This window comes from Schistocerca nitens, chromosome 2, assembly GCF_023898315.1.
Source record: "Schistocerca nitens isolate TAMUIC-IGC-003100 chromosome 2, iqSchNite1.1, whole genome shotgun sequence".
NCBI lineage: Eukaryota > Metazoa > Arthropoda > Insecta > Orthoptera > Acrididae > Schistocerca > Schistocerca nitens.
The window spans coordinates 971,460,931-971,605,109 of record NC_064615.1 but is presented as its reverse complement, the minus strand read 5'-3'; positions in this window follow the sequence as shown (position 1 = coordinate 971,605,109).

Sequence of the window (144,179 nt, the reverse complement as noted above, 5' to 3'; positions counted from 1 at the left end):
CGCTACTGTGAACAAGAACCACGATGTCTATTACACCATACTCGGTGACCAAGAGTTGCACTTCTAAATGTTCGTTATGAGTATGTTGTGGACACTCCTTCCCAGACGTCAAGAAGCGAACTGACAGGAATGCATAAATACGTTTCAGGTTTTACAAACACTCAAGCACCCTATCACACCCAGGCTGGTCCCCTAAATCATCCGATCTCACAAGGGAATGGTCAAATGCGACATGTCGAATTGTTTCGCGCAGATAGAACATACCGAAAGAAATCCATTGGCAAAATTTTAGCTGCTGACACGCAGCGGAAGCATTTAAAAAGAAAGAATTTTAAAGTTAATCATATTTGCCGTAGCGATGATAAGAGGACGCAGCGCCACGTACCGCGAAACCCAACTGAATTTTAAGCACTTAAACCATACCAAAAATGGTTCACTTCATCAAGTTATCCAATAACTTGCAGTCCATATCGACAATTGGGCTGTTGCAGATATTGTTGTTACACAAGTGAGTAGCGGAGGAAAGAAAGTCAAGGCAATATATAATGTTACATTGCAGACAATTAACATCAGTCGGAACTTCAACATTGTGACACTAAATATTTCAGTTTCTGCGGTGCAGTTCTCTTAATTTTGAATATTGTATACTATGCTAACAGAGAAAGAGTTCCTTCATCACTTCGTGCAGCCATCACAAAAATACGAAGTGTCTATTGGATCACACCACACACACCTGATAGCAGAAAATTTCTTGCATTCAGGCACCTGACAGTAATTACTAGTTTTATTTAGATAGAACTGTAATGGAGGAAGAAATGGTCGAGGCCATTGTTCTGGATACTTTTCGTTTGATCGAATACGAAAAATATGGTGTTTTAAACTGACTTTGCAGAAATGGCTTAAGTTTAACAATTCTGTTCCGCTGATAACCATGAAATGACGAAGAGGTATATGCAGTTATACTGCCTGACAGCTATCTGAAATATGCTTTAGGCCGTTGAAATTTTTTTTTTATCAAAAGGCTGAATCACGCTATTAGTTCCGGGCGTAATCCGAATTATATTAACATCCTGTTCGTCGTCCTCTTAAAGACAGAGGTGTCGTTATGCCCAGGCAAGAGTTAAGAGAAAGCAATGAATTATTCTCTGCAAATGGCAAGAAGACATCGTTTTCATATCAGCTGCGAAATTCTCTATAGTATCACATAGTAATGACTCATCCTTTACTTGAGATAAACTTCGTAATTTTGCGATTTCCTTTTTCTATAATTTCCTGTATCTGTTTAACCAAGTCGAAGAAGATTGAAAATCAGTAATGTTTATCTCACATGCAGTGGAGCACATCGTGCTCGGTAATTGTGCATTGACTCTGACGAGCAGTTCTAAATCTTTAACATAGTTTTTCTTTCACACTTTGGCGAGTTCTATTTTGGCACATGTTTTGTATATCATTCTTCAGTTTCTACAATTCATGTTCAGATTTACGAAACGGAAGTCTCCATCGACACTGCTTTAAGCTTAAGGATTTTCTCCCCCTTTCGTTTAACCAAAAAATTTACAGCCTTCTCTTTGTCACTGAAAGCTATTACTGTACATTTTTCTTTGGGCTTCTTGGGAGGTATTTCGTTTATATCTAGAGTTTAATTAGCACAAAGATCATCGTTCGAACCACAACTCACGGAATTACCCGTGCTCCTCTAACGTTATCACAATTTCTAATGAAACGTCGACATCATTGGAATGAATGATAACACACATATAGGTCTTCAAGAGAAGTAGATGATTTCCATTGCATACCAAGTTCTTCATATTTCATCTTTGCAAGGCTGGAAACATTAACTGCCTTCCACATTACTGTGAGACTCTGAAACCAGCACATAGACAGATGCTATTAGCAAGCATATGCCAAGAAATCCAAAGAAAGTAAATTAAGTTTTATTTAGATTTATAGAAACATAGTGATAGGACAAAGGAAATTGCTAATTATTATGGATATTAAATGAGTTGCAATATCGAGCGAATAGTATCCATAATCAACGGAGTTGGAGAAACTACCAACGGAAACTGAAATTCGCTTGACAAATTACGACGGAACGATCGCGTTGTGCCATGTTGTCTGTTTGCCGATGTGCAATCAAAGACATGTGCCCATCATAATACGCATGCGCTGTCTGCTACAGCTATGAAAGGGGTGTACCTTCCTCAAGCCACCTGGCGAGCTAGGGATTTGGCAGATTTAAACATTTTTTCAAATACTTGCAGTGTGTTTAACAAGTAAGATTTTGACGTTGTGTTTCTTTCAGTGTATACCTCCCGTATTAAGAAAAAAAAGTCATGGCATGTTTTGGCATGCCGGATTGGCTTGTCAGTCTCACATAACATGTCTGGGGGTATTTGGAACAATGCTACAGTCAACATCCCCATAAATTTCTTTTAGCTGTATGGCTTCAGCTGTACCTGGGATACCTGAAGAAACTTGTAGGCTCTCTTCTTCGGCGTGTTATGTGACATTAGCCTTATGGCTACGGTAGGTTCTCAATTTTTTTGCCCAGAGAGCGTGTTTTTCAGAATACCGACATACATGGAAACAGTCTTCTGGTTCTTAAGCCCTGTGTTAATTTTGTTGAAGTTGAGTCAAAAGACTTTTCAGGATTAATGATTTTATTTTTGTGTGGAGCCACAGTCATATAAAACTTTTCGGAAGATTTAACCGACATTTGTCTGTACAACAGGTTTTATTCCACAGTCTAGATTTCGGCCTTAGGCCATTAACAAGTTTTACAAATGCAACGGATTGACACACACAAAACTACAAGTATCAGAAAATAGCAGGGCACACAGTTAAATGCATGGTTTATTCTCTTACGTACGTATTAAAAATCATTAGATTTGAGTAGAACACAAGTCATCGTCAAAACTTCTATCTTCCGTTACATGAACCAATTTTGTAAAAATTTACTGGCAATTAGCATGACTTCTTCACTTAATGTGGCTGGAGAATAAAATAGATGATGAGATCACAGGTTTTAAACTTTGCTACACTGTGTCCAAGCAGTCACTGACTGAACAAAAATGAAACGATCGTCAAAGACCATCATAAAGGCTTCCCAGTTTGCACCATGTGATCTGTGGTATGTCACGGGAAAAGGAAGTAGGATTCGTCATTATACAAGTTGTTACATTATCTTTGAAGTGTGCAGAAAAGCCAATATTTAAATAATATGGGGAAGAGCCAACTTCCCAGTATGTATGTAAAAATGCTACTTACAGCATCATAATTAAAGATACATAGAAGTACAATCTTGCAAGATAGTGAAATATTTGTCGCATGGTCAGTTATACAATAAGCAGCTATACATTGTTACGAATTACAATCATGTTTAAAAATTGGTCAATTATATAAAATAAATGGCCATAAACATCGTTCGAATTTAAAACCCTATACAAGAAAGCATCAACAATTGTTATAAAAGACAACGCGTACGATGGTACAAAATTCGGCGGGGGTGGGAAGGGTGGCGGGTGCGTAGTGAGTAAGAGAATGATGCATATCAGGATTAATAGGAATGGATCAGAGGTATTAAATAAGGGGTGGCGATTTATTGATGTGGGACGGGAGGAAAGATGCGATAGTCAGATTAAGTCGATGAAGTGAAAGGAAAAAGGGGGGAGGGGGAGGAAGAGGCAATGCACACATTGTTGACAGTGTTACCTATATATACACCTATACTGCAGTTTTATTTACACAGGTGTTTAAAAGGAAGTCTACTCCAGTCTAATGATTTTTAATACGTAAGTAAGAGAACAAATCGTGCATTTAACTGTTTGACCTGCTATTTTTCTTATACTTGTATTGTGCTTCAATCTGTTGCAGTTGTAACACTTCATAATGGCGTAAGGCCGATATCTCGATTGTGGAATAAAACCTGGTGCACAGTCAAATGGCGGTTATATCTTTCAAAAGCTTTTCAGAACGTTTGAATCCCAGGTAAAGGGGTATTTCATACTAGTTGTTTGATTCTATTATTTTTCCTGTTACACGAAACTATTTATGCTCCAGTGGGCAGTATGAGGCAGGCCTTCAGTATCAGTGCCAAAAAATATTAACACGCGCACTCTCTCTCTCTCTCTCTCTCTCTCTCTCTCTCTCTCTCACACACACACACACACACACACACACACACACGGAGAGGGAGAGAGAGAGAGAGAGAGAGAGAGACAGAGCCCACCATTTCCACTTTTACAGGCCACTGAGTTCCAGAGATTCTCACGATGCCGGTGTCGCTGTGTTTGTTTTCATTACCGAGGTACAATCAGCAGCACGACCAAAAGCATGAATTACGTGCCACATTATACATCGAAATAATTTAACGGTTTTTGGATGGGTAGCCCACCTCTGCCCTCCGATATATGGATTTCCGATAACGGAGTGCACCGCCAGATATTCGGATGGCCCTAATTTTGCCAACATATTCTGGAAATATGCCATGCGATATCAGCGTTGCAATTTCTGAAGGAACGCCTGAAATAATGGCGGATACGGCATTCCTTGCGGCTGAATCTGAGTGTGCGCTTGTCTCCGATTTCCTGCCTGCCCAGGTCGGTTGAGAACCTTTTTTCTCGTTTTTAAAAAAGTGATCAATCCGTAATATGGACGTAGGAACAAATCTGCCTTAACGTCTTTCTTCACTGAATTGACTTCGAAAGCGTGTCGAAAAGCACTGATATACCAGAAAATTGATGATCCTCATGTCGGCCCTCAAGATTTCACACCACTAGATCCACAACGGAACTCTTTCTCGCAATCTGATAAAAAATCCAAAGAGATCCTCGTTATATGTGAATTACACCAGCGGCAAAACACAATCAACACTCCATTGTGTGCTGCCACCACCCCTAGAGAGGCACCGCATGCGGTGTAGACTGCACACCCATCATAGTTTCGGCAAACACAGACACAGCGTGGGCGTATCGGGACTGCAGTTGCTCAACGGACGCCGGGCCATAATAAACGTATTTACATTTTGATCGAGAAAGTTTCCCATAAGCTCTGGGGAAATAACTGAGGTTGGTCTATAAATATCCCTTCACAACATTTTCAGCATCACGATTGGTTCTTAGCCTATGCTATATAGTCAAATATTTCCATATGTCTGAGTAGTTTTATTAACAGCAAATTCTGTTAGGCGTGTTTTGAATTTTGTGCGGCCATCTTGGCTATTAATGTCATGACTTTATAAGGTATGGCGTCTGTCCCCTGTGGGTCGGCATACGTGGCGCAATAAAATTCGGTACATGTGACGCACATTTTTTCGTTAGGTATACTTGACGCAAAAATCAAATTACAGTTTTAAATTAGTGAAAACGTTTCTGTTTCCTTGGTATTTTCGTGTAAAAGACTACGCGTGTATTTTAGGGTGTTCACAGGGTCTCATGAAGATCAGTGGACAGTATTATTCAGTACTCCCGAATATGCATATTAGCCATTTGCTTAAAATTTTTGCGTCGGGTACTGACAAAATAAGTATTCCCAATTTGTAAATATAATTATATTTTTAATTTTTAGAGTAAAACATCTAATGCAATTAATAATTATGTGGTTCAGTTTAGGCTTACTAAAAATGCGTACCTTTTACAAACGAAAACAAAGGAATGAAACCTCGTGGTCTCTGGGACCCAAAAAGATTGAAGGAGGCAATTGCCAGAATACAGATGGGTGATATATCTTAGTTGCAATGTTTTCAACGGTCAATAAGTAAACTAGTTATCTAAAACAGCGAACTACTTACATACATAAATATCATTAAAAAACTATTGTTAACACTTCATCGTTTTTTCTTCATCCGACAACATATTTATAATCAAAAACATGTTTTTAAGTAGATAGATTTTTACTTAAAAACAGGGTAGTTTTGCGTTTTTTTTTTTGTTACACTGAAAAAACAAAAAACTTGTGTATCATAGACAACGGGTGTGTTTCATTGTACACAAAAGAATATTTACTAAAAGTGCACCATGGAACTTCAGATACATGAGTTTGACAATGTGCGCCATCGCTCCCGCATTTATCCCACTGATGACAGCGCAACAAAAGCGGAATCATTAAACACAGTTTTTCGAAACTCCTTCTCCAAAAAATATGAAGTAAACAGTCCAGAACTCGAATTAAAAATATCTGCCACCATGAGTAACTTAGAAGTAGGTATCCTCGGTGTAGCGAATCAGCTTAAACCATGTAATCGAGGCACGCCTTCTGGTCCACATTGCATACATTTAAATTCCTTTCAGAGTATGCTGATACAAAAGCCCTTTACTTGGCAATCATATACAACCACTCGCATGACGAAAGATCCGTATAAAAAAACCTGGGAAGTCGCACAGGTCACTAGAAAACGAATATTTGTAAACCGATGAATTACAGACCACTGACGTCAATTTACAGTAGACATTTAGAACATATATGGTGTTAGAACATTATGAATCAGCTCTAAAGTCACATAGCACGGATTAAGGAAACGGCGTTCTTCTGAAACCCATTTAGTTCTTTTCTGGCACGGAGTAATGAGTGCTATCGGCAGGGGTTCTCAAATTGATTCCATAGTTCTAGATTTCCGGAAGGCTTTTGACACAATTCCTCATAGTAAACTTCTACTCAAACTGCGTGCCTAAGGAACATTGTTTCAGTTGTGCGACTGACTTCGTGATTTCCTATCAGAAAAGTCGCAGTACGAAGTAATCGACGGAAAATCATCGTGTAAAAGGGAAGTGATATCCGACGTTCCCCAAGGACATGTTCCCCTTTGCTATTCTTAATCTATATAAATGATTTAGGAAACAATAGGGGCAGCACTCCTATATTGTTTGCAGATTATGCTGTCATTTACTGTCCGAGAAAGTCATCCGAATATTAAACCCGATTGCAACTTAGACACAATAACTGCATGGTTCGAAACATGGTGATTGTTCTGAATACGGAAAACTGTGAGATCATCCACACGAGTACGAAAAGGAACCCGTTAAATTTCGATTGCGCGATAAATCACACATATCTAAAGGCTGTTTTTGGAATGATTACGTATATAACGTTGCAGGGAAGGCAAACCAAAGAGTTCTTTTTGTAGGAAGAACACTTAAACGACGCAACAGGTCCACTAAAGAGACTACCTCCACTATCCTTTTATCAATGCCTGTAAGCAGCTAAAGGTCTGGATTTCATTATAATTTCATTCTTCGAGAGCCGCGAGATCACCAATTGTATCTGTACAGACACCAGCTTCATACAGATAAGGCTTACTGGCCAATGGTCGTCTTCAGTGCGGATGCACTCACATTGCCCGAACTCTTACGGTAATCGGTAGATTGACTGCCGCGAATAATGAGTATGGTGGCCAGGGGCACTAAAAATGTAGTGTGTAGACAGAAAGTTGAAAGAGTGAGTCTCACGGAGAGCGTGCCAGAGAAGTCACTGAAAATAAATAAATAAATAAATAAAAATCGGATAGAGTGTCTACCATGTAAGCAGGAGGTCCCGCGTTCGAGTGTCGGTCGGGGCACACATTTTCAACTGTCCTCGATATTTATCAACGCCTCCAAGCAGCTAAAGGTCTGGATTTCATTATAATTTCATTCCACTATCCCTGTCCACTCTCTGGTAGAATATTGCTGTGCGGTGCAGGATCCTTACCATACAGGACTAACAGAGGAAATCGCAAAAGTCCAAAGAAGGGCAGCTCGTTTCGTATTACCTCGAAATAAGGGAGAGAGTGTCACGGGTATGAAAAGCGAGTTGGGGTGGCAATCGTTAAAACAGACACTTTTCGTTGCGGTGAGATCTTTTCGCGAAATATCAATCGCCGTCTTTCTCCCCTGAATGCCAAAATATTTTACTGTCGCCAACGTACATAAGGAGAAATGATTATCGTAATAAAATAAGAGGTATATCTCTGTTGCTAGTGGGTTATAAAATATTTTCAACAATATTACTAAACGAAGTAGAAGCAACACTTGATACCCATTTGGTAGAATATCAGAGTGATTTTCATACCAAAATCCATAATCTGTCAGAGACTTACAAACTCTAAAGGCATATTTGTAACATTTGTAAGTTTCAAAAAGGCATTCGATTCAGTTGATAGAGAAACACGAGATAAAGTAATCCTTGATTTTGGTGGTAGATCTAAACTAGCAAAGCCTATTCGTGAAAAACTGAAAGACACCAAATCAAAAGCAAAGTTTTGGGTTGAAATACCTAAGACATTCTAAACAAACACAGATATAAGGCAAAGCGACAGTCTGTCTTCATTCCTCTTCAACTACGTCCTAGAGAAAATAGGAAGGTCATGTAAATAAAAACTAAAAGAACATAAGCTATCACCAATACAACTGGAACTATGAACAAAGGTACTGAAATTCACTGCCTAGCAGGTTTAAGAATTTCAGTAGGGAAAACAAAATTTATGAAAAACATAAAAAATGCTCCAGAAATCCTAGTAACAGATATTGGACAGATAAAGATGGTTAGTAAATTTAAATATTTGGGAGAAATGATTCAAGGAAATGGCGTAGAAAAATTCGCTGTAGAAGAAAGAGTTCATAAAATGAATAACCAGGAACATTTGCAAGAAAAGGTCTCTGTCTAAAAATTTGAAAATACTGCACTACGACACAGTAGTAAATACAAATTGTCTTTGTAGAAGTAAATGTTTAGTACTGGATTACAAACTGCACAAACTTGAAGTCCTACAAAGAAGAAACATTCGAAAAATACTTGCACTGCTAAGAAATACACAGGTATGTAAATTAAGAAGAAATAGAAAAATATGTCGCAATATAGAAGACATAACTGAAAAGCTACGGAAGAGGCGACTGCTATTTTTAGAACATCTACACACAATGAACGGCAACAGGTTGACCAAACAAGATTTTCAATTTTTAAATATATTTGGGACAAGAAGTCAACATCAGACTGGAGTCAAGAAGTTACGAAAGATCTGGAAAGAAACAACGTAAGTGAAAAAGACACAGCAGAAAGAGAGATTTTTGAGAAGAAAGTGTTAAAAATGTAAGAATTCCAAGGCAGGAGTGAGAAGACAGCGTCAAAATGGTCTGAGGAGAGAAAAAGGACTCATAGCAAGAAGATGAAAGAATATTGGAGGAAGAAGAAAGCAGAACAAATGAGGAAGCACTGAAATTGATACGTGGTCCTTAGATGACCCAAACGGAAAACGAAAACGAGAGGAAAAGAGGAATCAGAGCTCATACGGAAAGATTGAAATGTTCATTTGTCCAACGCGCTGTTACCGTGCAACGGTAGAATATTAGTCTCATGGTGGTTCGAAGAACTCTCTGCCAGGCAGTTCAGTGTGAATACCAGTCATCTAGAGGTAGGTGTAGATTCCTTTTTATTGGTATCTCTAAATAATCCTGTTCACGCCAGCGTATCCGCAGCCCCTGCTGCCTTTAAACAGCGCATCGCGTAAGCTTGTCGCTCTATGACACCAGCAGTCTTACATCTCGTCCGCAGGTCGTCTCGAGTTGTGCATAAAGGAAAAAGGGCAGTCGTTAGCGCACATTAAATAAAGTAACATTTCACCAGCAGAACGTTCATCTAAACACTGCCAGTTATGTACAGCATGTTGCATCCACCTCTGAAAGTTTGAACTTTTCTAGTCCCCTTAGCCTTTGAGACTTGAATTTTTTCTAGTGGAAGGAAAATTTTTCTTTATGTGACAATGCTGTTAATGGTTTGAAAATGATTTTTAAGATGCAGGATTTATACAGAAATATGTACCCATTTTAAAAACAAACCTTATACACTTTACTGCATTTTATGGACGAAAATAACTCATTTACGGAGACCTCTATATTGTAATACGGCAACGCCGGCCGGTGTGGCCGTGGGGTTAAAGGCGCTTCAGTCTGGAACCGCGTGACCACTACGGTCGCAGGTTCGAATCCTGCCTCGGGCATGGATGTGTGTGATGTCCTTAGGTTAGTTAGGTTTAAGTAGTTTTAAGTTCTAGGGGACTGATGACCACAGATGTTAAGTCCCATAGTGCTCAGAGCCTTTTGAACCATTTTTAATACGGCAACGACCTTGCTGCAGTGGATACACCGGTTCCCGTGAGATCACCGAAGTTAAGCACTGTCGGGCGTGGCCGGCGCTTAGATGGGTGACCATCCAGCCGCCATGCGCTGTTGCCAGTTTTCGGGGTGCACTCAACCTCGTGATGCCAATTGAGGAGCTACTCGACCGAATAGTAGCGGCTCCGGTCAAAGAAAACCATCATAACGACCGGGAAAGCGGTGTGCTGACCACACGCCCCTCCTATCCGCATCCTCGGCTGAGGATGAAACGACGGTCGGATGGTCCCGATGGGCCACTTGTGGCCTGAAGACGGAGTGCTATATTGTAATACACAGTGAAATGGTCATCCAATAATTACCGTGCCAAATGACGATAACAGTAACAATATTCAATTATACAGCGGAATGTATCGAACCAACCACTTCAGTGTATTCTGGTGGTCACGAGATGCTGCGGACTGCTACATTGACTTGCTGATATTTTCATAGTGATGCCCAACAGTTGGCAGCACTTGCACATGATGAAAAGGTTGAACTTCCACAAACGTGTACCTCAGGTTTCCACTGGGAAAAAAATACTTCTGTTGCAGCTAAGTCACAGTAAAAGTTAATGTACACAATTGTAGCCAAAGGCTCTGAAAGGGCTGGCTAAAACTGGTGAAAATTTTATCGAGATTTGTTTACATTTGGTTCAAATACATCAGCCACACGATAGAAAAAAAGTATAGTTCTAAGGTCATAACGCGCTGCTGAACTTCTCTGGAAAACATACACTGACAAAAAAGTCGCAGTTGCAAAATAAATAAATAAAAATAAAATTAATGTAGAGTAATGAAAGTTCTTGAACATGTTTGTATAAGTAACATATTTAAGTGATCAGCATTGCATGGTGACAGGTTACAATACGATGTAAGCCATTGCAAACGTTAAATGATAGTACATTAACAACCGGTGTAACAGCCAGAATGTCGAATCCAGGGATGCAACGCGCATGTATTGTGTTGTACAGGTGCCGGATGTCAGTTTGTGGTACAGAGTTCCATGGATCTCTCACTTGGTCGGTCGATACACGGACGGTTAATGCTGTTTGTGGATGACGCTATAGTTGTCGCCCGATGATGTCCCATATGTGCTCGATTAGAGTGACATCTGGTGGTCGAGTAGGCCAAGGCAATACCCAGTATGTCATCACTCTGTAGAACAAATTGGGTTACAACAGCAGTGTATGGGTGAGCGTTATCCTGTTGGAAAACATCCCCTGGAATGAAACTTCCTGGCAGATTAAAACTGTGTGGCGGACCGAGACTCGAACTCGGAACCTATGCCTTTCCCGGGCAAGTGCTCTACCAGTTGAGCTATCCAAGCACGACTCACGCCCCGTCCTCACAGCTTTACTTCTGCCAGTACCTCGTCTCCTACCTTCCAAACTTTAGAGAAGCTCTTCTGCGAACCTAGCAGAACTGGCACTCCTGAAGGAGGGAATATTGTGGAGACACGGCTTAGCCACAGCCTGGGGGATGTTTCCAGAATGAGATATTCACTCTGCAGCGGAGTGTGCGCTGATATGAAACTTCCTGGCAGATTAAAACTGCCCGTGAAAGGCAAAGGTCCCGAGTTCGAGTCTCGGTCTGGCACACAGTTTTAATGTGCCAGGAAGTTTCATATCAGCGCACACTCCGCTGCAGAGTGAATATCTCATTTTGGAAACATGCCCCAGGCTGTGGCTAAGCCGTGTCTCCACACTATCCTTTCTTTCAGGTGTGCTAGTTCTGCAAGTTTCGCAGAAGAGCTTCTGCAAAGTTTGGAAGGTAGGAGACGAGGTACTGGCAAAAGTAGAGCTGTGAGGACGGGGCGTGAGTCGTGCTTGGGTAGCTCAGTTGGTAGAACACTTGCCCGCGAAAGGCATAGGTCCCGAGTTCGAGTCTCGATCCGGCACACAGTTTTAATATGCCAGGAAGTTCCATATCAACGCACTCTCCGCTGCAGAGTGAATATCTCATTCTGGACCCCCTGGAATGCTATTCATGAATGGCAGCACGAGAGGTCGAATCACCAGACTGATGTACAAATTTGCAGTTAGGTTGCGTGGAATAACCACGAGACTGTTCCTGCCGTCATACGAAATAGCACCCCGGACCATAACTCCCGGTGTAGGTCCAGAGTGGTTAGCACGCAGACGGTTTGGTTGCAGGCCCTCAATTGGCCTACTCGTAACCAACACATGGCCGTCACTGGCACCGAGGCAGAATCGGTTTTCATCAGAAAACACAACAGAAATCCACCCAACCCCCCCCCCCCCCCTGCCCCAGTGAGTTCGCGCTTGACACCACTGAATTCGCAAATGGCGGTGGGTTGGAGTCAGTGGAATGCACCCTACAGGGCGTCTGGCTCGGAGCTATGCTTGAAGTAACCGATTTGTAACAGTTCGTTGTGTCACTGTGGTGCCAGTTGCTGTTGAAAATGCTGCTGCAGATGCAGAACTATAGTCAGAGCCATAGGCCGAACACAATTGTCTTCCCTCTCGGTAGTGGCTAGTGCCCTCTCCTCCCTCCTTCCCCTCCGTAGCCCAGTCTTCTTGCGACTGCACATTATCGTCACTAAATGTCATAAAAAAATGTCGTGTGACTAGGGCCTCCCGTCGGGCAGACCGTTCACCGGGTACAAATCTTAGGATCTGACACCACTTCGACGACTTGGGCGGAAATGTCGTGTGACTAGGGCCTCCCGTCGGGTAGACCGTTCACCGGGTACATGTCTTATGATCTGACGCCACTTCGGCGACTTGGGCGTCGATGAGAATGAAATGAAATGACGATGATTAGGACAACACATCACCCAGTCCCTGAGCGGAGAAAATCTTCGACCCTGCCGGAAATCGAACCCCGGCCCTTAGGATTGACATTCGGTCGCGCTGATCACACAGCTATCTATGTACAGTGGTTACATTTCTGCCAAGTCTCCCTGCAGTATCGCAGAAGGAGCTTTCACCTTCTGGTAGTCTTATTACACGACCTCTTTCAAATTCAGTGAGAGGTCGATAATGGCATCTTTGTCGCCTTAAAGGCATCTAGACTGACGTCAGCTTACCACGACCAGTCTCAAAGGTAACTAACGCTAACAATCGTTAACGTGTTTTAAAGAAAGCCTAATTTACATCGTCATCGTGGTGCTACTAGTGCAACTCATATGCGACGCCGGCCGGAGTGGACGAGCGGTTCTAGGCGCTACAGTCTGGAACCGCGCGAGCGCTACGGTCGCAGGTTCGAATCCTGCCTCGGGCATGGATGTGTGTGATATCCTTAGGTTAGTTAGGTTTAAGTAGTTCTAAGTCTAGGGGACTGGTGACCTCAGATGTTAAGACCCATTGTGCCCAGAGCCATCTGAACCATCGTATGTGACTGGCGCAAAATCTACTTAGACATAATCTTTCAGAAGTAGAAACATGCCGACCAACTTTGTTTATGTCGCACAACTCATTCTTGGTGCTGCCATTCACCCATTACGCGAAAATGAGAACTCGTAGCGACTTCTAACAAATTTTAAATACCGTATACTTTCAAACTTTTTTGGTGTACCAGTTCTGGTTTTCACTTTTTCTTTTGTCTGTGGGTGAATAATATGAATTTCATAAAACCAACGTAATTGTATTGCTTCATCAACCATGAAGAACTTACAATGCTTAATGTCACATATTTCACGCATTAACTCAGTTTTAAAGTAATTAGACATTAGAAGTTCTTCTACACGTATGAGTTCGATTGGTTGAAGAATGGTAACTGGGGACTACTGGTAACTCAATAAACTGCGATAGTAACTCCGCAGTAAGAGTAACGTTTCTTGCGTTTACCTATCTAAATAAATATTTCTTCCATTTATTATTTTGTAAGTTACAGAGAAAAACTGCTTATCTGTATAATCCAGTATGTTACACACACTTATTAATCTGCTACGTACTGACTTGGCGAGAGGTCGGTGACACAAGGTTCGATCACTGTGGTTTGTGAGTCCCCTATTCAGTGTTAGCAACAGTGCTACACAGCTGTTTCTCTTGTGTCCAGTTTCCCTTTTACGGTTATGATTCCTCAATCGACCAATCATAATCAGTAAAAGGAAGTAAGGAAGCAACATCAGACTTAGCAGCGTAACAGAGCCTGTACGGGTGCCAAAATCAAAGCTACTGATACACAAGGCCGTTACTGCGACAGAGAGCCCCTTTTTCTTCTTATCTCAAGTATTTCCGGACGGCGGCAAAGTCGCCGCGTTAGTATGCCAGTGCTGGGACACATAATGATCGAAGACAAGATCACACATCCCCAGGACCAATAGGAGCTCTCCATCCAACCTTTTCTCTTATTATAAGCGCAGCTGCATGAGCATCATCATTCACTTTCTATTCATATAGGTAAGGAACGACTTACTTCCAACTACTTGTCAAGCTCACTCAGGTACCCACATCCTCCATCCAAAAGAAACGGATGTAGATCATCGTTAATACGGAAATATTTAGGATTCTATTGGTAGGGCAGGGAATAAGAAAATAAATATTCTCGTAAAAAAAGTTTTATTATTAAATTTGCATATTCATTTACACTCTGAAAGAAAACTCTTTCTTCATTTTTGTTTCGCGTAGATGTAATAACATGCAGCTCAATTTTTATAAAATCTACGTCTGAACCGAAAAATTGATCAACAGAAGGATGGCATATTCTCGACTTCTAAAACATACCTGATTTTTTCCCTGCAATATGTGTCTTTTATTGCTTTAGCAATTAGCTCTGTTCTTTCCCTCAATTCCTCTAGCTGAGAGCATTTGTAAATTTTATTTCCTGCGTAACACTATTGTTAAAGCTCTACAAATCACCCTAGGTGTATAATGGCAACTCTTCTGCTCCAAATTGTCGCTCCGAATCTCTGTATACCCTAGAACTTAAAGTTTACAACTTTTGCGAACGGATTCCCGTTACAGTTGTTTTAAAATCCGCAAATGGCTGTTCTGTTGCTAGGTGCACAGTATCAAGTCAGACATATTTATATAGAATGTAACCATATTTTTTAAGCAGATTCAAACGTAAATAGAGTTTCATAAAAAAAATTTCATGTATCTTTTAATACGGAAAACTTCCATGAGACTCTAAGCCATCACCAACTTGCACTGCCATTTAAGGTACACACTGTAATGTTATTCTCCAGTCGTAGCCAATTTTTCCATACAACGTACTTAAAGTCCACAGTGGCTTCTTCTTTTTCTAATTACGGTTCATGTTCTTCCGTTATGTCTGTTGTTTTAGCCGTGTACTCTATTTTTCATTTTTTAACTCCATTGTCTATTTCCTTTTTCGTAAACATAACACATTAATTTCTGTAATACAGTATGGTTTAATTCTGTTAGAAACATTGTTTACATTTGTGGTACAACATTGTTGTGGGAACCGGTCGTAATGTGTCAATATTTACATTAGACTATACTGTAGGGAACAATTTCCTAGATTGAGAAAAATGTTTTTCTTGCTTTAATGTGTCACTTCTATATTAATTCTAAGGTCATTAGAGTCACTTGAAGTGGGGCTCATCACTGAAGACAATTCAATGACATTCCAGGCCGAAGACGTGTTCGGAGACGTCCCCAATAGCAGTGGGATAGTAACGTCACTGTCGTTGCCATATAACCCGGAGTGATGGCCTAGGGTGGCATTTCTTTTCACAGCAGGACACCTTTGGGGTCATCCGCGGCATCATTACAGCACAGCGGCCCGTCGACGATACTCTATGCCTCGTTTTGCTGTCCTTCACGGCAAGCCATACTGGGGCTACATTTCAGCAAGATAATGGCCGCCCGCACACAGCAAGAGTACTACTGCTTGCCTCCGCGCTTGGCAACCCACACCTTGGCCAGAAAGGTCGCCGAACGTCTGCCCAATTGAGAACGTTTGAAGCGTTATGGGCAGTACTCCGCAACAATCTCGGGATTTTGACGATGGAACGCGCCTATTGGACAGAATTTGGCACGACATCCCTCAAGAGGTCATCCAACAATTCCTCAGTGAATTTTAAAATTTTCCCGGTGTATTGACTGTTCAAACAAATTTCGGTATTACAGACCGTCGTCGTTCAATACTTCGCGCGATATTTCAACTGGGCACCTGCCAGCCATCTTCAGGAGAGCCGTCGCAGACTGGCGAGAACGTCCTCCGTTCCGCAATGTATAGAGTACTGTAACTATTCTGCGCATGCGTCGAAAACTTGATAGATGGACCACACTGCCCTTCGGCGCACTCTGTCGTCTTCGATTAGAGCAAATCGTGGAGATGGTGGGGCTCCATGCACTGTCCAGCTGGTAACCGCTGTCACGGTTTAACAAATTTTCCGCCAGTCGTATTTCTACGGATCCATTAATAATGGAGTCCCAGAAAGACGTTACTGTGGACAAAATCATTGTCTCATTTCCTAATCTAATTCCCGCAGTATCACCCGATTGAATTCGACTACATTCCATTATCCTCGTTTTGCTGTTGTTGATGTTCATCTTACATCCTTCTTTCAATATAATGTCCATTCAGTTCAACTGCTCTTCCAGGTCCTTTGCTGTCTCTGACACAATTACAATGGCATCAGCGAGCCTCAAAGTTTTTATTTCTTCACCACGGATTTTAATTCCTACTCCGAATTTTTCTTTTGTTTCCTTCACTGCTTGCTCAATATATAGATTGAATAACATCGGGGACAGGCCACAAACCTGTCTCACTCCCTTCCCAACCACTGCTTCCCTTTCATGTCTCTCGACTCTTATAACTGCCATCTGGTTTCTGTACAAATTGTAAATAGCCTTTCGCTCCCTGTGTTTTACCCCTGCCAGCTTCAGAATTTTAGTTTTTTTTTCATATAGTTCAATAATTGTCTCTCTGTATTTTGATGCTCGCAAATTCACTCATCGAAATCTAAGGGGTATTTCTAGTTGGCACAGTATTATGAAATTTGGGAAGAATCAAGGCTTCACAGTACAAACAAAGGAGAAAAATCCGAAAATTGTAAAATTGTAATTATATCACAGGGAAAAACTATTTCTTTTTCCATTGTTATCCGACTTCGAAGATTAAAATTAAAATGTCCTCGAAAGATTTGGAATCCCAGGGACCGATATCTTGCCAGTATCAGTGTCGATAACAGGAAAAACGATCGAGATTCTCGAGTTCCCGAATTGATGAAGTTCCTACACTACTGGCCATTAAAATTGCTACAAAAAGAAGAAATGCAGATGATAAACGGATATTCGTTGGACAAATATATTATATTTGAACTGATATGTGCTTACATTTTCACGCAGTTTGGGTGCATAGATCTTGAGAAGTCAGTACCCATAACAACCACCTCTGGCCGTAATAACGGCCTTGATACGCCTGGGCATTGAGTCAAACAGAGCTTGGATGGCTGCCCATGCATCGACAACACGATACCACAGCTCATTAAGAGTAGTGATTGGCGTATTGTGACGAGCCAGTTGCTCGGCAACCATTGACCAGACGTTTTCAATTGGTGAGAGATCTGGAGAATGTGCTGGCCAGGACAGCAGTCGAACATTTTCTGTATCCAGAAATGCCCGTACGGGACCTGCAACATGCGGTCGTGCATTATCCTGCTGTAATGTAGGGTTTCGCAGGGATCGAATGAAGGGTAGAGCCACGGGTCGTAACAGATCTGAAATGTAACGTCCACTGTTCAAAGTGCCGTCAATGCAAACTGGAGGTGACCGAGACGTGTAACCAATGCTACCCCATACCATCACGCCGGATGATACGCCAGTATGGCGATGACGAATACACGCTTCCAATGCGCGTTCACCTCGATGTCGCCAAACACGGATGCGACCATTATGATGCTGTAAACAGAACCTGGATTCATCCGAAAAAATGACGTTTTGCCATTCGTGCACCCAGGTTCGTCGTTGAGTACACCATCACAGGCGCTCCTGTCTGTGATGTAGCGTCAAGGGTAACCGCAGCCATGGTCTCCGAGCTGATAGTCCACGCCGCTGCAAACGTCGTCGACTGTTCGTGCAGATGGTTGTTGCCTTGCAAATGTCCCCATCAGTTGACTCAGGGATCGAGACGTGGCTGCACGGTCCGTTACAGCCATGCGGATAAGATGCGTGTCATCTGGACACCTGATACGAGGCCGTTGGGATCCAGCACGGCGTTCCGTATTACCTTCCTGAACCTACCGATTCCATATTCTGCCAACAGTCATTGGATCTCGACCCAAGTGAGCAGCAATGTCGCGATACGATAAACCGCAATCGCGATAGGCTACAATCCGACCTTTATCAAAGTCGGAAACGTGACGGTACGCATTTTTCCTCCTTACACGAGGCATCACAACAACGTTTCACCAGGCAACGGCGGTCAACTGCTGTTTGTGTATGAGAAATCGGTGGGAAACTTTCGTCATGTCAGCTCGTTGTAGGCGTCGCCACCGGCGCCAACCTTGTGTGAATGCTCTGAAAAGCTAAATCATTTACATATCACACCACATTCTTCCTGTCGGTTAAATTTCGCGTCTGCAGCACGTCATCTTCGTGGTGTAGCAATTTTAATGGTCAGTAATGTATATACGCGCCTGCCGGAGTGGCCGTAAAGTTCTAGGCGCTACAGTCTGGAACCAACGACCGCTACTGTCGCAGGTTCAAATCCTGCCTCGGGCATAGATGTGTGTTATGTCCTTAGTTAGGTTTAACTAGTTCTAAGTTCTAGGCGACTGATGACCTCAGAAGTTAACTTGCGTAGTTGTCAGAGACATTTGAACCATTTGTATATACGTAATTAATTTCACTGCGGTGTCATACTCGCACATGGCATTTTTCTTTTTGTCTTGTAGTACCACATACCCTGTCACCCGTGATGGTTCACTTCGTTTCGTCCTCGTCTTCGAGGTGCTTTCCATTTTTTTTTTTTGGTCAGACATTGCACAAGAGATCAAAGAACCTTAGTTGCAGGCAGTGGTGTAGTGCGAACGGGCGCCGTGTTGCCGGAAGCGGGTGAGTATAAACTGGAGCACGGCACACCAGGCCGGGCCATGCGGCGCTGCTAGCCCAAACACCTGTCGCGGCTGCAGCGGCTGCGGCCCGCTGTTTGATATCGTTATCCGGAGAGGTGCGGAGCCGGCACGGGTGGCCGGGAGGCGGGGCGTCGGCCCTGGCGTACCGTACGCACGCGCGCATTGATTTAGGGTGGGGGTGGGGGTGGGGGGAGTTTGGAGCGCGGCCAGCGCCGGGCCGCGCGGGCAGCGGCCAGTAGCCGCGCAACAGCGGGCCCCGCGCCACGGGCCATGGTCGACGCAGAACACGCGACAGCGCCCCAGCCGCCGCCGCCTCCGCCGCCGCAGCAGCAAGCGGACGTCAACAAGGTAGCCACACGGACATACACCCCTCCCTCCTCCTGTTAAACTATTCCTAATGGACGTTGTTCATTGCCGATACCTGTTTCGGGCAACTATGCCGATCTTCAGACGCGGTACGAAAACCTGTCAAGTTTGTTGTGGTATACAATGTGCGTAGCGTACAGTATTATTCTGCATCTTTTTGTACAAGAATGAAGCTTGCGTTTATTTATTCACAGAAGATACGATTATTTGCAATTATGTATGCACATAAATCATAATTAAATAAATATATTTATCAATCACTTTTATTTCCCTTCACTGCATCGTTCTAGGGCTTACACAGTTATTTCCAATTGTGGCAGTGGATTGTATTACAATTTTATTTCACCAATTTTGCCAGTTGTCTGCTTCCAACTTCATTTTTAAATTCCAAAAAATCTGTGGTTTCGCGTAACTATGCCTGTCTTCAGAGGACTAGAATTGAAGGTCGTTGTATGACGACCAGTCATGTTTGTTGTGGTCGGAAATAATTAATGATGTGCATTGCGTACAATAATTGATTTTATCAGTACGAGAACGAAGCTTGTGTGCATTTATTCACGGAAGGTACGATTACTTACATACACCTGTTTATTTACATGATAAATTAAACAAATAAATTTGCCAGTCACTTTTTTTCCCTTCACTATGCGGTTCTAGACTTTCACTATCCACGTGGGTAAGTGGATTAACTACAATTTCATTTGGCGAAAGTATTCACTTGTCTTTTTCGAACTTTATTTCGCAGATATTCCATAAACCTGTGGGTCGATGTAAATACTGTATATAACAGGATTTCAAAACGTAAGTTACACATTATTATGGCAGGCCATAAAAATTTTATTGAATGATGCATACACTACAAAATGACACAGATTCATGATACTAGTTTTACTACAATCACCTGTTCTCTGTAAACAATAATCGGAACGTCGTACCAATCGTTCAGTTCCTCATCGATAGAAGTCTCTTCACCTCTGCGGCCTTGGTCAAATGTTCAAAATTGGCTTTGGTTGAAAAAAAAATGTTACCATTCACTGTTAAGAGAGCCTAACTGTTTGATTTTCCCTAAATTTGGACTCTCTTTGACCGAAGGAGAGCGATATATTTTCTGAACAAAACAGTCCTGATCACGTTTTTATTGAATAGCTATAACCGAGTTCGACCGAAATTTTCTGCCTGAAAATTACCTGAGGATGACCTAGTTACACGGAAAGAGATTCTATTTCTATTTATTTTTCGAGTCCAGGACATAAAATAATCACAAAAACTAATGAGTACTGATTCACATAACAAATTTGCAAAATTAAATATTTACAGTAGTATTTATGACACAGATTCAATAATATGTACAGACAAGCAGCAGATAAACAAGCAACAAGATGATTATATTTTTTGACGGGCCCAGTATTCGGCGGTTATCACAGCAGTTTCGCTGGCTGCAGCAAGATCACAGATAGTGCATGCAGCTGGTAGGTTCCTGCAGGCTAGCAGACGTTGTTCGTCCTGTACGTCAGCACACCGACAAGTTTCCTCCTCATTACTGAAGCCCCACTCTCTGAGGTTGGCTTTGCACCTTGACACCCCAACTCGCAGTCTGTTCAAAGTCTTACAGGCCACGTATGACAGGTGTGAACCTTCGGCTATTTCCTCCTTGACCGTTATGTGATTGTCTTCAGCTAGGGAGTCTCGACAAAGCTCCTCTCTGCGAGTTCTGGGAGATGAGCGAATTGTCATAGTTTTCTGTAGGAAGCTTTTTCTTGACCTCAGTCTTGGCTGTTGAGGGTCATGTCCGAACAAAGAATGTCTAGGGTCGATTTTTTGGTACAGCTTATTGACAGGAGTAGGTCGTAAGCAGCCTGTAACAATGCGTTCTGTCTCGTTCAGGGCTGTATCTATATGTTTAACATGTGCAGAGTTTTGCCAGACGGGTGTTGCGAATTCTGCGGCGGAGAAACATAGTACCAAGGCAGATATTCTAAGCACTTTTGGCTGGGCACCCCAGGTGGTTCCCGTAAGTTTGCGGATGATGGTGTTCCACGCTTTTACTTTGAGGCTCGTTTCTTCGCATTGGGCTTTGAATGTGAGGGAACGGTCCATCTCCACCCCAAAGTATTTAGGAATTTCACAGTGGAGTAGTTCTCCTCACGGAAAGAGATAGTAACAGTTAGATAAAAATGTAATCAAGAGCTTTTTTAATTTTATCCATTACAAATGAACTGTAAATACCACCTTAAAAACGACGTGTTTAGTTGTAAAATAACGTCTTCTGCTGAAAGTCACTATTTTCTTGTTATTTACACTTTGCACGATTTCATTACAGCTGGACACGACGCTGCAATTGTTCAATATACCAGCAGAGTTTGACGGTGAATCTATGTGCAGTTTAGACGTTTTGCTCAAAGAATCGCACTGTCCCGTGTACTTCGGCTCTGAGGCATCTGCTATCTGTACCACAGCATAACTGTCTGCAGGAAACACAGAACACATACCCTCTGCTGTCAATGCTGCTCTCTTTTTGCGCTATGATCTTAGATTGGAAAGACACGTGAAGCTTGTATTTCAGGTCCCCTCGTAAGTTATCATGGGACACCCAGACACGAAATAAGAACTTAGTCTATACACATCTTGTGCCATTGTTTCGTGTCTGGGTGCCATGTAACGACGACAGTCTATATTTATAACGATCCCCCGAGTGCTTTTTGCTGGAATATTCTCGAAATGAACTTCAGAACAGACAGCTCTCTGGATTTAGCGAATTTGTAATCATCTCCTAAAAAGCTGTCATGGAAAATATAAATAAAAATAAAATAGTGACTGGTAGAAGGTAAAGTTATTTTATAAATTAACCCAATGTTTTAAATTCGCAGTCCTTCACCAAACATTTTTTACGGATAAAATTTTAAAAAGTCTTGATCACATTATTGTTGAACGTACTATCGGTTCCTGCCTACATAACAAATTTGTAATGTAGTCCAATGATCCATCATAAGATGAAGGTGTAAGACTCAGGAAAGTGTCGTGGAAGAAAATGAAAGTGACTAAAAAAGATAATTGTACACTTTACGTCATAAACAGCCGCTGTTTCTTAACCACTGTCCAAAGTGGTTGACGTATACCCGTCTAAATAGGTAGGCTTCCCTAGAGGGTGTCAGTTTCGCTCAAACCCTTTCAGGTGTACTGCCTCGTCATTTTACACAAATAACATTTCTTTATCAAATTCGCCAGTCATTATTTAGAGAACTGCAAGATTTTATATATATTATAGTCAAGATAACAGAACAGTGAAGCGCCTAACACATCTAAAACATGACGAATAATAGGGTAATACATGAAAAACGCACTTGAAAATACTAATCATCTCCTAAAAAGCTGTCATGGAAAATATAAATAAAAATAAAATAGTGACTGGTAGAAGGTAAAGTTATTTTATAAATTAACCCAATGTTTTAAAGTCACAGTCTTTCACCATACATTTTTTACGGATAAAATTTTAAAAAGCCTTGATCACATTATTGTTTAACGTACTATCGGTTCCTGCCTACCAGACCATCATCAGATAATTTTTAGGCACGAAATTTTGGTCGAATTCCGTTAGAAAAGTTAAAGAAAAATGTGATCAGGACTGTTTTGTTCATAGAATTTATCGCTCCTTTTTGGTCAAAAAGAATCCAAATACGGGGAGAATGGGAGATTTAGGCTGTCTTACGGTGAACAGTGACAAATTTATTTCAGCGAAAGCCGATTTCGAAAACTTTAAGTAGCAGATTACTTCATTTTTCACTTGGGATAAATACGCCCAAATATAAAAAGCCTTCAGGCGGAAGGATATAAGTTGTAGAAATTACACTTACGAGGGGTGTTCAATAAGTAATGCAATACATTTTTTTTTTCTTTCTGAAAGCATGTTGGTCTTATTCAGGATTGCAACACACCATATCATTATCCACTCTTTCGGCTGCAAAACCATATTTTTGAACGTAATCTCCGTCTAATGCGACGGCCTAACGCCTCATCACCAGAAGGACATGTATGCTCACAGGGCACCCCTCTACTGGTTAACGTCGGAGCCAGTGCCTTGCTGCACCAGTAACCACCCCATCACCCACGTACCGCTTCCCACGGAGTGCGTTCCTCGTTGGGCAAAGCAGATGGAAGTCGGAAGGTGCGAGACCCGGGCTATAGGGTGAATAAGGAAGAACAGTTCAGACTTGTGTGAAGCCTTGCGTTGTCATGGAGAAGGAGAAGTTTGTTTGCATTTTCGTGGCGACAAACACGCTGAAGCCGTTTATTCATTTCCCTTCAATGTTGATCGGTGCACCATGAGGGAGGAAATCAAACAGAATACCACCTTCAGAGTCCCAAAGACCGTTGCCTTGACTTTATCAGCAGAGGATACGGTTTGGAGCTCTTTCTTCGGAGGAGAGGGTGTAGCGCCAATTCCGATTCAAAGTGAAAATGTTAGAAAAAAAATGTTGTCACGATCAGACTCGTAATGCGCAAGCAATTCCTCACAGATGGTCCTTCCTTGCTCTTTATGATCTTCCGTTACGCGGCGAGGAACCTAACGGTCACACACGGTTGATTACCCCAAATAGTGGACGAGTTTATCAGCACTACAAGAGAGACGCCCAATTAAGCAGCGAGGTGTTTGACTGTGATCCTTCAGTCACCTCTAATGAGAGTATCCGTACTATCCAACATCGCAGGAATCATAGCTCTCTGCGGCTGACTGACACACGGGAGATCGGCCAAGTTTGCGCCGCCTTGTTGTGATGATGACGCCTCGACCAACGACTCGCCGTGCTTTTGTTTAGTGCCAGGTCTCCTTAGACACTCTGCAACCGCCAACGAATATCTACAATGCTCTGGTTTTCCTCCAAAAGAAACTCCATGACAGCTCTCTGCTTGGAGCGCACCCCATTACAGACGCCATTTGAAGGCTACATGTAATGTCAGCACCTATTTGGGACTTGATGGAAATATAGGGGCTGAAGCTGGAATATTCTATTATGTCCCGCAACAAATACCGCATATTTTTCAACCGATACTGGCTGAGGAGAAGAATGCCTGGCATTACTTGTTGAACGCCCCGCGTATGTCCTTCTCCACATCAAAGAGTTATACAGGGTGAGTCACCTGACGTTACCGCTGGATATATTTCGTAAACCACATCAAATACTGACGAACCGATTCCACAGACCGAACGTGAGGAGAGGGGCTAGTGTAATTGTTTAATACAAACCATACAAAAATGCACGGAAGTATGTTTTTTAACACAAACCTACTTTTGTTTTAAACGGAACCCCGTTAGTTTTGTCAGCACATCTGAACATATAAACAAATACGTAATCAGTGCCGTTTGTTGCATTGTAAAATGTTAATTACATCCGGAGATATTGTAACCTGAAATTGACGCTTGAGTACCACTCCTCCGCTGTTCGATCGTGTGTGTCGGAGAGCACCGAATTACGTAGGGATCCAAAGGGAACGGTGATGGACCTTAGGTACAGAAGAGACTGGAACAGCACATTACGTCCACATGCTAACACCTTTTTATTGGTCTTTTTCACTGACGCACATGTACATTACCATGAGGGGTGAGGTACACGTACACACGTGGTGTGGGTCAGTGAAAAAGACCAATAAAAAGGTGTTAGCATGTGGACGTAATGTGCTGTTCCAGTCTCTTCTGTACCTAAGGTCCATCACCGTTCCCTTTGGATCCCTACGTAATTCGGTGCTCTCCGACACACACGATCGAACAGCGGAGGAGTGGTACTCAAGCGTCAACTTTAGGTTACAATATCTCCGGATGTAATTAACATTTTACAATGCAACAAACGGCACTGATTACGTATTTGTTTATATGTTCAGATGTGCTGACAAAACTAACGGGGTTCCATTTAAAAAATAAAAGTAGGTTTGTGTTAAAAAACATACTTCCGTGCATTTTTTATGGTTTGTATTAACCAATTACACTATCCCCTCTCCTCACGTTCGGTCTGTGGAATCGATTCGTCAGTATTAGATGTGGTTTACGAAATATATCCAGCGGTAATGTTAGGTGACTCACCCTGTATATATACTTGGTTTGGGAAAGAATTAGGTAAGTCATATGCTTAGCTGGATCTTGGATGAAGGTGGCGTGCGCCTGGAAGCGGTCCTATGACCGTACGCAGAGGTCACTAGCGGCGTAACGCAGTCTGCTTGACAAATGTGGCAAAAGTGTCAACGCAGGTACGGCCCATCTACCACCGGCTCGGCACCTAAGGGGTGTAGCTTTGCAGTTACTGGAAGGTTTCGCAAAATTTCGCACTGGTATCCTAAATAATAGCACTCTTTTTTACCTCGTGACCGGAAATTCGGCAGTACAGAGTAGTAAAAACGGCTTTTGATTAGACCTCATACTTCTGTGGAAGGGAAAGTGTTAAGAAGTCACCGTAACATATTTAAAAACTTCTAAGATCACTTTCACCCATTGTTTAACCCATGCATGTAAGCAAATAAACTTAATACTATTACGTGACTTCAGCAACATGTCGTCTAATTTTTGTAATGTGCTCCAGTGATCGTTCTCCTTTCACCATACGATTGTGAAGGGAAGTCACAAGCCTTCAACCAGCTCCAGTGGACCCATGGGTGTACACGCGAATGTTCGCCACGTGAATGGAGTCGCCGCCAGCTTGTCTCTGTCCCTCAGTACAGGTGTCACGGAGCTGTTCCCTGGAAGACGACGGATTCGCGCCCTCCCACCGGCATGATGAAGAAGGTATCGGGACTCAGCAGACCATGCAACGCTCTTCCACTGTGCCAGCGTCCAGTGCGATGGTCACATGCCCATTTCAGTCGTAGTTGCCGATGTCGTGGCGTTAACATTGGCACATGCATGGGTCGTCGGTGCACCGCGCGTTCAGACACACTTGTACTCAGCCCAGTATGAACGTCTGATGTTAGTTCCGCCACAGTTCTCCGCCTGTCCTGTTTTACCAGTCTGCTCAGCCTACGACGTCCGATAGAACGCCAGGTAGAACGCGCGCTTTCTCCATTCTACAGACGGGCAGCGTGCTCATTGATGCTACTCGTACATGCACCGTGCGTGTGTCTGACCAGTAGTCATTCATCGTCAGGTGACGTTGCTGTCGCCTGGACGGGTCTATATCGATCATACGTCGGTGGTCATAATGATCTGGCTGACCAGCGTAGGAGAACGTATTCTCGTGGTACACAAGCGTACACGAGCGTATTAAAAAAATAATATTTGATTAAGCATAGATAAGGATGCGTAAATTTAGCGTGCCTAAGAGACATCCATTATTAGTCATAAGATTATATTCGTTCGTCATGGAGTTTGTTCGTAAACTTTCATCCACGTACCCGATACTCACAATCAGTACTAAGTTAAACTGACATTTGGATGCGTAATTTTTATATGTCGTCGCATCTACCCTAGATTTTGCGTGTGACATTCAACCTGAACATGGCGGGAGAAATGACGCATCAAGGGGGTAAAATAGAGCATCGTAACACTTTTAATTTACTGTTTCATGTAGTTTCCTTTAGAATTGAATTTTGCTTTAGCGTGCTAAATAATTTAAATTAGGCGTACTCTAAAAATAGAACATATCAATATAAATTATCAAAATGAAGCGTAAGGTCCAGTACTTAACGAGTTCAATTAAAAACTTAGAAATTCACAATTTGCGTTAACACACATCGAATAAATAATTATACGGACTATCCCAACCATTACACCCTGAGTGACTCCTATGCGAGCAACATACGTACCTATAATAAATTTTTCCATATTTTCTCAAATATCATACACACACATTAAACAAACGTCTTGTTTCGAATCAGCATCTTTATAATCTGCTTGACTGTCGTCACATAAGTTAGCCAAATCCACCTCTGATTCAGATTCTGATCATAACAATTCAAATTTTCTCTCTTATTTTGCACGTTTCGTCTTTGCTGGGCCTGTTATTTTTTTTAATCTCCATAACTGTATTTCCTTTTTCCGATCTTCGAATTTTCTTCGGTATGCGTTCCTCTGCTTTAATTTTTAACACTTCTTTTCACGCCGTAGCCATCAAAATTGTGGAGTGTTACTTTTTTGTGATTATATTTCTGTATCAGTTACTTTATTTGCAATTGTTTAATGATAAGAAAGCCCGCAGCTCGTGGCCGTGCGGTAGCGTTCTCGCTTCCAACGCCCGGGTTCCCGGGTTCGATTCCCGGCGGGGTCAGGGATTTTCTCTGCCTCGTGATGGCTGGGTGTTGTGTGATGTCCTTAGGTTAGTTAGGTTTAAGTAGTTCTAAGTTCTAGGGGACTGATGACCGTAGATGTTAAGTCCCATAGTGCTCAGAGCCATTTGAACCATTTTTTGAACCAATGATAAGAAAATATAAATGTGCGATATTTTGGGAATATATGACGAGCCCAACCATTTGCGCCATATTACCCTGTGTGCATTTGTTGAATAAATACGTTACAAAAACTAAGAATCAAATGCCATCTATTAATACTCTGTCTCTGGACAGGTCATTACTATTATACACGAATTTAATATTAAGGTGCACAGTTGGTATGACCTCTTAAAATTCACAGTAGAAAAAGTACGACGAGCGATGACAAAGGATGGATCACTTCTCCGCACTAAATCAGAGGCAACTGATGGTTTCTTCTTCTTGCCGAGTGAGTTGTATCAACAACCACTGTATCCAATCCAAAAACAGTGGTTTATTTGATTTTAGTGCGAAAGGTGAAATGCTGCCCGAAAAACTAATTTTAGAAATGGGTGTGGCGTTGGTTGACATGACATCTCACCTTATGGACGCATGCTAGACTCTACCGGCTAGACACGCATCCGACCACCGAGATCTATACGACTGCAACCGGCTGTGGGGTTCAAGCGTTCGGTGCTCCTACGAACTAGGCTGTAGTTTTCGATTCTCGGGTGTGTAATCAGTTCCTATCAGTGTTCGAAAACACGTTTCTCAATTCCTTAAAGTTTCGTTTTCTGTCCATAACTGTAACGCTCTTAAACACTCGCCTCTAAATTAACTAATATAAGTTGCCTATATGTTTTGACGTACAGTGCCAGAAAAAATGTAGGGCACCGAAAAGTGGAGGAGGAAACGATATGAAACTTCACGGGTTGAGAGGGTATGTGATGTTGTGTCATTACAAAATCGAGTCAAATTTACAAAAAACGTGGCAGTATGAGTCCACTTCACAGTATGATGTTACGCTCCTGCACCTCCCCCCCCCCCCCCCGCCCCCTCGCATGAATGCATGCACTATTTCGGTTGAGAAAGATGTCACAAGGTGAAACTTCCTGGCAGATTAAAACTGTGTGCCCGACCGAGACTCGAACTCGGGACCTTTGCCTTTCGCGGGCAGAAGTAAAGCTGTGAGGACCGGGCGTGAGTCGTCCCTCGGTAGCTCAGATGGTAGAGCACTTGCCCGCGAAAGGCAAAGGTCCCGAGTTCGAGTCTCGGTCGGGCACACAGTTTTAATCTGCCAGGAAGTTTCATATCAGCGCACACTCCGCTGCAGAGTGAAAATCTCATTATGTCACAAGGTCATTGTATCTTCACCTGACGCAAGCTTCCCCACAAGTGGTGTAATGAGTACCTGATATGCTGGATACTGGCATGGGGACGCAGTTGTCCAAGCTGGTCCCATACAAGTTCTATCGGGGACTGATCTAGGGTATTTGTTTGCCACTTGATTACCTCAACATCTGGCAGAAACGTCACAGAGAAACGCACCGTGTGTGGACGAGCATTGTCCTGTTGTCGAATAGCACGACGACACTGCCGCATGTGAGGTATCACATGAGGACGCAGGATGTCCGTGACGCACTGATGTGCCGCCAGAGTTCCCACATCACGACGACAGGAGTGACACCGCTGGAAGAATGGAGCCTCTTCCCAGGTCGCCGCCATATACGCCAACGATGCAGAACCGCGTTTCGTCGCTGAACACAATGCGATGACATTAACCAGTAGTCCAAGCTTCTCTTTCACGACACCACTACACATGCCAGCCACCGTCTGTGTAGTGGTCTTAACGGCAGCCTATGAGTGGAACAGTAATCCTCTAGACCAACTGCTGGTGGTCTTTGACCGTTGGTGCAAGATGACACAGAATCCATTACTTGTTCTCTATTGGCAGGCGCAGATTGCGATCTGCTTGGTGCACAAATGGCTGTCCTTCCTTGTGGTGGTCAGACGCTTTCAAGTCGAACCTTGACGACGAGTAAGTCTGTCCTCAGTTGCTATGAGGTTCAACATCGGTTCACTGTCACCTCTACATGCTCCACAAATAAGGATATTCCAGGTTTTGGTCTGCGGCACTAATGGAGACTGTTAGGTGCTGTTAACACTGTCTCATACCAGTACGTAGCATCTTCGTGTTCTTCACTGTGAACACTCAGAGAATCTGATGCCCCTCATATGCTCTATGGGGCCTGGGAACAACACCAATAACACTAACCCACTCTGGTGGTCGCTCTACATGTCTCAGAGAATTGCAGCTCTTAGTCATTAACATAGCCGCCGCTGATATGTACATGTACATTGGCATCCCACCATTTCTTCTCTCCATGAGTGCTCCATTTCTCTCTCTCTCTCTCTCTCTCTCTCTCTTGAAGCGTAGAACGTCTACCTGTACACTCGTCAAAATGATGTGCTATGTGTGGCGCAGTTTGCATAACGTATGAGTGTCATTTTATCCCATTGTTGTTCCGTTCGTTGATAAATTGCGGGAAATGTGATTCGCTGTTAAGTCCGATTTCGTTTTATTTCCCCATCGTGGACAATGCGCGAGATGAATATGGGGCAAGTACGACGTTTCTCCAGTCGTAACGAGATACATTCTCTAGAAATATTGAGAGTACGTAATACAGTGCGTCTTCGCTAATGCACTTCCTACTGACAACTGTAGAATACTTTGTGGTGGTCTCACGCTGGAAAAGCAAATCCGTGATGAAACGCAAAGACATTATTTCATCCACTTTGATAACTGACGAACAAATCTCCAGAAGTGTAGGAAACACCAATGGATATTACGATAGTAGCTTCCAACAGTTATTTTCTGTGGTGTCACCGCCACACACCACACTTGCTAGGTGGTAGCCTTTAAATCGGCCGCGGTCCATTAGTATACGTCGGACCCGCGTGTCGCCACTGTCAGTGATTGCAGACCGAGCGCCACCACACGGCAGGTCTAGAGAGACTTCCTAGCACTCGCCCCAGTTGTACAGCCGACTTTGCTAGCGATGCTACACTGACAAATACGCTCTCATTTGCCGAGGCGATAGTTAGCATAGCCTTCAGCTACGTCATTTGCTACGACCTAGCAAGGCGTCATTACCAGTTTATATTGAGCATATTAATGTACCGTCAAGAGCGATGTACTCCAATTATGGATTAAAGTTAAGTATTACAGCAACTGCGTCCGTTTTTCAAAGTTCTCATTTCTCTGACCTGTTCCAGACCTCACGCCAGTCTGCGTGTAATTAAACGCGTGCATTTCGGCCTCCTCTAGCAACACGGTGTTGGCTCTTCTGCCAACACAGCATTTTCTCTATTTATTTTAAGCAGAGACGTAACGTACGGTATTGCAATACGCAATACTAGACAGACGAACCTCTAAAACCAAGTTTTCGAAGGGTTTTGATACATACGAGATGTTGACATAGACGTAAGTTTAATCGATAAATACCTCCTATTTTGTATTGTCATATTTACACTGTTACCAACTGTTTCTGAACCCATATGTGGACATCTGAAGCATACCTAATGCAGGGTTTCCCAAACTGTGTTCAGCGGAACACTGGTTTTTTGCGGGAAGAGAATAAGTGCTTCGCGAAAAAGATTTCTGCTTTATTAGTTATGATTTAAAATTGAAGTAATCACTCAATCATATGAGTTTTTCTCATTTTTAAAATTATATTGACCTTCAAAATAAACAGTGTCTTCTATAAAAGTGCAGTATTCTCAAAGAGAATGCCAGTCTCACTACACCTGGTGACAGTGAAATTGTTATAGTGAAAGGTTGGCTAAAATCCGAGTACTTTATGTTTTCTCTGTACATTATTTAAAATGTATTTCTTTTGTAAAATAAGACTGTTACGGTATACTATAACTTTCATGCAGTGGTTCCTGTTGTTCTGCTGTAATGGTTAAAATTGTCGCTGCAGTGCCTCATTTGCTCTTGTCTGTAATTCGATCACTTCTTGCTAGATGGAGCGAATCCGTTTTCGTGTCCAGCTCGTGGCTGCCTTGTCCTGTTAGCTGTCTAGTGTGAAAGTAGCGGCTGTTTGATGCAGTTCTTGGCCCTAAGCGACCTCGCGGCTGCCATTGTATTTCGATGGAATATTTTATTCCAGTTGACAAACATATTACATTTTTACCTTTCAGTTTTTATTCTTGTGACAATTTCTGATTGACGACAGCAGTTTTGCTCAGATGTTTTCCACCCATGGTGTGATTACATGTAAGTACACTGTCTGAACATTTAATGGAAATAATCATATTACGTATTTTGAATTTCAAGCCACGTAATTATATTTTCTAGGTAATTCTATGTAATTTTTATCCTGATGAAGACCGCCTTAGTACTGTCGAAACCATGGTCAATCTGACAATAACTTTGTGCAACCGAAGTAGCTATACATACATCATGTAATTAAGTTAACGCGCGGTTGCTCTACTTTGCCAATAAAAATGTTTAAAATTTCAACATCCTTTCCTGCGATTAGTTCTATGTGGTCGTTCCATTTCAAATCCCTCGGTAAGCATGTGACTGTTCCAATGATAGTCCAGTCAACGAAGAAAAATTAGGGGGCAAAATTCGTTTAGACGCGAACTAGGATTGTGACCGTGGGGAACTGGGGGAGGTGGGAGGGTGGCGTTTATAGGCCACTTTATACGTTTTTTTGGAATAACTCAAAATGCGCGACTGCTACGTAAATTATTTACAGTACAAAATTAAGCTACATTATACTTCCTATAAAAAAGAACCAATTTTGTTTTCACTAAGAGAACAGTTTCCACGTTGCAGGAAATGGAAGATTCGTATATTATTAAAAATAGTATACAATTAGTTTTTATTGTTCAATGATGAGGGTTAATAACTAATAGTAAAAGATGTGTGTCCACGTCTACGTTCAATAGAGACGTGTTAATGGATAAATTGTTTTCTGGGGGTGAAACATTCTATTAGAAGCAAGAAGGAAGGTAGATGGCCGGATTGTGATCATGAACGTCCCTCTTTCATAAGTCTGCAAACAGAAGAGAAATTGGGCAGTTACCCACTTTCCCTACCACACTACGTCACTAGGAGCAACTACAGTGTCTTTCGGGAAGTTGTGTCAATTCTTCCGTTAGCACTGCATGGAATACAGACAGGAGTTAATGATAACACTATCACAAGAAAAGCATACGGACAGAATCTACTTAAACCTCTCCACACTGTTCTACACTGCCAGAGGGGAAATTCATTCTTAGTCATCCTGTACGCCAGCTGTAGCGTTCTTCCGGGAAAAGGAAAATTCCCGCGCTACAAGCGCTGTCCGCTTTTCGCTTTAAAGACGAACTACACGTTCACGACACATCCTGTCCAGTCCTCTCACGTGATAGACAAAATAGCTTCACTGAGTTGCCGACCGAAGTGGCCGATCGGTTCTAGGCGCTTCAGTCTGGAACCGTGCGACCGCTACGGTCGCAGGTTCGAATCCTGCCTCGGGCATGGATGTGTGTGATGTCCTTAGGTTAGTTAGGTTTAATTAGTTCTAAGTTCTAGGCGACTGATGACCACAGATGTTAAGTCGCATAGTGCTCAGAGCCATTTGAACCATTTTCACTGAGTTCCTGTTTATATAGTGGTATTATTTTCCGTTTATGAAGTGAGTAGTTATTTGCAGGTGTTAAATGAGCTATTAATTCAGAATCTCGGCAACGGGCACTGTCAAATGTCTACCACAGTGAGGAGTCTGCCCCTTACGTAACAAGCTGTCAACGTGTATACAGGGTGGTCCAAAAGTCTGGAAACACCCTCATAAAATTCAAATGGAGTAGCAAACAAGGAAACAGAGTCCCTATACACGAGGAACGGGAAGGGGGAAACTTTATAGGCTATGCCACCAACATGGAGGCCATCTTGAAAGCCACCATCTTGGATTCATCTCCAAAATTTCAAATGGGAATGTGGTCATGTGACATATCAAACAGAGAAAGAATTTCACCAGAAAAACATTGCCGTTGTTATTTTAAACATAGCTTTATTCATTCTCGGGTTATAGCCAGGTACATGTGGCAGCGGTGGGACGCTCGGCAGCATGTGTGTTATGTGCCGAAGAGACATTACGCCGATGTTACACAGTCCCGAGAGACCACCAACAGTCATAGGAATGGCTCGATATGTTGTCCATCATGTTGGAGTGTTAATGCTATCCTCCGAACCCAGTCCTGATGAACTTTGATCAACACATCTGGCTGAATTTAACCACACGCATCAACAATGCGCTGCTTTAGATGATGCAAATCTCGTATTTTCACAGAATAAACCAGTGCTTTGACATGCCCCAAAGATAAAAATCCAAAGGAGTCAAATCTGGTGAACGTGGTGGCCACTCCGCAGCACCCGTACGACCACTCCACTTTTGAGGGAACTGCACATCCAGGTATGCTCGCACATTGTGCCCATAATGTGGTGGGGCTCCATCATGCTGGAAGAGTTCCGGAAATGTCCCGTCCTCCGTTAACAACGAGGGAAACACTTCATCCAATAACCTCAGATAACCGTTGGCTGTTAACGTACCATCAATAAAAAAAGGTCCAATGACATTGGTACCCCACACACCACACCAGACCATCAGTTTTTGTGAGTCGACCGTTTTGCAAGCATCAATCCAGTGCGGATATGTGTCGTACCAGTATCTGTGATGCTGCTTGTTCACCTCACCATTGATAAAGAAATTGGCTTCATCACTGAGCAGCACCTGATAGGGGAAACGTGGGTTTATCTGCGGCTGCTGTGTCACCCATTCTGCGAACTGTACCCGACGGTCTGGGTCATCCTCGTTCAGGTGTTGGAGCAGCTGAATTTTGTACGGGTGCCATTTGTGTTGCGATAAAATTCGCAGTATGGAGGTACGACTAACCCCACATTCTTGTGACAGGCGACGAGTACTCCGTTGCGGACTCTTGCTAAATGATGGCGACACGCTCACTGTTGTTGGTTCATCGGTGGCGGATTTTGGTCTTCCAGCCTTAAGTTTATCTGCGACAGAACCTGTTGCTCGGAATTTGGCCAAAAGCTTGGCAACTGCGCTGTTTGTGATGGGCTGTCTGGTTGGGTGACGACTGTTGGAATCCTCAGCAATGCCCCTTGTCTTTCTCCTGATATCAAGATGATTTCAATGCGTTCTTCATGTGTTAAGGACATTTTGTAACCTGTAAATAAGGAAACACTGATTAAAACGTTAGCACGAGTAAATGATACGTAACAGTTAAACACATGTAACATATCAGGCATGGGATAGTCACTTTGCACCGTTTCAGACTCCATTTTATGACTTCTCAGTTCGTAATACTCACGCTACCGAGCATCCCACTGCTGCCGCAAGTAATTGGCTACAACCCGAGAATAAATCAAGCTATGTTTAAAACAACAACGGCATTGTTTTTCTCGTGAAATTCTCTATCTGTTTGATATGTCACATGACCACATTCCCATTTCAAATTTTGGAGTTGAATCCAAGATGGCGGCTTTCAAGATGGCCGCCATGTTGGTGGCATAGCCCATAAAGTTTCCCCCTTCCCGTTCCTCGTGTGTAGGGACTCTGTTTCCTTGTTTGCTACTCCATTTGAATTTTATGAGGGTGTTTCCGGACTTTTGGACCACCCTGTACTTTCACAGCACGAGGATTATCAAATGTATCACCTCAGCCACAGCTCTCCCAACATCGGAGAAGGCCCAGAGGTTTAAATTGGCTCCAGCAGCTCACCCAGGTATTAAGAAGTTCTTAAATTGCAACGAAACTCAAGAAAGGCGTTGAAGTACATTATTGTTGTAGACTTCAATATGACCAATTCCATTCCATCCACAGCCACCTTGCATGTTATACTGTGGACGTGCATCCCGCTCTACAAGTGCCGCCAATTCCGGAATGCAAGAGTGTTACGCAGTCTACCAGTAACACAGTTAATAGTGAAAGAAGTGCGGTGACGCTGTGGTCACTTATTAATTCACACCAAGTAACTACAACACATTTACACGGCTTTACAATATGCTGTCTACGACAAACAGCAGCAAGGCGCAACATTTACTAATCCAACCGTTTTCACACCATCACGAAATGGTCACTGAAAATATCACATCAAAAATTGGATAGTAAACACTGGGGACGTAATACAGTCTGTCTGCAAACTGAACAAACTGAAAAGGAAGCAGTACTCGTGGTAGGAGAAGCCACCTTTCCTAGAATAACGCTACAGATGACGCACAAAATTACTAAGAATCAATTTCCCATCTATCAGTGTAGCACAACGCTGAGGAAGGATCTGTGTGACTTTGTGAACTACCATGTAGTTGCTTCTTGTCACGTAGTGGGGTAGAGAGAGAGAGAGATTGAGAGAGAGAGAGAGAGAGAGAGAGAGAGACGGGGCGGGGGCTAATCGCCTGTTCGCTCTTTCGTTTAGACATACGAAGGAGGGAACTGCATGGCCACAATCCGGCCTCCTACTTTTTTCCCCAAGCGTCCATCCTCCACACCCAGATGTGGTGCACACATGTAACCCTTTCAGGCCTGACGTGCAATATATCGGACACCGACTTTTTACGCATTTTGTAACAACAAATGATTTCGTTCGCCTTAGAAAGCCAGTGTCGCCTTTACTGAACATCTGTCACATTTAGTTGATGATTGTTGCTGTCAATGAAATGGTGTGCTACATCGGAAAGCAGTGAAGATGGCAGACCCATTGCGAAGTGCTCCAGGAAGTCATATTTACATCATAATTACTCCAATATGGACAGTTTCTGATGCTGAAAAAATATATTGAGAAAGAGACGTTCACGGGCGTCGCGTCGGATGATGCTATGGAAACTGCACAATATTTCAATGAGACAGCTGCCCGTCATCTTCAGGTGCTTACTGACTTGTTGCTTTTTTTTCTTTATTGTGATTTCATTCCCCTGCCCCATATGGGCAGGGGAAGGCTGTCAGCGGCACAATCCGCCGCTCTTCAGCCAAGTGACAAGAGAAAATACAAGAAGAAAATATAGATAGAAAGGCGATAAAAATAGGGGACATAAAAACACAGTAAGGGGAGAGAATGAAGGTAAAGACTTGTTGCTCAATGGCTCGCCGATGTATACGCTGACTCGCTATAAAAGTGCAGGCGCCAAGGGGTGGGGCTGTAACGTCATCGGAGACGCATTATGGAGTACAGGGACATCCAGTGCCCCCGGCCGGAGAAACACGTCACGGTCTTCGCATGCGCTACCTGGGAAAAGGGCAGCCACAAATCGTGGCTCAGCGCGCTCCCGGGCACAGTGTTGGCGCCCAGTTTAAGTGTGCGGATTGCGGCTCTCCGTCTGTGCTGACCCGGATGCGTTCGTCTGCGATCGATAATGCATTAGTACCGCTAATTCTGGTTCCCATGCCTTGTGAGTTGAAGTCCCGTGTCTCGGGTCTTTACTTATACGTATTTCGACTGCTTCTGTAATGATAATCCCAGTACGTGGAAGCGGACGAAAGGGTCTTTGCTCTCCGTAGTTCATGCTGTGTCCCGTGTCAAGAGAGTGTTCAGCCACAACAGACTTTTCTAGCTGACCCAGTCTGGTTGGCTTTTGTGTTCAACGCATCTATCCTTAACAGTGCGACACGTAGGCCAATGTATGATTTCCCTCACTGGCACGGGATTTTATATATCCCTGGTGTCCTTAGACCCACTTTGTCTTTAACGGAACCCAGTATAGTTCTCAATCGCGTTAGAGGGCGAAAGACACTTTTTATTTGATGTTTCTTGAGCAGCCTGCCAATCTTAAAAGTACACGCTACCAACGTAGGGTATAAAAACAATCCTCATGAAGTTCTCCGTTTCTTCTGGCTGTTCTTAAGCTTTAGTGCGTGCAGTTTGAAATGCATTACGGATCTGTTTATCAGAATACCCGTTTTGTACAAACACGGACCGAAGATAGCTAAGCTCTGCTGATAAGCTCCCTGCATCTGAGATAACTCCAGCGCTATGAACTAGAGTCCGTAATGCGCCACTGCGTTGAGATAGGTGACTGCAGTTCTTAGCTCGTAGGTACAGGTTAGTGAGAGTTTGTTTACTAAACACACTGTGACCCAAGGAACCGTCTTCTTTTCTGCGGACCAAAACATCTAAAAACGGAAAGTCTCCATTTTTCTCTTATGGAATGCTGAAGCAAAAGCTTGGATGGAGGGGCCCGCATCTCGTGGTCGTGCGGTAGCGTTCTCGCTTCCCACGCCCGGGTTCCCGGGTTCGATTCCCGGCGGGGTCAGGGATTTTCTCTGCCTCGTGATGGCTGGGTGTTGTGTGCTGTCCTTAGGTTAGTTAGATTTAAGTAGTTCTAAGTTCTAGGGGACTTATGACCACAGCAGTTGAGTCCCATAGTGCTCAGAGCCGTTTGAACCATTTGGATGGAGGGAGTTAAGGTGTTCCCGAAATGCGTTGCTGCTCCATGTGGCAAAACAACAAAGGTGTCTTGCACATACCTCCAGAAACATTTAGATTTCAGCACCGCTGACTGAAGTGCTTTTTCCTCGAAATCGTTCATAAAAAGGTTAGCTACTATCGGAGACAAATGGCTTACCAATTGCAACAGCGTAAGTTCGCTCGAAATATTGCTCATTAAATAAAAAGTAAGTCGAGGTAAGCAAACGTCTGAACAGATGTAAGATGTCCTCGTCCACCTTAGTGCCTACAAATCTACATGTAATGAATCCATCAGAGATATTCGTGTGAAGAAGCAGACCGCGTCAAAACTCTCTAATACGTCAGCTGGTTCGGGGCGCAAAGTCTTCAGTCTATTTATAAAATCTTCAGAGTTTCGAATGCGACGTTCACATTTTCCTACCAATGGGCTCAAAAGAGAAGTCAGATATATAGCTATGCGGCTCCTATATTGCTCACGATGGATCTCGGGTGGCCAATAAAGTCGTGGTGGAACTGGCGCTTGTACTCTTAAGCTCTCTTTAAGATGTTCAGGAAACTGGCTGGATTTGAGGAGCGCGGATGTCTTCCGTTGCACTGCATCAGCTATATCCTTCTACAGACGACGATACGCTGAGTCCTGCAGTGAATACGTCATCTTGCCGTAGTAAGATGTTGCAGGCAAAAGAACAGTAGCGTTAACCTTGTCAGCCGGTAAAAATCACTATTTCTTTGTCTTCTCTTAAAGAGCGGAGAGCTTTCCTTTCTCTATGTTCTGCCTGGTTGCGAGCATCCTGTAATGGCCCTGCAAGCCTCTTGCCTTACTTCTACAGCAATCTCACCCGGCAGATTCACGACACCTCGCTCAAGGGCAGTGATAAAATCCTTGATAGGCAAGGTCTGTGGAGCGGGTGCAAAATTGGGTCCATTTTACAACACCTAAATCGCAGTGTCACTCTGCTGTTCATCTGTGAAACTAAACACAGTACGTCTACGTGGCTGATTTTCTTGCAATGATTCGTCTACGATGTCGTTACAGCCCTACCCCACGCCGCCTGTGCTTTTCTGGCGAGTCACCATACACAGGGTGGTCCATTGATCGTGACCGGGCCAAATATCTCACGAAATAAGCGTCAAACGAAAAAACTACAAGGAACGAAACTTGTCCAGCTTGAAGGGGGAAACCAGATGGCGCTATGGTTGGAGCGCTAGATGGCGCTGCCATAGGTCAAACAGATATCAACTGCGTTTTTAAAAAATAGGAACCCCCATTTTTATTGCATATTCGTCTAGTACTTAAATAAATATTAATGTTTTAGTTGGACCACTTTTTTCGCTTTGTGATAGGTGGCGCTGGAATAGTCACAAACATATAGCTCACAATTTTAGACGAACAGTTGGTAACAAGTAGATTTTTTAAATTAAAATACAGAACGTAGGTACGTTTGAACATTTTATTTCGGTTGTTCAAATATGATACATGTACATTTGAGAACTTATCACTTCTGAAAACGCATGCTGTTACAGCGTGATTACCTGTAAATACCACATTAATGCAATAAATGCTCAAAATGATGTCCGTCAACCTCAGTGGATTTGGCAATACGTGTAACGACATTCCTCTCAACAGTTAGTAGTTAGCCTTCCGTAATGTTCGCACATGCACTGACAATGCGCTGACGCATGTTGTCAGGCGTTGTCGGTGGATCACGATAGCAAATATCCTTCAACTTTCCCCACAGAAAGAAATCCGGGGACGTCAGATCCGGTGAACGTGCGGGCCATTGTATGGTGCTTCGACGACCAATCCACCTGTCATGAAATATGCTATTCATTACCGCTTCAACCGCACGCGAGCTATGTGCCGGACATCCATCATGTTGGAAGCACATCGCCATTCTGTCATGCAGTGAAACATCTTGTAGTAACATTATGTAGGAAATCAGAATACATTGCACCATTTAGATTGCCATCGATAAAATGGCGGCCAATTATCCTTCCTTTCGTAATGCCGCACCATACAATAACCCGCCAAGTTCGCTGATGTTCCACTTGTCGCAGCCATCGTGGATTGTCCGTTGCACAATAGTGCATATTATGCCGGTTTACATTACCGCTGTTGGTGAATGACGCTTCGTCGCTAAATAAAACGCGTACAAAAAATCTGTCATCGTCCCGTAATTTTTCTTGTGCCCAGTGGCAGAGCTGTACACGACGTTCAAATTCGTCGCCATGCAATTCCTGGTGCATAGAAATATGGTACGAGTGCAATCGATGTTGATGTAGCATTCTCAACACCGACGTTTTGGAGATTCCTGATTCTCGCGCAATTTGTCTGCTACTGATGTGCGGATTAGCCTCGACAGCAGCTAAAACACGTACTTGGGTATCATCTTTTGTTGCAGGTCGTGGTTGACGTTTCACATGTGGCTGAACACTTCCTGTTTCGTTAAGTAACATAACTATCCGGCGAACGGTCCGGACACTTGGATGATGACGTCCAGAATACCGAGTAGCATACATAGCACACGCCCGTTGGGCATTTTGATCACAATAGCCATACATCAACACGATATCGACATTTTCCGCAATTGGTAAACGGTCCATTTTAACACGGGTAATGTATCACGAAGCAAATATCGTCCGCACTGGCGAGATGTTACGTGATACCACGTATTTATACGTTTGTGACTATTACAGCGCCATCTATCACATAGCGAAAAAAGTGGTCCAACTGAAACGTTCATATTTCTTTACGTACTACTCGAATATGTAATAAAAATTGTGGTTCCTATTTAAAAAAACGCAGTTGATATCCGTTTGACCTATGGCAGCGCCATCTAGCGGACCAACCATAGCGCCATCTGGTTTCCCCCTTCAAGCTAGACGAGTTTCGTTCTTTGTAGTTTTTTCGTTTGACGATTATTTCGTGAGATATTTTGCCCGGTCACTATTGATGGACCACCCTGTAGATTGGCGAGCCACTGCAGCAACATCTCGGTAAGCACCTAAAGATGACGAGCAGCTGTCTCGTCGGAATATTGTGCAGTTTCCACAACAGCTTCCACAGCATTGGCCGGAGCGACGCACTTGAACCAATTGAACCAATTACATCAGGAAAGTCTCAAATAGCACAAAGAAATATTGTAAAGATTGAGATTATGATAACTGTTCACTTCTTAGTTCGCATCCTCACCTACATTTCAGACCCTATGTCCAATTTCTTGGATAATTTATTTTAAATATTTTAAACAAGTATGACAAATTTCAATTTTTCTCAAATATGCAATTAACAGGGCCATATATACACGATGAAATGCTAGAAATTTTTTTGTTTTTTAAAAAAATTCAGGACAAAAGGGAGTTGTATTTGTTCTTAACCCACTTCATTTAATTATAAAAATTAATTTTCACTGGCTATAATCGTACCCTGCAAGGTTGAATGTGTTACTCCTAGAGTAAGGCCTTTTTCGTGGGAAATTAAATTTAGTTTAATTTTGTACTGAGTAACATTTTCGCTAAAAGCCGCGGCCCTCGAGTTATTAAAGAAAAACTCATAAAAGTAGCTTTTAAATGCCCCCTCCCATCCCACACCCATGTCGCCGATCACGAATTTTAGCACCTTGTTCGGGCACTCCCGCCTACAATGACAAAAAATTTGCGACTGTACGAATTATTTTCTCCTATTCGACCTTTCTTGGTTTCATTGACTGGGCTGTGAGTGTTCAGCCACTGTATGATCATACAATTAACGGATCTTCCGGTTATTTATATTCACCACGCTACATTTGTTTGTGTTGAGGATCAACTGCCAGTCTCCGTACCAACTGTCGATCGTCGGCAGGTCTTCCTGCATTTTGCTACGATTTTCTGGCGTTGCGACATTTTTTTATTCAAACAGCATCACCTGCAAAGAGACACATGGAGCTTCCGACTTTATATGCTGGGTTATTGACATATATTGCGAATAGTACTAGTCCTGTAACATTCCCTGGGGCGACTCCTGAAGTTACTTTCACGTCTGAAGAGTTTCCTTCATTAAGAATAATGTGTTGTGTTCTGTTTGCTAGGAGCTCTTCAGTTCAATCACAAAGCTGGTTTTTCGTGCGCTCGTATTACCAGGAATAAAGAAAATTCGCTGCTGCGGGCGCTGAAGTTTTCAAAAATCTAACCAGAGGAAATTGCTTGAGCAGACGCATAGAGGAAGTATAGGTGTCAATTTGGATGCAAATGCTGACGTGCGGAATATGTAAATACTTGAAGTTTTTATATCACAACTTCTTCTCCCACCTCCGGAGCTCATGGGCCCCATTCTCTTGTGATATGTTCCTTTATTTTCTTAACTACTTGCAAATTTTGCTTCGTCACACCTGAAATGACGCTGGACTCTTTTAAAATGTACCTGAAGTATCTCCTGCGAGCCGTGGGGCTTGTTTTTCCTCTGCTATTTCGGGAAGAGTGTTGAATTTCGTTTTATTAGTGTTTAGTGGAGTCAGCCCAAACCATGTCTGCTCGTCAGCTGCTTCATGCGAGGTCCATTGTCAGTAGAAACCTGATATAAATAGACTACTGTACAAAAGGGAAACGTATGTGTCGATGCCTAGAGCAATTTCAGATTAGTCTGGCGTCACATTTATTTCAAGTACATTTATCGGTGACGACACAAAAGTTCTGTCCGTGTAAATCAGAGGAGACAAAGACTTGGACATTCTTGTCCTGCCAACGACGGGACCTATAGATAAGGAGCGCAAGCTTAATTGAGAAGGCGGTTGTGGAAGACGGCTACGAAAATTGGTGGCGGTTCGAAACAAACCGATCGGAAGACATTAAACTTCAATTAGCGCTGCGATTCAATAAGGTACTGACAGCATTTGATGTACCGTGTCCAACGAAAAAAGATCAAAACAGAAGTGTGCAGTATGTGATGGTAACCTTCAACACGCTTCATTTGACTTCCCAATGTTGCGCAAATGTTCCGCAAAATATTTCAATGGAAATCCGTTGTAACGCACGGAGCGTATGAAAACTATGACAGGATCCGTATTCAAATTTTGTCGTGATCGGTAGCTACTTTCTTAGTCAGTGGAATTTAGGTTACCCGACTTAAGCAGAAGAAAATTTATGTCAGGACCACCCGCACAGTGGAAGCACTGACAAAACGTGTAAAGTGGTTTACGAAATTATGATATCCGCTAATGCCTACATGGATAAGAGGCTTGGTGTTGCGGATCTCGTTCCTCTTATTTACATAGACTTTTATTTGGAGCCCTTTCGGTCGACGTTGTATGTGAAGAGTGAAAATTTCATCTTCTTTTTTTGTCGTTTATTTGAAAGGCAGAAGGGATAGATAACATTCCGTCGGAATTTATAAAAAAAAATGGCTACCAAACGACTATTCATGGTGGCGTATAGAATCTGAGACTGTCGACTTACCTTCAGACTTTTGGAAAAATATCATCCACACAATTAATAAGACAGCAAGAGTACATAGGTGCGAAAACTATCGCTCAATCAGCTTAACATCTCATGCATCCAAGCTGCTGACAAGAATAATATACAGAAATATGCAAAAGAAATTTGAAGATAGGTAAAGAGACCAGAGAAGCAGTTCTGATATTGCGTTTGATAATAGAAACAAAACTGAAAAAATATAAAGATAAGCTCATAGGTTTATCGATCTAGAAAAATCGTTCGAGAAGGTGAAACTGCAAGATTTTAGAAATTATGAGAAAAATAGGAGTGATATATAGAGAAAAACGGGTAATATACAATTTGTACAAGAACTAAGAGGGAACACTAAGGCTGAAGACAAGGCGCGAAGTGCTCAGATTAAAAAGGGTGTAAGACAGGGACGCACACTTTCGCTCTTACTGTTCAATCTGTACACCGAAGAATCAGTTACGGAAGTAAAAGAAACATTCAAGTATTTGATTAAAATTCAGGGTGAAATTATGTCAGTGATAGAATTCGATAATGAAATTGACATCTTCAGCGAAAGAGAAGAAGAATCGTCGGACTTACTGAACGCGATGAACAGTCTAATGAGTACCGAATATGTATTGAGAGTAAACTGGGAAAAGACAAAAGTAATGCGATGTAGCAGAAGTGGGAATAGTGAGAGACTTGACATCAGAATTGTGGATCACGAAGTAAACGAAGTTAAGGAATTCTGCTACCTTGGAAGCAAAATAACCCATGATGGACGAAGCGAGGAGAACATAAAAATGGTTCAAATGGCTCTGAGCACTATGGGACTTAACATCTATGGTCATCAGTCCCCAAGAACTTAGAACTACTTAAACCTAACTAACCTAAGGACATCACACAACACCCAGCCATCACGAGGTAGAGAAAATCCCTGACCCCGCCGGGAATCGAACCCGGGAACCCGGGCGTGGGAAGCGAGAACGCTACCGCACGACCACGAGATGCGGGCGAGGAGAACATAAAGAGATTGTTGTTGTTGTTGTTGTTGTTGTTGTGTCCAGAGACTGGTTTGATGCAGCTCTCCATGTTACTCTATCCTGTGCAAGCTTCTTCATCTCCCAGTACCTACTGCAACCTACATCCTTCTGAATCTGCTTGGTGTATTCATCTCTTGGTCTCCCTCCACGCTGCCATCGAATACTAAATTGGTGATCCCTTGATGCCTCAGAACATGTCCTACCAACCGATTCCTTCTTCTAGTCAAGTTGTGCCACAAACTTCTCCCAAATGCTATTCAATACCTCCTCATTAGTTTGTGATCCACCCATCTAATCTTCTGCATTCTTCTGTAGCACCACATTTCGAAAGCTTCTATTCTCTTCTTGTCCAAACTGTTTATCGTCCATGTTTCACTTCCATACGTGGCTACACTTCATACAAATACTTTCAGAAACAACTTCCTGACACTCAAATCTATACTCGATGTTAACAAATTTCTCTTCTTCAGAAACGCTTTCCTTGCCACTGATAGTCTGCATTTTATATCCTCTCTAGAGAGGATAAACAGATTAGCACAGGCAAAGACGGCATTCCTACCCAAGAGAAGACTGATGTTATAAACCATGTACCTTAATTTAATGAATAAATTTCTGCGAATGTACGTTTGGAGCACAACATTGTGTAGTAGTGAATCGTAAACAGTGGGAAAAGCGGCACACAAGAGAATCGAAGCCTTTGAGATGTGGTACTACGGAAGAATGTTGAAAATTAGATGGACTCATAAGATGGGAGAGGATGCTCTCCGCAGAACTGGTAAAGAAAGGAACATATGGAAAACATTGAGAAGAAAGGAGAGGATGACAGGGCATGTACAAGGTATCACGGCATAACCTCCGTAGTACTATAGGTAACCGTAGAGGTTAAAAGCTGTAGTGGATGACCGAGATTGGAATACATCTAGCAAATAATTGAGGATGGAGGGTTTAAGTACTATTCTGAAATGAAAACGTTGGCGCCAGAGAGGAATTCGTGGGAGACCGCATCAGATAGGTAAGAAGACTAATGACAAAAAAGAACGAAAGAAAAAAAAAAGGGAGGCATGATGTGAAGGTCATTTCGCCGCCTGTCTTGATAAATCCAACGTGCGCTTTTCTCCAGTGACACCCTGAAACTAATGAATTAAGGTAGTAAGGTAGATGGAGTATTTCTTGAACTCCAAAAATTATTTTACTCAAAACCACACATACGCTTGTTAATTACAGTAAATTCGTGCATCAGGAGAAGTTTGTGCGAGCATTGACAACTTCGTCTTTTTGGTTGTTCAGTGACCGACAGACGTAGAGGTATCGTCAGATACTGTCGTCCGCAGCTCGTGACCTAGTGCCTAGCGTTGCTGCCTCTGGATCACGGGGTCCAGGTTCGATTCCCAGCCGGGTTGGGGATTTTCTCTGCCCAGGGACAGGGGGTTTGTGTTATCGTCATCATTTCATCATCATCATTTGTGACAGTGACTTGATTCAATTGTGAAAAAAATGTATTGTGTAAAAATTGAGACTTTGTACGGGCGCTGATGACCGCGCAGTTGAACGCCCCACAAAACAAACATCATCATCAGATAGAGTCTAAGGGGGTGTGTTTTTAGCTTTTCTCCTCATTCCGTCTATTAATTGCCTTGAAGAAATTATTAATAATAACCTCAGATTTTTCGCGTATGATGCAGTTATGGGCCGGCCGCGGTGTCTAGCGGTTCTGGCGCTGCAGTCCGGAACCGCGGGACTGCTACGGTCGCAGGTTCGAATCCTGCCTCGGGCATGGGTGTGTGTGATGTCCTTAGATTAGTTAGGTTTAAGTAGTTCTAAGTTCTAGGGGACTTATGACCTAAGATGTTGAGTCCCATAGTGCTCAGAGCCGTTTGAACCATTTTTTTTTTTTTTGATGCAGTTATGTATAATGTAGCACCGCCTGAAGAAAAGCTCTGCAGTTATTCAGTCTGTTCATGACAAGACTTCAGAGTTGTGCAAAGAATGGGAAATCCCGTTAAATCGGAGCTGTAAATGTTGCGTATGTGTGTGGGACCGTACCAAATATGACTAATAGAGAATATTGATCGTATACAGAGAAGAACGTCATGAATGGTCACAGCTTCGTTTGACCCACAGATGGGCATCACCGTGGTGCTGAAAGGACAGGACTGGTGAACTTTGAAAACAAACGCAAACAACCTTCTGCTGTGCACTACACAATGGCTCTGAGCACTATGGGACTTAACTTCTGAGGTCATCAGTCCCCTATAACTTAGAACTACTTAAACCTAACTAACCTAAGGACATAACACACATCCATGCCCGAGGCAGGATTCGAACCTGCGACCGTAGTGGTCGCGCGGTTCCAGACTGTAGCACCCACTACACAATGATAGCAGAGTATAGATGTAGATACAAATGTACGAGTGCATGCTGGAAAGTAATGCTTAGTATTTTTTATGTGGAAACTCTTCAGACTTTTTAAGTGAAACAAACGTTATTAACATTCCACATCTTTGTTCTTCATGTCTACCTACTTATTTCTCAACATAGTCAGGCCGGCGACTAACACATTGCTCTCTACGAGAGACTAGTCCGTTGATACCGTCACTGTAGACTGTTTGACTTTGTTGACAGGGCCATAGCCTCACCTCTTGTTCAAAAATGGTTCAAATGGCTCTGAGCACTATGCGACTTAACTTCTGAGGTCATCAGTCGCCTAGAACTTAGAACTACTTAAACCTAACTAACCTAAGGACATCACACACATCCATGCCCGAGGCAGGATTCGAACCTGCGACCGTAGCGGGCGCCCTGTTCCAGACTGTAGCGCCTAGAACCGCACGGTCACTGCGGCCGGCCACCTCTTGTTGCACCGCTTCGTCACTATCAAAGTGAAATCTACGAAAGTGTTCTTTAAGAGATGAAAATCGAATGGAGCCAAGTAGGACTACAAGGAGGATGATCGATGACAATGACTCCAAGGCGTTGGATTGTTGCAGATGTCCTAGCGCTTGTGTGTGATCTGGAATTGTCATGCTCAAGGAGAGGGAGTTCCATGTGTGGACGAATTCTTCGAATTGGAAACACGATTGCAACACGCTCTGTTTCACACACACCGATATACGAGGTGCGACAATAAAGTAATGAGACTGATTTGAAGAAAATTTTGCTTACTGTTTTAGTTAAGTTTAGTGTTGTGTCCTTCAAAGTAGTTCTCTTCTGACTGCACACACTTTTTCCAGCGCTTCTGCCATTCATGGTAACATTTCTGGAACTCATCTTCTGTAATATCCTCCAGGATCCTCGTCACAGCTTTTTGGACATCTTGCGTTGTTTGAAAATGGTGTCCCTTGACCGCCGTTTTGACTCTTGGAAATAGAAAAAAGTCGCACAGAGCGATATCTGGTGGATAAGGTGGCTGTTGTTGTACTGAAATTCGTTTTGAGGTTGAAAATTGCTCTACTGACAGAGCAGTATGGGATGGCGCATTATCGTGATGCAGATCAGCAATGTTGGCACGGACACGAAGAACTCTTTTACGAAGTCTTTTTAAAAATTTTTTGTAGTATTATTGGTTACCTGTTTGTCCAGGAGGTACCCACTCTTTATGAACAATTCCCTTGGAATCAAAGAAGGACACAAGCATGCTGATGTGGCTTACCAGCACAAGGATAGCGTACCAATAGGGACAAGAAAGGAGGCATGAAGGGTGCCAAAAACAGAAATAACAATCATCTATTTATTGCACCATTACACACGCACATCATGATATATGAGACATTATGATTGCCATACTCAAATCTATTATGGCAAAGAATATGTATCACGAAGGGCACGCACCATGGAGTTTAAGAAATTACAATGGCACATCAACTCCGCTATGACAAATAGTGTGCATAATGAAGGCCATACAATTTTACAAATGTAAGAAATTAAAATAATACTAGCCTAAAATTAACTAAAATGCCTGGAAGGAAATGTTTGTGAGAAGAACACGACGAGGCCGCAAGGGAGGAGGCATCACAATACTTAACTCAGGTGCACCAAAACAAACAACGGACACCAGGCCGCGCCAACAACGGACACGTAAGGGACGCAACTACTCTCTCCGTTGCGGTTCCGCACGTTCAACCCAAGTAATAGCTACCTGAAACATTTTAATACTTGGAACAGTACACCAGTGATCAGCAAATTAAAAAAAAACCAATAACATGACATAAAAATACAATAATTTAAGAAAATCACATCATATGACTATGAGCTTAAGGTCTTTCGGTAATTAACAGATTACGAAACAGGTAAAGGGGCATGTGCCACTATTAAATCTTCCGTAATTACACTACTAAATTTCTCAGTACCCAAGCTGCAATTAAAGCAACAAGAATTAAATCATTTAAGTGATAATGTTACTTTAAAATAATAATAAAATCATTTCGTACAGCAGAGGACCAAGAATGGCCCGATCGGTTCTCCCCAGTGAAGCAGTTCACACAAATGGTACTCCACGGCTCCGAGCACACAGCCCCATACAAAATGTAACAACCACAGCGACGCGGCGTACTACCAGAACCACCAGGCAGTAAACCAAAATCGTACTAGCACCCTGGCCAAGTTGACATCTCTCTGTGAGGTTGATGGTCGTCCCCAGGGGTCTTCAACATTCTTTATGCCTTCACTAAACATTTTATGCCAACGAAAATCTTGAGCTCTTGACATAACTTCCTCTCCGAAAGCCTTGTGAAGCTTACCGTAAGTTGTCGACTCGTTTTCACCCAATTTAACGCAAAAATAAATGGCATACCGTTGCGCAATATTATGCGGTTCCATTTCCGTGACGAGAGATGCAAACACGTGTTAACTTATTACAGCACAACTCGCGACTGAGCAGTTGCATCGAAGTGCGGCTTGGACTAGAAGCAGCTTATAGACCAAGGTCAAAGATACTGTGCCTACGCAAGCCTGCAGGGTTGCCACATCTTGCAAAGAAAATCAGTCTCATTACTTTATCGTCGCACCACGTAGTTACGTTACACAGCCGGCCGGAGTGGACGAGCTGTTCTACGCGCTTCAGTCTGGAACCGCGCGACCGCTACGGTCGCAGGTTCGAATCCTGCCTCGGGCACGGATGTGTGTGATGTCCTTAGGTTAGTTAGGTTTAAGCAGTTCTAAGTTCTAAGGGACTGATGACCTCAGATGTTAAGTCCCATAGTGCTCAGAGCCATTTGAAACATTTTTTACGTTACACACGGCCGTATTACATGTTCCAATTCGGAGCCCTATAGCGTGAGAGGGCTGCAAATGTGTAGATGTGAGGAATAAAGATGTACTCGTAGAATGTTAATAATGTTTGTTTTATTTAGAAAGCTTCAAAAGTTTTCACATAAAACATTCGGAGACATTACTTCTCAGCACGCCCTCTAGTACGGATACTCACTAATCGTCGGAGAAGCTGACCTTTCTCGAGAGTCTTTGCGACTACGCGAGGCGGAGGAGACGCTGGCAATGATGTTCCGGCCAGCATGCGTCATCTCTTCTTCTCGGCGTCTCTGCTGGCTCGAAAACCCGTGAGAGACAAAAGGCCTGAGCCAAACTACCGCTGATGGTGTTCTGCCAGCGCCGACACGGCTTTCCCGTGGTAATGGCCGCCGGCCCTTTGTCCCATCCACAGGTGGCCGCTCATCTCGCGCGCGAGGCCGCTTCTTACGCACGGTAAGTAATCTGCATTTGTCCGTGCTCGGTCCCCTGTAAGCAAGCGCCAGGAACACGTGCAGGTAGAACAATAGCATTCGTGGGTGATGGACTTCTGGTTTTTCAAACAAGCACGTATCGAGGATGCCACAGATGCCCACGATATTAATAATAATAATAATAATAATAACAAAAATGTTAGAATATTATAAGAATAAATTGTTTAGTAACAATAAAAGGTATACAGGGTGGTCAGAAACAGTCTGAAAAGCTTTTAAGGGTGTTGCAGAGTAGGTTGTTGTAAGAAGAAATAATTGAAGACTGGAAATGAGAAACGCTGAAAGTGCCAAGTCGGCCTGTGTGCCTGAGCGGTTCTAGGCGCTTCAGTGTGGAACCGCGCGATCGCTACGGTCGCAGGTTCGAATCCTGCCTCGGGCATGGACGTGTGTGATGTCCTAAGGGTAGTTAGGTTTAAGTAGTTCCAAGTTCTAGGGGACTGATGACCTTAGATGTTAAGTCCCATAGTGCTCAGAGCCATTTTGAAAGTGCCAAAACTGTTAAATGTCAGGTTTGTCATGGAAACCATTTTATGTGCCAAGGCAAATAACAAGGAAAAGGTTGGAAGTTCCACGAAGGTTTCCTATTGATTCAAACGTGTAGGAGAATGGATGTTGCATCGGTTGCGGCACGGTGAATGCTCAATGTGTCAAGCGCCTAAAGGCAGTGACTGTTTTTACATGACTCCGGTGTGAGCTGCTACCACTGAATATTGTGTATTTATTTTGATACAGTTTATTGCTATAATGAAACAAAAGGTTGCTGATTTAAGGTTAAAGGCGCTGCAGTCTGGAACCGCAAGACCGCTACGGTCGCAGGTTCGAATCCTGCCTCGGGCATGGATGTTTGTGATGTCCTTAGGTTAGTTAGGTTTAACTAGTTCTAAGTTCTAGGGGACTAATGACCTCAGCAGTTGGGTCCCATAGTGCTCAGAGCCATTTGAACCATTTGCTGATTTAAGAAGATGCTGATTTAAGAAGAAACTCAGAGCTAAGCAGTAATGGAAGCTCATATTCAACGTACAAGGGACAGCTGTTGCTCTTAAACATCCACCAACACGTGATGTACCATAGATACTGCGGCATGCTTTGCATAACATAACAAAATATCTATAAGAAGTATTACTGTTATATAATTAAATGTTTCCCTGGGACATTTAAGTCTCTTCTTATTATCTACGATAATGATTGAAGCAGACGAAATGAATTAAAATTTGTGCTGCGGCCGGGACTCAAACTCGCGTTTTCTTGCTTGTTACGCAGAAATTACCACCACAGTAATATGGTCAATATTGCTGCACGAAGTACCTAAGCTTAGTGCCCTCCTCAGTATTGACAATATGTAAGGGAAAAATGAATTGAAGTTTGGGGAGGGCACTCATCTAAATGTTGGAAGAGATGTTTCATTTCATTGTCATTTCTCATTAATATAACAGTCTTACAAAATAAATTTGCCACGAAACTCATTAATGAGCCACCGCGAAGCTATATTGTTCCGATCCCTACCTTCTGTTTTTGTCTGAGCTACATGTGTAACATATTTCTGTAGTTTTTCAGTACGCTGTCATGGATAATAGGGTAAATTAATAAAAATTTACTGACTTGTTATGTTGAACTTCCCTTGTAATTGCACTACAGAAAGCATCACTACTCCTCCACACATAAAGAAAGTTATACACTAGATATTTCTTATTGTTCCCATCAAACAACTACATCATTTCATTTTTATTAATAATCGATCAGAAAACTGAATGTATTATTGTTATTTATGCAGTATCAAAAACTACAGAAATATCCTAAAAACAGAACTGTAACATGAGATTCGAAGTTCAAGCTAGACTTTTTTGAAAATTTCTTATTAGCAACCCAATTTAAACACTACTTCTATCTGGACCTACATGAGTTGTATTGTTGTTACCCATTCAGCAGACAAAGACCAATAAATTCCGGCCGCGGTGGTCTAGCGGTTCTAGGCGCAGGTTCGAATCCTGCCTCGGGCGTGGATGTGTGTGATGTCCTTGGGTTAGTTAGGTTTAAGTAGTTCTAGGTTCTAGGGGACTGATGACCACATATGTTAAGTCCCATAGTGCTCAGAGCCATTTGAACCAATAAATACATATCACTTAGATTACAGTTCTAAGCCCGATTGTTACGTACATACAATAGCAGCATTGCTTATAATTATGCTCTTGCCTGCGGTCGTGATCCTCGATCATTGGCTGGCACGTGTTCTTATTACTTTTGCTGTGTAAAATTGTAATTTTTTTTTAAACCTCATCTAAGAATTCCAGTTTCCAAATCTCAATAGATGGTCTTCCTTATCGTTTTGCTACAGTTACTTTCGTCTGTCTTACATCACTTCCCTGACCTTTCTGGAGATCGCGCTTCCATCTGCTCACAGTATATCTCAAAGGCCGTCGACCTGGTATTGCCACACAAACAAACAAACAGGAAATTTCGGGCTGTTTCTTAAACATTGTATTATTCCTAATTCGACTTATTCATGCATTAAGATTAGGAAATTAATCAGCTTAGAATGTTTCAAGGTCTAACGCCTTAGTATGTTCCTACTTGTCACAGAGAGTTTTAGATTATCACTTTACTTCCACTGATCTAAATTCAAAAGCTATGAGAACTACCGTATGTCGCAGTGAGCACAAAAAAGGTATGTGTGTCGTGAGCCAGCCGGTTGCTCACTGCCGTGGTGTGAGCACGAGCCGGCTCACAGTAGCAGATCGGTGAACAGGCCTAGTGTAAAGGACAGTGCACGACTCTGCTCAATCCTTGCTATCGTCCCATGCCCAATTTTTGTATCGCTGTCTTGTTCGGTCTGAGGAAACCAAACGAAAGACACGTCTCTGGTGGACTAGTTGGATCTTCGCGCACAACGGCCTGATTGGCTAATTTCAAAGCTAATTAACTCGAAAATGGTGAAACTATTTCTTGACAATTATTTCTCAGTACAGCCTGTCCTTCAACATCCCTACAAGCTTTCCAGACCTTTTCTTATCACCCTGTATATTACTCGGCTAGGCGAACGGGTTACCTCGCCAGGGTTGGCAGCATCTTAGTGTTTAAGCCTGATAAGCGGTGGTAACTGCGTACACACTAGAACACTGCATCCGCGTCGCGAACTCCCGTGATTGTCATTCCTTTCCTAACACACGTCTTACTCGCGGCCAACAGAGTGCTCACACCTGTGAGCTGAGTGAGGGAGCAACAGGCGAGTGGCCCTGCCGGTGACTCCATACAGCTTCGTCGCCGCTAATGGGCCTGGGAAGCACTTAAATGCAATTAGTATTACATTTCGTTTCAGCCGTAGATTTTTCGTGTCCTCTGTCGAGAAGATGTATGCTGTATCCTGAGATTCAGCCAGTATTACCACAGCCACTGGGTATGAATAAGTGTAACGAAAATTAAAATGATCGTACATTGATTGTTATTGAAGTTACCTGACTGTAAACTGTGCATGAATCAGTAGCTGACGAAATAATGCCCGCATTCCGTCTGTAGCTAAAATAGCACTGTCGGATAAGATATATTTTGAACAGAACAAATTTAAAAACAAAATTCGTCGAGAAATTTGACAACTGATTGCGTCAACTTTCTTTATACAGTAATTAACAAAAAAACTCTATCTGTGGGGTAGATTCTTGTGAAAAAATTGAGCAAATGAAGTAAAAGGACTCAAATGGTTCAAATGGCTCTGAGCACTATGGGACTCAACTGCTGTGCTCATAAGTCCCCTAGAACTTAGAACTACTTAAACCTAACTAACCTAAGGACAGCACACAACACCCAGCCATCACGAGGCAGAGAAAATCCCTGACCCCGCCGGGAATCGAACCCGGGAACCCGGGCGTGGGAAGCGAGAACGCTACCGCACGACCACGAGATGCGGGCAAAGGACTCATTACAGTTGATAATATTATCTGCACTGACCCTAAGGAGGAAGAAGTGCAAGATGAAGTGGTAACGGAAGCTCGTCTCGCATGCACACAGTGTAAATTCGCAACCTACGATGCAGATGAGCGTGAGTGCGTGACATGTCCGTGGCCGAAGACCGCGCTCACCGACTGTCATCCGGCGAGGCAACGTCTGTCATCTTCGGCAACTTCCGTCAAGCCGCGTGGAGATCACTTGGGCGGGTCAGACTCCTCCAGGACTCTAATTCTTACAAATGTAGTGTTGCCAGAAACTGTAAGTTTGTACCATCCAGTAAAGTGCCCATCTAGATCAAGGACAGAAAGAAGACGTAGAGTATATGTCACCTTGACTACTGAAGACACTCCGCTGTCAGTATCCATAATACCATATACGTCCGGTGATTGTGCCAGATGAGAATGCCCAATACTTATTTGAACCTAAGCTGACTCGTTTTTTTACATTTTCAGTTTCCTCGCACATTAAAGAACCGGGTGTTTGGAATTAAAGTGTAGCTATTCACAGAGGTCCTCTGTGGGCTGTAATTATCATACGGGAGCGAAACTTGGTAGATATGCGTTATTGCCGAAACGATTTACGCTGGGAAAGAATTAGTTCCAATTTTGGTCACCAGGTGCAAATCTAGCGCTGTGAATACAAGAAAGACATAAAATGTTTCCAAATGCAATGGATTAGGAACAGGAAGTGAGCAGAAAACGTGAAACAAGTTATAAAGGCATAATACTGATTTTATTATTAACTGCCGTTTACACAGTTTGTCCAATACTAGCACCAGAGACGTGAAGATGCTACACAGCATCAGATTTGCATCTAGTGGCGAAAATGGTAACTAATTTTTTTCCAGTATAAATCAGTTCCGCATTAACACATTAGTACATGTACCAATTTTCGCTGTCATTCGATAATTACTGCCTACCTGGACTTCCATGAGTAGTTGCACTTTAGTTACAACCAGTTTGTATTTCTCCGACAGTACCTATTAATTTTGGGAGTCTAGATATTATGGCGACAGTAAGATTTTGACAGTGGAGTAAAGAGGACAAGATTGGCACTTCTTATTTACTACCAAAGTTCGGCTTTCGACGTCTCAATTGTTTTTTTCATTTTTTCTTGTCTATTTTTTACGCGATAGTCCGGAAATGTACTGTTATAGTCGTGCGGAAGAACTGAAAATGAAACATTGTCGTGGATTGTTGTTCGACAATACTTTTCGCACACTCACTGACTCACAGTGTCGGCTTCTGCATTAAGGGGCTCCGGAACGCCCTATACTTGCAATGTTAAAATAACGCTTATAAATTACATCTTTCCTCACAAAGTATTTGAGGTAGGAAGTTGAACTTTTTACAGATTATTTATTGGAATATGGACTACAACTTAACACAGGGATTTTACAAAATTTTAGTTCAGTTATTAAAGATGATTTTTTTTCAATTGTAATGAAAATTCACAACATTTTTTTGCAATTTTTTATTTATATATTCAAAAATATACAGTTTTTTGGAAAAAGGCTGTGTTAAATTATGCAGAAGGTACTGTGTAACATTTACTGAAAGTTTGAAACAAATATGTTTGGAAGATCCTTAGAAAACATGTAATTAGTATGAGAAAATAAAAGTTTTGGGAATCGAGCGACAAAGATTGGATTAACTTTTTAGTGCATTCCAGGTCCATAGGACGGATTATCTTCATCCTCTGCAAAATCCTCCTCCAGCTTCCTCTTGTTCCTCCTCATGTTTACTCTTGCTTGTATTTCTAGACTATTTACAGCCCTGTCTGCAGCCCGAAGGCGTTCCTTGTCTAAAGCAAGCATCGCTCGTTGTTGTGTTCGTAGATTTTGCTACCATTTTCTTCAGTTGCAGTTACTGCAACACTGTTCCAAAAGGTGGTCATGTATGAACACTTATCACATTTCATTTGTATTTCACTAGCAAGTCCTACGTGCTTTATTATGGAGAGTTCCAGACCAACTTCACTACAATGAATACATCTTACACAGTTTGAAAAAATTCCTTTGAGAACCGACATATCAAATATTTCATTCACATCCGATTCGCCCATAAAACATTCATAGTTTTCACTCATTGAACCAAGCTTCTTCTGTGAAGTATTTTCTTTCGCACTTTGACTACTATGGGCAGGTGTACTTGAGAGGTTAGGTTCACTCACTCGGTTATCGTCTTTATTGTTTACAGTAATAACACATACCTTTGGCTTTCCAACATTTCTCCTTTTCTTAAAAGCCTTCAGAGGATTTCTAATAACTTTACTTTTACTCATTATTATACTTCAACAAAACAGAGACTCAAGAAACAGAATTAATTACGAATATTTTCGAGATAACGACAGAGTAAATAAACATGAAACAATCGACAATCACACCAGCGATATATATTGAACCGTCACAGGTTAGCCACAACACATACTTTATCTCACATCACTAAAATGTACCTGATGAACACGGACGTTAATAATAACACCATTTGACAGCAGTTTAACAGCGCCACAGTGGGTCACGCCCATGTAGAACACATTTAAAAAAAAAATTAAAAATAGTTGTAGTCTTCGGAATTGAATAAATTATATATCTATTAAAAGGTAATAGTCTGCAGATTCAGAAAACGCAAAAAAGTAAAAATTGAACTTTTCATGATTTTGAGCCTTTCCGGAGCCCCTTAAAAGACTCTTTTTCCGTTTACATTCAGTTGCAGGTAACCTACGTTTCTGTACGAGTCTGCGATGGCAAGAACCTTATTCTCTCTGTTTCCACGTTTCCCCTGGATTCTTACCCTGTAACCGCATAATACTAGCAGAGTACCGTTCCGGTTGCGGTGATAACCGTTAAGTTGGGACAGGGTATGAGGCAACCCAACTTCATCTGTGCTGTCTGGTGTGTGTTATTCGCATTCAGATTATCGCGTGCCGCTTACTTGTGAACTGTCATCAAAATAAGTCGACAGAACGTCTCACAAACCGCTTCGCTCCTTCCACAAACAACTCAGCGTTCAAAGTGTCACTCGTTAATCCGACTAATGGACTCTAAGTAAGCCCCAGTGCATCATCTACCTCTTCTGGAAGCAATTATTACTTAATGGACTTCGCAGAGTACTGCAGAAGCCTTTGAGATTTAACCCGGGACGTCGGCTTGCAATATGGTAATTAGGCGCTTTCTGCTGCCACATCCACCCCACTGTGGGGTCCATTTCAGACGAAGATAATTCCACGCACCTTCTTTCCTACTGCCTAAGTTTTGATTTAGCTCTGCCACTGATATCTGGTGACCTCATAACTAATATTCCTTAATCGGAGTGTTGCTGTTGTAGTCTGCAGTCGGAAGACTTGTTCGATGCTGTTCTCCAAGCTACTCTGTCCCGTGCAAATCTCTTCAGCTCCGAATAACTAGTGCAACCTACATCTATACTTCCTGTATTCATCCCCTCGTCTTCCTCTTCAATATATTTGCGCCCATATCGGAATCAAAGTGATGATTTCTTGACGTCGCAGAACGTGTCACAATTTTTTTTTTTTTTACCCATTTCCAGTCAGTACTTTATCATCAGCTTTTTGTTCTACTGATGCACTCTTCACCATGTAGAAGCTTCTATTCTCTTCTTTTCTGAACTGCTTATTGTCCTCACTATACAGCTGTACATGGCTAGCTCCAGCCACATATCTTCAGTAATGAATGCCGAACACTTAAATTTATATTAGACTAGCGAGACGGCAATGCCTCGCAATCGCTAAATCTGTATGGGACTTGTACGTCCTTAGCTCCTTCTCTCCCCTCTCTCTGTCCATCTCCTCCTCCGTGTCTCTGTCCATCTTCTCTTCTTCTCACTTCTCTTTATCCACCTTCCACCTCTTCCTCCTTCCCATCCCACTGTCCATCTCCTCTTCGCCCCAGTCTTTCTCCATCTCCTCACAACCCTCTGTCCATCTTTGTACTTGGAATTCGAAAGGAGAAAGACCAATTGAGTTCTGCAATAATTTTCAGCTAATAACAGCGAATACTCTGTTCAAGAATCACAAGAGCGGGAAGTATACCTGGAAAAGGCCGGAGATACGGGACGGTTTCGCTTAGATTACATCATGATCAGCAGAGATTCTGAAATCAGTTACTCGATTGTGAGGTATACCCATTAGCAGATATAGACTCAGATCACAATTTAGTAGTGGTGAAGAGTAGGGTGAAGTGTAAGAGACTACTCAGGAAGAATCATTGCGCAAAGTTCTCTGAGGCTATAGACATTGCGATAAGACGTAGCTCAGAAAGCATTTCACTTGAAGAGGAATGGTCGTATCTACAATGAGCAATCACAGAAGTTGGAAAGAAAAATATACGTACAAAGAATGTAAATGCTTAAAAATCACGGGTTACACAATAATATATGAGAGAAGGAAGTACAAAAATGTTCAGGGAAATTCTGGAGTACAGATATATGAGGGTGAGTCAAATGAAAACCTTAAATATTATTTTGAAATATTAGTTATTGTGCAGAAGTGGTACAAAGCTGTATCACCTTTCAACATAATCTCCTCCACGCTCAATGCAAGTCCTCCAGCGGTTACAAAGTTCATAACTTCCTTTAGAAAAAAATTCTTTTGGTAGTCCGCACAACCACTCATGCACCGAGTGGCGAACCTCTTCATCAGAACGGAACTTCTTTCCTACCATTGCCTCTTTGAGTGGTCCAAACATATGGAAATCACTTGTGGCAAGGTCTGGTGAGTATGGTGGATGAGGAAGACAATCAAATGCAGGTCTGTGATTGTTGCATCTGTTGTACAGGCAGTGTAGGGCCTTGCATCGTCATGTTGCAAAAGGACACCTGCTGACAGCAATCCACGTCGCTTTGATTTGATTTCAGGCCGCAAACGATTTTTTGGGAGATCTATATATGATGCATTGGTGACAGCGGTCCCTCTAGACATGTAATGCTCCAAAATGTCGCCTTTTTGGTCACAAAAGATAGTCAGCATAACCTTCCCTGCTGATGGTTCTGTTCCAAACTTCTTTGATTTTGGTGATGGGGAATAGCGCTGTTCCTTACTCGCTCTCTTCGTTTCCGGTTGGTGGAAGTGAGCCCAGGTTTCGTCCCCAATAACGATTCTTGCAAGGAAGCCGTCACCTTCTAGTTCAAAGCACCGAAAAAGTTCTTCACAAGCATCAGCACGTCGTTCTCTCATTTCAGGAGTCAGCTGCCGTGGCACCCATCTTGCAGACACTTTGTGAAACTGGAGAACGTGATGCACAATGTGGTGTGCTGACCCATGACTAATCTGTAAACATGCTGCAATGTCATTCAGTGTCACTCGGCGGTTTTCCTTCGCTATGGCTTCAACTGCTGCAATGCTCTGTGGAGTCACAACTCGTTGTGCCTGACCTGGAGGAGGAGCCATCTTCCACTGAAGTCACACCATTTGCGAACTTCCTAAATGGTTCAAATGGCTCTGAACACTATGCGACTTAACCGCTGAGGTCATCAGTCGCCTAGAACTTAGAACTAATTAAACCTAACTAACCTAAGGACATCACACACATCCATGCCCGAGGCAGGATTCGAACCTGCGACCGTAGCGGTCGCTCGGCTCCAGACTGTAGCGCCCAGAACCGCACGGCCACTCCGGCCGGCCCGAACTTCCTACTCCATTCGTAGTCTTGCTACTGTGACAAACATGCATCACCGTACTGAACCTTCATTCGTCGAGAATTTCAATAGGTTTCACACCTTCACTACGCAAAAACCGAATAACAGAACGCTGTTCTTCCCTGGTGCAAGTCGCAAGTGGGGCGGCCATCTTTACACTGATACTGCGACGGTATGTATGCATCTGCACTATGCTGTCACCTACAGGCCATTCTGCACGCTGTTTGTAGCACGCATACCAACTTACAGGATAACGGCGCGAAATTTAGATTTGTTATTACAAATTTAAGGTTTTCATTTGACTCACCCTCGTACAAGTCACTTAGGAGTGAAATAAAACAGTAGTGCACGCAAGCTGAAGGAAAAACGTGAAGAGATTGAAAAAGAAATGTTCTTCGGAAGGACTGATTCAATATAAGGAAAAGCAAAACAACCTTCTCCGAAATTACAAAAGAATGGTTCAAATGGCTCTGAGCACTATGGGACTCAACTGCTGTGGTCATCAGTCCCATAGAACTTAGAACTACTTAAACCTAACTAACCTAAGGACATCACACTCATCCATGCCCGAGGCAGGATTCGAACCTGCGACCGTAGCAGTCGCGCGGTTCCGGACTGCGCGCCTAGAACCGCTAGACCACCGCGGCCGGCTCCGAAATTACAAACGAAGGTGGTAACATTAAGAACGCAATGGGAGTTCCACAGTTAAGTGCAGAGGAGAGAGCAGATTGATGGAAAGAGTACATTAAAGGCCTCTATGAATGGGAAGATTTGGACATGATAGAAGAAGAAACAGCATTCGATACTGAAGAGATAGGAGATCAAGTATTAGAACAGATTTTAAAAGAGCTTTGGAAGAATTTGTCTCGAATAAGGCAGAAGAGATGGATAACATTCCATCAGAATTCTAAAATAATTGGGGGAAGTGGTAACAAAACGATTGTTCACCCTAGTGTGTAGAACATATGAGTATGGCGATAGGCCATCAGACTTTCGGAAAAATATCATCTACACAATTCCGCAGATTGCAAAAGCGGATGAGAACGAGAATTATCACAAAAACAGCTTAAAGCTCATGCATCCAAATTTTTAACCAGAATAACATACAGAAGAATGGAAAAGAAAATTGAGGATCTGTACAAGGCGATCTGTTTGTCTTTAGTAATATAAAGGCTCCGGAGAGGCAATTGTGTCGTTGCCGTTGATAGTGAAAGCAATACTTAAGAAAAATCAAGACGGATTTATCGATCTCGAGAAAGCTTTTGACAATGTGATATGGTGCAAGGTGTAAGCTGTAAGAAAAGAAGAGTAATACACAACATGTACTACGAGAACCAAGAGGGAACAATAAGTGTGGGAGACGAAGAACGAAATGTTCAGAATAAAAAGGGTGTAAGACTTGGATGTAGTCCTTCGCCCCTACTGTTCTAAAATTCAAGGTGAAAGGATATCAGTGATAAGATTCCGAAGACACTGCTGCCCTCAATGAAAGAGGAGAATAATTACAGGATGTGTTGAATGGAATGAAGTATCTAATGAGTATAGAATATGGATTGAGAGTAAATCGAAGAAAGACGAAAGTAATGAGAAGTAGCAGAAATGAGAACAGCGAGAAACTTAACATCAGAATTGGAGATCACGAAGTAGATGAAATTAAGGAATTCTGCTACCTAAGCAGCAAAATAACCTAGGAGGGACGGAGCAAGGAGGACATAAAAAGGAAAGTAACACTGGCAAAAGGGGAATTCCTCGCCAAGAGAAATCTACTAGTATCAAACATAGGACTTAATATGAGAAAAAAGATTTCTGCGAATGTGCATTTGGAGCACAGTATTGTATGGTAGCGGATCATGGACTTTGAGTAGCCCAGGCCCGCATCTCGTGGTCGTGCGGTAGCGTTCTCGCTTCCCACGCCCGGGTTCCCGGGTTCGATTCCCGGCGGGGTCAGGGATTTTCTCTGCTTCGTGATGGCTGGGTATTGTGTGATGTCCTTAGGTTAGTTAGGTTTAAGTAGTTCTTAGTTCTAGGGGACTGATGACCATAGATGTTAAGTCCCATAGTGCTCAGAGCCATTTGAACCATTTTTTGAGTAGCCCAGAAAAGAAGATAATCGAAGCATTTGAGGTGTGGTATTAGAAAAAAATGTTGAAAATTAGGTGGAGTGGTGATGTAAGAAATGAGTAGGTTCTCTGGAGGATCGACGAGGGAAGGAGTGTATGGAAGACACTGACAAGACACCAGGGAATACAATGGTACTAGACTGAGTTGTGGAGGGTAAAAACTGTTGAAGAAATTAGAGATTAGAATACATCCAGCAAATAATTAAGGACGTAGGTTGCAAGTCCAACTCAGAGACGAAGCGATTGGCATAGGAGAGGGATTCGTGGCGGGCCGCATTAAACCAGTCAGAAAACTGATGACTCAAAAAAATATATGTTTATATACCGTATGTATGAAAAAATGAGTAACCTATATCTGTCCGTAGAGTAGTATGGAGAGCTGCATCAAACCAGTCTGTGGACTGAAGACCACAACAACAACAACAACAACAACAACAGCAACACATCTGTCCGAATGTATATTACCGTATCGCGTAAAAATATGGCATAATTCGATCAAGAAATATTCAACATTTTTGGCAACGACGTTAAACAAAGACTTGCTTTTATATAGGAGCTTAGAACAGGTTTTTATACACCACATATATTTAAAAATGTGAAGTCCACGCCCATCCGAATGTTTATTAGAGTATCATGTAAAAATTTCAAGTAAATCGGCCTGGAACAATTCGAGTTTTCTGCTAAATTCGTTTTCCGTTTATGCACTATGTGTTTATATATTCATATATACTAAAATATGTAGCCTATGCCTGTCAGAACGTTTATTAGTGTATCGTGTAAAGATCTGAAATAAATCAGTCTAGAAATTTATGATTATTTTGCTAGTAATGTTTCTCATATCTACAGGGTGAGTCACCTAACGTTACCACTGGATATATTTCGTAAACCACATCAAATACTGACGAACCGATTCCGAAGACCGAACGTGAGGAGAGGGGCTAGTGTAACTGTTTAATACAAACCATACAAAAATGCACGGAAGTATGTTTTTTTAACACAAACCTACGTTTTTTTAAATAATACCACTTTAGTTTTGTTAGCACATCTGAACATATAAACAAATACGTAATCAGTGCCGTTTGTTGCATTGTAAAATGTTAATTACATCCGGAGATATTGTAACCTAAAGTTGACGCTTGAAACCTCCGACGTTCAGTTGCGTGTTGTAACAAACACGGGCCACGGTCGGCGAGCAGCATCTGCAGGGACATGTTTACGATGACGACCGTGTTTACGAGTGTGGCTGTAGTGCACTGTTGTGGTTTGGTCTAGCTGTCGCAGTGTCCGCATGTAGCGCTTGCTGCTATTGTTATTCTGCATTCGTCTCCGCACGCAGACCAACTGTAGTACACCGTGTTACCAGACGTCTGTGATGGTGTAGTGTTGTAGGAACTGTGACCATGGTGTATTCGAACTCTGAAAAGGCGGAGATGATACTCATCTATGGCGAGTGTCGACGAAATGCAGCTGAAGCCTGCAGGATGTATGCAGAACGGTACCCGGACAGAGGGCATCCAACGTGCCGCACATTGCAAAACATCTACCGCCAACTGTATGCAACAGGTATGGTCGTAGCACGCAAACGGGTCCGTAACAGGCCCGTCACAGGAGAAGTGGGTGCAGTTCGTGTGTTATCTGCTGTTGCCATGAACCCACACATGAGTACACGGGACATTGCGAGAGCCGGTGGACTGAGTCAAAGTAGTGTCATGCGCATACTGCATCGTCACCGCTTTCACCCGTTTCATGTGTCGCTACATCAGCAATTACATGGTGATGACTTTAGTCATCGAGTGCAATTCTGTCAATGGGCATTAACAGAGAATGCGTTGCAGTTCTACCTGTTTACCGATGAAGCGGGTTTCACAAACCACGGGGCAGTGAATCTACGGAACATGCATTACTGGTCCATGGACAATCCTCGCTGGCTCAGACAGGTAGAGCGACAGCGACCGTGGACTGTAAATGTATGGTGCGGAATCATTGGCGACCACCTCATTGGTCCTCACTTCATTGCAGGGGCCCGAACAGCTGCAACATACATCGCGTTTCTACAGAATGATCTGCCAACGTTGCTCGAAAATGTTCCACTGGAAACGCGTCGACATATGTGGTATCAGCATGATGGTGCACCTGCACATTCCGCAATTAACACTAGGCTGACCCTTGAAAGCATGTTCGACGGGCGTTTCATAGGACGTGGAGGACGTATAAATTGGCCAGCCCGTTCTCCTGATCTTACACCTCTGGACTTCTTTCTGTGGGGTACGTTAAAGGAGAATGTATACCGTGATGTGCCTACAACCTCAGAGGATATGAAACAACGTATTGTGGCAGCCTGCGCCGACATTACACCAGATGTACAGCGGCGTGTACGACATTCATTACGCCAGAGATAGCAATTGTGTGCAGCAAATGATCGCCACCACATTGAACATCTATTGGCCTGACATGTCGGGACACACTCTATTCCACTCCGTAATTTAAAACGGAAACCACGTGTGTACGTGTACCTCACCCCTCATGGTAATGTAAATGTGCGTCAGTGAAAAAGACCAATAAAAAGGTGTTAGCATGTGGACGTAATGTGCTGTTCCAGTCTCTTCTGTACCTAAGGTCCATCACCGTTCCCTTTGGATCCCTACGTAATTCGGTGCTCTCCGATACACACTATCGAACAGCGGAGGAGTGGTACTCAAGCGTCAAATTTAGGTTACAATATCTCCGGATGTAATTAACATTTTACAATGCAACAAACGGCACTGATTACGTATTTGTTTATATGTTCAGATGTCCTAACAAAACTAACGTGGTATTATTTAAAAAAACGTAGGTTTGTGTTAAAAAACATACTCCCGTGCATTTTTGTATGGTTTGTATTAAACAGTTACACTAGCCCCTCTCCTCATGTTCGGTCTGTGGAATCGGTTCGTCAGTATGTGATGTGGTTTACGAAATATATCCAGCGGTAATGTTAGGTGACTCACCCTGTATCTACAGGGTGGAGAAAAATTGTCACGAAATTTTAACCCTGGATAGCTGATGCCAGTAGGAACCAAAATTACCAATGTTGTGTAGGTCGACAACGCACAATTTTTAAACTACGGAAACTTGGCGCCACGCGTGCCGATTGGCCGCGAGAGTGCCCTGTTGACGCTCGTCGGTTGACGGGCAGCGCTATGGTTGTCGGTTAACACATTCAAACGTCTCTCCTAGGATACATCGCCATCTCCGGGAGGCAAAGCATTCGCGGTCATGCATCCGGCAACAGGACAATCCCGCGGCCAATCGGAGCGCGTGGCGCCAAGTTTCCATACTTTAAAACTTGTGCGTCGTCGACCTACACAACATTAGTAATTTTGGGCCATATATATACAGTCGTGTAAAATTTGAATTAAATCGGTCAAGAACTTTTCGATATATTTGGCAACAACATTAAACTAATTCCAATTGCTTTCTGGTTTCTTTTTCGGTGTACAGATTGAACAAGCCTGGAGACAGGCTACAGCTACTCTTACACTTATAATCTGGTTTTCTGAGCTTACTGTAAATAACGTTTTCTTCCCTGTATTTTATCCTTGCTACCCTGAAAATTTCATAGAGTGTAGCCAAAGCAACACTGTCAAAATCTTTCTCTGAATCAAAGAATTCTGTAGGCGTATGTACGCCAAAAGTTCAATAAGAAATTGAAACTGCTCGGAATACTTAAATCTGGATGGGCGAACAAGGAATTTATGGAGTTCGTCTCGAATGTATGTCTAACACTTTGACTACGGCGCCAAAAGGCTCTATCGGAAATGATTCGATAGCGAACGACAATGTAAACTACATCAAACATTTAAATAACGAAACGATAAAGGTACACTCTCCAAAAATGCGAACGGATGAAACGTGTTATTTTATTAGGTGAAATAACTGATCAGGTCAGAACCTCTCAATTCTCAATTTGCATTCAGAGCACGCAAATAACTGAACGAACGGGTGCTAAGTCCGGATTCAAATCGTTGAGCTAAAGCTGCAAGTTGTACAGATAACGTTCGAGACGACAAGCAGCAATTTGTACAGCCTGTCGCAAGAGCAGTCGATCTGACGCTGTGGTTTTGCTGAGGGTCTGTAGGCTTATGGGTGGCGCACGAAAACAAACAGAATGGCGCCCGTAGATTGCGTGCAGATTAAACGGTGTAATCCGATAGCGCTGCCAGGTCATTACTGTTTACTCGCGTCTACATGAGCCGTCATTTTACGGCGCGCCGAAATTAGGACAAGCGCGATTGGCCACTAACGAACGGGTCGCATCACAAGCGGATTTCGTTTTTCCGTCTTTTTTTTTATCCTCCGGAACTTTTATGCCGCCCGCTAAGCTCTTTGCGTCGATACAGTTATGGCCTTTGACCACGCCTGCGAGTCTCTTAGCAAAGCTGTACCTTGGCAGAACTCCGAAAACTGCGCCCAACCATCCCACCCTCCCACACAGTTACTTTTCTGCAGTTTTTTTACACAGTTTGATGACGATGAGGTCCCATACTCCGAGGAGCGTAGGGGACGATGCGGGAGACCCGCACCGCCTACTAGGTAAGGTCCTAGTGGAGGTGTTTTGCCATTGCCTTCCTCCGACCGTAATGGGGATGAATGATGATGATGATGATGATGAAGACGACACAATAAATTTCTACAATACATACTGCTCTTGGTAAATTATTGCATCAAGAACATCAAGAACAACAACACCCAGTCATCTCGAGGCGGGGAAAATCCCTGACCCGGCCGGGAATAGAACCCGGGACCCCGTACGCGGAAAGCGAGAACGCTACCGCAAGACCACGAGCTGCGGACCACACAGATTTAGCAAGTTTTATAATTTCGTTTGTGTTTCAATCAAAATTAAACATTAATGAAACATATTACTAAAATGAACTGGATCGATGAAAAATATTTCTCACGTCAAGTTAAGTGTATCACTTTACTAATAAAATAACAAATTATTGAAACTTTCTAAAAAATTGAAAATATAACAAAATCTATATATTATTGATTGTGGCCACTACTATACATTGGTTTTATTATTTAATATCTAATATGGCATTATGAAGGATGAAAGAGTGTAGAGAAAGATGAATGTTAATGGGATGTTACCGAAATTAGGGGCTGCGTGGAATCCCCGTCAGGTCGAGAGCTAACTGAGTTAACTATCGAATGTGACGAGTTTACGGTTTCCAGTTCATCATAGATTTTCGCTTGTTCATAAAACACAAAGAAGATAAAGATATAAACTGCTAATAAAACGTTTTGCAAGTATGCACCTACAAAAGCACACGCTAGAATCAGTCACAAGTCTGTCACATTAAGTATCTTGCAGGACATACGTTCACAAAAATAAAACACATTTCTACTCTGTTCTTCTCTCCTAAGGACACAGAGTAGTAGTATCTGAATACTATTTTATACGGCACGCTTCCGAGATCCTAATTGTGCAAGCTGTACCATTCAATGCCTCGTTCACGACTGACTAGACTACGTGAATCAGTTCGCTTCGAAGCGCACACTTTTGGAGACACCCGAAGGTGCACGATATGGTTCGTCTGACGCACGATGTGTTTCGTCTGAATGTCATTTTTCTAATGTAACAAAAAATATCACATGAGACTCAAAATAAGTGGGTTATGTACGGATTAAAAAGAATATATGACATGAAGGCAAGTCTTTCGTCCCTAATGTTTAGTCTATACATCGAATATTATTGAAAGAAATAAAATAAACCTTCAAGAGTGGGGTTAAAATTTCATCTGAAAGGATATCAGTGATACAATTCGCTGATGACATTGCTATCCTCAGTGAAAATGAATAAGAAATACAGGATCTATTGAATGGAGTGAACAGCTGAGGACAGAATATGGTCTGAGAGTAAACCGGGAAAAGACATCAGTAATGAGATGTAGCAGAAATGAGGATAGCTGTAAGCTTAAAATCAGAATTGTTACTCACGAAGTGTATGAAGGAATTCTGCTATCTTGGAGGAAAAATAACCCATGACGGATGAAGCAACCAGAACATAAGAAGCAGAATAGCGCAGCAAAGAGGGTATTCCTGGCCAAGAGAAGCCTACTGATATCAAACAGCTTTTAGATGGGAGTGTCTGAGAATGTGCGTCTGGGGCACAACATCGTATGGTAGTGAATCATAGACTGTGGAAAAACCGGTATATAAGAGAATCGAAGCGTTTGGGACATGAAGCTTCTAAAGAATGTCCGCAGCTCGTGGTCGTGCGGTAGCGTTCTCGCTTCCCACGCTCGGGTTCCCAGGTTCGATTCCCGACGGGGTCAGGGATTTTCTCTGCCTCGTGATGACTGGGTGTTAGGTTTAGGTTTAGGTAGTTCTAAGTTCTACGGGACTGATGACCATAGATGTTAAGTCCCATAGTGCTCAGAGCCATTTTTTTTTCTAAAGAATGTTGAAAATTATTTCGAGTGTTAAGATGAGGAATGAGGAGGTTTTACGCATAATCGGCAAAGAAAGGAGTATGTGAAAAACAATTACAGGAATGAGGGTCAGAATGATAGAAAAGGTGTTGAGGTTTCAAGAAATAATCTCCTTGGTACTAGAGGTAAAAGTGGAGGGCAAAAAACGGTAGAGGAAGACACAGATTGGAACACATTTAGACAATAATTGAGGTCGTAGGTCGGAAGTGCTAGTCCAAGATGAAAAGGTTGGCATGGGAAAAGGTTGGTGCAGGAGAGCAATTCCTGGCGGGCCGTATCAAACCAGCCAGAAGAATGATCACCCTCCTCGCCATATATATATATATATATATATATATATATATATATATATATATATATATATATATATATATATGAGAGAGAGAAAGAAAGGAGGAGGGAGTATATTCAGCTTGACAGATAGTTAAATCTGAATTATTACTGGCGTAATTTCACACTGAATTGATACTCATTGTACCATTTCTTGTCTGCCTCTCACCCAGCATCTTACGTCTTGCCGCAGATTCTGCAGTCTCAAACAAACTATGGAGTGAATTTTGGGATGAAATCTTATGGCCCCAAAGCCACAAATGTTACAGTAATGAAGAACATATTTTATTCTTCATTCACAAATAATTGATAGCCACAAATTATTAATTAGAAATAAATGAAAGTATAATTAAGAGTTGGAAAAATATCATTTTCAGGAATTGTTTTTATTATAATTTTGTCTGCATTTGCTTGCTTTGAGGGCAGTACACCGATTTATTATGTCGTACTCTGTCGACAACACAGTGAAATTTGACAGTCTGCTTTCACCCATACTCGACCTTAAGTAGTTTTTGCAATCTTTAACTTGCTGAAACCACGTACACAAGATGCTACAGTCATTGGCATTGATATAAATATCCTCAAAGCTATTGAGATGTTTCGATAATCATGTCTTAAGTCATACTGAGAAACCTCAAAATGTTCAAATATGTAGCAGCGTCAGTGCCCTTAATCATTTCTTTTGCAGGGAACTTGATAGCAGCTATTTCGTTTACTAGCTCTGTTGTATCAATATCTCTGCTGTATTTGGCACCAAAATCAGCTGCACATTTTACAAGATAAGATACAGAGCTTTCATTCAAGGCACTTCCTGACAGGAAATTAGAATATATGGTACCATTCTTGTTGTGGGGTGGCAGGTAATAATCAAATGGTCGTTACTTCGTTCTGTCGTTTTGAAAAGACTCTTGAATTGCCTGTATGTGCTTTCCACATGCCTTCGCTATCTGCTAGAGCCTGAATACAAATTTTGCAGTCAGCTAGAAATCGTTGAGGGGTTCTAGTTCTGCAAGGTATGCAGGAGAGCTTCAGTGAAGTTTGGAAGGTAGGAGACGAGGTACTGGCGGAATTAAAGCTGTAAGGACGGGTCGTGAGTCGTGTTTGGTTTGCTCAGTTGGTAGTGACTTTCCCACTAAAGGAAAGGTCCCAAGTTTGAGTCTCGGTCCGGCACACAGTTTTAATCTGCCAGGAAGTTTCATATCAGCGCACACTCCACTGCAGACTGAAAATATCATCCTGCTAGCTCTAATGCGTTTAAACGTCTTCGTCTAGAGGTTTTAGAACCGAACCAACAGTAGAACGTGACCGCTGAACTGCCTCTTTAAGATTCGTTGTAAGGAAAGTTATTTATAATGATATAGTGCCTGTTTCGCCTCAATGTGAGATCTGTTTTCACTTATTAGTCTATCGCCAACCTGTCGTTAAGTGTTTCAAACAAAAGACAGCTATCCATGATAATTCATGAATATATTGTTTTTCGCGATTCTCTTACAAATATTATTAAAATTTCTTTAGTTAGACCTTTCTGGGAGATTCTGCAAGTAGTTGCGTTTTATAGGCTTGATAAACTGTGGCCGGCCGCTGTGGTCGAGTGGTTCTAGGCGCTTTATTCCGCAACAGCTCGGCTGCTACGGTCGCAGGTTCGAATCATGCCTCCGGCATGGATGTGTGTGATGTCCTTATGTTAGTTAGGTTTAAGTACTTCTAAGTCTAAGGGACTGATGAGCTCAGATGTTACGTCTCATAGTGCTTAGGGCCATTTGACCCCCCCCCCCCTTTTTTTTTTTTTTTTTTTTTTTGGATAAACTGTGACTGTGAATTGTAGAATGCGATTGCAGTTGTGGGCACATTCATGTGATAAGCATTGATTTAGTTTCTCACAATTGCGTGTCACGTTAAAGCGAGTTGCACATACCGTCCAAACCTTGATCTGACCGTGTCTAAAGAAACAGTTAAAATCGTAAATTTAAAATTTAAGGACACCGACCACGTTATTTGGAAAAATAACGCAGAGCGTAGATACACTGAAGAGTCAAAACATTATGACCACCTGCTTAATAGCCTGCTGTGCCATCTTTGTAACGCAATATCTCACCGATTCTGCGTATCATTGATTCTACAGTTCGTCGGTAGATTTGTGGAGCTATGTGACACCAGGCATCTACACACAAGTCATTTAATTCTCGTAAATAAATGGCCGCTGATTTGCGTTCGCAGTGATAGCGCTCGATGGCGGTCCAGATAGGAACCGTCGGATTCACATCAGCCGAATTTGGTGGCCAAGACATTACCGTGATTTAATTATCATGATCCTCGAACCACTGTAGTACGATTCTGGCTTCAAGTCACGGACAATTGTTCTGCTGAAAAATGACGTCGTTGTCAAGGAAGACATCAAGCATGAAGGGATCCAAGTGGTCCATGATTGATATGGTGTCTTGGATTACTACCACAGGTCCCATGCAAGACAGGAGAATGTCTATCATAGCGTAATACTGCTCCCACCAGCCTGCGTTCGTGGCGCGGTGTACGCTTCGAACAGCCTGTAACACCATAGCTCTTATGCTGTACGGATTTATTTTGCTTTTGTTTCATTTAATGTTACATCATTGAGCTTCTGTAAATGTGTTTGATTGAATAGATAACACAGAATTGTATACTCCTTTCTATGTACAAACTTTGATGTCATGGTTTGGTTCAATGCAAAGTAGTGTATCTGTCATTTAAATGCTTTGTCCCATTTGGAGGGAACAAAGCTTACTGTATATGATTGTAATTTTGTGTGAATAATTTTTGGTAGAAATGTCAATATGTGCAAATGTTCTGTTTTATTTAATGTATTTGGTTGCTGCTATGTAAACTGCTGATCCTCACTTAGGGCTCTTAGTTATTCTGTATGTAAACGTTGTTGTGGTTCCCCTCGGGAACGGAACTGTGTAGCGCGCGCAAAGTGTGGCTGGCCTATGTAGAAAAGGTGGAACTGACAGTCAGTCGGGGACGAGCCAGCAGTCGGGGACGAGCTACGAGTCGGGGACGAGTTACCAAACTGTGCACTGTCATGTAAATGTTGCATATCGTGCTGGTTCCGAGAGAGGCTTTTCCTGCCGCTTTCCAACGCCTCGGATGGATGGATAAATAGCTGGAACTATTCTGGAATTTGTATCTGTCGTCGCCACCAAGAAATGACAGAGTCCAGCAATTCTGTCTGCGAATCCACCTACCAACGTGCAGTTGCCACCACGTTGCGCAATCACTGTAACGTAATACTATAATGATGTACAGTGAAGGATCAGCTTAATGGATGTGTTATTATGCTCAAATATAAGGTAATTTATATCTGAATTTATATACCAACCTTGATTTTTCTCCTCATCATAACACCTCTCAGGTTCCTCTCCGTTTGAACTTAAGTGATTTCCGAGTGTCCTTACTGAAAGAAATTAAAGCCTAGAGTTTTCCTAATTGATGTCTCTTGAACAAAAAGAAAGTTAAAGTTAATGTGGCAAGAGAGTGGGTTAAAGTTAATGATGCTTGCTGAAAAAAAAATTTTCCTAGTAAAACTGCTTATTAATGTGTTGTTGCCTACTTCAAAATTAAAAGCTCTTAAGATTGAGGCTTCTAAAGTTTTGCTTATCAAATGATCACCTTGATATCTGTAGTAAATTCAAAATGGTGTCAGTTTCTTGCAAGTTTGTCAACATTGTGTTTCGCTATAGTAAAAGTGGAAAACTGCAGTTGTGAAACGTTATATACTCATGTTTGTTAAGTGTATGTCTCTTGTGTATAGGAAGTGCATATTAATAATATAACAAGAATCACAGTTTGTCTATGGTATTAATTCTGGGTATCAAGTAATGGGAAGACCACTAATTATAAAAAAACCATAATTTCTTTAAAGCCTGAAAGTAATAGGGTGTTTTGGTATCTCTTACAATTTTGCAAATAGTTCTGCTGCTCTAACTGCTAGCTTCATTCTTAACGTAAACAAATGTATGTGTCAGAGTTCACTGCACTCCCGTGTGACAAAGTATAGCTTGTGTTTATCCACTAAAATTACTAATAACTATTTGCTTGAACGAGAATGTTAATCATTCTCCTGCCTAGTTAGGCTGGCGACCGTTTTCTTTATCCATTAAACTGTGCAGATAGGTAAAATTTCGTTTGTTGCTGTTCAAATATTTACGTAATTCTGACTTTCATTTCCGATAAGCCTTCTCTGTTAGGAACAACACGGTCAACATAACAAAATTCCTCTCAGAGGGTAACACTGCTCTGTTGCTTTATACCATAATTGCTATAACAAAATAATTCTGTTTTGCAAACTGCCTCCTACTTTAAGGTTATGGTATAGCAGTAGCAGAGTGGAGTGTTATAAGCCGTTCGCCTAGATTACGGCGTTTGTGGAAAAAATGGAAATGAACGTATGGCATCGTTGGCCGGGAGGCCCCTATTCGCGAATTTCGGCCGCCAAGTGCATGTCTTATTTAATTCGACGCCACATTGAGCGATATGCTCGCCGGGGACGAGGATGAAATGATGATGACGACAACACAACACCCAGTCCCCGAGAGGAGAAAATCTCCAATCCGGACGGGAATCGAACCTGGGCCCTCTTGCTTGGGAGGCAAGCACGTCGCCACCCAGCTAAGCAGGCGGACGGCGTTTGCGGAGATGGCCATCGACTTGATGTAGCAAAAACGTGATTCGTCCGACGAACGGACACGGTTACGGTGATAGGTGGTCCAATGTGGATGATCCCGAGCCCACTACAACCATAACTGACGACGTCGTTGGACCAACATGTGAACACACAGGATCGTCTGCTCCGAAAAACACCTGCGCCCAACGGCATTGTGCTGTTTCACCAGAGGTGCCATAGATCGCTACCTTTCCTGATTTCAAAAGCAGACAAACCTCCAAACCCCACGTTCTGTGAAGAGTCGTGCACGTCCAACCATTTAGCGCCAAGTGATGGTTTCACTGCCCTTCTACCATTTAGCGTAGATTCTCACGACAGTAGCACGTGTGCATACGACCAACTTCGCCGTTTTCGGTATAGTTGTCCACAGGCTCTGCGTAATAATAATCTGTCCTTTGGTAAATTCGCATATCTCAGTGGGTTTCTCCATGTGCAGCAGATATCTTGGCTAGGATAATCCTCCCTACTACTCCTCACGCGTGACATGCCCGCAACGCCACCAGGAGGCATCCAACCTTGCAGTGGGCAGTGATCATAATGTTTTGTCTGGTCAGTGTACCTGCCAAAGAACGCATTATATTCATATGTGATAGAGCAGTCGCGCTTAGTTTTCTGTATTAGCTTATGTTGTACTGCTTAACCGTTTAGTAGGACCAAAACACGGCACAAACATGGGGGCTTAAGCTAGGTATGCACGTGAGCGTTTCTCACCTCACAGAACTTTTCAGAGTTGTACGTATCGCGTATATAGTGCCGAGAGGCAGCACGCAGAGTGTGTCCGAGAATGGGGCAAGATCTCAAATAGTCGTGTAGCGCAGACAGCAACCTCCATCTCCAGACAGCTGCTGGCCGTTGCTCTCAGACAAGGAAAACTCAACCGGCATCGCAGGGAGAGCAGAGAGTAATGAGAGAGTGGTGAGTGGCCATATTGCGTACCTGATTTGTGCCGTATTTTTATTTTTCCATACTCATGCACACATTAAATAAAAGTGCCCACCAAGGTGCGTGTTTGGAGCCATAATGCGTGGCCGTGGCATGTTTCTGAGCGAAGAAATCACAGGTTTTACTTATTAAACGAACAGTTTGAACATTAACCTATTTCGAAGTTTCTAAATTTAAGCAAAGTTACGCACCAAATAACATATTAAAACATCATAGAGATATTAAATAGAATAAACATACGAAAATAAAATAATCGGCACTGAGGAGACTCGATCTCACTTTAATATAAAACTATAAATGAATGACTGGCGCGCTATCGACTGCGCCAAATTAACAGTCAGATATGCTGTTCTATAAAAATGTACCAGCATTGTAGGGACAGATAAGACGACTGACGCGATGCACACGCACTGCGAGTGAATAGCAGCGATGTGCCGGCAACAAAAGTAATGAAGATAGTTGCCAGCATGAGAACTCAGTAGAAGTTCTACAATTAATCTCTACATAAATACAGGAGGAAATGTCCTGACTGACTGACTGACTCTTCATTGCTGAGCTCAAACCGCTAGGAACAGATACTTGAAATTTGGTGAAGGTGTGGATTTTATACTTTAGTCGTCGTTTAAGAAGGGATTTTTCGAAATTCCAACCCTAAGGGAGTGAAATAGCGGATGAAGTTTTTTTAAAAAAACTATATCGCTATTACGGCAGTTTGAAGCTAGTCCTACGAAAACTGCTATTTGGTTTGTCAGTCAATAAATAAAAAGTACGTGTTTCAACATTTTTGGAAATTCAGGAACTAACGGGGTAAATTAGCGGGCTAAGGTTCTTAAAAATTAAATAATTCCTAAAGAGCTACTAAAGAATTTTTAAGGTTACGTCTACGACAAATGGTATTTGACTTCTCGGTTGACCGAGCGAGGTGGCGCAGTGGTTAGACACTGGACTCGCATTCGGGAGGACGACGGTTCAATCCCGCGTCCGGCCATCCTGATTTAGGTTTTCCGTGATTTCCCTAAATCACTCAAGGCAAATGCCGGGATGGTTCCTCTTAAAGGGCACGGCCGACTTCCTTCCCCGTCCTTCCCTAATCCGATGAGACCGATGACCACGCTGTCTGGTCTCCTTCCCCAAACTAACCAACCAACCAACCAACTTCTCGGTTGGAAATAAAAAAAGATATGTGTTTCAGTGTTTCTGGAAATTCAGCCCCCAAGGGACTGTAACAGGGGACGAAAATCTTTGAGAAAATATTTCACTACAAGAAAAAAAATTCTAAAGCTAAAATTACGAAAATTAGTCAGAAAGTTGCTATGGGAATATCTCCACAAGAACGCAGAAGGCATGATTAACAAAACCTTCGGACTCCTGCTATTAAAATCACTTTTTGGTCAGAAGTATATTCGGAAAATACGATGCTTATCAACTGAAGCGCCAAAGAAACTGATACAGGCATGCGTATTCAAATACAGAGATATATAAACAGGCAGAACGCAGTGCTTCGGTCGGGAACGCCTATATAAGACAACAAATATCTGGCGCAGTTGTTAGATCGGTTACTGCTGCTACAATGGCAGGTTATCAAGATTTAAGTGAGTTTGAAAGTGGTGTTATAGTTGTCACACGGGCGATGGGACACAGCATCTCCGAGATGGCAATGAAATGAGAATTTTCCCTTATGACTATTTCACGAGTGTACCATGAATATCAGAAATTCGGTAACACATCAAATCTCAGACGTTTCTGCAGCCGGAAAAAGATCATGCATGAACGGGACCAACGACGATTTGTCAGCGTGCGAACCATTCAACGAAACATCATCGATATGGGCTTTCGGAGCCGAAGGCCCACTCGTGTACTCTTGATAACTGCGCGACACAAAGATTTACGCCTCTCCTGGGCCCATCAATACCGACAGTGGACTGTTAATGATTGCAGACATGTTGTGTGGTCGGACGAATCTCGTTTCAAATTCTTTCGAGTTGATGGACGTGGACGGGTATGGAGACAACCTCAGTTCGGGTGATATTGGACCCCTGATACGTCTAGATACGACTTGACAGGTGACACATACGTAAGCATCCTATCTGATCATCTGCACCCATTCATGTCCATTGTGCATTCCGACGGACTTTGGCAATTCCAGCAGGAGAATGCAACACCCCACACAGAGTGGCTCCAGAGACAGTCTTCTTTGTTTAAACACTTCCGCTGGCCATCAAACTCGTGAGGCATGAACATTATTGAGCATATCTGGGATGCCTTGCAACGCGCTGTTCAGAAGAGATCTCCACCCCGTCGTACTCTTACGGATTTGTGGACAGCCCTGCAGGAGCCATGGATCAGTTCCCTCCAGCATAACTTCAGACATTAGTCTGGTCCATGCCACGCCGTGATGCGGCAGTTCTGAGTGCTCGCGGGAGCCCTACACGATATTAGGCAGGTGTACCAGTGTCTTTGGCTCTTCAGTTTATATGGCTTAATTAGTGTAAAGCACAGATAGTGTTGCAATTTTTGAACAACATAAAATTCTATTAAATAAAAACAAACAAAAAGTCTCTGCGGGCTCCACAGTCTACGCGAGAGAAGCTGCGGGCGCTAAGCTTGTTGGTTTATACGAGTAAAGGCAATATACAGCTGCTGGACAATAGGAAATGAGATCAGGATCAAAATTTGTTGGCTCAAATGGCTGCAGTTTTTAAAACCTCCACTGAAGAAATTTAGCGGAACTTCCGCAATTCATGTCATCAGGAAAAGTAGTTCTACAACATAGAGTAATAAGCATACGGAAACAAGTGAAGTTATGTTTGAAAGGAAAATTGCCATTTAACTTTAAGCTTATAGCTTTATCTGTTATTCTACGTGACAAGATATTTATTGATTATCTTATTATATTGGGTGTTGAAGAACAGAGCTTCAGGAACTTATTACGAGTGGTTCCTTATATCAATACAAAATGTCCAAATAAATGTACGGAAATGCTTCATTTTTTAGATATCTGTCATATTTGGCTTTTGAACGTCTATGTGCGCGGTACCAAGATGAAATTAGTGTAATGTTATACGGAGGAGGATCGGAAAGTAGAGTAAAATAATTTTTCTTCCTTGGTATTGCAGCTGCAGTGTTGGACTTTCACGACGATATAATTTGTAGTCTACAGAGGGTGGGTTGTATTCACATGCAGCTCTAGCGAGAGAAGCCTGACCTATGGAAAAAACATGGCGCGCATGTTATTGTCGTCAACTTACGAAGGGCAGCAAAGTGTAGTTCGATATTTATGGGCCAAAGGGCATAAGCCGTGTGAAATTCACAGGGACGTGCGTGACATTTGTGGGGACGACTGTATGGGCCGTAGCAATGTCTCCATGTGGTGTGCATTCTTCCAAGAGTGCCGTGTGAACATTAAATATACGCTGTGCTTCTGACGGCCGGTGACAGCTGCAGAACCGCAGAATGTCGGAGCCATTGAGACAGATATTTTGAACGACCAGCGTGTGCAACTGCGAACCTTATCGGAGCAGTTCAACATTTCCTATGGTACCTTGTACGATATTGTCCATGACACATTGAAATTTCGTTAAGTTACGGCTCGCAGATTGCCTAAGAACCTGACAGACAGCCACAAGCGGATGATGACAACCTTGGATCACTTAAAGCGTCACACCGCAGAAGGGCCTGACTCTCTGAAAGGAATCGTTGCTGATGTTGAGTCGTGGGCGTACCACTAAACGCCGAAACCAAGCAGGCCCTTATGGGTGGGAGCATGGTAGTCCCGCATTTGGGAGGGCGACGGTTCAAACCCGCGTCCGGCCATCCTGATTTAGGTTTCCTGTGTCTTCCTAGATTGCTTCAGGCAAATTCTGGTATGGTTCCTTTAAAAGGGCACGGCCAACTTGCTTTCCCATCCTACTCTAATCCGATGAGACCAATGCCGTTGTTGTTTCCCTCCCCCAAATCAACCAACCAGCCAACTGTGCTGGTTCCCTAGTACGAAAAAAATTCAAAGTGACTTAATCTGCTAGGAAAGTTCTTGTGACAGTGTTCTGGGATACGCATGGTATGCGGGACCACTGTGAATGCTGCAGTTACATTAAAACTTTGGGTAAGTTGCATCGAACCCTTTGTGCTAACGCAACATTAACACTGATTATGTCAAACTTCATGACAACGCTCGCCCCCATGTTGCTGCTCCTGTTCATGATAAAATCGAAAGCATCCATTACATAGTCCTGACCTTGCACCGACGGACTTGCATCTGTTTGGTCCCATCAAGAAATTCCTGGTCGGCCAACGATTTGCGACAGACGCGGAAGTGAAATCAGCAGTCCACAGATGGCTATACTCCAACCAAACGGACTTCTACGGACACAGGATATTGAAACTGGTACCACGATAGGAGAAATGTGTTGAGAACGTCGGTGACTATTTAGAAAAGTAGGTAACACATGTAAGTTCATTTTTTTTTGTTTTTTTTTTGTTTTATCATCCATTTGGTCTTTTGCTAATATAAAAATATTGTGCGTTACTTTCCGATCTTCCCTCGTATTAAAGAGAATAAACATAACTGACGCTAGAAATATTGGTATCACAAGCCATCTAGCTTTAACAGTAATGGATTTACGCAAAAGAGTATATAGATTGGCACTTCCGGGTCCAGTTATACACAGTACCCCTTCCATCTCCATCGCTGTCATTTTCGTAAAATTTCGACATTGTTTTGAATTTTTGATCACAAGCTCTACAATAAGTTTCTTGTATGCTCCAAAACCTTCCGTCACCAAATCCTTGGTTTTATTTAACACACGCGCAGTCGTTTGCATTTCTACTTGGAAACTAAAAGTATGAAAAGTACAGCTGCAGCCTAACGCTCTTTTATCGAGTCTCTTTTTTCACGAACAGAACTACGACAGGAGAATCGCGCGGTGAGATCTTTATCAGCTCTCACAGGCACTCTCACACTGCTGTGTGTCAGCGCTTCCAAGATCTGCTCTCACAATACACAAAAGTACTCTCAAGGAATTATCAGACAGAAACTATCAGCGAAAATTCGTCCCTAGTGTAAACAGTTCCGCAAGTTCTATGTGAGAGCACCATACTGACTGAGAACAAAAAACTGTCATGTATATGACTGAGCAGTAATAGTATACACAGTAAAGAACATTATCAGCCAATGCAAAAATCCGACTACGTGCACAGCAATGTCACGCCTACATTTGAGAGACACGGAGATAGTACCACTCCGACTGGAATATACGTACAGGTGGCCGCTGGCTCTGTGGCAGAGGCCTGTTCGGGATGTGACTAGCACTGTGTAGTCACGCCCTTGAGAATGAGCGAGGTGAGGTAAAACGCGCCGGGCAGTTATGTCTATGCAAGCTGGTGCTGCACAAGCTGTGCGTCATCCGCCGAGGAATGACCGCCTGTTAAAGCCGTTGCCGCATCTGCCGCACCGAACTGTTGACTGCAAAAGACTTTCGCTCTTTATGTTAGTGACAATTTTGCAACAAAATAAAGTTCGTATGTTTCTATAAGAACTTTTCCCACTCTAAATTTCGACTTCTTCACATGCTTCAAATCAGAATTTCGCCTATGTACCTGTGTGTACTACATTTTCCGCGATGGAAAGAAGTAAATCGACTTACTTGACTTCAAATTTTTGCTTGCACTTTTCGTCGCCTTCTCCATCGACACTTGTGCTTCCATATCCTTGTCGCCATCAACTGTAAATCTAACGGCATAAACAGCAAGTCGCCACGCCTATGTGGGAAGACTCCCTGTTTGCACAGCGAGATGACAATACGCACTGTTTTCGACACGAACGTGGCTGCGCCTAATAGACTGAAGTGACGTAAGTCACCGGCTACCTCCTAATACCGTGTCGGACCTCCTTTTGCCCAACAACTCGACATGGTATGGACCCAACAAATCGTTGGAAGTCCTCTGCAGGAATATTGAGCCACGCTGCCTCTGTAGCTGTCCATAATTGCGAATGTGATGTGGGTGCAGGATTTTGAGCAAGAACTGACCTCGCCATTATGTCCAATAAATGTTCGGTGGGATTCATGTCGGGCGATCTGGATTACCAAATCATTTTCTCGAATTGTCCAGAATGTTCTTCAAAACAAACGGGAACAACTGCGGCCCAGTAACATGGCACATTGCCATCCATAAAATTTCCATAGTTGGTTGCGAACATGCAGGCCATGAATGGCTGCAAGTGGTCTCTACGTAGCCTAACATAACCATTTCGAGTCAATGATCGATTCACTTGGACCAGAGGGCCGAATAAATTCCATATGAACAATGCCCACATCATTACGGAACTTGCACAGTTCCTTGTTGCCAACTTGGATCCACGGCTTCGTGGGGCCTGCACCAATCGCGAACCGTACCACCAGCTCTTACCAACTGTAATCGGACCCTAGACGATTGTAAAACCGTGGCCTGGTCGGATGAGTACCAACTCATATGTTCACTAGCCCAGGAGAAGCACTGCCGGCGATGTTGTGCTGTCAGCGAAGGCACTCGAGTCGGTCGCCTTCTACCACAGCCCATTAACACCAGATTTCGCCACACTGTCCTAAAGGATACATTCGTCGTTCCTCCGACATTGATTTCTGAGTTTATTTAAGGGGCTCCGGAACGCCCTATACTTGCAATGTTAAAATAACGCTTATAAATTACATCTTTCCTCACAAAGTATTTGAGGTAGGAAGTTGAACTATTTACAGATTATTTATTGGAATATGGGCTACTACTTAACACAGGGATTTTACAAAATTTTAGTTCAGTTATTAAATATGATTTTTTTCAATTGTAATGAAAATTCACAACATTTTTTTGCAATTTTTTATTTATATATTCAAAAATATAGAGTTTTTTGGGAAAAGGCTGTGTTAAATTATGCAGAAGGTACTGTGTAACATTTACTGAAAGTTTGAAACAAATATGTTTGGAAGATCCTTAGAAAACATGTAATTAGTATGAGAAAATAAAAGTTTTGGGAATCGAGCGACAAAGATTGGATTAACTTTTTAGTGTATTCCAGGTCCATAGGATGGATTATCTTCATCCTCTGCAAACTCCTCCTCCAGCTTCCTCTTGTTCCTCCTCCTGTTTACTCTTGCTTGAATTTCTAGACTCTTTACAGCCCTGTCTGCAGCCCGAAGGCGTTCCTTGTCTATAGCAAGCATCGCTCGTTGTTGTGTTCGTCGATTTTGCTACCATTTTCTTCAGTTGCAGTTACTGCAACACTGTTCCAAAAGGTGGTCATGTATGAACACTTATCACATTTCAGTTGTATTCCACTAGCAAGTCCTACGTGCTTTATTATGGAGAGTTCCAGACCAACTTCACTACAATGAATACATCTTACACAGTTTGAAAAAATTCCTTTGAGAACCGACATATCAAATATTTCATTCACATCCGATTCGCCCATAAAACATTCATAGTTTTCACTCATTGAACCAAGCTTCTTCTGTGAAGTATTATCTTTCCCAATTTGGCTGCTATGGGCAGGTGTACTTGAGAGGTTAGGTTCACTCACTTAGTTATCGTCTTTATTGTTTACAGTAATAACACATACCTTTGGCTTTCCAACATTTCTCCTTTTCTTAAAAGCCTTCAGAGGATTTCTAATAACTTTACTTTTACTCATTATTATACTTCAACAAAACAGAGACTCAAGAAACAGAATTAATTACGAATATTTTCGAGATAACGACAGAGTAAATACACATGAAACAATCGACAATCACACCAGCGATATATATTGAACCATCACAGATTAGCCACAACACATACTTTATCTCACATCACTAAAATGTACCTGATGAACACGGACGTTAATAATAACACCGTTTGACAGCAGTTTAACAGCGCCACAGTGGGTCACGCCCATGTAGAACACATTTAAAAAAAATTTAAAAATAGTTGTAGTCTTCGGAACTGAATAAATTATATATCTATTAAAAGGTAATAGTCTGCAGATTCAGAAAACGCAAAAAAGTAAAATTTGAACTTTTCATGATTTTGAGCCTTTCCGGAGCCCCTTAACGCAATGTTGCATGTCTGTTAGCACTGACAACTCTACGCAAACGCAACTGCTGTCGGTCGTTAACTGAAGGCCGTCGGCCACTGCGTTGTTCAGGAGAGGTAATGCCTGAAATTTAGTATTCTCGGCACACTCTTCATACTGTTGGTTTCGAAATATGGAATTATCTAAAGATTTTCGAAATGGAACGTACCACGCTTCTGGCTACAGCTACAATTCCCCGTTCAAAGTCTGTTAATTTGCGTCGTGCGGCCATAATCACGTCGGGAACCTGAATACAAATGACAGGTCCGCCAAAGCACAGCCCTTTTATACCTCGTGTACGAGATACTACTCCATCTATATATTTGCAGATCGCTATCCCCTGAGTGGTTCGTTCATATGGAAGAAGGGACCAAACAGTGAGGTCATCGGCCTCCACGATTTAGGAATGATGGGGAAGGAAGTCGGCCGTGACCTTTCAAAGGAACCAGCCCGACATTCGCCTTAAGCGATTTAAGGAAATCTCGGAAAATTTAAATCAGGATGGCCGTCGAACTCCCGAATGCGAGTCCAGTGTGCTAACCACTGTGCCACATAGCACGGTATCCAGTGCCTTCTGTTATCTCAGTATAGAGCGATTATTTCAATTCTCGCTACAACCGCGTCCACAGATCGCTTTGTCCATTAATAATAATAGTAATAATAACGTTCACAGGTTTCTTGCCGCATAAGATAGCAGTGAGAGCGAGACGTCATGAAAAGGCTACGCTTTCTTTCCATCTTCTGGCGAAGACACAAAACAGATCTCGTCACAGACGATGATGGAACAGGTATATAAGTTGAAACAGGGTTGCAGCTTGGTCGAATGCAGTGTGCGCCTGGAGGCAGGACTGTGCCATGTTGTGCTGCGGCGAGAGAGAAAGAGAGAGAGAGACAGAGAGAGAGAGAGAGAGAGAGAGAGAGAGAGAGAGAGAGAGAGGTAGCCGAGAAACAGTCAAACGGAAAATATGATTCTCCTTTGCGGAGTAGGAATACAAATTTGTAAGAGACAAAGGCGCCTTGGTATTACTGAAAACAATTTGTTGGTGAGAAAATGTCGGTATACGCACACAATAGTACTAAACTAAAATGTTTAATTCTTGTTGCTTCACGGTAATGTACTTCAGTACAATAAAAAATTGTGCTAAAAATAGCTTCTGCGAAGCAGCTCGAGCTCAAACTGTTCATTCACTTTGGTACAGCTAATGCAGAGAATACAGTTTCCCAAGGAATATCTCTTTTATTTATCATAAAAAAGCATTCGAGAGCGTAAACAGAGTATCTTCGTACATCCGTAGTTGAAATTGAGGACAGTGGGACGTCAGCTGGTATAAATTTATATTAAAAATGAAGAAATTCCTCCAGCTGTATTTAAGGTGTCGATTTTATTTTGGCAACTAGTTTGAACGTTGTAACAACGTCATCTTCAGGCCCATCAACAAGTGTATGGGCGTGAAGATGACATTGCTACAACGCTGAAACTAGTTGCCAAAATAAAATCGACACATTAAATACAGCTGGAGGAATTTCTTCATTTTTAATATGAACAGAGTATATCTGTTTCAAGTCTTAGTGAACTATAGTCTCCAAGAACATCTAGTAGGAGTTATAGGAGCTAAGAGTGTATGAGGAAACTACGAAATTTATGGCTGAATTGTAGATGACACCACACAAACTGAGATAACGCGCGGCGTTAGACAAGAGTGTCCACTGTCATCTGCACTGTTTCCATTTTATATCCATCTCATTAATGAATGGCAATAGAACGTACCTGCACATTTCAAAATAGACGACATAACACAAATGCTGTTTGCTGCTGACCAAGTGATCTTTACGGACTCAGAGAAAGATCTCCAACGAAGACTGTACGTACTAACGAAAGTAGCAAGGGAGTATAATTTGAATATCTCCACAAAAAGACCATACTGATGGCATTCAGAGGAAGTGAACTAATCCGGTTCAGAATATATGTAAACTGGTCAAGAATTTCTTATATCTGGCAATCAGTTGCGACACTACCTATACATCACATCAAGCTATCAAAGAGTACAAAAGTTTCTGATTTTGTGTGGAAAAATGAAGTGGAAGTTCGGAAACAGCTGACCGGAGACGTAAAATTTTACAAAGTAATGGCTCTGACAAAATAACTTTGTGGAAGTGAATTCTACTTGGACACTACTGCAAGAAGAGATCATAAGTATAATACAGTATCTAAAAACTACTCATTATCTTATTTTTCCAAGTTGGCCAAGACTCATAAATTTAGCGACGATCATTCACTCTAGGGAAAAGTTTCTGCGCTAGGCACTGCGAGTGCGCCGTCGTTTCTGGGAAAATGGCTTCCCATCCCCAATTATTTTTTTTTTTTGTCATCAGTCTTCTTTGATGCGACCCCCTCACGAGTTCCCCTCCTGTGCTAACCTTTTCATCTCAAAGCCGCACTTGCAACCTACGTCCTCTATTATTTGCTGGATGTATTCCAATCTCTGTCTTCCTCTACAGTTTTTGCCCTCTACAGCTCCCTGTAGTATCATGGAAGTCATTGCCTCATGTCTTAACAGATGTCCTATCATCCTGTCCCTTCTCCTTATCAGTGTTTTCCACATGTTCCTTTCCTCTCCCTTTCCGCGCAGAACTTCTTCATTCGTTACTTTATCAGTCTACCCAATTTTCAAGTCTGTAGCACCACATCTCAAATCCTTCGATTCTCTTTTGTTCCGGATTTCCCACAGTCCATGTTTGACTACCATACAATGCTGTGCTCCAGACGTACATTCTCAGAAATTTCTTCCTCAAATTAAGGCCGATATTTAATATCTAGTTGACGTCTCCTTGCAGGAATGCCCTTTTTGCCATTTCTAGTCTACTTTTGATGTCGTTCTTGCCCCGTCCGTCATTGGTTATTTTACTGCCTAGGTAGCAGAATTCCTTAACTTCATCTATTTCGTGACCATCAAACCTGATGTTAAGTTTCTCGCTGTTCTCATTTCTACTACTTCTCATTACCTTCGTCTTTCTTCGATTTACTCTCAGTCCATACTGCGTGCTCGTTACACTGTACATTCCGTTCAGCAGATCATGTAATTCTTCTTCACTTTCACTCAAGATAGCAATGTCATCAGCGAATCGTATCATTCATATCCTTTCACCTTTTATTTTAATTCCATTCCTGCACCTTTCTTTTATGTCCATCATTGCTTCCTCGACGTACAGATTGAACAGTGGGGGCGAAAGCCTACATGCTTGTCTTATACCCTTTTTAATGCAAGCACTTCGTTCTTGATCGTCCACTCTTATTAGTCCTTCCCGGCTCTTGTACGTATTCTATATTACCCGTCTCTCCCTACTGCTTACTCCTACTTTTTCAGAGTTCCGAACATCTTGCACCATTTCACATTGTCGAACGCTTTTTCCAGGTCGACAAATCCCATGAACATGTCTTGATTTTTCTTTAGTCTTGCTTCCATTATTAACCGCAACGTCAGAATTGCCTCTCTCGTGCCTTTACCTTTTCTAAAGCCAAACTGATCGTCATCTAGCACATCCTCAGTTTTGGGGTTGGGTTGGGTTGTTTGGGGGAAGAGACCAAACAGCAAGGTCATCGGTCTCTTCGGATTAGGGAAGGACGGGGAAGGAAGTCGGCCGTGCCCTTTCAAAGATACCATCCCGGCATTTGCCTGGAGCGATTTAGGGAAATCACGGAAAACCTAAATCAGGATGGCCGGACGTAGGGATTGAACCGTCGTCCTCAATTTTCTTTTCCATTCTTCTGTATATTATTCTTGTAAGCAACTTGGATGCAAGAGCTGTTAAGCTAATTGTGCGATGTTTCTCGCATTTTTCAGCTCTTTCCGTCTTCGGAATTGTGTGGATGATGCTTTCCCGAAAGTCAGATGGTATGTCGCCAAAATCATACACTCTACACACAAACGTCAACAGTGGTTTTGTTCCTGCTTCGCCCAATGATTTTAGAAAGTCTTATGGAATGTTATCTATCCCTTCTGCCTTATTTGATCTTAAATCCTCCAAAGGTCTTTTAAATTGTGATTGCACTACTGGAGCCTCTATGTCTTCCAAATCGACCCCTCTTTCTTCTTCTATCGCATCAGACAAATCTTCCCCCTTATAGATGCTCTCAGTGTATTCTTTCCACCTATCCGCTCTTCCCAACTTAAGATCCTCTTTTAGCGCAGGCCAACCAACTTTATTCCCGCTATCTTCGGCAGTACTAGGGTCAACAAATTTCGTGGCCTGGCATCAATGTGTTTTGTACGAAGCACAGCCGACATTCCACAAGCGTGCGACGTCATGAACCAAAAAGTACTTACTCTTTCTCGGACTACACGCACACCACTCTTTTGCGACCAATATCGCGCCTGTGACAAGCTAGCATAGCGTGATACCATGTGATCTGAATAGCGCACCACAGATGTTCACAGTTCCAGCTTTCTTATTAATGCACTTTAAAAAGGGCCAAGATGGCGGTCAAAATGGTTCAAATGGCTATAAGCACTATGCGACTTAACATCTGAGGTCATCAGTCCCCTACACTTAGAACTACTTAAACCTTACTTAACCTAAGGACGTCACACACATTCATGCCCGAGGAAGGATTCGAAACTGCGACCGTAGCAGCAGCGCGGTTCCGGACTGAAGCGCCTAGAACCGCTCGGTCACAACGGCCGGCCGCTGGTTATATATACGTACTCCCGCATAGGTCAATCAGTCAGGTCAAGTATATCTCCTTCCTTATCACGTAAAAATGTAACTCTATTGTTGTATACAACTACTGTATGTAAAATCACTTTCAAATTTTATCGGCTTTTCAGTGTTGTAATTAGATTTTTAGTACACACACTGGTTTTCGTATAAATTACACTTTCAACATGAGAAAAATTCCTTTTGCTGATATTATTGTCAAAAAAATAAACAATTATTTAAGAATCTGCTACCCTAACTATTGCCATTTTTTATGCTGCCGATATTTTTACGATATAAATTAATCTTGAGGCTAAATCTGCCGATTTTTCGGCACAGAATACACATTCCGGCCTGTAGTCCAAAATGTTAATGTTTTTCACAATTTTCGTTTAATTCTCTGATAAGTCTCAACATCACCTAACCGTTGACACTTCTTTGATGAAAATCGGTGTAGTTATTACCGAGTTACAATTTTTTAAGGTACATACAGTTTATAAGTTTTTCAACATACACTCCTGGAAATGGAAAAAAGAACACATTGACACCGGTGTGTCAGACCCACCATACTTGCTCCGGACACTGCGAGAGGGCTGTACAAGCAATGATCACACGCACGGCACAGCGGACACACCAGGAACCGCGGTGTTGGCCGTCGAATGGCGCTAGCTGCGCAGCACTTGTGCACCGCCGCCGTCAGTGTCAGCCAGTTTGCCGTGGCATACGGAGCTCCATCGCAGTCTTTAACACTGGTAGCATGCCGCGACAGCGTGGACGTGAACCGTATGTGCAGTTGACGGACTTTGAGCGAGGGCGTATAGTGGGCATGCGGGAGGCCGGGTGGACGTACCGCCGAATTGCTCAACACGTGGGGCGTGAGGTCTCCACAGTACATCGATGTTGTCGCCAGTGGTCGGCGGAAGGTGCACGTGCCCGTCGACCTGGGACCGGACCGCAGCGACGCACGGATGCACGCCAAGACCGTAGGATCCTACGCAGTGCCGTAGGGGACCGCACCGCCACTTCCCAGCAAATCAGGGACACTGTTGCTCCTGGGGTATCGGCGAGGACCATTCGCAACCGTCTCCATGAAGCTGGGCTACGGTCCCGCACACCGTTAGGCCGTCTTTCGCTCACGCCCCAACATCGTGCAGCCCGCCTCCAGTGGTGTCGCGACAGGCGTGAATGGAGGGACGAATGGAGACGTGTCGTCTTCAGCGATGAGAGTCGCTTCTGCCTTGGTGCCAATGATGGTCGTATGCGTGTTTGGCGCCGTGCAGGTGAGCGCCACAATCAGGACTGCATACGACCGAGGCACACAGGGCCAACACCCGGCATCATGGTGTGGGGAGCGATCTCCTACACTGGCCGTACACCACTGGTGATCGTCGAGGGGACACTGAATAGTGCACGGTACATCCAAACCGTCATCGAACCCATCGTTCTACCATTCCTAGACCGGCAAGGGAACTAGCTGTTCCAACAGGACAATGCACGTCCGCATGTATCCCGTGCCACCCAACGTGCTCTAGAAGTTGTAAGTCAACTACCCTGGCCAGCAAGATCTCCGGATATGTCCCCCATTGAGCATGTTTGGGACTGGATGAAGCGTCGTCTCACGCGGTCTGCACGTCCAGCACGAACGCTGGTCCAACTGAGGCGCCAGGTGGAAATGGCATGGCAAGCCGTTCCACAGGACTACATCCAGCATCTCTACGATCGTCCCCATGGGAGAATAGCAGCCTGCATTGCTGCGAAAGGTGGATATACACTGTACTAGTGCCGACATTGTGCATGCTCTGTTGCCTGTGTCTATGTGCCTGTGGTTCTGTCAGTGTGATCATGTGATGTATCTGACCCCAGGAATGTGTCAATAAAGTTTCCCCTTCCTGGGACAATGAATTCACGGTGTTCTTATTTCAATTTCCAGGAGTGTAGAATGACTCAAAAACTATTCATCGTACCGAGGGCACCATCATACCCTCGTAGTCGCTATTATTTTCCCTTTATCGCTGAGGTATTGGCTTTCCAGTATCTGACTGGTTTACATTTTATTAAAAAATATCTGAATTACACTCTTTAAGAAGTTCCTTTACTCCGTCATGGTGGCCCTTTCTGCCATTTTTCTTCCCAAAGGCTTACCAGTACTGAGGAAACCGGCCACGTGTCTTCAGAGCGAGTTTTGTCGTCTGTCAAGCATCAGAATTTCTCACACACGGTGACTGCTCGAATAGCAGAGCTCAAAGGACGCCGTTATAGCGGACGAACTACATAGCTATCGCCGCTGTGGGTGGCCACTCTTGGTCTCCTCGTGGCTCGCTACCGCCCCCACTTTTCCTGTCAAACGCCAGCTCACCCCGTGACAACCGTCATACAGAGTACGTCCAACTCGGCAGGCTAGCTCGCGTCCGCTCTCGAAGTTTATAAAGGTGCCTTTCTTGAGGCTGCACCGTCACAACGTCCACACCTACAAACTTATTTCTTCGTAATGTGAAATGAGAAAATAGCATCTGGTGTACCCCAAGGGTGTGTTACAGGGCCATTTGTTTTAACTATGTGTGCAAATTATGCATTGAAAATTCCGTAGTGCTATCTGCGGCAATTTATTTTCGTGCAGGTGATTGCACCGAAAGTCAGGAAGACATGAAGGCAGAGCATCGACGCTTGGTGGAAGGAATGGCTGTTGACCCTACACAGAAATAAATGAAGCGTATTGCGAATAAATAATCGGATTCGGCTAGTACTGTTAAGTTACACGTTGGCGATCAGTAACAGTAATTAGTGTTACTGTTAAAAAGCCAGGGATGAGTCCAAAAAGATTTAAATTACTCACGGAAGAGACAGATGCCAGACTGTGGTTCCCATAGAAGATTTCGACGGAAATGATGTTAACCCACGAATGACAAGGTTTACACGAAATGTCGTTCGACCGATTCTTGAATATTGTTCTTAAGTGTGGAATCTTTACAAGGTAGGATAATTATTTATACCATTCATGTAGGGGTCGTGCAACGTATCATTGTCTAACCACCGCACAAATTCCCTTATGGATGACATAGAAATAAGAATCCATGGCACTGAAAAGTACCTGAATGATTTGCAAATGAGACACCAGGTCAAGATCGAATGTCAGTTCGGTTTCTCACAGAGCACTTTTCGGCATTAGTTCCACACTTAGCTTGCATTTATCACGAATCTCTCACCCAACAGAAAGTCCCAAGTAACTGGGGAAAAGCCTAAATGATTCACGTATACAAGACGAGTGAAAGAACGGGTCCTCAATTTACAGACCAAAATCCTTAAGCCGGTTGCTGCCCCCTCCCCCATTCCCCTCCCGCTCCCGTCCCATTTGCGAATAGAGCGTGAGAATAACGAGAGTCTAAGAGCCGATATACTTCCGTGTTAGCTCTTTAGTCCTCTTTTTCTATTCTCGTGGTCATTTCACAGGACTTCTGTGGGAGGAGCCAATATGTCGCCAGTCTCTTCGCGGAAGATATGCTCTCGAAATTTCCACAGTAAACCTCTCCGTGGTGCAAAAGCCTCTCTTTAGCGCCAACCACTGGTTTGATAGCCTCTCTGTAACGCTCTCGCACCGAATAAACGATCCCGTGAGGAAACGCGCATCTGTTCATTGGCTCTTGTATTACTCTCCTATTACTCCTACTTGTTCCCACACAGGTGAACAGTACTCAAGAATTGGCCGAACAGCTGGGGAGTGAAGTACCTTCCCTTAAGATTCTTTCTATGAATCTCAGCCTCGCACCTAAGTTTCATACATTTTGTTTAGTGTGCCCATTCCACTTTTGGACGCTCTGGGTAGGTCCTCCTAGGTATTTAGCAGTTGTTACTGTTACCAGTGAGTTTACGCTAACAGTGACATCGAATAGTAATGGGTATCTTCGCCTGTTTACCCACAGTGTTTTACATTTATTTACGTTCAGGGACAACTGAAAGTCCCTCCACAATTCATTATCCTCTGTAGGTCTTCCTGCCGTTCGCTACAGTCCTCTGACGTTGTTAAACTGCGCAACACAATTAAGGAATCACTTTTTTGAAAATTCGTCATTATGCTCCATTTCGACGCAGAACTACGAAATTTGGTTCGAAGGTACCCACAGCGTTCCTCAGAAACGTTGCAAAAGCGTGGCTTCCTGTGACTTCATCGTCGCGTTCCGCTACGCTTCAAACAGCAAGGTACATGCGGAACAAAGCCCAGAGCTCAGCAAGTGTAATAATTTTTTTTTTATTTCATACAAAAGGTGAACGTAAGAAAATAAAATTAAAATTTTTTTTATAAAAGTGAACGTAAGAAAATAAAGAAAAGAAATTTATTCCTTGACCAAAATTTTAGTAATTCTTTCTTCTTTGAACTTTTTGATGTCCTCCGTCATCCCACCTCGTAAAGACCCCATACCGCGCAGCAACACTCTAGCAGAGAACGACATACAAGCAAATGTAGGCAGCCTCTTTAGTAGACACATTGCGTCTTCTGTGTTCTGCCAATAAGATGCAGTCTTTGACTTATCTTCCCCATCACATTATCTGAGTGACTGTTCCAATTTAAGTTGTTTGCAGTTGTAATTCATAAGTATTTAGTTGAATTGTCACCCTTTAGATTTGTGTTACATATCGTGTAACTGAAATCCTTCGAATTTCTGTTACTACTGAACTGGCTGACCTCACACTTTCCCTTATTTAGAATCAATTGCCACTTTTCGCACTATACAGATATCGTGTCTAAGTAATTTTGAAATTTGTTTTGATCTCCAGGTGACTTTAATAGACGGTAAATAACAGCATCATCTGTAAACAATCTAAGAGGACTACTCAGATTGTCTACTACGTCATTATTATAGATTAGGAACAGCAGAGGGAATATAACGCCTCCCTGGGGAACATTTTACTCCATGACTTTAACTCAGTTACTGCGAACTGTGACCCTCGTGACAGGATATCTCGAATCCATTCGCACAACTTAGACGATAGCCCGTAGGCATGCAACTTGATTAGAAGCTCCTTCTGAGGAACGGTGTGAAAAGCCTTCTGGAAACCTAGAAATGTGGAGTCTTTGAGATCCCCCGTCAATATCACTCATAACTTCGTATGAAGAAAGAGGTAATTATGTTTCAAATGTTCAAATGTGTGTGAATTCCTAAGGGACCAAACTGCTGAGGTCATCGGTCCCTAGACTTACACACTACTTAAACTAACTTACGCTAATAACAACACACACACACCCATGCTCGAGGGAGGACTTGAACCTCCGGCGGAAGCCCCCCCCCCCCCCAATTAGTGACATGGCGCATCTAACCGCACGGCCATCCTCGCGGCTAGTTATGTTTCACAAGAACGATGTGTACTGAATCCATGTTGTGTGTCGACAGGCTGTTTTTGTTTCGAGGTAATGCATGTTGCTGGAACACAGTAATGTTTCAAAGTTCTACTGAAAATCAACGTCAGTGGCATGGGGCAATATTCACTACTGTTTCCTTTCTTTAGTATTGGTGTGACGTATGCAGCTTTCCAGTCTTAGGTAGGGATCTTTCGCCGAACGAGCGGTTGTGTATGTTTGCTAAGTGAGGAGCTATTGTATCAAAATATCCTGCAGGGACTGTAATTGGTGTATTATCTGGACGGGGTTGTCTTCATTGCGTGATTTAAGCTGCTTTGCTACACGGGGAAGATTTGCTTCTAATTTCCTCATGTTGGCAGCTACTCTCGATTTGAACTCTGGAATATTTACTTAGAATTCTTCGGTGAAGGAACTTTGGAAAATTGCGTTAAGTAACTCTGATTTAGAAGCTTTGTCATCGGTGACATAACTGTTGGTTTGGTGCAGTGAAAGTATTGTCTTGGCGCTAGTGTACTCTAGTGTACTTCACATATGACCAGAATCTAGGATTTTCTGCCAGTTTTCAAGACAGAGTCTCGCTGTGGAGATATCTGGTCTTCTTTCTGTCCGTGGTACGTGTAACATCATTCGCAAACATTACATCTCGAAGACATCTACTTGGCTCTTGTCACATGCCTTCATCGTCCAGGTCTCGCAGCCGCACAAGAACACAGGGAAGACCAATGATTCCACCAAGCGCATCTTCATTGTTTTGGATAATGTCCGGCTCTGCTGGATCTTAGTAAGTGTAGCTTTTTTGGCTCCATAAAGGACGATTCGTCATTTTATTTCTGTATCACACTTTCCTGTGTCATAGATCCCAGATAAACACAATCATTGACTACCGTCAACCGCCTTAGTTGAGTGTTTTGTATCCTCATCGACACTGTTGAGTCTTGTACCGTAGGAATCAAGGGAGAGGATGTTGTTTGGTATTCTCTTTCTACAACACAACTGCACACATGTGTTAACAGGAAGGTACTTACATTAAGAGAGTCCATGTGCTGTGGTACAAGCTTTTCCATAATAGTCCACGTTAGCCTCACTGTTGGTGAAGTACGAGTCCATCTATGCAATGAATGACAGACGTCAAACTGGAGTGCGAGTGAGTGTGCCGGTGACTGAGACTGAGCTAGTGAGTGAAGCTGTCTGAGATATGACCCCTCAGATCTGCGTCGGCGATCTAAATACTTGCGATAGAGAGGGTGTTCGCGGCACATTGCTTGAGAATCAGTCTTTGGCCTCTCTCCTGATAGGTGCACTTGATTCAGGACCTACTATCGATCTTCTTGCTACATATTTGACGACGAGTGTGTTGGCGACAGCTTACGCAGGACAGAGTGGTCATTGCGTCTGACTGCCATGCAATGGTCCCGCATTCGATCCCAGGCTGGGTCGGAGATTTTCTCCATTCGGGGTGTGGGTGCTGTGTTGTTCTCACCATCATTTCATATACCATCATTTCATTTCATATCATTTCATAACTAGCTCTAGATCCATTAAACAACCTCTAAGTTGGATTTGATCTAAGCAGGGGCGTTTAGTAATCATTACTTTGGGCGCTTTCATGTTTATCTCTAGACCGATATTCAAACTAATAGTTTTCACTCTATAGAGCAGACGCTCTTCTTGACTTGAACCTCCTGGCAGATTAAAACTGTGTGCCGGACCGAGACTCGACCTCGGAACCTTTGCCTTTCGCGGGCAAGTTCTCGACCAATTGACCTACCCAAACGCGACTCAGGACCCGTCCTCAGAGCTTTCCTTCCCCCAGTAACTTGTCTCTTGACTTCCTGCAATGAGGATAATATCATCTGCAAAATTTTCGCAATAAACGCACGGTCATTTGTAATCTTCTATCGATCTTTGTTTTCGTGTTATTTAAGTTCAAAATCGGCAGTTATAAGAGTCGAGGGGTATGAAAGGGAAGCAGTGGTTGCGAAGGGAGTGAGACAGGGTTGTAGCCTATCCCCGATGTCATTCAATCTGTATATTGAGCAAGCAATAAAGGAAACAAAAGAAAATTTCGGAGCAGGTATTAAAATCCATGGAGAAGAAATAAAAACTTTGAGGTTCGCCGATGACATTGTTATTCTGTCAGAGACAGCAAAGGACTTGGAAGAGCAGTTGAATGGAATGGACAGTGTCTTGAAAGGAGGGTATAAGATGAACATCAACAAAAGCAAAACGAGGATAATGGAATGTAGTCGAATTAAGTCGGGTGATGCTGAGGGAATTCGATTAGGAAATGAGATAATTAAAGTAGTAAAGGAGTTTTGTTATTTGGGGAGAAAAATAACTGATGATGGTCGAAGTAGAGAGGATATAAAATGTAGACTGGCAATGGCAAGGAAAGCGTTTCTGAAGAATAAAAATTTGTTAACATCGAGTATAGATTTAAATGTCAGGAAGTCGTTTCTGAAAGAGTTTGTATGGAGTGTAGCCATGTATGGAAGTGAAACGTGGACGATAAATAGTTTAGACAAGAAGAGAATAGAAGCTTTCGAAATGTGGTGCTACAGAAGAATGCTGAAGATTAGATGGGTAGATCATATAACTAATGAGGAGGTATTGAATAGGATTGGGGAGAAGTTTGTGGCACAACTTGACTAAAAGAAGGGATCGGTTGGTAGGACATGTTCTGAGGCATCAAGGGATCACCAATTTAGTATAGGAGGTCAGCGTGGAGGGTAAAAATCGTAGAGGGAGACCGAGAGATGAATACACTAAACAGATTCAGAAGGATGTAGGCTGCAGTAGGTACTGGGGGATGAAGAAGCTTGCACAGGATAGAGTAGCATGGAGAGCTGCATCAAACCAGTCTCAAGACAGAAGACCACAACAATAAAAACAAGTTTAAAATCAGGAATGTCTTTACTAGTTCTGATCTGCGGTGCGTTCGTAAGAACGATGCAGATCGGCTGTGTAAGGAGACGCACTTCCACCCCACAAAGAACAGTCGGTATTGCCGCAGGTCCTTAAACCGTTTCCCGGCTGTCGCTTTGGCCGACGTAATAGAGACGCGCTTGCTGCGGCCTATCCCGCAAAGTGGATTTCGCTGAGCTGAGACGAGCCGGGCTTTATCCCGGCGGGCCTCGCGGCGTGGAGATGTAATCTTGACGGCAGCGAGCTTTTGACGTTGCGTTAGGACGGCTAACCGAATAAAAACGGCATTTTAATTATAGTCCCTCCGGCGCAGCGGCTAGCAGCGCCACGCCGCAAACTCGTTTGTTGTTTGTGCATTCTGTCTGGGAGGCGGGGAGACGGCGAAAGCCGCGTAGAGATAAAACACGGGAAGCGGCCGCGCTTGCTCATGTCGCTCCAGGAAGAGAAAGTATTTCGCAGAAATTGTATATTGGATATATAAAACGCTGCGTCGACGTTTCCGTTATAGTACAGCCGCGTGTGTCAGGCGCGGAAAAAAATTGTAGTCTCTCTCTCTCTCTCTCTCTCTCCCTCCTATCTGCGCTATATTCCGTAAACAAAACGAAAAAAATGTAAAAAAGTAATGGAACGAGCTGTGTTCTCTTGGTGTTTACCGCGCACAGAGGTTACTGTCCCCGTATACGGCTAAATAATTATAGCTTTCTCAAAATATAGCCGTTGTTGTGCAAACAGTACTAATTTACTGCCTTCTTCCCTTCTTTAATTACTTTCGAGTAAGAATAATATCAGATTACGTTCCTCTTTCCGTATCGCACTGGAGCTGCTTTCGCTTTAGGTTGCACCCAACTGCTTGGTTGCTAATCTCGTTTCCGTTGCGCTCTAATAAATCTCGCGCACACCTCTTGCGGTTTTATTTTTTCTTTTTGTCTTCCTAGGGAGAGAATTACAGGTGTTAATTACGAAGCACATTTGTACTCTAATCGTATTAAAGTCTGCGGTGGATTGATGCGAGCGTGTAAACTGATTTATATTATTCAAACTTTTCATCGTGGACGCACTGCAGTTTCGCAGTCCTGTGGTACATTGACCGTTAAGAAATAATTTTCTCTAGACTGCAATTAAGCGACGCCGAATTTTACTGTCAAATGATCGATTTCGTGGCTTCTAGTCTAGTAATAGTGCAGGGTACCATCCTCCACACACCGTATGTTGGCTTGTTGAGTATGTATGTAGATGTAGATCTTCAGATGCACTTGTTCGCATTAAAAATTACTATAAGACAGTGCGTGCATCATACGATTGCACTACTTACTGAATATGTAACAACTTCCTTGACCTGTGCTGGTCGTCAGATTAACCCTTTCCTGGTTAAAATTTATCTAGCACATAAATTGAAAAATAGGAGGTCAAAGCTGTCTTCCTTGGCAGTGACCAATTTGAGTAACTCGAAAGGCTGAAGTTTTGGTTGCTTAATGCAAAATGGGCACAAGATCATGATTAAAAGAAGAACGTTGGTCGTAATTTCATCTTCACTTAACACATTTATTGGTAACTAAACTGAATGTATGTAGCTACAGTGCTTAGACTGCTTCAGTTACCACTTCCAGCAAGTGCTCTCATACGATTATTTCGTAATACGAAGGGCGTTTAGTAAGAAATGCAACATACTTTTTTCTGAAAGCAGGTTAGTGTTATTCAGAGGTCCAATAAATCCTATTATTCCCCACTTTTTTTGGCTTCTAAACCCTATCTTTCAATATAATCTCCATTCAATGCGACGGCCCTACGTCCCCTTTCTGTGAGGGCCTCTATGTCCGCTTGATACCTCTCTGCTGGTCAACGTCAAAGCCAACATAGCGATCCTCACCATCCCATCATCCATATACTGCTTCTCATGCTTCATTGAGCCAAACGGACAGAAGTCAGAAGGGGTAGATGAGGAAGACGAGTCCAAAGAAGTTTACAATAATAAAACGTCTCGTTGAGTCCGAGTAGGAATCCTTAGATATACTAAAACTGAATAACCATTGACTTTTTGTGTCTATGTTGTGATGGCTTATGTGAATCTATTTTGCTAGACTTTTTACAAAGGTCACATATCTGTTGAATTTTTTATATGTTTGACATTGCGTCAATCGTTTGGTGCGGTCTGAAGGTTACTTTATTGTCACAGAATGAAGTTTGCCAAGATCGCTAGAAATTCTTTTTATTACTGTTACCGTTTAAGACATATCTATGTTGTCATTATCGAATCTTGTAGCGTTATTAGATGTACATGCTTTTTACAGTACCAAAAGTGACGTAGTGATTTTGCGTCAAATTGTAATAAAAAGGAACGTCAGTATTGTGTGGTATTGTATTTGTGACATGCTGTTGTTGCCTGTCATTTTTATTACAATTTGACGCAACATCACGATGTGACTTCCAGTGTTGTACAAAACATGTACATTTAATAATTTACAAGATCCGATGATAACAGCTTATTCTGTCGAAACAGGTAATAGTAATAACAATAATTCGCAGCGATCTCGGGAAAACTGAATCTTCAAGAATAATACTGAAATCTTATGCATAAATACAAAATCCTCTGCATAAAAAAGATAATGAAAAGATACTGAAAAATAGTGCAGAAAAAAAGGTACAAGACGAATACAGATGCTAGTCATTGCAACAGTCAGAGGACATATACAGAGGAGTCCAAAAAAAATGTATCCACTGTTTAAAAGTCCATAACTGGCAAACTAATTGACGGAGTTGTCTCATATTTGGTAGTGTAATAGTTTGAAGTTCCAGCAATCGCCACACAGGCGTTGTATTGCGGTGTTTTGTTTAGCCAGATGACAGTCGCCAGATAGTCAGTGTTTTGTTCATAGATGCACTTAGTTACTCGAGTAAACATGTCTGGCGGAAGGCTTACATTCGATGAAAGGAAGTCAGTTTTGAAGCGGTATTTTAAGTACGAAAACATTAATGAGGTTCAACGGCAATGGCGGAATGATATCAAACAGAGCCACCGACACGTTTAACGGTTCGTCGCATTCGAGACAAACTTGAAGCCGAAGGCTGTGTTAAAGATTTACACAAACAACGATCTGGACGCCCTGTAACAGTAACGAGTCAAGCTAACTTCCGTCGTGTGTTACAACAATTCACTCGCTCACCACAGAAGTCTGTGAGATAGTGTGCCCGTGAAACTGGAGTGAGTCACTCAAGTGTTCGGCGAATTTTGAAGACAGCAAAGTGGAAGTACTACATCCCACGATTGCTACACGCAATGAACGAGGACAACCCAGATCGAAAAATGGAGTACTGCGAGTGGTTTACTAACATGGTGCGCAACGATGAAGAGTTTGCAGAGATGATTGTGTGGTCTGATGATGCACGGTTCAAACTCAATGGTACAGTAAGTCGCCACAATTGTATCGACTGGGCCGCCGCAAATCCGAACGTCCATGTAGACAAAGCCGTGAATTTGCCAGGAGTAAATGTGTGGTGTGGGTTGTCTTACCGGGGCTTGATTGGGCCATTCTTCTTTAACGGCAAGGTTACCGGTGAGGTGTACCATCAGAAGCTTCAGACATTCATTTCACATGCCATCCGAGACTTGTATGGAGACGGAAGAGTTTACTTTCAACAAGATGGTGCCCCAGCCCACTACCAAAATCGTGTTAGGGCGTATTTCGACGAAAATCTACCAGGAAGATGGATAGGCCGTAGAAAAAATGGCTCTGACAAGGGAACATCCCCATCGCACCCCCCTCAGATTTAGTTATAAGTTGTCACAGTGGGTAGGCCTTGGAAAACTGAACACAGATCAATCGAGAAAACAGGAAGAAGTTGTGTGAAACTATGAAAAAATAAGCAAAATATACAAACTGAGTAGTCCATGCGAAGATAGGCAACATCAAGGATAATCTGAACGCAGGAGCGCCGTGGTCACGTGGTTAGCGTGAGCAGCTGCGGAACGAGAGGTCCTTGGTTCAAGTCCCCCTCGAGCGAAAAGTTTTTCTTTATTTTCGCAAAGCTATAATCTGTCCATTCGTTCATTGACGTCTCTGTTCACTGTATAAGTTTAGTGTCTGTGTTTTGCGACCGCACCGCAAAACCATGCGATTAGTAGACGAAAGGACGTGACTCTCCAATGGGAACCGAAAACATTTGATCGCAAGGTCATAGGTCAACCGATTCCTCCACAAGAAAACACGTCTGATATATTCTATACGGCACTGGTGACGGCATGTGCGTCACATGACAGGAATATGTTTTCGACCCACATAACTTGTACACTTTGCGAATGGGTAAAAACATTCTTCTACGTTGCCCGATTTAGGTTTTCTTGCGGATGTAATAATTACTTCCAAAAAAGTGATGAAAACGTAAGAGTTTGTCACATAAACTGCAATAAATGAATCCAACAGTTTCACAGTCGCTCACTTTTCCTTGTGCTCTGTCAAATCATATGTTTTTAACGTTTTCAAATTTTTCCGTGTGTAGGCCGTCAAATCCTGCATATGTCCAAGCAAATCTGAACATGTCCTGGAATTTTGAAGAGCGAAGTTGATTATGTGTGAGTGCCTGAACTTTGATAATTGCCTGAAAATAAAAAAAAATTAAACTTTTCACTCGAAGGAAGACTTGAACCAAGGACATCTCGTTCCGCGGCTGCTCACGCTAACCACGGGACCACGGCGCTCCTGAGTTCAGTCTATCCTAGACGTTGCCTATCATGCGCATGGATTACTCAGTTTGTATATTTTGCTTAATTTTTCATAGTTCGACACAACTTCTTCCTGTTTTCTCGATTGATCTGTGTTCAGTTTTTCAAGGCCTATCCACTGTGCCAACTTATAACTAAATCTGAGGGGTGTGCGATGGGGAGGTTCCCTTGTGAGCACTATGGGACTTAACATCTGAGGTCATCAGTCCCCTAGAACTACTTAAACCTAACTAACCTAAGGACATCACAGACATCCATGCCCGAGGCAGGACCGTAGCGGTCGCGCGGTTCCAGACTGAAGCACCTAGAACCGCTCGGCCGGCGATAGACCGTAGAGGCGCTGTGGAGTATCCACCACGTTCCCCAGACCTAACTCCTCTGGACTTTTACCTGTGGGGAACACTAAAGGACATCGTTTATCGGAAAAAGCCACGCACATTGGATGAACTTAGAGAATCCATCGTACATTCATGTGCAAATATCCAACTGAACACGTTGCTGTCAGTAGTTCGTGCTGCAGTTCGGCGGCATCGTTTGTTTGTGGATGTTAATGATGACCGTTTCGAACACCTACAATCTTTAAGTTGGATTTTAAGCTACACTTTCACCAAAAAATGAGACAACTCCGTCAATTAGTTTGCAAGTTATGGGCTTTTAAACACTGGATACATTTTTTGGACCCCTCTGTATACTGGAGGCATACGATCTGAAACTAATGAGGAGTCTAGCAAGTGGACAACAATGATGATTTAGTTGATAGCCAGCCTAGTAACAACAGTGTGTTACTATGTGACTACGTAGGCTTTCTCGGCGTAATAAGTCCTGAAAGTCTCTTCGGGTTTGCTGTCGGATCTTAAAATCAACTTGACTCGATATTTCGGCGATCAAACGGGTCGCCATCTTTAGGAAAATGCTGCTTCTGCTGATGAGTCCCGCTGAGGCTATATTGGAATCCTTTATGCCTGAAAATGAGCACCAGTATCTCGCAACTCGTCGAAATAAAATAATACTATAAAATAAATAATCAAGGAACATCGTGACTGGCTGTGATATATAACCGACCATATTGCAACTGATATCTTCTTTTTCATTCGCCTTTGTCCAAAGAAGTCTTGTGAGTGCCTCTCGAGTGCGCACACCAAGAGAGACGCCCAATTGAGCAGACAGATCTTTGATTGTGATCCGTCGATCACCTCGAATGAGAGCGTCCGCAAGTTCCGACGTTGCAGGAGTCACAGCCCAACGTTGCAGGAGTCACAGCCCAACGTTGCAGGAGTCACAGCCCAACGTTGCAGGAGTCTCAGCTTGTGCGGCCCGCAAGCACGACTTGTTGCGATGATGATAGATGCCTTGCCCATCAACTCACCGTGCTTTTGTTCACTGCAGACACCTATGAATATCTGCGGTGCTTCCGTTTTTTTCGCCAAAAGAAACTCAATCACAGCTCTCTGCTTGTAACGCATCCCCTTTACAGACGCCATTTTGCCAGCTGGACGAGCGGTTCTAGGCGCTTCAGTCTGGAACCGCGCTGCTGCTACGGTCGCAGGTTCGAATCCTGCCTCGAGCATGGATGTGTGTGATGCTCTTAGGTTAGTTAGGTTTAAGTAGTTCTAAGTCTGGGGGACTGATGACGTCCGATGTTAAGGCCCATAGTGCTCAAAGCCATAAAAAAAGACGCCATTCTGAAGGCTACGTATGGCGCCGCCTCCTATCGGAACTTCAGAGAGGCTGAAGTGGGAATGTTCTACCATGTCCCAGAACAAATTTCGAATATTTTCAGCCGAAATTGTCCAAAAGAAAGTGTGTGTTGCATTACTTATTGAAAGCCCCTCGTAAATGATTTGTTCTGGTCTGAAGCCTCTGAGGATTTTGCAGAAGCCGGGCGGAGTGGATATGCGGCTGTAGGCACTACAGTCTGGAGCCGAGCGACCGCTACGGTCGCAGGTTAGAATCCTGCCTCGAGCATGGATGTGTGTGATGTCCTTAGGTTAGTTAGGTTTAAGTAGTTCTAAGTTCTAGGCGACTGATGACCTCAGAAGTTAAGTCGCATAGTGCTCAGAGCCATTTGAACCATTTTGCAGAAACAAACCAAGCATCTCCGCCCTCCTGCTATGTTATCGAAATGTCACGTCACAGTCAGAAATGTCACTTTTTGTTGCTATTGGGACACAAGTCAGCATCGAAGATCCACCAGTTCTATTCCATTGCTGCCTTTAGTTTCAGGGACAAACGTTCGTGCACATTGCAGCTATGTTCCTGAACTCACAGAGCTCGTGTTCCAGACTTGGCGAAAAGTTTCTCCAGATAATATTTTGTAAGTCGTTTGCTCCCATGCTGCAACGAATACAAGAAAATATTCCTGCCTTTGGGTGTCACATCTCGTATATACTGATGCTGATGATGGACGTAGGTGAAAAATGGATGAAAGGTTAATGGCTCAAATGGCTCTGAGCACCATGGGACTTAACATCTGAGGTTATCAGTCCCCTAGAACTTAGAACTACTTAAACCCAACTAACCTAAGGACATCACACACATCCATGCCCGAGGCGGGATTCGAACCTGCGACCGTAGTGGTCGCGCGGTTCCAGACTGTAGCGCCTAGAACCGCTCGGCCACTTCGGTTGGCTGAAAGGTTAATCGTTTCATACAAATTACGTGATAAAAATCTCCGCAAAGTCTGATAAATATCGGGCTGGTGCTTCGATGTTCAACACTAATCTTCCTGTCAGTGTAGGTAGTATTTCCCTCTCTTTGGGTCGGCCGTAGTGGCGAGCGGTTCTAGGCGCTACAGTCTGGAGCCGCGCGACCGCTACGGTTGCAGTTTCGAATCCTGCCTGGGGCATGGATGTGTGTGATGTCCTTAGGTTAGTTAGGTTTAAGTAGTTCTAAGTTCTGGGGGACTGATGACCTCAGCAGATAAGTCCCATAGTGCCCAGCCTCTCTTTGGTGTCTTCTCCTGTGGATGGAATTTTCCAGAGACCCGCCATTCTGTCTCGCACAGGGAAGGGGCGGTCCCCTGTGAACAATGTTTCACCTGTGAGGGATTGCGAGACGCGCAACGTCCATAAATTGTGACGTCACAGCAGCTGAATGAAGCTGGCCCGTTGTCACGCAGACCGTAGCGGCACGCCCACGCAAGGGGGTGGATGCCGCGGCGCCGAGCGCCTCCATCAGTCATCCCCCTTCCCCGCTATCCGTGTTACGCTACATTTATTTACACGTCCGCTGCTCCAGAGTCGTCACTCTTCCTCAATACAACGCTGTTGTTTCCTCGAGACGGCAATGGGAGAAGCGATTTCGCATTTTTCTTTCACGCTCTCCTCAGTGGCTCGTACTGTCACTGAGCCAAGCAGAGAAGACGACTTTTGATGTGAGGTAAACTAATTCGCTGTGCCCTGAGCCTCCGTTAACTTTATGTTTTTTCTTATTTTATACGTCTAAGCAGGGATGGCTAGAGGACAAATGTAAGGATGTAGAGGCTTTTCTCACTAGGGGTAAGATAGATACTGCCTACAGGAAAATTAAAGAGACCTTTGGAGAAAAGAGAACCACTTGCATGAATATCAAGAGCTCAGATGGAAACCCAGTTCTAAGCAAAGAAGGGAAAGCAGAAAGGTGGAAGGAGTATATAGACGCTCTATACAGGGGCGATGATATTGAGGACAATGCTATGGAAATGGGATGTAGATGAAGATGAAATGGGATATATGATACTGCGGGAAGAGTTTGACAGAGCACTGAAAGACCTAAGTCGAAACAAAGCCCCAGGAGTAGACAACATTCCATTAGAACTACTGACAGCCTTGGGAGAGCCAGTCCTGGCAAAACTATACCATCTGGTGAGCAAGATGTATGAGACAGGCGAAATTCCCTCAGACTTCAAGAAGAATGTAATAATTCCAACCCCAAAGAAAGCAGGTGTTGACAGATGTGAAAATTACCGAACTATCAGTTTAATAAGTCACAGCTGCAAAATACTAACGCGAATTCTTTACAGACGAATGGACGAACCTCGGGGAGGATCAGTTTGGATTCCGTAGAAATGTTGGAACACGTGAGGCCTACGACTTATCTTAGAAGAAAGGAATTAGGAAATGAGACACTTAAAGTAGTAAAGTAGTTTTGCTATTTGGGGAGCAAAATAACTGATGATGGTCGAAGTTGAGAGGATATAAAATGTAGACTAATGGCAAGGAAAGCGTTTCTGAAGAAGAGAAATTTGTTAACATCGAGTATTGGTTTAAGTGTCAGGAAGTCGTTTCTGAAAGTATTTGTTTGGAGTGTAGCGATGTATGGAAGTGAAATAGTTTAGACAAGAAGAGAATAGAAGCTTTCGAAATGTGGTGCTACAGAAGAATGCTGAAGATTAGATAGGTAGATCACATAACTAATGAGGAGGTTTTGAATAGAACTGGGGAGAAGAGGAGCTTGTGGCACAACTTGACTAGAAGAAGGGACCGGTTGGTAGGACATGTTCTGAGGCATCAAGGGATCACAAATTTAGCATTGCAGGGCAGCGTGGAGGGTAAAAATCGTAGAGGGAGACCAAGAGATGAGTACACTAAGTAGATTCAGATGGATGTAGGCTGCAGTAGGTACTGGGAGATGAAGCTTGCACAGGATAGAGTGGCATGGAGAGCTGCATCGAACCCGTCTCAGGACTGAAGACCACAACAATATCGTCTAGTTCCGTAGGAGTAAATTGAGGAGCAAATCTCAAAGGTCATGGAACATGTCTGTTCATGAAATTACAACATAAAATTAATAACAGATAAGATAAAATGCTTATGAACTCAAAAAAGACAAGCCATAAGTTTATGTAAACGCAATCAATAATATAACATAGGGATAAGCTTAATTTTTCAAGAAACTCCTCGACAGAATAGAAGGAGAGACCCATGAGAAAGCTCTGCAGTTTCGATTTGAAAGCGCTTGGATTACTGCTAAGATTTTTGAATTCTCGTGGTGGCTTATTGAAAATGGATGCAGTTGTATACTACACATGTTTCTGCACAAGAGTCAATGAAGTGCGATCCAAATGCGGATTTGATTTCTATCTAGTTTTAACTGAGTGAAAGCTGCTGATGTTTGGGAATAAGCTGATATTGTTTCCAAGAAACGATACTAGAGAAAATATATACTGAGAGGCCAATGCCAGAATACCCAAACTAATGAACAGGGGCCGACAAGAGGTTCCCGAACTTACACCAGTTATTGCCCGAACAGCCCGTTTCTGAGCCAAATGGTTCAAATGGGTCTGAGCACTACGGGAGTAAACATCTGTGGTCATCAGTCCCTTAGAACGTAGAACTACTGAAACCTAACTAACCTAAGGACATCGCACACATCCTTGCCCGAGGCAGGATTCGAACCTGCGACCGTAACGGTCACGCGGTTCCAGACTGAAGCACCTACAAGCGCACGGCCACACCGGCCGGCTTTCTGAGCCAAATATATCCTTTGAGATTGGGAAGAGTTACACCAAAATATAATACCGTATGTCATAACTGAATGAAAATAAGCAATGTAGACTTTTTCGTGTCGAACTATCACTTAGTTCAGATACCAGAATACCAAAAATGGCAGCTTAAATTCTTTGAGCAAGATCCTGAATGTGCGCTTTCCACCACTGTTTACTATCCATCTGAACACCTAGATATTTGAACTGTTCAGTGTCACTAATCATATGCCCATTCTGTGAAATTACGACGTCGGGTTTGTTGAACTGTGCGTTTACAATGTTCAAAGAATATCGATGAAGTATCTTCTTCGAAACAGGGAAAGGTTTTGTAAGAATCATTCAAAAGTGGCGCAGGACGTGTTCCTTACTCGTTTAATTGCAGCACATGCACCACGACGGCGAAGAGAAAGTAGTGTGTCACCAGGAAAGAAAAGGAGGGGACGTGCTTTTAGTACCGCATATCACCTAACAGATGTAAGACAAAATAGACCTGTATGTAAGGAATTGTTCCTGAAGGTGTTTTCTGTCAAAAAGGATAGGGTGCATGCAATAGCTAAGACAGTGTGTGAGGGACGGATTCCTAAATAAGGACGAAGTGGGGACCGGAAGTACGTAAAATCATCTGAGAAGAAGGCAAAATTGAGAGAATTTTTAGATAAACTTCTGGTAACCGAGATCCAGTTTTATTTGTCCTGTGAGCTAAGCCAAAGGGAACTACAGAAACTATACAACGATTCGGTTCCTCCACATTTGCAGATGAAGAGGTTTATGTTTGAGGTATTTACACGGTCGTTTAATATTGGTTTTTGGTCGCCTTCCTCTGATGCTTGCAGTACATGCATTGTACTAGCATAAAAAATAAACGATGCAACCGATCCTGATAGGAAAAGAATCTTAATGATGGAGAAACGAGTACATACTTTACGTGCAAAGGCATTTTATAACGTATGTAAAACCAATGATCCTGATTCAGTGTCACACTGTTTTCACTTACAACAAGTCCAGCCTCTGCCACGAACACCTACTCAAGAATCATTTTATGCACGACAAATCAGTTTATATACTCTTTGTTTGGTCGAATTGGCCTCGCGGAACCTAACGTTTTATCAATGGACTGAGGACGTAGGCGGCAGAGGGGCTACAGAGATCGGTTCAGCACACCTGCATTACTTTGATTCGTTGGCATTGGACGGAATAAGAATGTTGAGATTATTCTGTGATGTGTGTGGGGGTCAAAACAAAAATTCCCACATCATACACACCATCATGTTTCGGCTTGTCAACAAATCACCTGCACAATTAGAGAAAATAAATTTGATACTTCCAGTAAGAGTCCATAGCTTTCTCCCGGCAGACCGTGTGTTCGGTCAAGCTGAGAAGCACCTTAGGACAAATTGACGAATATCAAACAATATACAGGGACATACACTACTGGCCATTAAAATTGCTACACCACGAAGATGACGTGCTTCAGACGCGAAATGTAACCGACAGGAAGAAGATGCTGTGATATGCAAATGATTAGCTTTTCAGAGCATTCACACAAGGTTGGCACCGGTGGCGACGCCTACAACTTGCTGACATGAGGAAAGTTTCCAACCGATTTCTCATACACAAACAGCAGTTGACCGGCGTTGCCTGGTGAAACATTGTTGTGATGCCTCGTGTAAGGAGGAGAAATGCGTACCATCACGTTTTTGACTTTGATAAAGGTCGGATTGTAGCCTATCGCGATTGCGGTTTATCGTATCGCGACATTGCTGCTCGCGTTGGTCGCGATCCAGTGACTGGTAGCAGAATATGAAATCAGTGGGTTCAGGAGAGTAATACGGAACGCCGTGCTGGATCCCAACAGCCTCGTATCACTAGCAGTCGTGATGACAGGCATCTTATCCGCATGGCTGTAACGGACCGTGCAGCCACATTTCCTATATACAATGACCTATGGACACGTATTTCGGATGTGGAAAATGGGTAGTCGGATGACCTTTAAAAGTACTTGAAACTAGGTAGTTGAAAGTATAGCGACCCCCTTTTCGTACCTGTATGAACTGACAATCGATTTGTACAGCGAAAATTCGGAATTGCCGCCAAAATTCGAAATTTCCACCAAAATTCGAAATTCCCACCAATACGGCAATAGGGTAGGTTGGGGGAAGGGCCCACTTGCAGGCTTAGAAAAACACGAGATGTCATGTGGGCGTGACGGTGGTGTGGTCAGGAGGAGGGGTGGTGTTGGGGGTAGGGGGTGATTAATTTATCAATTTAGTTATTTTGCATAACAATTTGATATCAAAATTGCACCTGTAACCTCTCTACCCTGCTACTCGTCGTTAGTCTCTATTGTTATGATGAGGTCACATATCATTTTCGTCCGACTGCAACAACGGCTGCGGGGAACTGGTACGTTGGCAACTAGGATGTCTGACTGTGGTCCTAAAGAACACGCTGCCTTTTCGGCTTTGTGGACGTCCTTCATCACCTAGGGGAGTTTTCGAAGAACTGCCATGGGCAACGCTGTTTACTTACCGTGAAACGGGAGATCTGAAAGTGGTGCGATCTTCAATTTTATTTTACACCTAAACGGTACATATGAAATGACGCGATTTCAGAGACTTTATGGTGTCATACAGACATGACTTTATGTATAGAGATCGAAGCGGCGAGTGAAAATTTATGCCCCTTGTGTAAGAAGGAATTTAAAGTAGATAGGGGCGGCAGTGAGAATTTGGATAGAGAAGGGAGGCATGCCAGGGTAATCCATGCAGTTGTGTGAACAGCTGTGCAAAGGTGTCTTAGTGGCTAGCGCACCTGCCTACGAATAATGAGACGCCTTGGTACAGATTTTCACTCGCCGCTTTATCATACCAGTAAAATCTCTGAAATTGTGTCATTTCATTTGTTTAAGTACCTGCAGTTGGGTTCCAGACTGAATCCCCATCTATATTCGATGCTGAGCAATTTTTCGTGTACAAGGGGGAATTTAAGTAGACTGGGGCGGCAGAGATAATTTGGGTCGAGGAGGGAGGTATGCCAGGGTAATCCGTGCAGTTGTGTGGATTCCTGTGCCAAGGTGGCTTACTAGCTAACGCACCTGCCTAGTAAGCAGGAGACCTGGGTTCGATTCCTGGCTTTGCAACAAACTTTGTCCCGCCGCTTCAGTCTACATACATAAAATCCAAACGGTACATATGTGGAAAATGGTTTCTTATCACAGCTTTATCTATTAACTTACCTCTGCAACACATAGAAGCCTGTAGTAGGAATAGATTTTTCTTTTGCGGTGATTGGCTTTAATAGGAAAGAAATTATTCCATGCACATTGTTATGCATAAATCTTACGTCTAATTTTTAATCTTTTGATTAATGTGTAAATAAAAGTATAATTTTTTTATACTTTATTCGCATGATTGAACACCATCTCATTTAGGATCTATTGAAAGAAAAACATATACATCTTGTTCTAAGCTATTTAGTTACATGTTCCATAAATGATTTCAACGATTCTTCTTTGTAAATGATGTGGAATGAATCACTTTTGACAGTATGTATGAAGGATTTGTTTTGACAGTAACCAAAACATTATTATTATAGGCCTACTCATGTGACTCCACTTAAAAAACCAGGTTTTTTTCGGCTAACTATTCAGTAAATAGTTAAACAGAAGTTCGTCAATGCAATAGGATTTGTGTAAAAAAAATGATTTTAAACTAGATTTGAAACTTGCTGTGCTATCTATGAGACATTTTATGTTACTGGGTAAGGGATCAAAGATTTTTGTTGCTGCATACTGAGCTCCTTTCTGAGCCACTGCAGCTTTAATAATGAGTAATAAAAGGTCATTTTTCCCTCTAGTGTTGTACATATGGACTTCGCCATTCTTCTCAAATTGTGATGAATTGTGACGGACTTTTCATGACGAATTTTACTAACGAATACATGTATTGTGACAGCGCAATACAGATGCCTAGCTTCTTGAAGATGTACCTAAATGACGTCCATGGGTGAACACCACACATTATTCTTGCTGCTCGTTTTTGTGCAGTTAATGTTGTCTTTCTGAGTGACGAGTTACTCCCGAAACCGATTCCATAAGACATTGTACAGTGGAAATACTGGTATGCAAAATATGTCTGGAGGCTAAATTTTTTGTTCCCAAGATTATCAATTATACGAAGAGCAAAAGTAGATGAACTTAATAATATAATAATATGCTTTTCCAGTTCAAGCTTTAATCAGTATGTACACCCAAAAATTTAGAGCAGTCCACTGTTTATTGACCTCTGTTCATGTTCTACATCAGTTGTTGGTACGATTACTTTTGTTGTACGAAGCTGAGTATAGTGTATTTTTTTCAAAATTTTGGGAGAGTCCATTTTATTAGATTTTATAGTTCTTTGGAAAATATCATTTACCGTCTCTTCTGTAGCTCCCTCTCTCTCTCTTTCTCTCTCTCGCTCTCTCACTTTCTCTAATGGGATTAGTTATAACACTAATATCATAAGCAAAAAGTACCAATTCTGCTTGAATGTTAACTGGAAGGGCATTCACACGTATAGGGTGTCTCAAAAAACACCAACAAACTTTAAGGACAGGTTCCTTATACAGAAAGAAGTAAAAAATGTCTAGTGAACACGGGCTATGCTTTAAGAGGTGTTAACACTTGTTCATCTTTGGTACTGTTCTTGGTATTTCTTCTACTGCAAGGTCTTTGCTTTCCATTTTTGGGAGGAGGAAGTATTGACCAAAACAAGAACAAATGTCTAGTAAACATGGGGTCTAAAAAACACTTGTTCATCTTCGCTAGTGCGAAAACATACCTTCTACCGAACAAGTGCTCATAGCTCATAATTATGCTTGTTTACTGGCCTTTTTTTCCTTATTTTGGTCCATACTATCTCCTCCCAAAATATGAAAAGCAGAGTGGTTGCAGTAAAAGAGATGTGTTTCATAGTATCGAAGATGAACAAGTGCTCATATCTCTTAAGGTATGTGTTTTTGTGTAAGGAATATATCCCTAAAGATTTTCTGTGTTGTTTTCGGACACCCTGTATGAGGAATAGGAGTGGACTCAATATTAAACTCTGTGGGATTCCTTTCGTGATTTATCCCCAGTCACTAAAAATTCCCATCCTTCAGACATTATTTGAATTATTTAGCACAACCTTTTGCATTCTTTTTAAGTATGATTCAAAGAAGCTGGGTGTAAAGCCACCAATACCAAAAAGTTGGAGTTTTCTAAGCATGTAACATGATCTACGCAATCAAACGCCTTGAAAACATCACAAAAAATGCCAGCTGGTGATATTTTATTATTTAAGCTGTATACTATTTGATGAGCATCCCTTCTAGCCGCGCGGGGTAACTGCACGGTCTTGGGCGCCTTGCCACGGTTTACTCGGCTCTCCCCGTCGGAGGTTCGAGTCCTCCCTCGGGCACAGTTGTGTGTGTTGTCCGTAGCATAACTTAGATTAAGTTAGATTAAGTAGTGTGTATGCCTAGGGACCAATGACCTGAGCAGTTTGGTCCCATAGGAACTTAGCACCACCACCGCCACCACCACCACCACCACCACCACCAACCCTTCTGCAATCCAAACTATAATATGCTATGGCCGAGCGGTTCAAGGCGCTACAGTCTGGAACCGCGTGACCGCTACGGTCGCAGGTTCGAATCCTGCCTCGGGCATGGATGTGTGTGATGTCCTTAGGTTAGTTAGGTTTAAGTAGTTCTAAGCTCTAGGGGACTGATGACCTCAGAAGTTAAGTCCCATAGTGCTCAGAGCCATTTGAACCATTTTATAATGCGCTAAACACTTTCTATTTAAGTGTGAGACTACTCTTGAGTACGTTACTTTTTCGAATATTTTGGAAAAAGATTTCAGTAAGGAAATTGGACAATCAATGTTTAAGTCTGTCTTGCCAACTACGTGAAGAAGGAATTTAACAGATGCGTATTTTAACCTATCTACATCTACATCCATACTCCGCAAGCCACCTGACGGTGTGTGGCGGAGGCTACCTTGAGTACCTCTATCGATTCTACCTTCTATTCCAGTCTCGTATTGTTCGTGGAAGGAAGGATTGTCGATATGCCTCTGTGTGGGCTCTAATCTCTCTGATTTTATCCTCACGGTCTCTTCGCGAGATATACGTAGGACGGAGCAGTATACTGCTTGACTGCTCGGTGAAGGTATGTTCTTGAAACTTCAACAAAAGCCTGTATCGAGCTACTGAACATCTCTCTTGCAGAGTATTCCACTGGAGTTTATCTATCATCTCCGTAACGCTTTCCCGATTACTAAATGATCCTGTAACGAAGCGCGCTGCTCTCCGTTGGATCTTCTCTATCTGGTACGGATCCCACACTGGTGAGCAGTATTCAAGCAGTGGGCGAACAAGCGTACTGTAACCTACTTCCTTTGTTTTCGGATTGCATTTCCTTAGGATTCTTCCAATGAATCTCAGTCTGGCATCTGCTTTACCGACGATCAACTTTATATGATCATTCCATTTTAAATTACTCCTAATGCGTACTCCCAGATAATTTATGGAATTAACTGCTTCCAGTTGCTGACCTGCTATATTGTATCTAAATGATAAAGGATCTTTCTTTCTATGTATTCGCAGCACATCACACTTGTCTACATTGAGATTCAACTGCCATTCCCTGGACCATGCGTCAATTCGTTCCAGATCCTCCTGCATTTCAGTACAATTTTCCATTGTTACAACCTCTCGATATACCACAGCATCATCCGCAAAAAGCCTCAGTGAACTTCCGATGTCATCCACAAGGTCATTTATGTATATTGTGAATAGCAACGGTCCTACGACACTCCCCTGCAGCACACCTGAAATCACTCTTACTTCGGAAGACTTCTCTCCATTGAGAATGACATGCGGCGTTCTGTTATCTAGGAACTCTTCAATCCAATCACACAATTGGTCTGATAGTCCATATGCTCTTACTTTGTTCATTAAACGACTGTGGGGAACTGTATCGAACGCCTTGCGGAAGTCAACAAACACGGAACTTACCTGGGAAACCGTGTCTATGGCCCTCTGAGTCTCGTGGACGAATAGCGCGAGCTGGGTTTCACACGATCGTCTTTTTCGAAACCCATGCTGATTCCTACAGAGTAGATTTCTAGTCTCCAGGAAAGTTTTCTTTTCCCGTCGTGTCTCACATCCTCGAGAGGAAGCGTATAACGAAGAGGGTACATCATGTAATGCAACATGCGTAGCTATGGACCAGAGGGCGGCATTACGTGGCGTAACTTGATGACTCGAGTCGCGGGACACACGTCAGCTGCCACGAATATCCGTTAAGTGAACGCGCTCGTCTAAAAGTGCTGGGCTGGGTGCAGCTGCCGTAATCCGAGAGACCGGTCTCTTTATCGGGGGGAGGGCGAGATGAGGACTCGGGGCTCGGTGCGGGATGGAGCCGCAGCTTAATTGGGAGGGAAGCCAGCTCGGCGGAACTGCACCTGCCTCTGCCGTGCCGCTGACCGGGCAGGCGAGGTAAAGGCCGGCCGGTTACGCAAACAGCTGCTCGCTGTCCAAACAAACGGCACGCCAGCCGCCGTATCCAGGTCAACCACCGAGGCGCGCGCGCCGCCCTTGCTAGGCCACGACACACGTCTAGCATTCCTGCCTGCCGCTCTGTTTGTTGTTACTGTGACCGCCCGCGCTATTTCGGCCCGAGTTTCTGTTACGCGTAACGCCAGGAGCGGAGCACGTGGACACGCTTTTGCAACTTGCGTTTCCGCGTGGAGAACAGCTGGGGAAATGACGTCTTCGTGCGTTCCATTTACCCGAAAATCTGGAGCGATTGGTTTCCCCTATCCATCTGAAGATTTTTTATTATTTCATTACCAGTTCAATATCTCGCATTGACTAGTTACACATTTATACCTATGTCGTCGTCGTCGTCGTCCTTGTTGTTCTTGTTGTTGTTGCGGTCTTCAGATCGAAGACTGGTCTGATACAGCTCGCCACAGTAGTCCATGCCGATGAAGCGCTATTGCAAACTAGATCCTTTTGAGCCTGTTTACTGCGTTCATATTAAGGTCTCCCTCTCCAATTTCTGCACCCCCCCCCCGCCCCCCCCTCCCCCCAGTCTCTTGACTGGTTTGAGGCGGCCCACCACGAATTCCTCTCCTGTTTCAATTATTTGCTGGATGTATACCAATCTCTGTGTGCCTCTACAGTCTTTGCCTCCTACAACCCCATATACTACCACGGAAGTTATTCTCTGGTGCTTTAAAATGCGTCCTATCTTCCTTCTTCTTATAAGTTTGTTTCGTTTGTTCTTCCTTTAGCCTTCGAGTCTGCGGAGAATGTCATTCCTTACCTTACCAATCCACCTAATTTTTAACATTAGTTTGTAGCAGTACATCTCAAATGCTTCTATTTCCTTCTGTTGCGATTTTCCCACGGTCCGTGTCCACAGCCGTACATCGTTGTGATCCAGACGTACATTCCCAGATATTTCTTCCTAAGAATTAAGGCGTTTGTTTGTTACTACTACACTTCTCTTGGCCAGGAATGCCATTTTTGTCAGAGCTAGTCTGCTTTTTATGTCCTCCTTGATTCATCCATCAAGGGTCCGCAGCTCGTGGTCGTGCGGTGGCGTTCTCGCTTCCCGCGCCCGGGTTCCCGGGTTCGATTCCCGGCGGGGTCAGGGATTTTCTCTGCCTCGTGATGACTGGGTGTTGTGTGATGTCCTTAGGTTAGTTAGATTTAAGTAGTTCTAAGTTCTAGCGGACTGATGACCATAGATGTTAAGTCCCATAGTGCTCAGAGCCATTTTAACCATCCATCAAGGTCTAGTTTGCTTCCTAGGTAGCACAATACCTTTACTTCATCTACCCGTGATCCCCAGTTCTGTTGTTAAGTTTATCGCTGTTATCATGCCTGCTACTTCTCATCACTTTCGTCTTTCTTCCATTTATTCTGTATTCCGTACTCAACAGACCGTTCATTCCGTTCAACAAATCCTGTAAGTTTTTTTCACTTTCGGTGAGCGTAGTATTGTCATCAGCGAATCTTATCATTGATCCTCTCACCCTGAATTTCAATCCGTATCTTGAGTCCCCTCCCATCTCTCCATTAGAAAACTGAATTCAGTAAATCCTCTATACTTCGAGGTTTATTGAGACCGCCGGCGGCGTTGGCCGAGCAGTTCTAGGCGCTTCAGTCTGGAACCGCGCGACCGCAACGGTCGCAGGTTCGAATCCTGCCTCGGGCATGGATGTGTGTGATGTCCTTAGGTTAGTTAGGTTTAAGTAGTTCTAAGTTCTAGGGGACTGATGACCTCAGCAGTTAAGTCCCATAGTGCTCAGAGCCACTTATTGAAACCGGGCAGACCTCGAGTTTCGGAAAACAGGAATTAGACGAAGAGTAACAATTTTAGGGACATTTTATTTAATAATTCAGAAGTTGACGTTCACAGTATAACTACAGCAAACAAAATTATTTCATCAGTTAAATTGTGACTTCGAGTTCGTTTTACAAATAATGTTGTCGTATAAACTCAAACATTGTACTCTTTCACCCATCCAGCCAGATAGAACTGGCAGAAAAACTATCTTCCCCTTCTTCTAATTCTTTTCAAAATAATTGTCTTCTCCTGAATCATTGGATCACCTGTTGATCTTCATTTAGCTCCATTTTGAGAAAACCACAAATAAAGGGCTTTTCTAATATTTTTCTTCGTACCACCAATATCTGCACGTGCTCCGGACCTGCAAATTTAGCACAAAGTGTTTCTTGATGTACAGAATTATGAATTCTTTCTGTCGATCATTGTGACTTTTTGTTCTTTCTGTGGTGTCACCGCCAGACACCACACTTGCTAGGTGGTAGCCTTTAAATCGGCCGCGGTCCGTTAGTATACGTCGGACCCGCGTGTCGCCACTATCAGTGATTGCAGACCGAGCGCCGCCACACGGCAGGTCTAGAGAGACTTCCTAGCACTGGGCCCCAGTTGTACAACCGACTTTGCTAGCGATGGTTCACTGACAAAATACGCTCTCATTTGCCGAGACGATAGTTTAGCATAGCCTTCAGCTACGTCATTTGCTACGACCTAGCAAGGCGCCATTATCAGTTACTAGTGATATTGAATCATGCACCGTCAAGACCGAAGTTCACCATTAACGGATTAAAGTTAAGTATTCCACCAGCAACGTCCTTTTTTCTAAATTCTAATTTCCTTGTCCTGTTCCAGACCTCACGCCAGCCTGCGTGAGCTAAAACGCGTGCCTTTCGGCCTCCTCTAGTAACACGGTGTTGGCTCTCCTGCCAACCAAAACACTTTCGTTGTCAACTAAATCTTTAAATTCTTTCTGCATGGTACTGTAATGTCATTTCGTAGCAAATTTGCAGTGCCCGTCGATTTCGCAACAGCGAAACAGCTGTAATTCCCATTCATTTTTTAAGGTGTGTGACGATAGATCGCTAGACTGCCTCTTTTTGTGCAAACAGCCACTCGAACTGTGAACGCCCATCACACCACGATCAAACAGCGAGGGGTATACAGCGCTGGCATCACCATTCTGCCGAACTGGAGAGAGCTGAGCCGACCGAAAATGCCGCACCGCAATGCTAAATGAAATGTCCCTCTGTACCCAAACATTCCGGCTCGCACACAATCCTGGTCTAAACTGAAAGAACACAGATTCCCCATGTAGAAGAGGCCACAGTGAAGAAGCACAAAGAGTGTCCCCGTGTTATCTAATGGAGCTGAACACTGTTTCAGTCAGGTGGCAGCACTCCGCACAGCAGGTAGGTCCCACCTGGCTGGTGGGAATGAACGAAATAACCTTTACCTGCTCCAGGACTGCTGGTTGCCGACGTTCTACACTCCCAGAACCAAGGCGCACCCACTTCTACTACTCTGAAATCATTCTCATACGATTTCACAAAACTGTTTGGAGAAAATTTTTCAATCTTTCAGTTCTTATAGCCTCGTGTATCATTCTTGTGATGAATTGCCTGTCATTTTGTTAATGCTCGTAGTTATTGCGACATTTCATTATTACGTATCCCGCTGCACAAAATTCGTATAGGATTAGCTATGAATCTTCATTTTGTGCATTTTAGATCATATATTGCTGTGTATGAAATGTAGCTGTCATATCTAATCTCAGTTCTCGCGAAGGTGGATTTTATGTAGTACACTAACTTCCACCAGTGCACACAAACAATATAGCTGTCATGAATTATTCATAGTTTGTCATATTTGAAGACCTCAGCGTAATCAATGGTGAGAAACAACTTGGTTCTTTTGAGGAATTTCGCAGTAAAGTTTCAATAAAATCTCATAAATAAGATGTTTCAGTCACATGCAATGTGATATTTTTATTCATGAAAGTCATTGTTTCCAAATAACAAGCAAATATATGTTTTTAAACTTTGTTCGTTCTACCCATAATTTTATTCTTAAAAATTCGTCAATGATTATTTAAAATTTTTTACTTGCAAACTGAGCAAACTTAATATGGGTTACCATTGAATTACTGCTGTTTACTCGCTGGGCGAATTAACGAAAACTTACTCAGAAACCTCTCAAAAGTAGATATTTTAAAGCTCCAAATTGTTTCAGTTTTCTATAATAAGATTTGCGTTAGCAATTTTTGCAGTAATAAAGTATAATTATGCCAAAAATTAATTTGCGATACAGTACAGTATAAAATTAATTTCAGCACCTAATTACAGTGTGTAAACAATCTTAAGGATGCCACTTGCAGTTCTACCATAACCCTGTCACACAAATTCATGTAAACTACGGTAATGGTCACAATTTAACACTGTTTACTGTCTTAAGTAAATATTAACGTTATCTCATTGGCACCGACTTTCGAAGCGCACTTATGTTCGTGAACAGGTTCAAGATATTTATCTGAGCCGTAGTCATCCACATCATCCTCAGATTCTTACAAACAATAGCTGATCACATTCATGGGAGACAAGGTTTGTCTACGCAGCAGCTAGCTCCGTCTTCCCCACTGGCTATGGTGACAATTAGTTGCGATCTCGGAGAAACAGACAACAATACGAGACGTTCCGTCTTCAGTCAGTCAGCGCACGAAGTCACGTTTGCTGCCGAAGGCAGTAGCGTCGTTGGATGATGTTTCCAGGTGCGGGTTACTACCCTCGATTTGTTCCACAAGACACTCTCTACGACCTGTCGAATTTTGTCGCAATATTTCTGGAACGCCTTTCATACGAGTTTAGTTACTCAAAAGTGTATATGTTGTTTCAGAAAACATCTGCATGAAGACAAGGCATACAGAGAACCAGCTTCCTGACTGACATTACACGTGCTCAATATGGGTACTATTTGTGACGTGGAATATATCAGAATGTCACTGGATCTATTGTCATGGAATTGTCTGGGAAGGCCCACTTGGGAAATATGTTCACCGGGTTGCCTATCTGCAGGTGCAAACTCATTCCATGCGACAACTTTTTTTTTATCCCACAAAAACAGTAACAAGAATGGCTACAATGAAATGACATAAATAAGGTGACAGATAATTGCAGTCATAAATTTCAGCATTCAAAGAATGAGTCTTTAGCAGTAGCATAATTTAGCACCTTCACTGTCACCTTCACTGGTGGCAGTTCAGCATGCACATTTTCTTCTTCTGCAGCCTGAGGTTCGTCATCATCATTTCCCATACCCAAATTAATCATTCAGTAAATCCTTGATGTGTGTTCCTTCCAGGGTAAATTACGTGGACAGAAGAGTAGTCCCCAACAGCGACATGGCAAAACCTTTCACTGCCTTGTTATTTTGTCATTTCCAGCCTTCTACACGCATCCATAGGGACTCCAAGATCTTCCTTTATATCAGACACCAGATGTTTGTCGCCATATTCTTGTATCTGCTGTACTACTGATTTATTTTTCATGTGTGACTTGCAGGTGAGGCTAGGGTCGGGAACGTGACCGAACCCATCCCTCTCTACTAGGAATCCAGTTCCTAACCTATACCGATTCTGTTGAAGACAATTCGGAGCATGTTACCATATTTCTTATCGTGATTCTGATATTTAAGTATTGTCTCGAATTCATTTTCCATATACATCTTGTATTCAATATGTTCATCGCTCCCAATATTGTTAAAACATAACTTGTATATTTGCCCATTAACCAAATCACTGCGTTATTTTTTTCCTGAGGGTAGTAACTTTCCTCTGGTCTGAAGAAAATGTTAGTCGGTACATTCTTTGCTGAAGTTCGTGTAATTTGAGCAATTTTCTCCCTGGTCCACCTCCAGTTGATAATCCGATTTACACATGTGTAACGATGAGGCACACTATCAACGAGGCCGGCCGCTGGTGGCCGCTACGGTCGCAGGTTCGAATCCTGCCTCGGGCATGGATGTGTGTGTTGTCCTTAGGTTAGTTAGGTTTAAGTAGTTCTAAGTTCTATGGGACTAATGACCTCAGCAGTTGAGTCCCATAGTGCTCAGAGCCATTTGAACCATTTTTGAACCACTATCAACGAGGTTGCATTTGCTGCAGAGGTTAGTGTCACTTAAACCGATGGCAAAGAGACGCTCATTAGTGCTGATGATGTTATTGACTACCTTGTACCACGCTGTTCTCACGTCAGACGAAAGAACATCACTCCTGATGTTTTTCCAGACCACATTCCATGCTATTCCAGCATATTTAGTTTCTATGTTATTTTTCCTTTCATGTTTCCGTCTTTCAGCTAAAATCGCCTTTGCTGTAACGTTTTTGGAGTTTAAAAGCTTTTTGCTGAGATAACTTAGTTCAAAATAATACTCCCTAATGTGTTTTAGCTTAAAACTTATTTTTGGTATATTTATCGGCGGCTCTACACATCCTGGCCTGACAATATCGTATAGTTTTGTTGTAATGCATCCTGGATCATTACACATTATGCTCCATGTTCGTTTGACATACAATGCCATCACTTTAGACTTGATGTCGGTTAGACCCACTCCTCCTTTGCTTGGATCCAAAACTGCTGTCTTCACCGGCACTCGAAACATGTGCTAATGTGGACATGATCGTCTTCGCCACCACTGATGGAATGGGAAGAACCTTTGCTATATAGTACGCCTTGGATAAAATATACGTGTTGATAAACAGTATTCTCTGGAACTGGCCTATGCTACGTTGACAGTTTTCAATCAAAGCTCCCTTGATTTTTCTTGCCACCTCTCGCCAATTTATTGCTATCATTTTTAAAAGGGAAGTTGTCAATGCCATTCCAAGAGCTTTGTGTTCATTAACATGGTTCGCCCACTCAATGCGCAAGTCAGCAAGCCGCTTTATATTTAGTAATTTACTTTTGTATTCATTTACCCTCGCACCTGATGCGGAACAGTATTTTGCAAGTATCATCTCTAGTTGTGTCACATCTGTTTGGTCTCTGATGATTACGCCTACATCGTCCGCGTAAGCACTTACCACGGTCTTCGTTCCTTGAATGGTAATTCCTGTCAGCCTTTTCTGTAGCTGTCTCAAGAAAGGTTCCAGCGATATAACGAGCAGGAGGATGGATAAGGAGCTTCCTTGGGTAACACCGCTTTTTATTTCAATTTGTTTTGCCAGCTGACATTTAACGGAGATTTGTGCAGTAACACCCATTGCTATGTTCTTGATGATGTCGATGTTTTTTGGCAGGAAGTCCATTCGGCGCTTTGTCTCTATCAGGTATTTGTGATTAATTTGATCAAATGCCTTATGGAAGTCTATGAAAAGCAGTCCACATTTTATGTTACTTGCCTGCGCTAGCGTAATGACATCGCGATACAAAGCCGCAGTTTGTAAAATCGTCCTTCTAAAAGCGCAAGTCTGCTGTTGGCCTGTGATGTCAGTGGTGCATGGTGTAAAGCGCTTGTTAATTACTCGAGCTATAATTTTATAATCCGAATTTAAAAGCGAAATCGGCCGTAGGTTGTTTACTTTTTTGCAGCCTCTGTTCTTCGGGATCAACACGATTTTGCATTGTTTGAACTCTGCAGGCACTGGCTTTCCCTGTAAGACTTCATTGACAATTTCGGTGAACAACTGTCTGTAATACAACTATATTTTTAAATTATTTCACAATGCGAACCAAACTGCGATCTCTGTTTACGTGGCTAAGCAGAGATACTTACAACTCGAAGCAGATGATTCATCCACAAGTTCTGACACGCCTGTCGCTCTCCGGCAGCTACAGAATGGTGCTTATTACGAATCGTAACTTCGAGAGATACTATGTCCGCCGATAAGTGTCATTTTTACCACGTTTTATTACATCGCTTTCTTGTCTTTCTTTTCTTCCTGTTTGGTACATTTTGCAATTGATTTTAAACTAACTTCCCGATGAGCTAGAGACTTAAAATCTTAAACATACAACCGAACTCTCTGACAGCGCAAAATTAACTCGCTTTCTCGCTTCGTGTGTAACACTGCCCTTTCCCGCTTTTTTCTGTCCCAGGCGCGAATGCTTCACGTGAAGGACAGTTGCTGATAAGCCGCTGTGTGACCTCGTATCTCTCTCATTTGTACTTTCACGGTCTTTCTGCGAGATCTACGTAGGGCGAAAAATATATAGGTTGAGCGAGAAACTGGAATAAACATGAAATTTCTCATCTCTCTCTGTTGTAATCTCATCAAAATGTGTGAAACTGACTGTAAAATTTTGACTACGAAAGAGAAAATAAGTATTTAAAATAAAATGAATTTTTAATGGTTCAAATGGCTCTAAGCACTATGGGACTTAACATCTGAGGTCATCAGTCCCCTAGACTAAAAACTACTTATACCTAACTAAACTAAGGACATCACATACAGCCATGCCCAAGGCAGGATTCGAACCTGCGACCGTAGCAACAGCGCGGTTCCGGACTGAAGCGCCTAGAACCGCTCGTCCACCGCGGCCGGCGAAATTTTTAATATACCACGTTTTTAGATTGCACTAAAAAGTATAAAATAATTTCTCCTTGCCACATACAGATCCCTACACTATACAGAAAGGCCTGAATATATGTGGTAGTGAATTTATAGTAGCTATGAAGATTATTGTAAGTTATAAACGAAAAACATGAGGCGAACGTATCACGTAATTGATGCGTGAGTAGGTCACCTCCTTACTGAAACGCTATATACCAGCTGACTGATGAATAGGCCACCTCCTGTTTTACACTGAAGAGCCAAAGAAACTGGCACACCTGTTTAATAGCGTGTATGGCCCCTGCGAGCAAGCATATTTGGCGCAACACGACGTGGTTTGACCTCGACTAATGTCTGAAATAGTGCTGGAGGAAACGGACACCATGAATCCTGCAGGGCTGTCCATAAATCCGTAAGAGTACGATGGGGTTGGAGAGCTCCTCTGAACAGCACGTCGCAAGGCATCCCAGATATGCTCAATAACATTCATGAGTGGAGAGTTGGGTGGCGAAAGGAAGTGTTTAAACTCAGCGGAGTGTTCTTGGAGCCACCCTGTAGCAACTCTGGACGTGTAGGGCGTCGCATTGACCAGCTGCAAGTGCCCAAGTCCTTCGGAATGCACAATGGACATGAATGGATGCAGATGATCATACAGGATGCTCACGTACGTGTCACCCGTCAGAGTCGTAACTAGACTATCACGGGTCCCATATGACTCCAGCTGCACACGCCGTAACTAGGTACTGTTTTTCATCTCCCTGGGCATTAAATTACACCATTTTATTTCCAAGTAGAAAATACTGGTTGAGTTTCTTGTTTGTTTTTCCTTGCTGAATGTAAGTCGGTACTGCCTCTTGTGCCATGACCATTTTGGAGCTGTTAGTGAGGCTCATAGTAATGTTTTCCCTGACAGGCTCAACAGATCAGCAGATGTACCCACTTAGTGTGCTAACGATACCCAGCGACCGCTACGGTCGCAGGTTCGAATCCTGCCTCGGGCATGGATGTTTGTGATGTCCTTAGGTTAGTTAGGTTTAAGTAGTTCTAAGTTCTAGGGGACTGATGACCTCAGATGTTGAGTCCCATAGTGCTCAGAGCCATTTGAACCATTTGATACCCAGCGGTTTAAATAGCTTCAAAAGCTGCGCCATCGTCGCAAAAAAACACAGTGACCCGTATATGTAATAAGTTTCTTTAATTTACGTCTATGGTCACAATCTTTTTTGTTTAACAGATTACCGGTTTCGGTCTTTAATGACCATCATCAGATCTGTTTCATAAAAACAAAGCTATTTACAATGAACCCGACTACTACTAATAATCAGTATTTTTACGGTCCCTTTTTTCAACAATTTAAATATTGCTTACGTGTTTCGTGCCTTCGATGCTCAGGAAAATCACGTAATTAACAACTGAGTGGACGTAAGAATAGTATGTCATCACAAGAGAACGGCTGTTATAAACTGATGATATGACCCAAAGTGCATAACGTGCTGATGACATTCTCTCAGCCAGTACTTTTTTTGTGATGATTCCACGTTACAATCGACGTTGTCTTCTCATTTAGGGATTTTACTTTGTACGGAGTTGAGATGCAGAGGAATCGTGCCGCGCGTAGTGGCCGCGCGGTTTGAGGCGCCATGTCACGGACTGCGCGGCACCTCCCGCCGGAGGTTTCGAGTCCTCCCTCGGGCATGGATGTGCGTGTTGTTCTTAGTATAAGTTAGTTTAAGTAGTGTGTAAGTCTAGGGACCGATGACCTAAGCAGTTCGATCCCTTCGGAATACACACACATTTGAACATTACAACAGCAGCCGTAATCCTTCATTATTAACTTTATCACAGAAACGTAATACGCGACGAGATAAACGTTTATGTGCGTCCTGCAGCCACAAGAGAGCATTTTAGCTCATTCCTCCAGATCTGGATCACCGATTACCTTTGCTTCAGTGCTAATAACAAATGCTGCTGGCACAGTTTTAGCGGCCTCGAGCGAGGCCTGATATAGGCCAAGTGTCCGGGGCGCAGGACTGTTTATGCCCTCCGCAGTTATCTTATCTCGCTGCAGAGTGCTTTGTTTTGCTAATGCAGGGTGTGGTCACCTTTTGCCGGACCGGCGGTCAATATCAATAACAGCGGGTCCGGGTCTGCTCTCACGGCCGTTACGGCGCCGGGCACTTTGTAATAGTCCCGCTTCAAAAGCGGTCTGAAATTCGGGGAACACGTAACTCATGCTCGCTCCGGTCCGTTATTAACTTGTCGCCCTAGTTCCGTGTCCTATTACCATTCACGTTAGTTTAAATGGAGTTTATGTAATTGACAAATGTTTCTATTACCAGCCGTTGCTTTCGTCTGCTTCTATGAAAGCTGCTGTGCCTGTGCTTTTTTTTATTTTTTTTACTATCGAAATTGCCTTGTTGAGTGTGGAATTGTTTGCCAGTGACACATGAAATAACACAAACTAGGAATACAACTGCGGTAAGCGTACTGACTGCCTTGTATCGAGGTGCTAATGAAGCAGCTTTTGTTTTCATTTAAAACATTGTGGACATAAAGTGGAACCCACACATCAACATTTGGAAATGTGTCAACTTATTCTAAACATTTGAATACACTTGAAGAATAAGAAATTTTTATAGATTTTAAAAAATGCCCACAACATGAACAAAGCGATTTTTATAAACGTGCCTTCTTCGAAGTATTTCTTGCCTTTTGTGACTCTTCTCTCTTCCTTTCTTTTCCAGGAGTGCTTTTCCTGGAGGGTCGCACTTGTGTAATAGTAGCTTGCTTTATCAGTTTCTTCATTTTGGATGTTTACATCTGCATCTACGTCTGTACTCCGCAACTCATCTTACGGCGTGTGGCGGAGGGTTGTTGGTGTATCACTGCCACGCCCTTTCATGTAGCAGCCACAGTTGCACTGGAAGAACAACTGTTGGTAAGCTGCCAAAATATGAGCTCGAATCTCCCTATCTCCATAGCCTTTTCGTGAGATATGCGTGGAGGAAGCAATATATTGGAAATGGAAATTTGCGGTAAGTTTCGATGGGACCAAACTGCTGAGGTCATCGGTCGCTAGGCTTACACAGTAAATAATCTAACTTACTCTAAGTAGTAGTAGTAGAAGTAGAAGGGTTTGGTGGGCGCACGACAGCAAGGTCTTCAGCGCCCGTTCAGTATCATAGTGAGACGGGTGTCAAGAAAAAAAAACTCAGAACATTTACATAAAACGGAACATAAAACACGGGGAACAATCATTGAAAAATATGTGCTCACCCACACCGAAGCGTGGGATGAAGCAGGGCGTCAGCAGTAAAACATGGACAACACAGGAAGAAAAAGGTAGAGGGAGCTTAAACAATGTAGCAGATGGAAGTGGCTGGCTGACCGCAAGGAAAAAGGGGAGGAGTCAGCCACTCTGCAATACACAAAAACCTCCAGCCTAAAAGTTTAGGCCAGAGTCCAGACACATCACAAAACTTTAAAACCCTAGACACACACGTCTCATCGTTAGCTAAAACACAGGGCAGATCCACATCAACTTGTGCTTCTGCCCTTGCATCACGGTATAAAATGCAGTCTGTTAAAATGTGCCGGACAGAGATTGGCACACCACAAGCATCACAAAACGTAGGATCCTCCCGCCGTAATAAATAGCTATGCGTCAGAGGACAGTGCCCGATCCGAAGACGTGTGAGGGCCATCTCTTCCCGCCTGAGCAGCCGGCAGGAGGAACGCCACGGCCGAGTGGTTGACTTTACCGACCGCAGTTTATTGGCCGTCACCGCCAGCCATTCGTCCTCCCACATCTCCATGCACTTCCTGTGGAGTGCAGCGATGAGGGCCGGCCGCTGTGGCCGTGCGGTTCTAGGCGCTTCAGTCTGGAAACGCGTGACCGTTACGGTCGCAGGTTCGAATCCTGCCTCGGGCATGGATGTGTGTGATGTCCTTAGGTTGGTTAGGTTTAAGTAGTTCTAAGTTATAGGATACTGATGACTCTAAGGGCAACACACACATACGAACAAACACACACACACACACACACACACACACACACACACACACACACACACACACTCGCGCCCATACCCGAGGGAGGACTCTAACCTCCAACAGGGTGGGGGGGGGGGGGAGGGGGGGTGGTTGCGTGAACTGTAGCAAGGCGCCCCAGACCACGCGGCTACCCCGCGCGGCGATGAATATATTCACTGGCTCTTCTAGAAACGTACGCTGTCGGAAACTGAGCAATAAATGACACTGTTTTGCATAACGCCTCTCTTGTACCATCTGCGACTGTAGCTGGCTGATCGTGATACTCTCTCGCTTATAAATGTACATGTAACGAAACGCGCTGGGCTTCTTTACTTCGTCTCCCTTTTCTTTATCAGTCGTGTCTGCTATGGATCCCAAACTGTCGATTGAAACTTTTGTAAGCTACCTCCATTGTGGGTGGACTACACTTCCTGACGGCTCTTCCTATGAATCTCAGCTCAGCTCCTAGCTTCAGTGGAATCAGTTTTATGTGGTCCTTTTGTGGTACAGTCGATAGATTGCGATGCCACACTAAACTCGGCAACGCGAATCGATACCACAGACATTAGCAAGAGGGCTCGCTGCCGTTCGCAACAGACATTGCGAGGCACTCCACAAGACCACGCCTCCCTCTCATCGTAGCAGCGCCGTCACGCTAAAGTCAATAGAGTGTGGAGCATGCAAGAGCTTTGCCCCAGTTCGAGATCTCAGCTACACCACTCAATATCATCGTGCAGGACAGTGACTCTTAAAGTTTCTGATGAAATGTTCGTTCGAAAATGTTGTGTTTTGTACTGCAGGAGAACAGTTTGTTAATCTGTGCGTCATATGAAGCATTCATATTTAGTGACAGTTGAAAATTATCAAGCTACCCTATGGCAAAGAAATGTCAAAGTTAAACAAATGTGTTATTCATTTATATAATGAAGTGAACCAATATTTCGTATGTTCTGGTTTGATGAGCCTTCACCCAGAGCGATCAGAGACCTCAGAGTTATGGCCGGACGAATGTAGTTTTGTCAGCTCACATTACCTTCCACTTTAAATCGCTGCATACATATACTCTAGATATTTAATGTGGGTGTCTTCTTCCATTGATTTGCAATCCTTTAATGATATAACAATGCGTCATTCTGCCTATTTATCTGCAACACATTACATTCGTTTATGTTGAAACTCAATTGCCAATCCCTGCACTAAGTGTCGGTCCTCTGCAGGTCGTCCTGCAATTCGCAGCAATATTGTAGCGTTGCGACTTCTCGGTATACAACAGTATCAGCCGTGAAAAGCCTCATTAAACTTCCAACGTTATCCATTAGGTCATTGACATATATTGTGAAAACTGATTGTGTCTTGGCGTGCGGCCGAAGTTTCTTTTAATTCTGATTTCTCTCAAAGTAAGAATGACATACTGTGTTCTGTTTGATAGGAACTCTTCAACCCAGTTGCACAGCTTGTCTGATGTTCCGTACGCCAGCAATTTGTTAAACAGGTGGCAGTGCGTAACAGTGTTGAACGCCTTCTAGAATTCAAGGAACACGGCATCAACGTGGGCGACGACATCTACTGCTATCAGGTTCTCGTGGACGAACAGAGCTGGCTGGGCTTACACTATGTTTGCACTTGCTGTCGCTAGCTACTAATTTGATCTTCGTGGACAATGTCTGCAGGTGGGCGTCATCTGCCTTCCTTCCAGTATACATTTAACTTACGTACAGCAGTAGTTACAAATTTGTTTACTAGCTTTTCAACTTGAAAAACACTTTCTCCTAGAATGAATTTTGTGTTGTTGTTGTGGTCTTCAGTCCTGAGACTGGTTTGATGCAGCTCTCCATGCTACTCTATCCTGGGCAAGCTTCTTCATCTCCCAGTACCTACTGCAACCTACATCCTTCTGAATCTGCTTAATGTATACATCTCGTGGCCTCCTTCTACGATTTTTACCCTCTATGCTGCCCTCCAGTACTAACTGGTGATCCCTTGATGCCTCAGAACATGTCCTACCAACCGGTCCCTTCTTCTAGTCAAGTTGTGCCACAAACTTCTCTTCTCCCCAATCCTATTCAATACTTCCTCATTAGTTATGTGATCTGCCCATCTAATCTTCAGCATTCTTCTGTAGCACCACATTTCGAAAGCTTCTATTCTCTTCTTGTCCAAACTGTTTATCGTCCATGTTTCTCTTCCATGCATGGCTACACTCCATACAAATACTTTCAGAAACGACTTCCTGACACTTAAATCTATACTCGATGTTAACAAATTTCTCTTGTTCATTATATCCTCTCTACTTCGACCATCATCGGTTATTTTGCTCCCCAAATAGCAAAACTCCTTGACTACTTTAAGTGTCTCATTTCCTAATCTAATTCCCTCAGCATCACCCGACTTAATTCGACTACATTCCATTATCCTCGTTTTGCTTTTGTTGATGGTCATCTTATATCCTCCTTTCAAGATACTATCCATTCCGTTCAACTGCTCTTCCAAGTCCTTTGCTGTCTCTGACAGAATTACAATGTCATCGGCGAACCTCAAAGTTTTTATTTCTTCACCATGGATTTTAATACTTATTCCGAATTTTTCTTTTGTTTCCTTCACTGCTTGCTCAATATAAAGATTGAATAACATCGGGGAGAGGCTACAACCCTGTCTCACTCCCTTGCCAACCACTGCTTCCCTTTCATGTCCCTCGACTCTTATAACTGCCATCTGGTTTCTGTACAAACTGTAAATAGCTTTTCGCTCCCTGTATTTTACACCTGCCCCCTTCAGAATATGAAAGAGAGTATTCCAGTCAACATTCTCAAAAGCTTTCTCTATGTCTACAAATGCTAGGAACGTAGGTTTGCCTTTCCTTAATCTGGCTTCTAAGATAAGTCGTAGGGTCAGTATTGTCTCACGTGTTCCGATATTTCTACGCAGCCGTGACTTATTAAACTGATAGTTCGGTAATTTTCACATCTGTCAACACCTGCTTTCCTTGGGATTGGAATTATTATATTCTTCTTTAAGTCTGAGGGTATTTCGCCTGTCTCATACATCTTGCTCACCAGATGGTAGAGTTTTGTCAGGACTGGCTCTCCCAAGGCCATCAGTAGCTCTAATGGATTGTTGTCTACTCCCGGAGGTTTGTTGCGACTCAGGTCTTTCAGTGCTCTGTCAAAATCTTCACGCAGTATAATATCTCCCATTTCATCTTCATCTACCTCCTCTTCCATTCCTATAATATTGTCTTGAAGTACATCGCCCTTGTATAGACCCTCTATGTACTCCTTCCACCTTTCTGCTTTCCCTTCTTTGCTTAGAACTGGGTTTCCATCTGAGCTCTTGATATTCATACAACTAGTTCTCTTTTCTCCAAAGGTCTCTTTAATTTTCCTGTAGGCAGTATCTATCTTACCCCTAGTGAGATAAGCCTCTAGTTCCTTACATTTGTCCTCTAGCCATCCCTGCTTAGCCATTTTGCACTTCCTGTCGATCTCATTTTTGAGACGTTTGTATTCCTTTTTGCCTGCATTTACTGCATTTTTATATTTTCTCCTTTCATCAATTAAATTCAATATTTCTTCTGTTACCCAAGGATTTCTACTAGCCCTCGTCTTTTTACCTACTTGATCCTCTGCTGCTTCACCACTTCATCCCTCAAAGCTACCCATTCTTCTTCTTCTGTATTTCTTTCCCCCATTCTTGCTAATTGTTCCCTTATGCTCTCCTTGAATGTACAACCTCTGGTTTAGTCAGTTTATCCAGGTCCCATATCCTTAAATTCCCACCTTTTTATATTGTAAATATTTTTAATGTTATATTTTGTGAATTAAGACTAATCAACTTTGTCCCATTACGTACTCAGCTGTAGCCTTCAGTTCCGTCAGTCAGAGTGCAGGTATGTTCACCTTGCGAGTACCTCTCCTTCATTCTTCTGTTCCATAAAGAAGTTAGATTCATTTGTGTTTTAGTTTCCTGTTGTTTTAATGTTTTCCTTCTCCTTTCTCCTTAAAGAGATCATCTGATGATATAATCAAATTCCGTGCCTATGGAAAATCCTTTCAGCTCTGGGTTCGTGATTTCCTATCAGGATGGCCACAGTTCGTAATTACTGAAGGGAAGTCACCTAGTGAAACCGAAATGATATCTCGAGTTCCCCAACGACGTAGGCCATGCCGTCCTTTAATTATATAAATGTTTCAGGAGACAATCTGATCAGCCCTTTCACTTTGCTTGCAGATTATGCTGTTATTTGCCGTCTTGTTAAGTCGTCAAAACATCAATACCAATGACAGAGAAATTTAGACGCGATATATGCATGGTGCAAAAAGTGGCAGGGGACTGAACAATAAAACGTGTGAGTTCTTTCGTATGGGCACCAAAAGAATCACATTAAATTTTGGTGCACAATGAATAATACAAACTTAAAATTATCTGTGTAGTATCCTGTTGCAAAAAACAAACGAAAAAATTAAGGAAAGTACATTTGCTGGTCCTTTATGACAGCGCGAAGTTCGAATTACACAAATTTAAAGTTATAGATTCATTGAATATGCACGGATTACAGTTTCCAGTAACTGAAATTTGAGCCGTCACATAGAAAATGTTGTGGGGTAAGCTGAACTATAGATTGGGTTTTGTTAGAAAAACGCTTAGAAGGCGCAGTGAATCTACCCGTATTACGGTTCTCGGTCGTCTTGAGTATTGTTGCGCGATATGGGAACCTTGTCAGACAGGATTTAAAGAGGACATCGAAAAAGTTTAAAGTAAGGCAGCTCATTTTTTATTATCGTGAAATAGGAGAAAGTGTCAGGGATATGAGAAGAGTGTCTGGAAGGAAATCATCAAAACAAAAGCGGTTATCTTTGCGGCGCGATCTTTTCACGAAATTTCAGTCACCAACTTATGCCAAACGATTGTGGGGACTCCAACCTTCATAGGGAGAAATGAAAATCATGATGAAATATGAGAACCCAGAGCTCACAGGAATCGATTTGTTGATTATTTTTCTCACATGCTATTCGAGAGTGGAACAGTCGAGAAACGGCTCAGTCGAAATGATTAGCAATTCAGTCACCTCGATTCAGCATGTGTCTGTTGCCTCGTAGGCACTGAATCCACCATGGGCCCGGATAAATCGTTCCATGCGTGATGGCATCGATCGGTACAAGACGCGAATGGCATCATGTGGTATAGCCAAGCTGTATTCACGTGGTTCCAAAGTTCATCTGTGGTTGGCGTCGGGTCACAGCGCTGCACCCGTCATTTCACCATATCCCACATATTTTCGACTGGCAACAGGTCTGGTGTTCTGGCGGGCCAGGGAAAAAGTCTCACAACCTGTGGTACCGAGAAGGCACATGTTCGTACAGCAACATGTGATCGTACATTCTCTAGCTGAGAAACGGCGTGTTGTGCAGAAAGGGTATGGTTATAGGTCGTAGGATGCCATTCGCGTAGGTCGTACTGGTCACAGTGCTCTGGACACGAACCAGCTGTGATTTGTGGTCGTACCCAATAGCATCCCACGCCGTAAGGCCTTGAGTTAGCGTTGTATGTCTTCTGCAAATGCAGTCACTGTGATGCCACTCCCAGAGTCTGCGACGAACGAAAATGCGGCCATCATTTTCAAACAGACAGAACCTGGATTCGTCAGAAAACTACCTGGTGCCGTTCCTGTCCCTAGTGACGTCGTTCATACAACATTGCGTCTAGCATATTTCTGCACATTCGTCAAACATAGGCATAGAAGTTGATGATGCGCACGTAACCCACGCCGTAATAAACCGATGGCCTGTCATCCCAAGTAGTGTGCGATGTGTTACACTGTTTCACTGTTGCGCCACAGCCGAAGAGGACGCAGATTTGTCCTGCAATGCCATTAGGATGAGGTGTCGATCTCCTCAGGGTGTGGTCTGCGTGGTGCGTCCTCCTCTTCTCGTCGTGCCTTCCGTGAACCATCCCGCACATACCCTTTGCACTGCCGAAACACTTCGTCCCACACGAGCAGCAATTTCCCGGACAGATGCATCACACTCTCTCGTGTCAATAATGCGTCCCATTTCAAACTCACTGATTTGACAGTACGGTTCGCGAATACGTCTCAGAGGCATCCTGCACGTCTGCTCAAGTCACACACAGATCCATTACCTTCGGTTTATGGTAACAACGGGAGCTGAAGGCACATTTTACCGGTAGGTGGTATTGCGCCGCAATAGCGATGTTGACATTGAGCCCACTGGCCAATATGGCCCAAATGCTAATCGTTTCTGCAGAACATACTAATGTACATGTCCCGTGAATATGAACGTCCTATCTTTAGTCGTTCGAGGTGTTCTGTCTTTTCTGAACATGAGTGTACTTCATAGACTTTGAGGTAGGCAACCCATTTTACATGTTGTGCAAATGGTTCAAATGGCTGTGAGCACTATGGGACTTAACTTTTGAGGTCATCAGTCCCCTAGAACTTAGAACTACTTAAACCTAACTAACCTAAGGACACCACACACATCCATGCCCGAGGCAGGATTCGAACCTGCGACCGTAACGGTCGCGCGGTTCCAGACTGAAGCACCTAGAACCACTCGGCCACTCCGGCCGGCCATGTTGTGCACCCAGTGCTGGTGATGTAGGTTGTGTTGTCTTAAGCTGTTTGAAGTAACTTCCCATATAGTTTTATTTTGGGTACCCTGTATTCTACGATGACTTGCTAAAAGTAGAAACCGGAAATAAAGCTGTTTGCGTGCCAATAGCCTGAAAATTGAAGTAAAAGATTTTCGAAGCATCAACTACCTTACGCACTTCTTCTATCTGGGAGGGCGTTTCCGTTGCAATTTTCAGGCCTGTTGTGTCTTAGCGCTTAATTCTTGTGCTTCGGTGCGACTAACCATATTAGTACGTTGCATCTAAATTGTGTAGAAATTGTCCTGCACCTACGGCCAAATTTTGGGGAAGAGAAGGAACTGATGTTATTCGAACATACCGACGCTTTTATTCCCCTCGGCGACCATGTGTAAAGAAACAGCCATGTATTTAAAGCCAAGATCCAGCAGGACTATCTGCAAGCGGTACAAATAAACATCTAAAACCGGCGGCCTGTCTCTGCTAACACAAGTGATAACTCGATATGGTAATTGGTGTTTAAAGAGGATGCACATCCCGAAAACGCTCGCGCTTGTTTTAAGGAGTGTAGAACTCTTTGGCCAACATCCCACACGGGGCAGAAAAAGAAAAAAATAACACTTCAGTTTGTGGGTCGAGAGAAGAGGTTATTTACCGTGTGTGATACGAACACACCACAAAGCTGGACGTAGGATACTGAAACAGTGTTAGGTATTTATAGGTATACTACGCACCCTTCCCGGATTCGCAAGGATATTACTAAGAAACTGCGGCTGGAAAACTCGTTTGGCGTAGCGGTAAAGTTGTTAACAGACAACTACGTAGAGTAATGCATAAAATTCCGAGAACAATATTAGCCAGTTGAATATCGTTAGTTTCATACAACTGATATTATTTAAGGAGCACACGCCAGGAAACTTCCTAGGAGGCATGAATGTTATCTGTTCCTTGCATTATTAGCGTTTGCACTGACATTTCATGGCACTGATGGGAGTACATCACGATTTAATTAATACACTGATGAGCCACAACGTTATGAACACTTGCTTAATAGCTTATTTTGGAACGAAATACATCACTGATTCTGTATACCAAGGATACGACAGTTTGTTTGTAGGTTTGTGGAGATATGTAGCATTAGACCTCTACGCTCAGGTGACGGATTGGCGTACACGGTGATGAAGCCATACAGCGACCCAAGTGGTTTTCATAGGATTTAATCAGGCGAATTTGGTCGCCGAAGCATCAACATGAGTTCACTGCAGTGCTCTCCAAACCACTGTAGCACGCTTCTGGCTCCGAGACGCGAACAATTATACTGCTGAAAGATGACATAGCCGTCAGGGAAGACATCAAGCGTGAATAGACGCAGGTGGTTCGCAGCTATCAGCGTGTCTTCGATCACTAAGCGTGTCTTCGATCACTACCACAGGTATCATACAAGCGCAGAAGAATGTCTCCCGCAGCATAACACTGCTCATACCAGCCAGCGTCCGTGGTACGTTGTACGTTTCGACCTGCCATTCATTTCGATAACGGCGTTTGTGGAGACGCCCATCGACCTCGTGCAGCAAAAACGTGATTCACCCGAAGAGTCGGAACGTTTTCATTGACCGTCCGTCGAATCCCGATGGTCTCTTGCCCACTACAATCGTAACTGACGACGTCGTTGGATCACCATGTGAACACGTCGTGGTGGTCTGCTGCAGAGCTTCATGTTCAACAACGTACGACGAACAGTGTGGTCTGAACGCTTGTGCGTGCACCAGCATTGTGCTTTTTCGGCAGAGATGCTACAGACCACCCTCTGTCCTTGTTTACAGAGCAGACAAACCTGCAAACCCCGCGTTATCTGAAGGGCCGTGGACATCCAACCATTTAGCATTGTTCTTCTACCTCTTTCCGTAGTTGCTCACGACAGTATCACGTGAACATTCGACCAGCTTCGTCGATTTCGAGATACTAGTTCACTGGCTCTGCGTAATAATAATCTGCCCTTTGTCAAAGTCGCTTATCTTAATGGATTTCCCCATTTGCGGCCCATATCTTCGATAGGGTGATCCCCCGCCTGTGTCTCATCCGCTTACATACTTAAGTTACTGTGTCTCTTGCCCGCATTTCTCCACCAGGCGGCACCTAGCGGTGCAAGCGATGTAAATATTCTGTGCTAAAATGGACGTACGTGTGTGTGTGTGTGTGTGTGTGTGTGTGTGTGTGTGTGTGTGTGACCGGATATGTCTTCGAACTTATAGCATCATCTATCGGAGAGTGGCAGGGTGGATCATATCCGAAGACAGCAGATAAAAGAAAATGAAACACAAAGAAACACTCCTGATGTAACTGTGCATCCCGTGACAGCACTCTCCTTGTAAACCTCAGTACGCACTGTTCAGACTCATTGTCTTGACTTATTGTCGCATTTCTTTCTCGCACACTCCTTGTGGCACACTTATTCCCTCCGCCCTGCAAAGAATAATCGTATCCGCATTTAGGTTTGATTGAAGGGATGCAGAAAGCTGAAAATCGAGCCATCGGCTTCGCTGCTGAAAAAGCTTCTTCTATACAAACAAATCAGAGTTGCATACCTGGCTGAAGTAGTTTGTCAGATGAGTTTTACTTTCTGCATAAAAAAATTAAAAACCACAGATCTTGGATTTGCGTGTTTTTATCGTCGTGTAACTCTTCGCAAACGATTGCTTACTATAGTTCGAAGTTAAGTAACTCGCTGTGCACTGTTCGAAAAATGTGCAGTGAATTATGAGTTTGAATTTATATTGCAAATGTGAGGGAAGCAGAAATGACAATTCGAAATTGTCACACTTTTCTAAATGTGTCCGTCAACCATATGTATAATCTTTCTACATTTTCTGTAGTCTCTTGGAAGGAATTTCTGAATAATATTCCATCTTTCTAAGGCATTAAGAAGACGTCCATTTCCTTCTTTATGATTCGTATGACTCCACCAACATTTATAAGCAATATTGCTACTTTTCGTTTGCTGCACGTTCCTTCATTTGTCGGCACATCAAGGGAAGCAATCAGTTTGGCTTTGGCTGCATCTCACCGTACAGAGCTGTGGATCCAAGGATTTCTACCGTTCACCACTAGACGGAAATGGCATCGTTTCCACAATTACAGTTGACAAATTTATGATATTTCAGCCAATGTGATCGAATTATTCATAAATTACATACATAAACCTCCCTCTCTTAAACCAGTCTACCTTTTAGTAAAAATAGTATCAATATCCCTGCAGTAGTTTCTCAGATTATCCTAGATATATAGAAAAAAGCCAGCAGGGGACTTGAATTCATATAAGTAGAGAAGTTTTTTTTTCCCCTCTACACCTACAAATCATTAATCTGTCCCATCCACTGTTGTGCCAGCCCCGCCTGGCTATCCACCCCCCTCCCCAAATTCTATAAGTACCTCCTTTTCCTCGAGCGCCATGCACTCCAAATCGCCTTCCGTATACACCTACCATCCCCCACGTGGATCCTCTATGACCTCATTCCTTTCCCCCATCTGCTCCTTTCTCTCGAACATATAGGCGTCCTCTACACCTCCTGCCGTCTTGATCCCCCTCACCCCCTGGTTGCTCCTCTCCTCTCCAACCCTGCCCTCTGCCGTACCTTCACCATTGTGTCCCCCCTACCCTCCACCCCTACACCCTTCATCTCCTTTCCCAAGGTGGCTTCCATCGACTTCCCCTCCCGGATGATGCCATCTCTCCCTCCATTTATCCCGCCTATCAACTCTGATCCTCACTTCCCCCTCCCTTCCTCTGTCCTTTTCATGGGCTCCCTCTCCCTCTCCTTCCATCCTGTTTTTTCCCCACCTACCCTCTCTCTGACTCCATTCTCTCCCACAAGTCCTTTTTCTCTCCCCTCCACTGCCTTTCCAACTCCTCGCATCCGCCCAGCCCCCCACCCCTCTTTCTATGTCCCCTTCCTCCATCAGCTCCCCATTTTTTTCTTTTCCTCTCTTCCTTCCCCTTTTCCCCCTCATCGGTCTGGGTTCTCCCACCCCCCATCTGCCGCCGTGTCGCCTCTGTAGTGCTGTTTTGAGGTTTTGAGTGTTCAGTGTTGTGTGGCCCCTGTCAGTGTTGCGAACAGTCACCATACTGTCGCTAGTTGTGTTCTTTATGTCGTGTGAACAGAAACCAGACTGTCGCCGTGTTTTTAATTGTGCCTTCTATTTAATATGTGTTTTAATCAGCATCACCGGCTATTTGTTTTTATATTTTCCTCGAATCTTTTTGTCCATGTTTCAGTTTTTAACAGTCCCTGTATTATCGCCTACTGTTATTGTTCTCATATCACCTAATACTGTTTTTTAACTTTTCTGTAGGCTGCACAGCGCCGTATTGTGCTGATGCCAGCCCGCCAAATCCAATAAAGAAAAAAAAAGAAATTTTTTTTAAAAACTACCAAAGACGTGAGTGAGAGATATGCCATAGGTACAACATGGCAAATATTTGGCAACATACGAATCATGGTCACATGTTTGGTTAATATTGTTCAATAGCCGCTTCTTGCGACATGAAGTGATGACTATTAGGTTCAGACTCAAGGATAAAGACATACTGTCAGTCTAAGGCTTCGTGGAAGATCAGTCTTAGTAGGAAACTTAACAGAGAAGAAGAATTGGTCTCTTTTTTTTTCTGACGCTGAGTCTGTGAGTCATTGAGGTCATTGTCGCCGCAGCAAACCTTATTGCAGTATGCACGTAAGCTCTCCCATTCATAGCAAAATCATGGGGCAGTTGTTCCAATTTTTCTCCAACGCTCGTCCGATTTCTGTTTGTTTTTGTCTTTGTAGCTTGTACATTGACATCTATTAAAAATATATGCATCTGTACCAGCATTTCGGTGGTTGTAAATTCTTTTGCATACCGAGCCAAAAATACTAGACTCTGTGTTGCAACAGTCAGACTGCAGCACTGCAATCGATCCACGGTCACAGTGTTGCTGACCAACCCCGCAAGGACGTTCGAAGCGATTCCTTCTGATCTGGAGCGTTTCTATTTTGAGTAATGAACACGGTCACCCTTCCAGAGTGACAGTTGAACAAAATTAACGTTACTACCGTATTGCTTTCAATTATTTCAGATGGCCGTACATACAGTCAGTGGAAGTAATCATTCCTATGTATTTTTGCTAGAAGAATATACAGTTCCTATCATAGACGTAAGATGATAAGATATATTATTTGGATTTATAGACATCAGAGAAAGACTCACGATCCTCACTGTATGTTGTTCTTCAGCAACCTCTCTTTATCTTTTGGTGACATCGGGGATGTACGGATCTCGCGGTTGAAATTTGGCTTGGGCATTGTAAGTATAATTAATTATGAAATATTTTTTGATCTATAGAAAAATTCTCTGGACCATTAAAAACTTATTTGCTACAACTGTGTGTATGTAGACCCCTCTTTGGCACATCATCTTCCGACAGTTGTCGACTAGCGGCTCTCGTCTTCCTCTGTCCAGTATTCTTTCATTGTTCTGCTTGTGGGCAGCTTCGTCATTCTTTATGTCATCCATTCTTCTAAGCCTTAACTGTTTGAGTTTTTATGATTATGCTTTGTTCACACCGTTTGTTAAGCATGTTTTTCCTTACTTCGCTGTTTACATAGTTGTTAAATCGATGTACACCAGAATACTCCAAAGATCTCACATGCCTCTATGATATTTATACATTACCGATGCTACAGCTAAAGACGCTCTGTTAAGATCTTTGCCCTATATTCATGATAATTTGCTTTTGATCTTCACTTTAAATTTTTTTTTCCCACAAGTCCGTTACAATTTTCCCCAGTTTCAAATGTATTATCGTCTCGTTCGCGTCTCTTACATATCTATGTCTTTTGGAGATTATTTATTGCAACAGAAGCTATGTTTCTCTATTTGCATGGAAGTTGTCCATTTAAGATGTTGTAGTGATAACCTGGTTATGCTTTGTAAGTAATTTCTACGTTATTTGACACCGTAATTTTTATTTTCTCAGCAAATTGTGACCTGTGCACGTTAAAAGTTTTGTCTGTCCGTCAGTTTTCGGCTTGATAATGGTCTACTGATTGAAAACTGTAGGGCTGAACAAAATAATAAAAACTGATGGTCATTTACAGTGAAGTTTGACACCAGGTGATTGTATTGTAACAATCTGACTCTGTTAAGGTTTTTAGAGTGTTTCTTGCACTAGGGCTATGTGAAATGTTTCTGTTAAATAATTTAATACAGTTTTTTTTTAAGTGGTATGTTTTAATATGTGCACCAAGTGGTGTTTTTGTCAAAAGCATCATGCACTGACTTGTGAATGTTTTGGTGATTGCCAAGATCAGAAATTTGTTTAACGTATTGGCTACAGTTGTAGGGTGTTGTAGCAAGCCTGGATTTACTTCTGTAGGAGATCAAAAAAATGGTTCAAATGGCTGTGAGCACTATGGGACTCAACATCTGTGGTCATAAGTCCCCTAGAACTTAGAACTACTTAAACCTAACTAACCTAAGGACATCACACACATCCATGCCCGCGGCAGGATTCGAACCTGCGACCGTAGCAGTCGCGCGGTTCCTGACTGAGCGCCTAGAACCGCTAGACCACCGCGGCCGGCTGGAGGAGGTCAAGCAGATACTAAAAAACACACACAAAATAACAGACCACTATATTAAAATTTGGAGAATATAAAATACTTGACTAGGAAACAATCTATGTCCACAGAAACGTCACTGGTATTTGCTACGGTCGTTGAAAGCTGTAAATGTTATCATTTGGTGCAATAAAGAATGATACCCTCATCTGATTGTGTAATTGACTATAAACTTTGATAGAAAGTTATAGTAGTTCTGTTAGCTCGCAGCCGGATCTGATGATCAAATACGATGGTATCGTCGTGGGTAATGATTACAGATTGCGGTGAGCGGCGCTGGTTGAGACGTAATAAGTCTTTAGCAGCACCACAGTATGGAAACTGTGGAGAGCGTGTATGCGCCGGTTCATTCTCGTAAAATCACTCTTGCCATCAAATGTAGTATGTTTATTCATCATCATCATCATCATCATTTCCTGGGGCCTTTGTCCCACATTCAACACGGCGGGGTCTGTCCTGTTGCTATGGATTTGGCAATGTTAGTGTCAGAGAGTGGCCAGGTGCCCTTCCTGTCGCCACCCCGAACCCTCCAGGGGTCTGTGAGCTGTGTAACTGAGGCGGGACATGGGGACCAGCCCGGTATTCACCTAGGGGGATGTGGAAAACTGCCTAAAAACCACGTCCAGGCTAGCTGGCACACCGGCCCTCATCGACCCGGGGCCGGCGTGCCTACTCGAGTCCAGGAAGCAGCGCGTTAGCGCTCTCGGCTAACCTACCGGTGGTTTTTATACTTATTAATAAATGACAACTTGCATCTGTGTCCAGTTAACCCCCTCCCCTCCTCCCGTACCCACCACTTCCCGCCCTTCTCCGGGTACATTATTCTTGTCGCTTTTCCTGATGCTTTACCCTTTAGTTATTTAGCATCAATATCGAAACAGTAGTCTGTTTCGTCACACACCGCTCTCTGACACCTGCCACTCTGTTGTAGAGTTTGTTATTCGTAAGTTGGCTGTACGGCTTCTTAGACCTGAATCGGTATAAGAGTCAGTAAAAATCAGAAGGGTTCAACCGGTAGTCATTTTCCTGTAAATGGAGCCTACATTAGCTAGCTGATAGCACTGTGTGAGTTAGACATTGTTTTCACTGTGCTACTGTATTGTACTTCACACTATTTCGTACTATTTTCTTTGTGCCAAGTGCTCATAACCGTTGCCGTCAGGATCTTTATTACACATCTCAATGCAAAAGACGATGTCAACTCTACATCTACATCTACATTTATACTCCGCAAGCCAGCCAACGGTGTGTGGCGGAGGGCACTTTACGTGCCACTGTCATTACCTCCCTTTTCTGTTCCAGTCGCGTATGGTTCGCGGGAAGAACGACTGCCGGAAAGCCTCCGTGCGCGCTCGAATCTCTCTAATTTTACATTCGTGATCTCCTCGGGAGGTATAAGTAGGAGGAAGCAATATATTTGACACCTCGTCCAGAAACGCACCCTCTCGAAACCTGGCGAGCAAGCTACACCGCGATGCAGAGCGCCTCTCTTGCAGAGTCGGCCACTTGAGTTTGCTAAACATCTCCGTAACGCTATCACGCTTACCAAACAACCCTGTGACGAAACGTGTCGCTCTTCTTTGGATCTTCTCTATCTCCTCCGTCAACCCGATCTGGTACGGATCCCACACTGATGAGCAATACTCAAGCATAGGTCGAACGAGTGTTTTGTAAGCCACCTCCTCTGTTGATGGACTGCATTTTCTAAGGACTCTCCCAATGAATCTCAACCTGGTACCCGCCGTACCAACAATTAATTTTATATGATCATTCCACTTCAAATCGTTCCGCAAGCATACTCCCAGATATTTTACTGAAGTAACTGCTACCAGTGTTTGTTCCGCTATCATATAATCATACAATAAAGGATCCTCCTTTCTATGTATTCGCAATACATTACATTTGTCTATGTTAAGGGTCAGTTGCCACTCCCTGCACCAAGTGCCTATCCGTTGCAGATCTTCCTGCATTTCGCTACAATTTTCTAATGCTGCAACTTCTCTGTATACTACAGCATCATCCGCGAAAAGCCGCATGGGACTTCCGACACTATCTACCACAAAAAACATTTAAGCGCTCTTTACTTGCGTGCACGAGTTCTGCTTTCGCGGAAGCGTGAAGCATAGGATAATGTGTCTGCAGCGCGAGAGGCAGGTGCGCTCCCTTCCCTCCGCGCGTTTCCCCATACTGTGGCGGCCCCTGTACTGGCCGTGCTTCCTTCCTCCACTCTCTGCACCCCCTCTGGCAATCGGTCAGCTTACACTTAAAACGCTGCACGTTTCACCACATCACTCGATGTATCCGACAAATAATGCTAGGGGCTTAACACATGTGTCCTACAGTGATCGCAGCAGTCCAGGGCCCGTCATTATTCCCAAACACCACTTTGAGAGGAAAAAATGCAGAATAGTCAGTGCATTGCACTCTGAAACATATTTGAAATCCCTCTCTTGACTTCAAGAAATCGTATTAGCACCACTGTTGAAGCAATGTTTTCATATCCGGGAGGACTGGAATGCACTGCACCCTTGAAAAGTATCAAATTCCTTACCTGACATCAACTGATCTCATTAGCACCACTGTTGAAGCTATGTTTTCATATCTGAGAGGATTGGAATCGTATCCCTCTTCGAATATTCTGATACATGCTTTCTGTGGTTTTCCTAAAATACGAGTCAATAAGCAAAGGCATTTTTTCTACCCTATAGGTTGATATAATTGATTCAACAATGACATGCTTTGATAATGTTGTTGTTCTTGTGCCTTACCTTTGTTAGCGCAGATAGCAGCTCTATTTAAACCGATAATATATCATTTATGTTCTGGATGTCCCATGGTCAATATCCGCAAGGGAATAAATGAGGGGAGTGATCCGTTTTCTATGCTTTGAAAGGGACTGAAGAGGCGGAGATTATTAGGGGAATGTAGCTGCAGTATGGTGACACGTATCTTGAAATGTACTTCTACCTACGAGTGGATAAATCGCCTTAAAAGAGGGCGTGTGTCTTTAAGTGATGAAGAGCGTTCGAACAGGCCATCCACTTTTAAAACAGACAGGAACATCGAGACAGCTGTGCAAACGATTGAATGATCTTCAAGCCACAATTGGTGATATGGTGCATCAGTTGCGCAGGGTGTGTACAGTGTGGACAAAATAAAAATGCCGCGGAAAAAATCTCATGCGCTTAGATCTCCTGTTGTTGGTCCGAATGATGTGACTTGAGTTGCCTATCTTAACGTGCTCTGTTTCTTCCAGCCAGTACATTGGCCCCAATTCATCATTTTCAAACGTCTGTGAATGTTTTAACTGTCACAAAGTTTGTGGTCGTTGGGCAGCACGTCAGCTGACAGACGAAAACAAACAAGAACGTTTGAGTGTGTGGAAAACTCATTTAATGCATTTAGAAAAAGGCAGAAAAGACTTTCTCAGTCACATAGTAGTCGTTGATGAGATGTGTGTCCTTCATTAAGAACCACAGAGTAATTGGTAGGCCATAGTACGAAAACATTCAAGCATTCATCTTCCCCTATAGGAAAAAAGTTCAATAGCTAAGCTTCTGTAGGAAAGTTAATGACGACAGCGTTTTGGAATCAGGAAGGTCGCTGATGATTTATTATACACATAAAGATCAAGAAGTGGATAATGACAGCTACTTTCGCTCAACACCTAAATAAAACGTAGAAGCGAGGGAAGTGTATTCAAAAAGTGTGACGACGCTCAGGATAACGACTGCCCTTATACAGCAGGAAAAACAAACCAGTGCATTTAAAATTTCGGATTTAAGTTGCTGGCACACCCACCGCTAGTCTAGACCCAGCTCCTAGTTGTTTCGGCTGCGTAAATTGAAGTTTTCGTCGGATGACGAAGCTGTGCAAGAATGCATGTCACACAAAGCTTCTTCTAGTGGGGAATTAGGAAGTTTGTCATAACTTGGACCAAGTGCGTAGGTACTGAAGGAGATTATGAAGAGAAATGATGCTATTTACAGTGATGTTTCCACAATAAGAAGTTTTTTTAAGAATTTTCTTTTTCGTTCGTACTTCAGGCAAATACTTTCAGTAAGGACACGCTCGGATAACCTCCCTCACCATTTTCAGTGCTCCCTCTCTAATGACATCGACGTTGACGTTCTGTTAAACACTAATCTTGCTTCCTTCGTTTATCTTGAAAGTAACTGATGATCCACACTGCCATGAGGTCGTTACCAGGTATAGGCTCTTCTGTGATCAATAGACACTAATCACCATTTTCCTTGGTGACGTAAAATGTGCTAGAATCCATAAATATCAGTTTATGATTGCATGCGCAACTTGTACAGAAATTAAACTGTAGATCTAAGAATTTAAGGGCACGAATTGAAGACAGTAGTTCAGAGTGGAGTGAGACAGGTTTGTAGCCATCTCCCACGTTTTTCGAACTGAACATACACCGATCAACGAAGGAGCTAAGGAAAAATTTGGAAAAGGAATTTAAATTAATGGAGGGGAAATTAAAAAAAAAAAACTGGCGTCTGTCGATGACCCTGTAAGCTTGTCAGGGACGGCAAAGGGCTGGATAATCGCTGTAACGAAATGAATAATGTCTGGAAAAGTGGTTGTAAGATGAGCATTAACAGAGTTTACAAGGGTAATGGAGTATAGTAGAACTGAACTAGTTGATGCTAGGAGAAACAGGTGAGACATTTAACGTAGTGGAAGAGTCTTGCTGTTTTGGCAGCAACAAAACTGTATAAAGAGGAAATAGAAAGGGCATGAAATGTAGTCTGAAATGTAGTCTCCTTTGAAATTATCTGGACAGTATCCGTTATATGGGGACGTTACGGCCGTTGGTCCCCTTGGTGCTATGAGAGGAGTAACCTACTTGCCGGCGCCGGGTTTTTCCCTCTGCCTTCTCTCATCATCATTATACAACACAAACCTGCCACCACACTAATGACACACCCTTAACAGTCACGTACACTCAACAGACACGTTTGAGGCAACTCTCATACACCTCATGCGAAGCGATGATAATGTGTGCTTGAGGAAGGAAACGCTTACCAACTAGACGACAGAACAACCGCTCGGGTTCTCCCAGCCAGCAACTGGATACGTTTCTTTCTTTCTTGTCTGTAGTCTTACACCCAAGCGAAAGGTTGACGGGCCGGCCGTTGTGGCCGAGCGATTCTAGGCGCT